This window comes from Bubalus kerabau, chromosome 22, assembly GCF_029407905.1.
Source record: "Bubalus kerabau isolate K-KA32 ecotype Philippines breed swamp buffalo chromosome 22, PCC_UOA_SB_1v2, whole genome shotgun sequence".
Lineage (NCBI taxonomy): Eukaryota > Metazoa > Chordata > Mammalia > Artiodactyla > Bovidae > Bubalus > Bubalus kerabau.
The window spans coordinates 44,985,703-45,129,881 of NC_073645.1; the positions used below are offsets into that span (position 1 = coordinate 44,985,703).

Below are 144,179 nucleotides of genomic sequence, written 5' to 3' on the forward strand. Positions count from 1 at the left end.
CAAAGTTAGACAGCAGTTAAATGACCAAGAAGGAAGAACTCAGATTTATCTATCCTGGTGTTTTTTCCTCTACATCATCATGGACACATGTTCTCCAAGAACACTTAGAAAATGTCATAATGGTAGAATACTGAAACCCTGGGCTGCTGTCCAATGCAGGGCATGGGACTGCCTTTAAGAAGGAGGAAGTATGATGTGAGGGCAGGAAGGGACAACGAGGAAGATGCTGTATTTGCTTTCCCTTAAGAGATGAGTCACTTCACCTTTCAATAGCCATGGATTTCAAATGTCAAAGGAGATCAATTCAAAATAAGAAGGTTCTACAGCAAAATCTACATGGGCACCTGGAACAGAGGATGGAGACAAGGAGAAGGAAAGGAGTCCTGGATTCCAGGCCCATCTTCCCCACATTTTTTTATGAGAGAGATTTCGGTGTCTACAAAGTGGAAAATTCAGTTGAAGAATATTTGATATCAGCTCTTTTCAGTCTTGAACCTTTATATATCTTTTTGATATGACCATATTTCTGTTTCAGATGTAATCAAGGTGAGACTTGTAATATGAATCACATATCTGGAAGGAGGCATTTTTAAAAATAATTTTAATTTTTGGCTTTGCTGGGTTTTTGTTGCTGCATGGGCTCTTCTCTAGTTGCGGCGAGTGGGCTTCTCAATGTGGTGGCTTCTCTTACTGCAGAGCACAGGCTTAGGTCACGCAGGCTCCAGTAGCTGCGGCTCCCAGGCTCTGAAGCACAGGCTCAGGAGTTGTGACACATGGGTTTAGTTGCTCTGAGGCATGTGGGATCATCCCAGATCAGGGACCGAACCTGTGTCGCCTGCTTTGGCAGGCCGATTCTTTACCACTGAGCCACCAGGGAAGCTCTGGAAGGAAACATTTTGTAAATCAACAGACTACAACTACCAGAAGCTGTAAAACTGAACTAAAGGGTTCAGCTTGGAGTGACAGACATTCCTCCTGAACAACAATGGAAATACTATCTTACAGCTATGTATGTTGTCCCATGAATTAGAAAGGAATAGAAAAATACGCAAATCCTCAAGTGGCTATAGTGAGAGTACGTCCCATATACTGTGTCACCTTTGTAGTGTGATATGAATGAATGAGTGTGCAAATTAGTCCTCATTTGAAAGAACTGACCACAGTACCGATTGCAAGACACCCCCTTTCATAAAGCATTTTAAGAAAAGATAGCTGAGGGAGGCAGGCTCCAGAGGAAGGGGATACACACACTCGGGCAGATCTGCGTCGTGGCGGAAACCAACGCAGCACTGCAGGGGCACTTATCCTCCAGTTAGAAAAGAAAAGAGCGTTGAAAAGAAAAAATTCTGTTTCCTTAGACAAGCAGTTTCCAGAGTGGATACATTTATTTTTTAAATGTGAATCATCACCCTTCAACACACATGATAGTTATAATTTCTAAACATTAAGCCTGCCTGAGAGAACTGAAATCTCTTTGATTCATATGCCTCAACCCCTCAATGCAGATCCTCAGAATTTCATGCTTTAAATATACAAAAAAGGGTTCTGGAAAGAGGAACCTGTACCAGTCCAGAAAGGAAAACAGTTCCTTGTATCTTTTGGATTGACTGAGATAAAATAAAATAACTTCTCTCATTTTACATCAAACACTAGATCTACAGTAACATTCCTAACAAGGAATAGGCTAGCTCTGATTGGTACTTCCCTCTCTACCACGACACTGTACTGAAACCAATAATACTAACCTCAGTGTAAACTACTTTCACACATGCCAAACACTGCATTTTCCTCATTACCTGAGATAAACAATACAAAATGTAAATTAGTGATTTGAATGAAAGTTTCCAAGTCTTAAGGATCCAATTTTTCAAAAACAATCAATTAGAAAAAGAAAAATTATCAAATACTCTAAGCATTATTTTTCAGACTCCTAAGACTGTAAAAAATCTTTGTATAAAAAAAAGTACTTCAACGAAACACATATACAATACAAACTAATGAACTGCTTTAGAAATCCTTAAAATCTTAAACATTTAATCCAGAAGTATACATAAATTTCAGTAAGAGAGTGAAAAATATTACAAACAAAAATAACTGAAGATCCCACCGTGTTAACTTAGTGTACAGTACTGGATTCACAGCGCGTGCAGGAAAATGAACACTGAGGTCACTTCATGTAAGTGGTAATATTTCAAAGGACATTAAATACTTGCTTTTCATAAACTTTCTGGGGTGGGGTTTGGCTTTGTAATAAATATGTAATAAATATCTGTAGTACTTTGTACATGTTGAGCGTTTATCTTTCTCCATTTGAAAGTCCTTCTCCAGAGTCATAATGTCTCAGAGGCATCCCAGAGGGTGGGGAGTTGGGACGTTGCAGCAAGTCCATTAACAAAGCCATCTTATTATCTATGTGCTCCTGGAGTTTATATATTCGCTGATCAACGTAGTCTGTAAGTTTCTTTTCCATCAGTTCCAAATTTTTAGAAATAATCTTTTCCAAATAGGAACAAACAGGTTGCTCTTCTACTCTGAAAATAAATTTTAAAAAATATTATGACAATTTTCCCTCGTATTATAACAAAACAACCAAAATACACTACAATAAAGCAGCCGATACACATTGCTGAAATTTGTCTACACATTGCTGAAATTCCGTCTCTTTCCAACATATTTCCAGGTTCTGGACACATACAATCTCGAATGCTCAAAGCATTATTATTGCTTCAGTTCTTTAAATATTTAAGCATAAACTGAAATTAAGAATATAAAAATGAAGATGACAGAATTTCTACCCTCAAAAACAAGTCTTTAGATACAAAGTGTCTTTCTTTTTGGTTTTGCGCTCCAAATCAAAAGCAATCTTGCTTTTTCTTTAAGATCTTTGTATGTCTTCCAAGTCCTTCCCCAAGCATTTTAACAGTTTTCTCTTTTCTTCATCTGAACAACCTTCTAAAGCACTGGAAGGACGAGGACAGTGAATTTCAGTGTGGTCCACAAAACCCTAGGATCTCCTCACATTTTTCCAGGCATTCCATGAGGTCAAAAGTATTTTTTATAATAACACTAAGTTATCTGAACATGAATTGTACAATAAATGCACAATGAATTATCCAGAGGCCACACCGTGTACAAGGTCATTACTGTGATGACTAATTGCTATATGGTTGTGTATTCTGTTTCCTAGAATTCTTTAAGGTAGCAGGTTTAGGGTACAGATAAGTGTTTTTCTCAGAGGGAATTCAGTTTGTTCTCAGTATTTCTACTGCGGTCTTACTAGCTATATTGAATTATACATGCCATAAGGCAACATATATGAAACTACAACCCAAAGTCAATACAGTTTTACACACATGTGAAACAATACCATTCTCACTAAACTTTCTAAAAAGAAAATATGGTATTTTTTCAAAAAGATATTTATGTTACTATGTAATGGGTTTATTGTTCTTTCTAAACTAATAAATATTTTTATATAGCCTACATAAATAAAAGTTCTTTGGAGTGCTCAATTATTTTTAAGAGGGTAAAGACCAAAAACTTTGAGAACCACTACTCTAGAATGTAGTGGTTTCTAGAACTCATGCATGGATGACAGAGTTGGACCATAAAGAAGGCTGAGTGCCAAGGAACTGATGCTTTCGAACTGTGGTGCTGGAGAAGAGAGTCCTTTGGACTACAGGGAGATCAAACCAGTCAAACCTAAAGGAAATCAACCCTGAATATTCACTGGAAGGACTGATGCTGAAGCTGAAGCTCCAATACTTTGGCCACCTGATGCGAAGGGCCAACTCATTGGAAAAGATCCTGATGTTGGGAAAGAGTGAAGGCAGGAGAAGGGGGTGACAGAGAATGAGATGGCTGGATGGCATCACTGCCTCAATGGACATGAGTTTGAGACAGCTCCGGGAGATGGTGAAGGACAGGGAGGCCTGCCGTGCTGCCGTCCATGAGGTCGCAGAGAGTCAAACAACAATGACTAAACAACAACACTCTAGAATATATAAGAAGCTTTTTATTGTTCTCTTTATTTTCTTCTTTTTTTTAATGTATATTTATCTAAAATTTTTTTAATATTAATTTAATTATTTTAATATTTATTTTCAAATAACTATAGATTCATAGGAAGTTGTAAAGACACTATATTTGTCCAGTACCCTTCACCCAGTGGTCCTGGTCTTTACTTCTTACCTAACTATGGAATAATAATGTCAGTACAGTGTGGGTATGCCATTTTATCACACGTACACACATTCATGTAAATATCACCACAATCAAGAGATGGAACTATCCCTTAACTACAATGATCTCCCTTCTGCTCCCCTTTCACTGTCACATCCACTTCCCTAATCTCCTCCATCCCAAACACCTGGTAATCACTTACAGTGTTCATCTGCATTATGAGAATGTTACGCAAATGGATCCATGTAACTTGACCTCTTAAGATTCTCTTTTGTAGATCAGCATAATGCCTTTGCCAGACAACCAAACTGTTGCATGTGTCAATAGGTTATTCCTTTTTATTGCTGATAGCATCCCATGATATGGATATACCAGGGTTAATTTAACCATTCATCAACTTTAAGACATATTGGTTGCTTATAGTTTGGGGCTTTTACAAATAAAGCTTCTATGAACAATTGTGTATTGATTTTTCTGTGGAAAAAAATTCTTGGGGGACTTCCCTGGTGGTACAACAGATAGGAATTCACCTTCCAACTTAGGGGACATGGGTTTAATCTCTGGTCCGGGAAGATTCCACATGCCACAGAGCAACTAATGAGAAGCCCGTGTCAAGCAACAAAGAGTAGCCCCTGCTTGCCACAGCTCAAGAAAGCCCATGAGCAGCAATGAAGACCTAGCACAACCAAAAATAATTAAAAAAAAAAAAAGTTTTCATTTCTCTGGAATAAATTTCAGGAGTATGATTTCTGAGTCACATGGTAACAACATGTTCAGCTATGAGAAACTGCCAAACATTTTTTCAAGTGGCTGTACTACTTTAAGTCCCCATGAGCAATGTATGAGAGATCCAACTTCTCATTGGTATTAAGTCTTGTCACCATTTTTAAACTTTTTATTTTAACCATTTGAATAACTGTATAGTGGTATCTTGTGTCTTGTGGTTTTCATATGCCCTTCCTTAATAGCCATGAGGTCAACAATAGCTCATCTTTTCATGTGATTATTTGCTTTGTACATCTTATCTGGTATAAATGTCTCTCTATGGTCTTTTGCCCATGTTCTAATTCGATTTTTTTTTTATGTTGAGTTTTCAGCACTCTCTATATTTTAGATATAAGTCATTTGTTGGATTTGTAATCTGAAAATATTTTTTTTCCCACTCTGGAACTTATATTTTATTCCTCCTAAAAGAGTCTTTCACAGAGCAAAAGTTCTAACACTTTCATGGAGGTCAAACATTTTTGGTGTCTCATCTAGGTTCCCACAAAGACTGTCTCCTGTGAATTATTAGAAAACTTCCACAGCTTCATGTTTTACACGTACGGCTCTGATCCCTTTTGAGTGAAGTTTTGTATAAGGTACAAGGTTTGGGTCATAGTTCACTTTTTGCTCTTTGGATATCCATCTGCTCCAGCACCATGAGTCAGAAAGACTCTTCTTCCTTTACTGAACTGCTGTTGCACCTCTGTCAAAACTCAGTTGAGCTCACCTGTGTGGGTCTATCTCTGAACCCTCTACTGGCTCCACTGACCCCTGTGTCTGCCCCTCCGCCATCACTGCCCTGTCTTGATACTCTCGCTGTAGAAGACTCGACACTGGAAGAGGGACTCCTCCCACTTCATCCTTCTTTCTCAAGGTTGTCTTAGCTATTCTTCCTCTTTTGCTTTTCATAGAATTTTTTAAATAATCCTGTCTATGTCTGCAAAATATTGTGAAGTTTTAGTATGTATTGCATTAAACTTTCATATCAATGGGGAGAACTGACAACTTTACTGTGTTAGAAATTCAATTTGTAATTTAACAGTTACCAGGAAAGAAACCATCCAGGCCCGACTGGTTTCATTGGAGACTTCCATCAATATCAAACATCATATGAAAAAAATCACATCAATTTTATACAATCTCTTCTAAAATATAGAACTCAAAAAGTAGAATTCATTTTATGAGACCAGTATCACGCTCATAATATAAAACCAGACAAAGACAGTAAAAGATAAATACAGACTAGTATCTCTAATGAATTCTATGTAAGAATACTTGTCAAAATATTAGCAAATCAGTTCCAGCACTGTATAAAAAAAAATTAGACACCACAATCAAGCGGGATCTATTCTAGGTATGCTAGGCAGGTTCAGTTTTTGAAACGAATGTAATTCACCATATGAAGAGATTACTGAAGAAAATTCATGATCATATAAATAGCCATAGGAAAAATACTTGATAAAATCCTGTATCCCCCTATGATGAAAGAAACTCTGATAACCAGGAGCTAAGAAACACTAAGCTTCAGAGGCCCTAAGAAATCTGACTTCTCTCCACTTTTTATAGTCTTTGTGTGTTTGCTGTATTATATCCAGGGATTTTTTTATTGTTAATAGGGAGGATCTGAGAGAACTGGAGACATTCCAGCTCAGTTGGAATCAGAAAAGTGGAAGTGGAAGTCGTTCAGTCGTGTCCAACTCTGCGACCCTATGGACTATACAATCCATGGAATTTTCCAGGCCAGAATACTGGAGTGAGTAGCCTATCCCTTCTCCAGCGGATCTTCCCGACCCAGGAATTGAACCAGGGTCTCCTGCATTGCATTTATCTGTATTTATCTTTTACTGTCTTTGTCTGGTTTTATATTATGAGCGTGATACTGGTCTCATAAAATGAATTCTACTTCTTTTTGAGTTCTATAAAGATTCTTCACCAACTGAGCTATCAAGGAAGCGCAGTTTTTAAATGTTTAGGTTTCTTCTTCCTTTGCATTGTAGTATTTGTTTGTTTTGCCAGTCACAAGTTAACACTGATGAAGACTATCAACAATTAAAAAACACTGTTACCTTTCCTTGTTCTTCCCAAGAACTACCATTTGTTTCAATAACTTACTAAACTGCTCAAATTTCAATGCTATTAAATACATTAAGAAAATTTCAACCAATACAATGACCTCATTTGAGATGTACAAAAAGTCTAAATCAAAAGACTGAAATAGTAAGGTAAAATAGTTAAGTCAGAACCATGGCTGAAGTCCTGAATTCCCATCTAGTGCAATATTTGGAAACATTCCATCTATCTAAAGGATGGTGGTGTGTGTGTGCTCAGTCACGCCCAAGTCTTTGCAGCCTCATGGACTGTAGCCCAGCAGGCTCCTCTGTCCATGGAACTTTCCAGGCAAGAATACTGGAGTGGGTTGCCATTTCCTAGTCCAGGGGATCTTCCTGACTCAGGGATCGAACCTGCATCTCTTGCATCTCCTGCACATACTAAACACTTAACTACCCCTCAATCAAAGTAGGAGTGGAAAAAATTGGGATTATGAGATCAGAGAATAAGGGCCTGTACACTATTAACAATTACAAGCTGAGAAATGTTTGGATGACTCCAAAATCAGCCCAGGTCACACATGGTCTACAAGGAAAACCCACTGCAATGGCTCACTTCATACAGTCAGGCAAACAGCGTGCACATCGTGGCTACCACGGCTCCTCTCCCTTCATGCGGGTAACTCTCTACTCCGACCCTTGTCTGCTGCTTACACTCCTCCCACCAAAGGCCTGAGAAGTGCTCGGCACCTCCAATTTACACACTTCTTTCAAAGCAACGCATTCTACTCTGCAGAATATTTCTTTCTTCTACGTGTGTCAATGGCGAAATGTCAAAGCTCCCACAGTTCTCTCCGGAAACAATTTCAGGCAGAAGCTACTGAAACAAACCTCTCTCCTCCACCTGCCTCCGCACCCTCCCCCACACCCCATCTCGACCACACGGGTCTAAACACTTACGTGACACCCCCAGCGCCTCCGCCAGGCTTGGTGATGCTGTCCTGCCACTTGGTGCCGGGTCCCACCCGGAGATGGCTCACCTGGCCACACAAATTCTGCAGAAAAGGCAGCAACTCGGAGTTAGGTATGTGTGAGCTGTCACCTGCTTTCTTTGATAAGAAAGAAGATACTGCATTCTTCAGATCCTTCTCAAGAATAGAACGGCTTTGTGGCACAATTTTACACTCTTGGAGGCTGCTCATACTTCCTCCACCAGCTGGCTGCAGACTCTTCTCAGTGTTAGCCTCCGAGTCTTCAGTCACGTTTCCAGATGTCAATCCAGTTCTGAAAGGAAAAGGTGTGGAGGATGACTTGTCGAAGGCTCCCGGAGTAGACGAGGACTGCAGCCCCATCACGTGCTTGTGTCCCGTGTTTCCCAGCATCGACTGGAGCTGCTCTCCGATGGCAACACAATTCTAAGGAAGGCAGACAGGGAAAGAGCAGGAACATTAATGATAATGACAGCTAACTCTGGAGTAACCTCGAGTCAGGCAAGGTGCCTTCTTCCATCTGAGCCTCAGAACGTTCAGGTGGAGTAGGCTGCAGCCACCGTCCCAATGCTGAGTTGAGGAGAAAAGGCTAAAGCTAACCCGGCCAAGGTAACACGGCCACTGGTGGCAGAACTAGGACTGGAGCCCGGACACCCAGCTCCAGAGTCAGGACTTCTAGTCCTTTCAGTGTAGTTCTGCTATGGAAAATCTTCAAATAAATACAAGCATACTTAGTAAAACTGCACAGGCATATTTTAATGTTTCCACTACAAAGCCCTCCTTAATCTATGGTATTTTCTAATGAGTCACAATAATTGATAATTTTCCTAGAATTAAAAATCATCTGCCCACTGTCACAAATGTAGGCCACCCTAAGGATATGCAATTTGTTTTCACTGGAAGATAGACTAGATAGTTACTTGCTTAAAGTTTGATGTTCTACCTATATACTTAAAGTTTGAATATTTTTGTGACATTTTCAATGATTAAAATGAGCTACTTTGGGGCCATGTCTGCCATGATAATTTATAGTGTAATGATTACGTTTTGTGGCCTCAGCCCAGCTAGGCTATATTACTTCCTGAGAAGAATGGCTCACCTCTGATAGGTTACAGTTTCCTCCAGAGAGGTATGCTCTTGCCATGTTCCTCAACTTTTCCACAAGACAAAAGCAAAACTACCTCCAGCCTAGCTAACTGTTACATTAGATGGCTCTACCCTAAACTCTAAACCCAGAACTCTACTAGAAATTCTTTTTTATTAACTTATCTGTTTGTTATTTATTTTGTTGCACTCTACCACACAAGGGATCTTAATTCTGCAACCAGGGTTCGAACCCATGCCCCCTGCAGATGGAAGCTTGGAGTCTTTCTTAACCACTGGACCACCAGGGAAGTCCTAGAGATTCTTATCAGGGGATATCATCTTATAGTTAATACTGTTCAATACCTTGTAAGATAGACTAAGAAAAGTATTATTATTCAAGATCAGGTGAAGACACTTGATCCATAAATTTTCTGGATGTACTAAAAAATGATCCTTGGATAAAATTAGCCCAGAACTCATTCATTCAACAAATATTTACCAGAAATCTACTCTGTGTTAGGTACTGTTTCAGGCCCTGGAAATAAGACAGTGAAAAGCAAACACAAATTTGTATATATACTCCCAGAATTCTGAAAAATTAAATATTTATCTCTGAACATCTTAAAGGATTTGCTTTAACTTTTTAATCACCTTGAAAAAACAAGGACAAAGAGAATATTTTTATTTTTTAAGATGAACAAGGTAAATAGTGAAAATTCTTAGAATAACTGAATATATTTTCTTTGAGAAAATGGCCCAGAGCTTTCACTCAGATAACTTTAAATGACAAGCATATGCCAGACACTGTCAGACAGAATTCTTACTCAATTATTCTAAACCGCTGAAGCAAAAACAAATCAAAGTCAGCACATGTGAACTGCAAATACAAGGAAATAAGAAACCATTTTAATAAAACTTTTCAGGAAACAAGGAACCACAAGGTACATGTGAAGCAAGGAGAGGCCAGGAAATTGCTCCCAGGCCCTTCCTTTCCCCTCAGGACAGGCCCTGTCCCAAAGAACACATGCAGGCTCGCGACAGTGTGTGTGGCTACACCCCTTACACAATAGGAGGGGTTCTGATCATGAAACACCCCTCCTCTACACTCAACAGATACTTACAGAGCTTATGCGACACTTCTCAGAAAGACAGTCCATGGATTACTTGTTTGCAAACAAAAGCAATTCCAGAGAACCAGGTATATCCCATGAGAATTCCATAAATATAGTCTCCCCATAGAAATAGGATATTTATTAGCATGTTTAAAAGAAGATTTCACAGGATCTCCTTTCTTCCCCAGGGTGTTTCCCAAATGCCCCCACAGGTAAGGATTTAGCATATGCATATAATGGGAAACAGGTTACAATAACATGTGCTGCTGGTTGGAGGACTTGCATTTCTGGATGAGACAAAGCTACAGAGACACACATCAAGCTTGAGAGTAAGTTAAGAGTTGGGCAAGCGCTCCTATGATTTACCTAATGCACTTCTGAACGGACATAAATTCATGATGAAGAAAGCATATTGTTTTGGGAATTAAATAAACAAGCAAAAAAAAAAAAAAAAAAAAAAAAAACTAAACCCTTAAAGACATGGCCAAAAAAACACCTGAAACTTTGGCATCATTTCTTTTCCAAACACAAGTTTTTAAAAGTATCAGTCATGAATTGATTTTTTAAAATTCATTAACCCTCTTGAATGTTTCCAAAATCTTTCACACACACAAAGTTTCTTCTGTTTTTAAATTTTTAATCTCTATGTCCACTGGATCTTTCCCCTTAAACATTTGTTCTTAAAATACACTATGCATAGGGCTCATCTGCTGTTGCTGCTTAGAAATAGTTCAGTCCTGAATCACACCCTCAGGGTTTTAGGTCACAACTGAGGGCCAGTGTTCTGTCTTTACAAGCATTCCAAGGGATTCTGATACAGGCAGGTTCCTTATCTCTAGCCTTCCTGAAACAACCTACTTTAACCTGGCTACCTCCACATTCCAACTACTCATTTACTATCTAATCCCTCAGAATCTGGTTTCCATCTCCTCGCTATTCAAGCTGACCCATTAAGGATCTGCAAAAGAAGCTGAGTTGATAATCAAGGAACATATACATTAGAGTCATAAATAAGACAGATCAGATTCCTGTTTGCACAAAGCTTATATTTTAATGAGATAAACAGAGCAATAAATATACATGTATATATATGTGTGTGTGTGTATATATAAAACAACAAAAATAATGAAGAAAGCCATGATGAAAATATGTGTGTGTGTTTATATAAAACAACAAAAATAATGAAGAAAGCCATGATGAAAATATGATACAGATAGTGCACCAGTGTGGCTGGTGAAGGTCTTGCTCAAGATGGAACATTTAAGATGAGGCTGAAAGAACAAGAAAAGGGCAGACTTGCTAAGGTCGAGAAGAGGGGATTCTGACCAAAGAGAACAGCTAAGAGTGCAGAGGTCCTGAGGTGGGAGCACAGGTGGATATCTGGGGAACACACACCTCAGAATGTCTAGAGACGAGCATCTGAGGAGATGTGACAGGAGATGGTGTTGAGGAGGGAACGACGGCCCAGATCTGAGATGAGAGGGTGAGGAATCTGGATTAACTCTGGGGTGAGGGGAAGCAGTTCGGGGACATTACACAGGGGAAGTCGAGTCTGATGGACCCTCTGAGATCATCCTGGTTGCTCTGTGGAGAGGGAGTACTGGAGCAGGAGCATCTGTTAGGAACCTCCTGAGCTGTGCAGGTGAGATCACTGTATCAGAGAACGAAGAGGACAGACTCTGTTCTTTTTGAAGCTCTCCATTCTGAGGTTTCCAAGATCATCACCAGCTCTCCTGTTCTATGTCTGCCTGTCCCTCCAATGATATTCCTACTAAATTAATGTTGGAAAATCTCACAGAAGTTATATGACTTTTTTATTTGTATTATTTGATTTAAACTTTCACATTCATCTTATGATCTCAGCAGCATTGCTAGATTGTAAACAATTAACCTTTAGATAGTAAACATGAAGAAATTTATCCTTAAATAGAGGAAGCAATGCTAAATAACACAGAACTAACACTGTCAGCGTTGAATTCAGGTCTCCTGACATCAGAGCTGGACTATAAAGAAAGTTGAGTGCCGAAGAATTGATGCTTTTGAACTGTGGTATTGGAAAAGACACTTGAGAGTCCCTTGGACAGAAAGGAGATCCAACCACCCATCCTAAAGGAGATCAGTCCTGGGTGTTCATTGGAAGGACTGATGTTGAAGCTGAAACTCCAATACTTTGGCCACCTGATGTGAAGAGCTGACTCATTTGAAAAGACCCTGATGCTGGGAAAGATTGAGGGCAGGAGGAGAAGGGGACGACAGGGGATGAGACGGATGGATGGCATCATTGACTCAATGGACATGGGTTTAGGGGGACTCCAGGAGTTAGTGATGGACAGGGAGGCCTGGTGTGCTGCGGTTCATGGGGTCTCAAAGAGTCGGACACGACTGAACTGAACTGACATCACATCTCTGCTACTCTAAACAGTGACTCCTGCACTCTGCCTCCTCACCCTTCTCCCTGTGCTCTGAGAAAACGCAGTTGCTCGCCTGTGATCTTCCTTCCTGGCCCCGGTCTCTCCCTTCACCACCTTCTCTGTCATCTACTAGGGATGCTCCCACCCCTGTGTTTCCAAAGGCTCACAACGTCACCCCAGGAACATGGTATTCACATAGAAAACTCAATACTCCCAAAATAAACTTTTTTTTCCCTCCAAGTCACACCCTCCCTTGCATTCCCTGTGTATTATTGGCATCACTATCTTCAAAAGTTTGGTTTCACGTTTGGTTCTATTTTTCTCCCCAAAACCCCATACAAGTTACTGTCAAGTCCCAATGGTTCCACTGTTGTAGCATCTCACAACCCAGCACTAGGGTCCTCCTTCAAGTTTAGACCCTCTTAACCCTCATCTAGACGAAAAATAACACAGAGATCCTTTGCTTCCTGCACTCTCACTTTCTACTGACTCCTCATCTTACACGTAATAGTGAACTAGAGTTAATTAAAACAGGTAAAACATGCCCACAAGCTTCATAAAAGCATTCAAAATCCTCTATGATCCAGCCCTAGTCTGCCTGAAGCTTCCCCTATCGCTTCTTCACTCCAGAGAAACGAACTTCTATCCATTTCTTAGCTACATTATACTCCTTCCAGCACTGAAGATTTAATCCATACTGCTCTCTCTCTCTCATGTTGCAGCCCTCTTCAGCAATACATGAACCATGAACTTCCTGATGTTCAAGCTGGTTTTAGAAAAGGCAGAGGAACCAGAGATCAAATTGCCAACATCTGCTGGATCATCGAAAAAGCAAGAGAGTTCCAGAAAAACATCTATTTCTGCTTTATTGACTATGCCAAAGCCTTTGACTGTGTGGATCACAATAAACTTTGGAAAATTCTGAAAGAGATGGGAATACCAGACCATCCAACCTACCTCTTGAGAAATCTGTATGCAGGTCAGGAAGCAACAGTTAGAACTGGACATGGAACAACAGACTGGTTCCAAATAGGAAAAGGAGTACGTCAAAGCTGCATATTGTCACCCTGCTTATTTAACTTATATGCAGAGTACATCATGAGAAACGCTGGACTGGAAGAAACACAAGCTGGAATCAAGACTGCGGGGAGAAATATCAATAATCTCAGATATGCAGATGACATCACCCTTATGGCAGAAAGTGAAGAGGAACTAAAAAGCCTCTTGATGAAAGTGAAAGTGGAGGGTGAAAAAGTTGGCTTAAAGCTCAACATTCAGAAAACAAAGATCATGGCATCTGGTCCCATCACTTCATGGGAAATAGATGGGGGAACAGTGGAAACAGTGTCAGACTTTATTTTTCTGGGCTCCAAAATCACTGCAGATGGTGACTGCAGCCATGAAATTAAAAGATGCTTACTCCTTGGAAGGAAAGTTATGACCAACCTAGACAGCATATTAAAAAGCAGAGACATTACTTTGTCAACAAAGGTCCGTCTAGTCAAGGCTATGGTTTTTCCTGTGGTCATGTATGGATGTGAGAGTTGGACTGTGAAGAAGGCTGAGTGCCGAAGAATTGATGCTTTTGAATTGTGGTGTTGGAGAAGACTCTTGAGAGTCCCTTGGACTGCAAGGAGATCCAACCAGTCCATTCTGAAGATCAGCCCTGGGATTTCTTTGGAAGGAATGATGCTAAAGCTGAAACTCCAGTACTTTGCCCAACTCATGCAAAGAGTTGACTCATTGGAAAAGACTCTGATGCTGGGAGGGATTGGGGGCAGGAGGAGAAGGGGACGACAGAGGATGAGATGGCTGGATGGCATCACCAACTCGATGGACGTGAGTCTGAGTGAACTCCGGGAGTTGGTGATGGACAGGGAGGCCTGGCGTGCTGCGATTCATGGAGTCGCAAAGAGTCGGACACAACTGAGCGACTGAACTGAACTGAACTGAATCCCACCTATGTAGTCCCCTAATAAGACCACAGAGACCTTTAGGGACAGGCCGTAGACTAATTCACCTTGGAACCTTCTGTAGTAACTAGAACAGAGCATCATTCACAAAGAAGGGGCTAAGTAAATACTTGCTGAGTGAATAAATGATTGAATTCATAGAAAATTATGAAGTCTATAATAGAAATATTTTGTTTGTAAGGGCATAAGGCTACAGAATGTTACTTTTAGAAAAGTTAGTAAAGATAACAGTCACATCAATAACAATACTTAAGTGGAAAAGATTTATGTCACCACATGTCCTAATAAAAAGCTATTATTTAAAGAACTGTAATGGTATCCGGAAAGAAATCCGTTCCTACTCACCTGCTGCTGGAATCTCACCATATTCATCAACTGCTGAGCTCCAGGTGATAACTTTGACCCCATGGACTCCATGATGGTTTGGACCCTCTCCAGGTCTATCCTTGATCCTAGAGTGGGAGAGCCTGCTGAAGAATGTGCCAAGACTGGCCTTACGTGTACCACAACTTTACTGATGAACACACAGTTCTTTTCACCAAAGGAGAGCAGCTATTATAACAAAAAAGTTCAGCAAAATTAATAGTAATAAAAACAACCATTATTTAAGGTCATTTCTTATTAATACTGAAGAAAGAAGCATTCAAGAATCTAAAAATTCAATTCAAGTACATTTTTAAGTTGTCTCTAGAACAGTAAAAGCCAAGAAAAGATTCAAAAGAACAAGGAAAATATAAAACGCCCTTTTAAGTAAAAGATTACATATAAATAATGTTTTATTTAATAATGTTTTCTTGTTTAAGGAACTAAAGATAAACTGTATCAATCTGAGATCTTACCATCCTGAAACATGCTATATCATTTAATACAAAAGACAACTGTCCAGGATCCCGTGCAAAATGTTTGTGAAGTGCTAAATATAACTCGGTATTTTAGAATTAAAACCATAAGGAATATTAAGACAACCTAACAGATCTCAATAGTTTACATATGAAAAACAAGTTCACAGTGATTTTCTAATTTGTCAACAGAGTAAACAACGGTCAGTCTTTGAGCCTAGTTCTTCTGGCTTCTGTCCCAGAAGCTATTCAGTGCTTTATGCTGCCTCATCTTGTACGTGCTTCTAAAGCAAGATGTTTCCTGTGTGCTGTAGGACTGCAAAGTAGCAAAGTGGAAAGCAAACAGGATCTAGAATCAGACAGACCTGAGTTCAGTGAAGGCTGTGCCTGAGTGACCCTGGGCAGATGCCAAACTTGAGTCAGGGGTAAAATCAGTTCACATGGTTGTTATAAGAATTGTGCATTAAAATGTCCAGTGTATATCACTGAGTGAGTGCTCAAAGATACACATCAGTAACTTCATTTAACTTTCATAAACTATTGAAAGTACTACTGGCCCAGAAGAGGCCTTCATACAAACCCAAAGATTTTCCTAAATGAAACTCTCTGCACTCCCTGGTACTTTCACAGCACAGTTACAAACCCCATTCATCTTCAGAGACAACAAACCCATACATCACACAAAGACACAGGTGAATACAGACCCATGATCTAAAAACTTAGTGTGGCACCAAAGATGTGACTGTCATCAACAAGAACCTCATGAAATGTATACACCCACATTTCAACATGCATATTATGCTTTTCAACCCCCAAGCCTTTCTCACCAGTGAATGTTGTATGTATTTTGCACACTTAATCTACCTATCTTGCCACTATAATATGAGCAACATTCCAGTTTATTTCATAACTGCCACTTCCTAAATGCCCAATACAGCAGCCAGTATCTATAAGCACTCTAATATGTGTAAAAAGCCTCTTGATGAAAGTGAAAAAGGAAAGTGAAAAGTTGGCTTAAAGCTCAACATTCAGAAAACTAAGATCATGGCATCTGGTCCCATCACTTCATGGCAAATAGATGGGGAATGAGTGGAAACAGTGGCTGACTTTATTTTTCTGGGCTCCCAAATCACTGCAGATGGTGATTGCAGCCATGAAATTAAAAGATGCTTACTCCTTGGAAGGAAAGCTATGACCAACCTAGACAGCATATTAAAAAGCAGAGGCATTACTTTGTCAACAAAGGTCCGTCTAGTCAAGGCTATGGTTTTTCCAGTGGTCATGTATGGATGTGAGAGTTGGACTGTGAAGAAAGCTGAGCGCTGAAGAATTGATGCTTTTGAACTGTGGTGTTGGAGAAGACTCTTGAGAGTCCCTTGGACTACAAGGAGATCCAACCATCCATCCTAAAGGGGATCAGTCCTGGGTGTTCATTGGAAGGACTGATGTTGAAGCTGAAAGTCCAATACTTTGGCCACCGGATGCGAAGAGCCAACTCATTTGAAAAGACCCTGATGCTGGGAAAGATTGAGGGCAGGAGGAAAAGGGGACGACAGAGGATGAGATGGTTGGATGGCATCACTGACTCAATGAACATGGGTTTGGGTGGACTCCGGGAGTTGGTGATGGACAGGGAGGCCTGGCGTGCTGAAGTTCATGGGGTCGCAAAGAGTCGGACATGACAGCGCGACTGAACTGAAAATGTGTTGGATGAATGCATCACTTTATTAAAATGACTTTAGAAGCCATTAGTGTATACACCTAAACAACATCTTGGGATAATCAGTTCTGTGCTCGTCTGTAAGTAATAATCAGAACAGAATTTTAAAGATAAAAATAATCCAAGAATTTTCTTTAGTTCCCTATTATTACCCATAAAGTAGGTCCCAAAAGATGAAGAGACTTGCCCAGGGTCACTTCTTTAGTCAGAAAGAGGCTCGCTTATTAGTCAGAGCTTATGAGATCCAGCTCAGTACCCTTCCTCTAGATCTGATGACATCAGTAAAGTTCACCTTAATAAAATGTTTCATGCTGATGACATCAGTCTAAACTCCTTTAACTTTGTGATGCCCTTGTCTGAAATTTCTCTAATTGTGTCCAACACTGCTATACTAACAAAAGTACATTGACATGACCATAGGAAATAAATGATCAAATTTTAAAAGAATGTTGATAATATTTTAGAAAAGAATTTCTTTTTACATGTTTACTAAGTATTTTTGAAATAAAACCAGGGACCACACTGGACTAACTACATTATCAATTTATGGAAATAAATATATCTATATATTAGGAAAGCAACTGTAGTTTTAAATTAGCTACAATTTAGGAATGACTTACCTTTATTTTACAAGCATGTGTGGAAGACTCCAATTTTAGACATTTTTTGTACAAAGTAATCTTTTCATGTTCACTAAAAATAGAAAAGAACTGATTTATTAAAAATTTCATACATTATCACTAAGAAGAGTTATATTTAAAAATAAAGGTCTCCAGGACAATATTTTAATCCTCAGATTCAGTTTTCCTGGTGAGGCATGAACAGTAGAGACTTCCTACTGAATTGCACTAGATATGAAGACAACATCTGCCACTAATTATAGCAGAAAATTAAATTAGATATCCAGTGTATACTCATGCAGCACTGAGCATATTTTAAAGCTCAACAACATATCTGTCATACACAATACAGACAGTACATAAAACAGCTCATACTTTGATTCATATTAAAGAAAGATTAGAACAGAATCTTCATAAAAAACTGGGAGAAAAAAATGAAAAAGTCTAATAATGGGTTAAGCTTGCCAGTACGGAACAGTCTTGAGCTCATGCACTATTTGGTAACGGCATCCTACAAGAAAATGTTCAAAGTTCCAGGCTGAGTGACAAAGTGATTTTTGGAAAACAGATTCCTTGTGAGTTAAAGAAAACAAATAAGAAACTTACCAGAACTTCATTTTCATCAAACTTTTTCCCAAACTAGCTATGATCTTTTACCAACTTCTCTCTCTTCCATTAGCTCTCCATTTCCACATTCATATACACAATTAGGCTGATCTAGACTGTCTTTAAGATCCCTAAAGGTCTAAACTTCTACATCTGCTGGTATGTTTTTATCTTTTCTTCCCTAGTCACCAAGTCAGAGAATCAACAAATACTGCAAAAGCTCAAGAAAATAAAACACTACTTCAGAAGAACACTTCCACATGCATAAGGCACAAACCTGTTATCCAGAACATTACAAACATTCTTGCCCCTACTGGTTCCACAGTACTCCTCTCCTAAGTATACTTCCATATTTCTTGCTGAACTTAAAATGCCAATAGAAACGATTTCTTCACCTCCATGAGGGTCACATCTCAGGTGAAGAAAGCAGGGGTTTTCATCTTGGCCGTTCAGGTTCCTTTTCAAAATCACATGATCCTGGCTGAAAATAAAATGAAGAATATTATGTAGTTTATAGTGCTTCCCTGGTGGCTCAGATGGTAAAGAATCTGCCTGCGATGCAGGAGACCTACATTCGATCCTTGGGTTGGGAAGATCCCCTGGAGAAGGGAATGGCAACCCACGCCAACATCCTGGCCTGGAAAATCCCATGGACAGGGGAGCCTGGTGGGCTACAGTCCATGGAGTGACCGAGTCGGACACTTTGTCTGACACTGTCCGACATTGACTGAGTAACTAACACACACACACAGCTCTGAATATTCATTGAAAGGACTGATGCTGAAGCTGAAGCTTCAATACTTTGGCCACCTGATGCGAAGAGCTGATTCATTAGAAAAGACCCTGATGCTGGGAAAGATTGAAGGCAGGAGAAGGGGATGACAGAAGCTCAGATGGTTGGGTGGCATCACTGATTTAATGGACGAGTTTGAGCAAGCTCCAGTAGACGGTGATGGGCAGGGAAGACTGGCCTGCTGTAGTCCATGGAGTTGAAAAGAGTCGGTCACAACTGAGCGACTGAACCACAACATGCAGTATTATAGTTCCCTGTCATTAACAGAACACTGTTATTAACCCCCTTAATGGGCCACAGGGGTTGACATGTTATCCAATTAATTGATATTTGCATTTGGAGTCCAAGCACCCTGCAAAGCACTGATCACATAAATGCTCAATACAGAAATCATGAGGAAATGATGCTTTAGACTCCAGGGCTCTCCACTCTATTTCCCCCTGGACCTCTATCTACACTCTAAGCGACTTCCTGAAAACTGCCCGACCAGTTAATGACTTACTAGTCAGCTACTGTGAATTCAAAACCCGTTCAGAAGTTAGGGGTTGGGGGCAGGTACAGAATAAAGGGGAACAGTGTGCCATTTTCAAAATCAAACTGATGATTTTTCCACATTTGGATTTTTTTTTTAAAGGCCTATTTTAGCCCACGGGCTTCCCAGCTGGCTCAGCGGTAAAGCATCCTTTGCAAATCCAAGAGACAACGGGAGACGCGGGTTCGATCCCTGGGTGGGGGGAAGATCCCCTTAAGGAGGAGACGGCAACCCACTCCAGTATTCTAAACTGGGCAATCCCTTGGACAGAGGAGTCTGGCGGGCCACAGTCCATAGGGTTGCGGGTCACCAAGAGTCAAGACACGACTGAAGGACTTAGCATGCATGCATTGGTAGACAGGTTTTTGTTTCAGGACAAGAGGCCGGTTCTGATCCCGACAAGGGGCCTCAGGAGCCGACGAGATGGACTCAAGGCGGGTGTGTGTGAAACGCTGTCTCCCACTTAACTGCCCCCCCGTCCCCAACATTCACACCCGAGTCCCCTCAGCTTTCCCGCGGACGCCCCTCTGTCCTCTCGCCACCCGAGCCCGGCCCTTTCGCCCTCGCCGCCCGCCACAGCCCCGTCACCCGCTCGGCTCCCGCATTTCGGGCGCTGACCCTCTCCCCTCAGGGTCCCCGTCTCCCCTCGCGGCTCCCCCTGGAGCGCGGATGTGTCCCCGAGCACAACCCAGTCCCCGCCAGGCCAGCGCACCCCGAGGCGGGCGGCGCCAGCAGCTCCTCCCAGTCGGCGTCCCGGGCGCCGAGACCATCCGGGGTGAGACGGAGACTCTGGGCCAAGGCTCCGAACGCGGCATCCCAGGAAGAGGCCAGGGTCGGGCGCCGGGTCGGTGGCCCGTGTATGGTCTCCATTAGGCCGCCTACGGACCAGGCCGGCTCCAGAACCTCTCTTTATAGCTCTTTAATTTGCGCCAGATCGAGGGAAGGTGAAGGAACAGGGCAACTTCCGGCTCGGCCCCCGGCAAACCTGAGAGCGGCCGCAGTTTCCCGTTGTCTGGAGACCAGCTAAGGCAGACACGCATACGCGCGCCGGCCGGATTTGGCAACGGGGTTCAAAAGCACTGGGCCGCGGTGGGGTGGCTAGCGGGAAGCTCTAGATTAGAGCATGCGCCCTGACAGCTCGTGGGCCACCCTCTGGGCTATGCGCAGGCGCAGTGAGGTGGTCAGCCACCCCGCCCCCGCCCTCCCAGCCTTTACTTAACTTTAGATTCATTCACTCAGTCGTGGCCCATTCTTTGCGACCCAGGGACTGCAGCACACCAGGCTTCCCTGTCCATCACCAACTCCCGGAGCTTGCTCAAACTCATGTCCATCCAGTCTGTGATACCATCCAACTATCTCATCCTCTGCCCTCCCCTTCTCCTTCTGCCTTGAATCTTTCCCAGCATCAGGGTCTTTACCAATGAGTCAGTTCCTCACATCAGGTGACCAAAGTATTGGAACTTCAGCTTCAGTCCTTCCAATGAATATTGAGTACTGATTTCCTTTAGGATTAATTGGTTTGATCTCCTTGCAGTCCAAGGGACTCTCAAGAGTATTCTCCAACACCACAGTTCAAAAGCATAATTTCTTCAGCGCTCAACTTTCTTTAGAGTCCAACTCTCACATCCATACATGACTACTGGAAAAACCATATCTTTGACTAGACGAACCTTTGTCAGCAAAGTAATGTCTCTGCTTTTAATGTTCTGTCTAGGTTGGTCATAGCTTTTCTTCCAAGGAGCAAGTGTCTTTTAATTTCATGGCTTATTATTTAATTAATTAATTTCATGGTGAATTTTAGCATTCACCATCTGCAGTCATTTTGGAGCCCAAGAAAATAAAGTCTGTCCCTGTTTCCATTGTTTCCCCATCTATTTGCCATTAAGTGATTGGGACCAGATGGCATGATTTTAGTGTTTTGAATTGAGTTCTAAGCCAGCTTTTTCACTCTCGTCTCTCACCTTCATCAACAGGCTCTTTAGTTCCTCTTCACTTTTTGCCTTAAGGGTGGTGTCATCCACATATCTGAGGTTATTGATATTTCTCCCTGCAATCTTGATTCCAGCTAGTACTTCACCTAGCCCAGCATTTCACTTTATGTACTCTGCATATAAGTTAAATAAGCAGGGTGGCAATATACAGCCCTGATGCACTCCTTTCCCACTTTGGAACCAGTCCATTGTTCCATGTCCAGTTCTGTTGCTTCTTGACATGCATACAGATTTATCAGGAGGCAGGTAAGATGGTCTGGTATTCCCATCTTTTAAGAATTTTCCAGTTTGTTGTGATCCACACAGTCAAAGGCTTTAGCTTAGTCAATGAAGCAGTAGTAGGTGTTTTTCTGGAACTCTCTTGCTTTTTCTATGACCCAACGGATGTTGGCAATTTGATCTCTGGTATCTCTGCCTTTTCTAAATCCAGCTTGAACATCTGGAAGTTCAGTTCACGCACTGTTTAAACCTGGCTTGGAGAATTTTGAGCATTACTTTGCTAGTGTTTGAGATGACTGCAATTGTGCGATAGTTTGAACATTCTTTGGTTTTGCCTTTCTTTGGGATTGGACTGAAAATTGACCTTTTCCAGTCCTGTGGTCACTGCTGAATTTTCCAAATTTGCTGTCATATTGAGTGCATCATGTCCACAGCATTGTCTTTTAGGATTTGAAGTAGTTCAGCTGGAATTCCATCACCTCCACTAGCTTTGTTCCTAGTGACGCTTCCTTAAGCCCATTTGACTTCACTCCAGGATGTCTGGCTCTAAGTGAATGGTCACATTATCGTGGTTATCTGGGTCATGAAGATCTTTTTGTATAGGTCTTCTGTGTATTCCCGCCACCTCTTCTTAATACCTTCTGCTTCTGTTAGGTCCATACTGTTTCTGTGCTTTATTGTGCCCATCTTTGCATGAAATGTTCCCTTGGTATATCTAATTTTCTTGAAGAGATCTTTAATTTTTTCCATTCCATTCTATTCTATTCTATTATTTTCCTCTATTTCTTTGTATTGATCACTTAGGAAAGATTTCTTGTCTCTCTTTGCTGTTGTTTGAAACTCTGCATTCAGATGGATATATCTTTCCTTTTCTCCTTTGCCTTTAGCTTCTCTTCTTTTCTCAGCTATTTGTAAGGCCTCCTCAGACAACCAGAGACTTTGAGCTTAGAGAAATAGCAGGTAGTGGGGATGCCAGTGCCTCTTTGGACCTGGTCCAAAGAGGAGAGTCCCTCCCAAGGTAAGTGTGGTGTCCTCTTTCTAGAGACCTGAAGCACCTCCTCCCAACCCTCACTCTCTGGAACAGACCCTGAGCCTTTCCGCCTAGGGTGGTGATTGGGGGGAGGGGGGTACGGCGGGGGGGATGGGGATGGGGTGGCCATGGAGTTGGATTTTCTCTCCTCACCCCCCTTCCCACACGCGCTCTTTCTTTCGAGGGTGTCAGGTGGATGCCGACAGTTTGACTTTAGTCTCAGAGATTTGGATGTTGTCCATGGCAGCAGTGGGGCCAGGGCAGGTGGTATCTGAGGAAGGTTTGGGGCTCTGGGATGTGGGCCTCTTGTCCATGGGGCCACCAGGTCAGATGGAAGGTGGAGAAACAGTAGAGCCCGAAGGGGGTCGCCCCCCCACTCCACCCCCGAGCTGTCTGCACTCCAGGCCCCTGGAGGAGCAATCAGGAAGTATTGGGTCTGTGGTGGAGTAAAATCTGAGCTGAACCTGAAGGGCCTTTCAGCTTTGCCCAGAAAAGTGGGAGCGGATGGAATTTTCTAGATACTCTCAGGGTAGGAAGGTATATGGTCCCTCCCCACCACCACCACCCATCCTCTTCATGAAGCCCATAGAGATGAGTTTTCCATGTTCTGAAAGGAAAAAGGGAATCAGAATAAGAAAGTGGAATGTCAGAGTTTGAAAGGTCTTCCTTCTTGTTCTAATAAATTAACTTTCATTGACAGTAACATGTTTGCACAGTCCAAAGAAAATAAGCTCTTCTTCAGAAACATCAGTCTGCACTTGAAGGAGCGGGGTCAACATTATCACTGGACTTCAGCTTTTGTGAACAAGGCTGAATGACCAGGAGTCAAGAAACTGGACTTCTGTGGTCTCTCCTTTCTTTTGCACAGCCAGTGAAGTCACGAAATCTTGGTTTTCTGAAAGGAAATCTATCGTATCTTTCTTCCTCTCTGCTTCTGTTTTGAAGCACTAACTTTCATCTGAACAATTCCAGGAGCTTCTTTACTGTCCTTTAGCCTTCATTCCCAGTCACTTCCGTTCCACCCTCTGCTCTGCCCTCTGCTGCTGCTTCTGGTGCTTGTTGCTCTTGAATGAGTACAGCCTTTTTTGTACTCTGATTCCTGCCTGCCTCCCTACCCTCCCTCCTACCTTAACCTTTGCAAAAGCGGTTCCCTTTTCCTGGAAAGCCTGTTATTTTGGAGCAGAGAAAATCCTGTACATCATTCAAAACCAAGCAGATTTCCACCCTACTACAGAATTAATTAAACTCATTCCTCCATATGACTATTATGCTTTTTAGGTATGTCAAAGAAAATCCAAAACTGGAGGTTATGTTTATTAAAAGTCCTTCCAGGGATATTTTGTTCCATTATGATGCAGGTTAAGGGGAAGCTATAGAATCCTTCCTACCAGTTTAACCTTTGATAGTTTTGCTTTTATATACAATTTAACATGAACAGCCAATGTAAATTTTTTAGGATTCAGTTACACTTATCTCTGTGCTGTGGACAGTTTATTTTTCTCACTTTCCTCCTGAAATAAATTAACTTTTTTTTTAACCAGCAGAGTATGTCTTTATTTATGTGTGAATTCCTAGCATTTAACAGTATTTGATACACAAATACATTGAATGGATAACTTTCACAGTGTTAAAATACAAGGCTCATTTATTGTTGTTGAAGGATTTGGTTGTTTTAAACATCTTTTTAAACACAATGATGGAAGTAAGCAAACAGTAAAAAATCTCTGTTGGAAATCTCTAGGAATTTCTTTCTTCTGAGGAGATAGTTTTGAAAGCTTAAAAAAACAAGGAATTGATATCTATTCATTGTTGCTATGAGCCAGAGGTTGGTAACATTCAGATTCTCCCTTATCTTAGGAGAAGCTGCTTGTACCCTTGATCTCTCCTTAGACACTTAGGTGATTCTTAGGATTAGTGAGAATGATGGTTATTCTGGATCTAAGTACCCACATTCACATTAGTTCATTTACTTTGCTTTCAGCCTCCCAAGACTAGGAGGAGAGTGGTCTTTGGGAAATCAGAAAAACACTTGATACTGTAAAATTAGTTCAATATTTGGTAACATTTAAAAATCTGGCTCACATTTTAGGCTATCTTTGTTAGTTTTTCTTTTTTTTAAAAAATAAGGAAAATAAGTAGGAAGGTAAGACTGGTAACTTAGTGATTCAACTGAAAATGACATTGATGGTAAGGTATAGAAAAGGAGCCAATAAGTTTTAAGTTTTACATTGGCCTAAACTTTAGAGGCGGAGAAGGCAATGGCAACCCACTCCAGTACTCTTGCCTGGAAAATCCCATGGATGGAGGAGCCTGGTAGGCTGCAGTCCATGGGGTCACTAAGAGTCAGACACAACTGAGTGACTTCACTTTCACTTTTCACTTTCATGCACTGGAGAAGGAAATGGCAACCCACTCCAGTATTCTTGCCTGGAGAATCCCAGGGGCAGCAGAGCCTGGTGGGCTGCCATCTATGGGGTCGCACAGAGTCGGACACGACTGTAGTGACTTACCAGCAGCAGCAGCAAACTTTAGAGGAGGAGTTGCTGAAATGGGTACGAACAATACCTCTTTGGAGACTTAAAGTAAGGAAGTTCATTTTTATGGGTCTGTAAGTAGGTAGCAGCCAAAGAGACAAGCATTTACTAAAAGTCTAGTCCAGTTCAGTTCAGTTCACTTGCTCAGTCATGTTTGACTATTTGTGATTCCATAGACTGCAGCACGCCAGGCTTCCCTGTCCATCACCAACTCCCAGAGTTTACTCAAACTCATGTACATTGAGTCAGTGATGCCATCTAACCATCTCATCCTCTGTCATCCCCTTCTCCTCCCTCCTTCAATGGTTCCCAGCATCAGGGTCTTTTCAGATGACTCAGTTCTTCGCATCAGGTGGCCAAAGTATTGGAGTTTCAGCTTCAGCATCAGCCCTTCCAATGAATATTCAGGACTGATTTCCTTTAGGATGGACTGGCTGGATCTCCTTGCTGTCCAAGGGACTCTTAAGAGTCTTCTCCAACACCACAGTTCAAAAGCATCAATTCTTCACGCTCAGCTTTCTTTATAGTCCAACTCTGACATTCATACATGACTACTAGAAAAACCATAGCCTTGACTAGATAGACCTTTACTGGCAAAGAAATGTCTCTGCTTTATAATATGCTGTCTAGGTTGTTCATAACTTTTCTTCCAAGGAGCAAGCGTCTTTTAATTTCATGGCTACAGTAACCACCTGCAGTCATTTTGGAGCCCAAGAAAATAGTCAGCCACTGTTTCCACTGATTACCCATCTATTTGCTATGAAGTGATGGGACAGGATGCCATGATCTTAGTTTTCTGACTGTTGAGTTTTAAGCCAACTATTTCACTCTCCTCTTTCACTTTCATCAAGAGGCTCTTTAGTTCCTCTTCTTTTTCTGCCATAAGTGTGGTGTTATCTGCATATCTGAGGTTATTGATATTTCTCCTGGCAATCTTGATTCCAGCTTGTGCTTCATCCAGTCCAGCATTTCTCATGATGTACTCTGCATATAAGTTAAATAAGCTGGGTGACAATACACAGCCTTGACTCCTTTCCCAATTTGGAACCAGTCTGTTGTTCCATGTTCAGTTCTAACTGTTGCTTCTTGACCTGCATACAGACTTCTCAGGGGGCAGATCAGGTGTCTGGTATTCCCATCTCTTTAAGAACTTTCCACAGTTTGTTGTGATCCACACAGTCAAAGGCTTTGGCATGGTCAGTAAAGCAAAAGTAGATTTTTTTTCTGGAACTCTCTTGCTTTTTCCATAATCCAGCAGATGTTGGCAATTTGATCTCTGGTTCCTCTACCTTTTCTAAATCCAGCTTGAATGCCTGACAGTTCTCATGTACTGTTTAAGTTCCTGTACTGTTGAAGCCTGGCTTGGAGAATTTTGAGCATTACTTTGCTAGTGTTTGAGATGACTGCAATTGTGCGGTAGTTTGAGCATTCGTTGGCATTGCCTTTCTTTGGGATTGGAATGAAAACTGACCTTTTCCAGTCCTGTGGCCACTGCTGAGTTTTCCAAATTTGCTGGCATATTGAGTGCAGCACTTTCACAGCATCATCTTTCAGATTTGAAGTAGCTCAGCTGGAATTCCATCACCTCCACTAGCTTTGTTCATAGTGATGCTTCCTAAGGCCCACTTGACTTCACATTTCAGGATGTCTGGCTCTAAGTGAGTGATCACACCATCGTGATTATTTGGGTTGTGAAGATCTTTTTTGTAGAGGTCTTCTGTGTATTCTTGCTACCTCTTCTTAATATCTTCTGTTTCTGTTAGTTCCATACCATTTCTGTCCTTTATCGAGCCCATCTTTGCATGAAATGTTCCTTTGGTATATCTAATTTTCTTAAAAAGATCTCTAGTCTTTGTCATTCTATTTTTTTTTTCTCTATTTCTTTGCATTGGTCACTGAGGAAGGCTTTCTTATCTCTCCTTGCTATTCTTTGGAACTCTGCATTCAAATGAGTAGATCATTCCTTTTCTCCTTTGCCTTTAGTGTCTCTTCTTTTCACAGCTATTTGTAAAGCCTCCTCAGACAACCATTTTGCCTTTTTGTCTTTGGTTTTCTTAGGGATGGTCCTGATCACTGCTTTCTGTACAGTGTCACAAACCTATGTCCAGAATTCTTCAGGCACTCTATCAGATCTATTCCCTTCAATCTATTTGTCACTTCCACTGTATAATCATAAGGGATTTGATTTAGGTCATACCTGGTCTAGTGGTTTTCCCTACTTTCTTCAATTTAAGTCTGAATTTGGCAATAAGGAGTGCATGATCTGAACCACAGTCAGCTCTACTAGAGTACAGAATCAACGTCTTAGTTAATCTCAGCAACTACAGGTGAGATTTTGGAGAGGTTATGAACAATGCGTGCCGTCCAGGTCGTGTTTGAGTTAAGGTAAAGTAGTTCAAGGTCTTTTTAAGTGAAAATCTGTTTGTGAATAGAAAGGGGTTCCAGTAGGCTTAGCTCTAGGAATTAGAAAGAAATTAAATAAAGAAACTTACCCTTTGACTCAAGTTTTTCCACAGACAAAAAGCTGGCTGAGGATATGGTTGGCAAAGACCGCGGGGTTCTGCTTCATTTCAGGGAGAGGTGAATAGGTAGAGTACAGAGGATTTTTAGGGCAGTGAAACTATTCTGTATAACACTATAATGGTGGGTACATGTTATTATACATTTGCCAAAACTAATGGAATGTATAACATCAAGAATAAACCCAATGTTAGCTATGGGTGATAATGTGTGCTGTGCTGTGCTTAGTTGCTCAGTCATGTCCAATTCTTTGCAACTCCATGGACTGCAGCCGGTCCGGCTCTGCTGTCCATGGTGATTCTCCAGGCAAGAATACTCAAATGGGTTGCCATGCCCTCCTTCAGGGTATCTTCCCAACCCAGGGATAAAACCCAGGCCTCTTGCATTGCAGGTGGATTCTTTACTGTCTGAGCCACCAGGGAAGCCTAAGAATACTGGAGTGGGTAGCCTATCCCTTTTCCAGGGGATCTTCTCAACCCAGGAATCCAACTGGAGTCTCCTGCATTGCAGGCTGATTCTTTACCAGCTGAGCTACCAGGGAAGCCTGATAATGATGTGTAGGTTCATCAATTCATAACAAATGTACCATCCTGGATGTTGATATTCGAAGAGACTTGGGTAGGGGTGGGCAGAGGTGTATGTAAACTCTCCCCTTTCTTTTCAATTTTGCTGTGAACCTAAAACTGCTCTTAAAAAGTAAGCAAGCAAAACTAACCGTGTTTAAACAAGAAAAAAAAAAAGTTGCCAAGGAAAAGGAGAGGAAATGAGTGTGAGCGTGGATGAGGAATAAAAAACAATAATAAAAGAGAGGGATCTTGCACTGGGCCTATGACAATGAACTGTCATGAAATGAATGTTTAATTCAATGGTCACCTTCACCCCAAGAGAAAGAAAATGAGGTTGCTCTGTAATCACAAATATATCAGATACAACACCAGGTTATTAATTATATTTTGCCCCAGTATATACTCATTCTCATTCACTTGTTCACCACATTTTGAACATATCTCCTTATGACGAAGAAGTAACCTCATAAGATAAGCTGAAAGCTATACTCTGAATGCAATTTTTCTACATCACATTCCCCATAGAGGGAATCTGTTTTATACTTCCCCACATCTTAGCATTTCTTTTTTTAACACTAAAAGCTTTGTCTGCGTGAATGCACTGGACTTAGAAGTGTAAGGAGGAATGTACCTTTCCTGCCTTCATTTCCCGACACTTGCTGCCGGCTGGTGGCGTTACCGCGCAATAACTAATATTTTTCGCCTCTCCACCTGTCACCTGGAAGGAACAGTGGAGCACAGTTGTCGGACTCAGCTGCAGCTCGATGGTTCTTTTTCTTTTAATTGCCTCGCCGCGCAGCTTAAGGGATTTCATTAATAGCTCCCCGACCAGGGATTTAATCTTGCCCTCCGCAGTGACAGCGTTGACTGGATCCCACGGAATTCTTAAGTCCAACTTTTCTGATCTTTTAGGAAACGCATCCCCGTGAACTTGCCAGCCTAGGGGACTCGACTCACAGTCAGTTCAGCACCACTGCTTCAAGGGTCCAAGGGGACGATCTCGGAGATGACCGAGACGACAAAGGCCTTTTTGATCCGAGGACTCGCCTAGTTCTCCCTCGCGCCCCCAGGAGGCGCAACCCGGTGGTGGGGAACTGCGCATGCGCGGCTTGACGGACATTGCGCCGTCAACGTTTCCGGTGGCCTCGGGTCTCCCGCTACAGCAAGATGGGGGAGAACGTCAGAGGAGCGCACAGCGAAGGGCCACAGAAGCTAGTCCTCTGCGTTCTCTGCGGCCTGCCCGCGGCAGGAAAGTCAACTTTCGCGGGCGCCCTCAGACACTGGCTACAGCAGGAACTGCGTTGGGCGGTGGGAGTCGTCGCCTACGATGACGTAATGCCGGAAGCGGCCCTTGAGAAGGCAAGCGCAAGCCCATTGGTCAGTACGGAGGGGTCGGGGCGTAGGCCGGAGTTGCTCAGTTGCTCACTCGTGTCCGACTCTTTGTGACTCCTTGAACGCCAGGCCTCCCTGTCGAAGGCCTCCCTGTCCATCACTAACTCCCGGAGTTTACTCAGGCTCACGTCCATTGAGTCGGTGATGCCATCCAACCATCTCATCCTCTGTCGTCCCCTTCTCCCGTCTTCAGTAGCCAAGGAAAATGTATTATTGGAGGAGACCCTGATGCTGGGAAAGATTGAGGGCAGGAGAAGGGGACGACAGAGGATGAAATGGTTGGATGGCACCATAGGTGTACTGGATAATGCGTGGTGTGGGAGAAGGATCCCTGATGGAGGACAGACGGGGGTTCGAGGAAAGTGAGCTGGTTTGCACAGAATAAGTTGACTGTGAATATGACAGGTACAAACAGCCACCAGTATAGGGTTAGATTCTGAAGTTAGCGTGCAACGTGGAAATCTCCCATTGTCAGATACCCTCCTGAAAATCCTTTGGGAAGGTTGTTCTGAAAAGAGGGACAGACGCTGTCAAAAATTCCAACACAGCCAATTTAACAATCAGCCAGGAAAATCCAGGTTTTATGGGGCTTTAAGTTATGCAGTTTGAGGGAAACCCTTTTAAAGAAGAATACAAAATTACAAGTAACAAGGTACTTACTAGGGTGCCTCCTGTGAAGGTACAGTCTGTACACATGAAGAATTCTGCCTCTGAAGCTGGATCTTCATTCGTAATCGGAGTAAACCTGCCACTGCAAGAATGGGAAAAGATGTCAGTTTCTTAGTTGACCACCAGATGAAGTAATAGGCTTGTGTTTGGGTGCCAAGCCATACTCAGCTTTAAGCCCTCAGATCACCCTCAGTGTGATGAGATGCATCCCTTTGAGAAGCATGTGAAAACAGAGACTTTTGAGGGAACAGTAGATTGATGGCACTCATCTCATGCTAACTCTAGAGAAAATACTCAGTGACATATTCTGAAAATTTTAAGTAGTTTTGTAGTTTAGTGCTGAATGTAGATGAGTTCGCATAAATAAAATGCAAATATGGTGTGATTTCAGTCTGTGAGTATATTTGCAAAAATACAGTACATTTGGCATGTGAAAAATTTTGGACTTCACCAGCAAAGTTATAGATTTCCCCATTCTTGGTTAATTGTGAGGTAAATATGGTATCAGTCCCGTAGTAGCAGTGGATTTACTTTGGTAATAGTATTTCACCACTCTGGAGGAAGCTGGAACTTGTCGATAGAGATTGTATTTGCTGTGGTTTTCCCTGTTTTCTTACTGTATTTTTTCCACTCTCCCCCTACAAAGGCCCTGGGGCTCATCTTGTTACCATGATTAGGATATCTCACATTTTAGGAAGTGATCTGTGTTGCTGTTTTCTTTTCAGTGGATTTCACTGTTATATTGGGTTGGCCAAAAAATTCATTTGGGTTTTTCTGTAGGAGGGCACGGAAAAAATCCGAACGAACTTTTTGGCCAAACCAATATTAGTTTTGTGTGCTGTAATCTCAGTGATGTTATGGGGCGTGGACAGACAGGAGAGGGATCCTCATCTCCCGTCCTTGTGTTTTCCCTCCAGCCTTGACCTCATAACTGAGTCAGTGCTCTCCAGAGCCCTTGAGCAGCAGCAAGGTTACTTGTGTTTCCAAGCTATTTATTCTCTTCCCTTCAATCTGTTTACTCTATCTTCCCCTATCCCATTCCATTTCTATTGTTAGCCTGAGGTCCTTTCATCTGGACCCAGAGACTTTTCAGCTGATCCTCTTTCTGTCTGCAACTTTTCTTATTTCAAGGGCACATGGGCATTGCTATATCTTAGCCAGACTGTTTTTATTTTGGCAGGATATTTATGTTGGTTCCTTCTTTCTCCTAGATGGTAACAGCTTTTCATTCTTTCATTTACTCACTTATTCAGTCATTTCATAAACACTTCTGGAGCATCTATTAGGTGTGAAACCCTCTGCTGAAGGCTGGGTATACAGCAGACTATTGATCTAGCAGGGACATGGAGCTGCTTAAACAGTGTAAACCCTCTTAGAGTGGAGACTCAGTGTATATAGGTGTCGTGGTAGGCAAGGGAGGGTCTGCATACCTTCTGCATGGTTGAGTCTGAAAGGCGTTCACAGAGGGCTAATATCACTGACTAGTTTTTCAGCAGAGGGAATAGCATATGTGAAGACATGAGTATGAGAAAGCAAGCTGTGACTACTGCTGCTAAGTCGCTTCAGTCGTGTCCGACTCTGCAACCCCATAGACAGCAGCCCACCAGGCTCCTCTGTCCCTGGGATTCTCCAGGCAAGAACACTGGAGTGGGTTGCCATTTCCTTCTCCAATGCAGGAAAGTGAAAAGTGAAAGTGAAGTCGCTCAGTCGTGCCGGACTTAGTGACCCCATGGACTGCAGCCTTCCAGGCTCCTCCATCCATGGGATTTTCCAGGCCAGAGTACTGTGACTAGAGACCTCCAAATGGTTCAGAAATTATCATATGGAGCAGGGCGGGTATTGAGACATGACCACACTACTGGCCAAAGCCTAATATAATTTTCAGTTCTCTGGTATTTTGCAGCCATCCCAGTGGAAATTGCTTCGCCAGGAACTGTTGAAGTTCCTTGAACACTTCTTGCTGGCTGTCATTAACGGGTGTCAGATGTCTGCCCCACCCAGCAGGACTGAAGCCATGTGGAAGGATTTTATAACCTGCTTGAAGGATCAAGATCTGATATCTTCTGCAGCTGTTGAGGCCCAGGCTCTCTACCCCTTAACGAAGACTGCTGTGTCTAGACCTCTGCTTTTGATTTTAGATGACAACTTTTATTATCAAAGTATGAGATATGAAGTCTATCAGCTGGCTCGGAAATGTAATTAACACATTTTTTTTTCTCACACACAAAGATATTTATTCATGTATCAAATTTACTAGTGCTGGGACTTCCCTAGTGATCCAGCGATTAAGACTTCACCTTCCAATGCAAAGGGTGAGGGTTTGATCCCTGGTCAGGGAGCTGATATCCCACTTGGCTTGTGGCCAATAAACCGAAACATAAAACAGAAGCCACACTGTCGCAAATTCAGTAAAGACTTTAAAAATACTCTGCATCAACAAAACAAAACAAAACAAAACACCAAGGATCACTGTTTTTAGTGAGAACTTAAGTGGATTAGGAGGTTTATATGGATTTACTTCATTTTCAAAGCTACACATGCAGTACTGCGAATGGTCTTTCCTTCTGCAGATGGGATAACTTATGTAAATACGTTTAGTTCACATTTTGGAAAAATACTTCCTGAGTAATTTTGTGGTTTTTGAATTGTTTTCAGATTCATTAGGCTTTTGCCAGCTGTTTTTAGATTATGCTCTTGAGACCTGTCTACAGAGGAATGCTCAGAGACTACGACCACTGCCTGCCGAGACCATCCACCAGATGGGAAACAAAATAGAAAAGCCCAACCCCGAGAAAAATGCCTGGGAACACCACAGCCTCGCAATTCAGAGTCCAGCATGTGCTTCAGAGGCAAGGTAGCCCCACTCAAAGGTGTCTTTACACCAGGTGCCTCGCTGAGCCAGGCCCTGGGCTGCATACTTCTGTATCCATTTGGTTGCTCTTCACACAAGCCTTGGAGAGAGATTATTTCTTCCCCTTTGTGCAGAAGAGAAAACAGTGAGGGAGTTTAGCTTGCCCAGAGTCACTCCGATTGTCAGTTACACCTGAGAGGTGAATCCAGGTTTGTTTGCAAATATGTCCTCTTGTTAAAGTTTTACGGTTTCCCAGGGATCAGGGCAGGGAGTTCAGAGTAGGGTACCTCTGATACTCTTGCTGAAGTAGTGTAGTCTAGATTGCCCAACAGTTTTGTCAGTTTTTTTTAAAAACTTTTTATTTTTTTGGCTGCACCACGAGGCTTGTGAGATCTTAGTTCCATGAGCCGGGATCAAATCCACATCCTCTTCACTGGGAGCACAAAGTCTTAACTACTGGACCACCAGGGAAGTCCCCCCAGTAGTTTTCTTATACAGAGAAAAGGAATGGAACTGAATCCTGGTTGTGCCTTAAATCTCACTCCGTTACACTGCTTGTGTAGGTGTGAGGCTTGTGGCTATGCTGTCTAATGCATTTGATTACTGAAATAGGTCTCGAGAGTTCTAGAGTTCTAGTTTACAACATTTCTGATAGAAATTTCACTGATGATGGAACTGTTCTGTATTTGTCCTGCCCAGTATGGTAGCTGATGCTGCTGCCGCCGCCAAGTCACTTCAGTAGCTGCTAGCCACATGCAACTGACCATCAAGCACTAGACATAAAACCAGTGCAACTTATGACCTGAATTTTATTTATTTATTTGGCTGCCCTGGGTCGTCTTTGCTGCATGTGGGCTCTCTGTCTAGTTGCAGAGAGTAGGGCTGCTCTCTAGTCACTGTGCATGGGATTCTCCTTTCGGTGGGTTCTCTTGTTGTGGACCACAGGCTCTAGAGCACAGCCTAAGTAGCTGTGGCCACGGGCTTAGTTGCTCTGAGGCTTGTGAGATCTTCCCAGACCAGGGATCCAACCCATATGTCCTGTATTGGCAGGTAGATTCATAAACACTGGACCACCAGGGAAATCCCATGACCTGAATTTTAAATGTTATTTTGATCACTTTAAACTTAACTGGTTGCATGTGGCCTGTGGGTGCTGCAGGAACAACACAATTCTAGAGGTATGTCTCCCACGGTCCCTGAGTTCCTGCCTCACTGTTGTCCATATGCGATCAACAGTTTTTAAAAGGCTAATGTTTTAAACTCTGTACTCTGTATTCTCTTCCAATCATATAAATCTTTTTCTTAAACTCATTCTTCAAAATGTTTAGTTCCCAAGATACAGTTTCCATGCATTTTGTAATACTCTTAACATTCTAAAAACTTTCAAAATTGGATTTAAGTAAGTATTGTTCATAGGGTTAATGAAATAAGCTACGGCTGAGATTTCTAATTTTAACTTCTCATAATATCTTGAAACTTTGAGCAGGCGAACACATAACTGATTGATGGCTTGTGTTTCTGGAATACTGAAAATGTTTTCCTTCAGAAATGAATGGCTGGTTGAGATATTGAGATATCCCATGAGAGCAGCCTAAGGTTATCATCACTGCTTTGGGGGCGAGTTCTTACTAGAAGTAGGAAGGAGTGTGAGCTTTGCCAGTGCCAGGGCCAACCCGGAGCAGAATCTGCAGGTTTGTCTTGAGTCTTAAGAACGTGGTCCAGGGACTTCCCTGATGGTCCAGTGGCTAAGACTCTGTGCTCCCAAAGCAGGGAACCCAGATTCAACTCCAGGTCCAGAAACTAGATCCCACAGGCCACAGCTAAAAAGATTCCACATTCCACAGCTAAGACCCTGTGCATCCAAATAAATAAATATATAATTTAAAAAAGAAAAAACCTAAACCAGGGAGGAAAAAAAAAAAAAACCAACCCGTGGTCTAAAATAGTCCCAGCATAGCTGTGAAGGGATTGTCTAAAATCTGGTGGCCTTCTATCGGAAGTTGAAAGATGATATGACAAATATGCCTTTCCCAGGCTTCTGTGAAATACTACAGCTACTAACTGGTGGTTCAGCAGTAAAGAATCCGCCTGCAGTGCAGGGGCTGCAGGTTTCATCTCTGGGTCAGGAAGATCCCCTGGAGTAGGAATTGGCAACTGACTCCAGTATTCTTACCTGGAGAATCCCATGGACAGAGGACCCTGGTGGCTTAGAATCCATAGAGTCACAAAGAGTTGGACATGACAACTGAGCTCACATACATACACACACACACACACACACACACAAATGAGTAGAAGCCAGGAAATAAAGACTAAGCATGCTTCTCTGGGGAATATAAAGTTGTAGGTGCCTCAAGTTCAGCACTTAATGAGAGAAAAGAGAGAATGTCTTTTCAAAGCTTATTAATAGGGGTCTTGGGAAATTAGTATTTTTTACAGGAGGGATTTTGGGGGGCTTCTTGAAGTTCTACATTTGAATTTTGCAAGTAGAAGGTAGCTTCCAAATCACTTTGCTTTTCCCCTTCTGTTTAGGATTTTGGACATACCACTTCTATTCCTCTAGAATTCAGCTTAGTGCTCAAAAATAAGTTCTTTTAAAAAACAGGTGTTTGATATAAGAATTTATTTAATCCTACCTCCTCTTACAGGCTGAAGCTGACTGATTTATTGATTACTGCTTTGAAAAATCCAATAAAATACGTGGAGGAGAATTTGGAACAAAAAGTAAGTCTTCCAGTTGAGATTTAGCATAAATGAGAAGGAACTTTCTCTCAGAAGAAGGATCTTCTTAGGAAGAGCCTTTGGAGCTGAGTGTGAAGTATGAGTAACGTGTGGATGATGATCTCTGTCCCTACCCCAGCGTCTCACCAGCATCCAGCCCCTGATACCTGGGTGCAGTGGTGCTCTGGAGGCAGCCTGCACTGCTTGCTCAAAGGCAGCTGTTAAATTTTCAGAAACGGTGGAGCCTGCTGATGTTACATTGGTAGCATGAAGTGGGCATGGATGGGAATATTTATACCATTGTTGTCATTCAATCACTCAGTCGTGTCTGACTCTTTGCGATCCCAGGGACTGCAGCATGCCAGGCTGCCCTGTCCATCATCTCCCAGAGCTTGCTCAAACTCATGTCCTTTGAGTCAGTGATGCCATTCAACCATCTCATCCTCTGTCATCCCCTTCTCCTCCTGCCTTCAGTCTTTCCCAGCATCAGGGTCTTTTCCAATGCGTCATCTCCTCGCATCAGGTGACCCAAAGTATTGGAGCTTCAGCTTCAGTCCTTCCAATGAATATGCAGGGCTGATTTCCTTTAGGATTGACTACTTTGATCTCCTTGCAGTCCAAAGTCTCAAGCGTCTTCTCCAGCACCATAGCTCAAAACCATCAATCCTTCGGTCCTTAGCCTTCTTTATGGTCCAACTCTCTTATCTATACACGACTACTGGAAAAACCATAGCTTTGACTAGACGAACCTTTGTTGGAAAAGTAATGTCTATGTTTTTTAATATGCCATCTAGGTTTGTCATAGCTTTTCTTCCAAGGAGCAAGCATCTTTTAATTTCATGGCTGCAGTCACGATCTGCAGTGATTTTGGAGCCCAAGAAAATAAAGTCTGTCACTGTTTCCATTGTTTCCCCATCTATTTGCCATGAAGTAATTGGGACCAGATGGCATGATCTTAGTGTTTTGAATTGAGTTCTAAGCCAGCTTTTTCACTCTCTTCTCTCACCTTCATCAAGAGGCTCTTTAGTTCCTCTTCACTTTTTGCCATAAGGGTGGTGTCATCTGCATATGAGGTTATTGATATTTCTCCCTGAAATCTTGATTCCAGCTAGTACTTCATCTAGCCCAGCATTTCACCTGATGTACTCTGCATATAAGTTAAATAAGCAGGGTGACAATATAGAGCCTTGATGTACTCCTTTCCCAATTTGGAACCAGTCTGTTGTTCCATTTCCAGTTCTAACTATTGCTTCTTGACCTGCATACAGATTTCTCAGGAGGCAGGTCAGGTGGTCTGGTATTCCCACCTCTTGAAGAATTTTCCACAGTTTGTTGTGATTGACACAGTCAAAGGCTTTATCATAGTCAATAAAGCAGGAGTAGATGTTTTTCTGGAATTCTCTTACTTTTTCTATGATCCAGGGGATGTTGGCAGTTTAATCCCTGGTTCCTCTGCCTTTTCTAAATCCATCTTGAACATCTTGGAGTTCTTAGTTTACATGCTGTAGAAGCCCAGCTTGGAGAATTTTTAGCTTTACTTTGCCAGCATGTGAAATGAGTGCAATTGTGTGGTAGTTTGAACATTCTTTGGCAGTGCCCTTTTTGGGGATTCGAATGAAAACTGACCTTTTTCAGGTCACAGCAGTCCTGTGACCACTGCTGAGTTTCCCTAATTTGCTGGCATATTGAGTGCAGCATCTCAACAGCATCATCTTTTAGGATTTGAAATAGGTCAGCCAGAATTCCATCACTTCCACTAGCTTTGCTTGTTGATGCTTCCTAAGGCCCACTTGACTCCTCATTCCAGGATGTCTGGCTTTATTAGGTGAGTGATCACACCATCGTGGTTATCTGAGTCATTAAGATCTTTTTTGTGTAGTTCTTCTGTCTGTTCTTGCCACCTCTTCTTAATATCTTCTGCTTTTGTTAGGTCCATACCTTTCCTGTCCTTTATTGTTCCCATCTTTGCATGGTATGTTCCCTTGGTATCTCTAATTTTCTTGAATAGAGAATCTTTCCCATTCTAAATAGACAAACACTATAGATGGGTTTGTTTCTGTCTTTGAGAGCCTGTTCTTAGACATTAACCAGCATACTACCTACATGGAACCCAGTTCACAACTTGATGTATTTCATTTAGACCCTCTCCTAGAGAAGAAGGGGGCTTCCCTGGTGGCTCAGATGGTAAAGAGTCTGCCTGCAATGCAGGAGACCTGGATTCGATCCCTGGGTTGGAAGATCCCCTGGAGAAGGTAATGGCTACCCACTCCAGTATTCATGGCTGGGAAATCCCATGGAGAGAGGAGCCAGGCGAGCCACAGTCCATGGGGTGACAAAGAGTTGAACACGACTGAGCAAATAACACTTTCAGTAGAGAAGGATACCTGGAACAGAAAAGCCACTTTTACTTTTCCTTCAGTCTCTTCACCTATGTATCACCTATACTTTGGTCATTTCTTTTGTATAACTAGGTAACTGTCCCAATAACAATGTCTTATTACCTAGGAAACAGACAGACTTATCTGTTCAACTAACATTCTTCATCAAGCTGATCAGACCCTCCGAAGAATTGTCTCTCAGACAATGAAGGAAGCCAAAGGTATGCTGAGTAGTTAAGATTCTATTCATTGAGACTATTCTCTGCTGCTACTCTTGTTCCCTGGACACGAGTACTTTATGTACTTTCATTTGTGACGTTTACATCATGTTTTCAGTTTAAATGTGCAACTCGATTGTGTTAAACTTCTACCCCTGGAATCAGGCTTTCATCCATCCAGTAGGTTTTTATTGAGTGGCTACTCTGTACTAGGCTTTATTCTAGATATTGGAACATTTGGAGGGAACAGAATGTCCTGGTGAGGAGACACACACAAAAAAGAAATATATGAATATATGCCAGTGCTCTGAAGAAAAAGAAAGTAGGGTAAGACAGTGTAGTGATGGGAGGATTTATTTTTAAAAGAGCAATCATGAAGACTTCTCAGAGGAAATGACATTTAAGCAAAGATGCGAATGAAAGGAAACAGCAAGCCATACTGATGCCCGGAGGATCTTTCCAAGTAGTGCCGAAAGCTACTTTATCTGTACCAGGTACAGCTGGTATATTCTAGAACACAGAAGAAGCCATTGAGTCTAGAGTGAAGTAAGGGATGGGGAGAGGTAGTCAGGCCCAGCTGGAAAATCGGCATGGCATCTGAACAAGCTCAGTGCACTGTCAGCCTGAACTTAGATGAAATGTGTGGTAATTACAGTTCTGGAAAATTATTCCTTTAGGTTTTAAATATCGAACTCTTTACTATCACCCTTGATTTAAAAAAAATAACAGCAGCTTAACATTTCTTGAACTCCTTTTACATGCCAAGAGCCTTATATATTATTTCTAGTCTTCAGAACCCTATCAGGGAAGTGTAGTTTTACAAATGGGGAAATGGAGGGTCTGAGAGGATACGTATACCTGCTTAAGGCTACACTGAACAGTGGCTATATACTTGGGCAACTTGGGGCTCAGAGATAAGTCTGATTCTAGTCTATGCTTTCTGTTATGCTCCCGCACATCCCCAACATTTATTATTAATCCCTTTAGAAAAACTTAGGACATTGGAAAAAGAAACAGTATACTAACCATATTATGTTTTTCAAGCTTCTTTTTTTAACCCTGATCCATAACTCGATTTTAATACTGTAACCTAGTGTGTGTAGCCCCTTACATGAACACACTCCTGCATAGAAACAAGTTTCACAAAACGCTCCCATGATTAATGAGCTCTACTGTGGTCTATTTGATTGCATCTTAGAAAAACACTGGTTGCAACGTGCAACCCGTGTATGGGTTATAATACAAAGTTTGGAAAAGAGCCGGAACAAAAATGGTCTCACGTCAGAAAGAAAACAAGAATAGTTGTAGTAGAAGTTTTCAGCCGTTTGCCTTTGTCTGTAAAATGAATTAGGACCGTGACATCACTTCATGGCAGATAGAAGGGGAAAACGTGGAAGCAGTGACGGATTTTATTTTCTTGCGCTCCAAAATCACTGAAGATGGTGACTGCAGCCATGAAATTAAAAGACGCTCCTTGGAAGGAAAGCTATGACAAATTTAGACAATGTATTAAAAAGCAGAGACGTCACTTTGCTGACAAAGGTCCATATAGTCAAAACTATAGTTTTTCCAGTAGTCATGTATGGATATGATACTGCTGCTACTGCTAAGTCACTTCAGTCGTGTCCGACTCTGTGCGACCCCATAGACAGCAGCCCACCAGGCTCTCCCATCCCTGGGACTCTCCAGGCAAGAACACTGGAGTGGGTTGCCATTTCCTTCTCCAATGCATGGAAGTGAAAAGTGAAAGTGAAAGTGAAGTCGCTCAGTTGTGTCCGACCCTCAGCGACCCCATGGACTGCAGCCTTTCAGGCTCCTCTGTCCATGGGATTTTCCAGGATAGATATGATAGTTGGACCATAAAGAAGGCTGAGTGCCAAAGAACTGATGCTTTTGAATTGTGGTGTTGGAGAAGACTCTTGAGAGTCCCTTGGACTGCAAGGAGATCAAAGCAGTCCATCCTAAAGGAAATCAGTCCTGACTATCCATTGGAAGGACTGATGCTGAAACTCCAATCCTTTGGCCACCTGATGCAAAGAACTAACTCCTTGGAAAAGACCCTGATGCTTGGAAACATTGAAGGCAGGAGAAGGGGGCAGCAGAAGATGAGATGGTTGCATGGCATCACTGACTCAATGGACATGAGTTTGAGCAAGCTCCAAGAGACAGGGAAGGACAAGGAAGCCCGGCATGCTACGATTCATGGGGTGGCAAAGAATTGGACATGACTTAGTGACTAAACAACAACATAAAATCAAGGTGGACTGGGGTTATACCCAAATTACTCTCAATTCTCTTCCTATCCATTAAAATGGGGTTTTCCCCCCCCTCTTGGTGAAGGAGATGGCACTAGCTTCTAGAACTCTGCTTAAATAAAATTAAATAATTTGGTTCTCTTTCCATCAAGAAGTAAAAGGACAATCCACAAAATGTGAGAAAATATTTGCAAATCACATCTCATAAGGGACTTATACCCAAAATATATAAAGGACTCTCACAACTCAATAATAAAGACAAATAACCCTATTTTTTAAATGGGCAAAAAATCTGAGTAGAAATTTCTTTAGGGAACATATACAAATGCCAGTAACTGCATGGAAACACACCTGGCATTATTAGTTACCAGGGAAATACAGATCAAAACCACAGTGAGATGCCACTGCACACTCACTAGGCCAGCCAGAATCTAAAAGTCCAAGTTTTAGTGAGGATGCGGTGGACTCAGAATCCATGGACACCACTGGCGGCAGTGTAAAACGCTGCAGCTGCTTTGGAAAACAGCCTAGCAGCTCCTCAGAAGATTAAATGTAGTTACCATGGGACCTAGAAATGAAAACATATTCATATAAAAATCTGTACACAAGTGCTTGCTGCTGCTGCTGCTGCTAAGTCGCTTCAGTCGTGTCGGACTCTGTGCGACCCCATAGACGGCAGCCCACCAGGCATCCCCATCACTGGGATTCTCCAGGCAAGAACACAAGTGCTTACAGCATCATTATTACTAACAGCCAAAAGGTAGAAGTAACCCAAATGTCCATCAGCTGACAAACATATGGTATGTCCATCTATCCATAAAATGGATTATTCAACCATAAAAAGCAAGAAAATACTACAACATGGATGAACCTTGAAAATAGTATGTAAAGTGCTAGAAGCCAGTCACAAAAGTCACATAGTGTGAGTCCAGTCATGTGAAATGTCCAGAATGGGGAAATCTGGAAACACGAGGTGGATTACTGGTTGCTTAGGGATTGAGGGCAGAGAGAGGGGGGATGGGGCAGGAGGGTGATGTTAGCTATCACAGATGATAAAAATGTTTTTTAAGATTGACTGGGATCATTGCTGCTTATATTTGTGAATATACTAAAACTACTGAATTGTAGTTGGTAAGCTGTAATGTTAATTTTACCTCCATAAAGCTGTTCAACAAAAAAAATCAGTTCTCAGTCACACCACCCACATGGCTAGTGGCTGCTGGACTGAAGGGCAAACATAGAACATTTCCATCATTGTAGGAAACTATACTGGACAACTATTCTAGGCATATGAGCTTCAAACCCAACTGTCATTTTCTAGCTCTGCTCTTTGGCCTTCCTACCTGTTAATCCAATAAGATTGTAAGTTGACTTATTTTGTCAACAAAAAGCCTTTTCTGTGCACACGTTTCGTAGCAAGTTGTTTAAATGATTTGCTTGTATTGCATTAAGGTGACCTTTGTCTACATGTATACCAGCTCAATTATTATTTGTAGAAGAATCTGAATGGTTTGTCTGAAGTAATCAAATTAATTTCCTAGTGTCATCAGTCCAGCTAAATTTAATCTACCCAAATAATTTTGAGTATCTTTATTTTAGATGAACAGATGTTTCCGTACAACTTGAAACTTTTGGCAGAAGAACTTAACAAGCTCAAAGCAGAGTTTTTGGAAGACCTAAGACAAGGAAACAAAAAATACCTGTGCTTTCAACAAATCATTGACTTAGCAGATGTTATTTCTTTTTTCCATTATGAGAAAGATAACATTGTAAGGAAGTATTTTTCAAAGCAGCATTAAAACTTCTGAATCTCCAATCAAATATCTAATTTGGTTATGATTTTGCAAACTAATTAAAACAATTATGCATTACTGGATGTGTTCTAGTCTAATAATGTGAATTGCCTAATGCAGAGTTCCAAAGAATAGCAAGGAGAGATAAGAAAGCCTTCCTCAGCAATCAATGCAAAAAAATAGGGCAAAACGACAGAATGGGAAGGACTAGAGATCTCTTCAAGAAAATTAGAGATACCAAGGGGACATTTCATGCAAAGATGGGTACAATAAAGGACAGAAATGGTATGGACATAACAGAAGCAGAAGATATTAAGAAGAGGTGGCAAAAATACACAGAAGAACTGTACAAAAAAGATCTTCATGACCCAGATAATCACGATGGTGTGATCACTCACCTAGAGCCAGACATCCTGGAATGTGAAGTCAAGGGAGCCTTAGGAAGCATCACTACGATCAAAGCTAGTGGAGGTGATGGAATTCCTGTTGAGCTATTTCAAATCCTGAAAGATGACGCTGTGAAAGTGCTGCACTCAGTATGCCAGCAAATTTGGAAAACTCAGAAGTGGCCACAGGACTGGAAAAGGTCAGTTTTCATTCCAATCCCAAAGAAAGGCAATGCCAAAGAATGCCCAAACTACCACACAATTGCACTCATCTCACACGCTAGTAAAGTAGTGCTTAAAATTCTCCAAGCCAGTTTTCAGCAATACGTGAGCTGTGAACTTCCAGATGTTCAAGCTGGTTTTAGGAAAGGCAGAGAAACCAGAGATCAAATTGCCAACATCTGCTGGATCATGGAAAAAGCAAGAGAGTTCCAGAAAAACATCTATTTCGGCTTTATTGACTATGCCAAAGCCTTTGACTGCATGGATCACAATAAACTGTGGAAAATTCTGAAAGAGATGGGCATACCAGACCACCTGACCTGCCTCTTGACCTGTATGCAGGTCAGGAAGCAACAGTTAGAACTGGACATGGAACAGACTGGTTCCAAATAGGAAAAGGAGTGTCAAGGCTGTATATTGTCACCCTGCTTATTTAACTTCTATGAAGAGTACATCATGAGAAACGCTGGGCTGGAGGAAGCACAAGCTGGAATCAAGTTTGCCGGGAGAAATATCAATAACCTCAGATATGCAGATGACACCACCCTTATGGCAGAAAGTGAAGAACTAAAGAGCCTTTTGATGAAGGTGAAAGTGGAGAGTGAAAAAGTTGGCTTAAAGCTCAACATTCAGAAAACGAAGATCATGGCATCCGGTCCCATCACTTCATGGGAAATAGATGCGGAAACAGTGGAAACAGTGTCAGACTTTATTTTTTTGGGCTCCAAAATCACTACAGATGGTGACTGCAGCCATGAAATTAAAAGATGCTTACTCCTTGGAAGGAAAGTTATGACCAACCTAGACAGCATATTAAAAAGCAGACATTACTTTGTCAACAAAGGTCCGTCTAGTCAAGGCTATGGTTTTTCCAGTGGTCATGTATGGATGTGAGAGTTGGACTATGAAGAAAGCTGAGTGCCGAAGAACTGATGCTTTTGAACTGTGGTGTTGGAGAAGACTCTTGAGAGTCCCTTGGACTGCAAGGAGATCCAACCAGTCCATCCTAAAGATCAGTCCTGGGTGTTTATTGGAAGGACTGATGTTGAAGCTGAAGCTCCAATACTTTGGCCACCTGATGTGAAGAGCTGACTCATTTGAAAAGACCCTAATGCTGGGAAAGATTGAGGGCAGGAGGAGAAGGGGACGACAGAGGATGAGATGGTTGGATAGCATCACCGACTCGATGGACATGGGTTTAGGTGGACTCCGGGAGTTGGTGATGGACAGGGAGGCCTGGCGTGCTGCGCTTCATGGGGTTGCAAAGAGTCGGACACGACTGAGCGACTGAACTGAACGGAACTGAAAGACCTGTTAAAAAAAAAAATCAGTCCATTCTTTGGACAAATTCTTAGAAAGGTACAATCTCCCTAGACTGAACCAGGAAGAAATAGAAAATATGAACAGACCAATCACAAGCACTGAAATTCAAACCGTGATTAAAAACCTCCTAGCAGACAAAAGTCCAGGACCTGATGGCTTCACAGGCAAATTTTATCAAGAGAAGAGTTAACATCTATCCTTCTGAAACTTCCAAAAAGTCACAGAGGAAGGAAAACTTCCCAACCCATTTTATGAGACCACCATCACCCTGATATCAAAATCAGACAAAGATACCACAAAAAGTGAAAATTACAGGCCAATGTCACTGATGAACACAGATGTAAAAATCATCAGCAAAAATACTCGCAATCCATATCCAACAATACATTAAAAAGTTCATACACCATGATCAAGTGGTGAATCCCTGAGACTCATCCCAGGGAGGCAAGGATTCTTCAGCATCTGCAAATCAATCATTGTGATACATCATACCAACAAATTGAAGAAGAAAGACCATATGGTCATCTCAATAGATAATGAAAAAGCTTTTGACAAAATTCAGCACCCATTTATGATAAAAACTCTCCAGAAAGTGGATATAGAGGATACATTCCTCAACATGAGAAAGGCCTTATGACAAACCTATAGCTGGCATCATGCTCAGTGGCGAAAAGCATTCCCTCTAAGATCAGGAACAAGACAAGGATGTCCACGCTCATCAGTTTTCTTCAACATAATTTTGGAAGTCCTAGCTACAATAATCAGACAAGAAAAAGAAGTAATGGGAATCCAAATTGGAAAGTGAGTTCAACTGTCACTGTTTGCAGGTAGCGTGATTCTGTACATCAGTTCAGTCAGTTCAGTTGCTCAGTCGTGTCCGACTCTTTGCAACTCCATGAATCACAGCACGCTAGGCCTCCCTGTCCAACACCAACTCCCAGAGTTCACTCAAACTCACGTCCATCGAGTCCGTGATGCCATCCAGCCATCTCATCCTCTGTCGTCCCCTTCTCCTCCTGCCCCCAATCCCTCCCAGCATCAGGGTCTTTTCCAATGAGTCAACTCTTCGCATGAGGTGGCCAAAGGACTGGAGTTTCAGCTTTAGCATCATTCCTTCCAAAGAACACCCAGGACTGATCTCCTTTAGAATGGACTGGTTGGATCTCCTTGCAGTCCAAGGGACTCTCAAGAGTCTTCTCCAACACCACAGTTCAAAAGCATCAGTTCTTCGGTGCTCAGCTTTCTTCACAGTCCAACTCGCACATGCATACATGACCACTGGAAAAACCATAGCCTTGACTAGATGGACCTTTGTTGACAAAGTAATGTCTCTGCTTTTTAATATGCTGTCTAGGTTGGTCATAACTTTCCTTCCAAGGGGTAAGCGTCTTTTAATTTCATGGCTGCAGTCACTATCTGCAGTGATTTTGGAGCCCCCAAAAATAAAGTCTGACACTGTTTCCACTGTTTCCGCATCTATTTCCCATGAAGTGATGGGACCGGATGCCACGATCTTCGTTTTCTGAATGTTGAGCTTTAAGCCAACTTTTTCACTCTCCTCTTTCACTTTCATCAAGAGGCTTTTTAGTTCCTCTTCACTTTCTGCCATAAGGGTGGTGTCATCTGCATATCTGAGGTTATTGATATTTCTCCCGGCAATCTTGATTCCAGCTTGTGCTTCTTCCAGCCCAGCGTTTCTCATGATGTACTCTGCATGTAAGTTAAATAAGCAGGGTGACAATATACAGCCTTGACATACTCCTTTTCCTATTTGGAACCAGTCCGTTGTTCCATGTCCAGTTCTAACTGTTGCTTCCTGACCTGCATATAGGTTTCTCAAAAGGCAGGTCAGGTGGTTCTGTACATAGAAGATCCTAAAGATGCTACCCGAAAACTACTAGAGCTCATCAGTGAATTTGGTAAAGTTGCATGTTACAAAATGAATACAAGAAATCTGTTGCATTTCTACACACTAACAAACAACAAAAGATCAGAAAGAGAAATTCAAGAAGCAATTCCATTTACCATTGCATCAGAAAGAATAACATACCTAGGAATAAACCTACCTAAGGAGACTGGTGGCGCAGATGGTAAAGCATCTGCCTACAATGCAAGAGATTCGGGTTTGATACCTGGGTTGGGAAGATCCCCTGGAGAAGGAAATGGCAACCCACTCTAGTACTCTTGCCTGGAAAATCCCATGGACAAAGGAGCACGGTAGGCTACACAGTCCATGGGGTTGCAAAGAGTCGGACGCGACTGAGCAACTTCACTTCACTTCACTAAAGAGACAAAAGACCTTTAATCTGAAAACTATAAGATGCTGATGAAAGAAATCAAAGAGGACATAAACAGATGGAAAGATATAGCATGTTTGTGGATTAGAAGAATCAATATTGTCAAAATAACTATACTACTTACTGCAATCTACAGATTCAATGCAATCCCTGTCAAATTACCAATGGCATTTTTCACAGAACTAGAACAGAAAATCTCAAAATTTGTATGGAGACACAAAAGACCCTGAGTAGCCAAAGCAATCTTGGAGGGGGAGAAAAAGAAAACAGAGTTGGTGGAATTAGGCTCCCTGATGTCAGACTATACTACAAAGCTCGTCATGAAAACAGTATGGTACTGGCAGGAAAACAGAAACATAGATCACTGGAACAGGATAGAAAACTCAGAAATAAGCCCATGCAACTATAGTCAATCTATGACAAAGGAGACAGGACTACACAGTGTTGGAAAAGACAGCCTCTTCAACAGATGGTGCTGGGAAAACTGGACCACCACATTTTAAAAAAATGAAATTAGATCATTCCTTAACTCCATATACAAAAATAAGCTCAAAATGGATTAAAGACCCAAATATGAGACTGGACACTATAAAACTCTTAAGAGGAAAACATAGGCAGAACACTTTCTGACATAAATCACAGCAACATCATTTTTGATCCATCTCCCAGAATAATGGAAATAAAAGCAAAAATAAACGAATGAGACCTACTTAAAACTCAAAAACTTTTGCAAAGGAAATAAAACGAAAAGACAACCCACAGACTGGGAGAAAATACTTGCAAATTATGTGACTGATATGGGGTTAAATCTCCAAAACTTAGAAACAGCTTGACACTTAATAGCATCAAAACAAACAACCTACTCAAAAAATAGGCAGACGACCTGAATAGACATTTATCCAAAGAGGAAAGATGTCCAATAGGCACATGAAAAGATGTTCAACATTGCTAGTTATTAGAGAAATGCAAATCAAAACTACAATGAGATACACCTCACAGCAGCCAGAGTGGCTGTCATCAAAAACTCCACAAACAAGAAATGCTGGAGAGGGTGTGGAGAGAATTTAAATTGGTGAGAATATAAATTCTCACTGTTGGTGACAATGTAAATTGGTACAGCCACTATGGAAAACAATATGGAGGTTCCTTCAGTTCAGTTCAGCTGCTCAGTCGCATCCAACTCTTTGCGACCCCATGAATCGCAGCACTCCAGGCCTCCCTGTCCATCACCAACTCCCGGAGTTTCAAACTCATGTCCATCGAGTCAGTGAGGCCATCCAGCAATCTCATCCTCTGTCGTCCCCTTCTCTTCCTGCCCCCAATCCCTCCCAGCATCAGTCTTTTCCAATGAGTCAACTCTTCACATGAGGTGGCCAAAGTATTGGACTTTCAGCTTCAACATCAGTCCTTCCAATGAACACCCAGGACTGATCTCCCTTAGAATGGACTGGTTGGATCTCCTTGCAGTCCAAGGGACTCTCAAGAGTCTTCTCCAATACCACAGTTCAAAAGCATCAATTCTTCGGCACTCAGCTTTCTTCACAGATATGTGAAGAAACTCTCACATCCATACATGACCACTGGAAAAACCATAGCCTTGACTAGAAGGACCTTTGTTGGCAAAGCAATGTGTCTGCTTTTTAATATGCTATCTAGGTTGGTCATAACTTTCCTTCCAAGGAGTAAGCGTCTTTAATTTCATGGCTGCAATCACCATCTGCAGTGATTTTAGAGCCCCCCAAAAATAAATTCTAATACTGTTTCCACTGTTTCCCCATCTATTTGCCATGAAGTAATGGGACCGGATGCCATGATCTTAGTTTTCTGAATGTTGAGCTTTAAGTCAATTTTTCCACTCTCCTCTTTCACTTTCATCAAGAGGCTTTTTAGTTCCTCTTCACTTTCTGCCATAAGGATAGTGTCATCTGCATATCTGAGGTTATTGACAGTTCTCCCGGCAATCTTGATTCCAGCTTGTGCTTCTTCCAGCCCAGTCTGACAAAGAGTCATGCTGTTAAATGCTTCCTGACAATGTCACATCTGACAAGTGACTGATTGAAGGAGTTTGTATTATGACAAATGAACTGATTTTATTTCCTTCTCTTACTTCACTCAATATGACATTCTAGGTGATGTTGCTGCAAATGGCCTTATTTCATTCTTAATGGCTGAGTGACATTCGAGTTGGACTATAAAGAAAGCTGAGCGCCAAAGAATTCATGGGGTCACAGAGTCGGACACGACTGAGTGACTGAACTGAACTGAACATTCCATTGTATATATGTACAAAGAGTCAGACTTGACTGAGCCTGAACTGAACTGAATGTTCACTGCAGCACTGTTTATAATAGCCAAGACATGGAAGGAACCTAAATGTCCATCGACAGAGGAATGGACAAAGATATGGTACATATATACAATGGAATGTTCAGTTCAGTTCAGTCACTCAGTCGTGTCCGACTCTGCGACCCCATGAATTCTTCGGCGCTCAGCTTTCTTTATAGTCCAACTCGAATGTTACTCAGCCATTAAGAATGAAATAAGGCCATTTGCAGCAACATCACCTAGAATGTCATATTGAGTGAAGTAAGAGAAGGAAAAAAATCAGTTCATTTGTCATAATAGAAACTCCTTCAATCAGTCACTTGTCAGATGTGACATTGTCAGGAAGCATTTAACAGCATTTGTGTGCTGTTTTGCATCTGTCAGGAATTTTCTGTTCCTTATTAATTCGTGAATATTCAGGAATTAAGAGGAGAGGCAAGCTCCTCTCCTTGGGGCTGAGGAATCCAGGCATTTCCTTCATTATTTTTTCTATACGGTGACAAGTACCCTCTTCCTTCTTATGAACCATATGGTAAAAGTGATTATTTACAACCTTCTCTCTTTCATATGCATGACCTCATGGTTCCTTGATAACTTGTAAGTTTTGATTTTATCTCTGCTGAAAATAGCTATCTTGTAAGACAGTATAAATACCTACACAATGTTGAATAAGACACCTTTGCTCCATCAGAGCTTTGGTCCCCGTGTCTTGCTTTCTCTCTCTCTCTCTCCCTCTCTTTCAGGCTGATCCCCTGGAGCGCAGAGGCTCTCTGAGTTCACTTTCCTGCCCCGGCTTCTAAGACCCTCTCGAGAAGGTGCTCTGCGCCTTCACCCCATCGAGAGGGCGCCGTGTCAGTGGCTTTACTGGATTTCTGCATAAACCAAGGAATATCAGCCTCTCTCTCCTTTACTTTCTTATCAGTCGACTCCAGAACACCAGGTTCTGGTCCATTAAAGGACCCCAACATGAAACGAATAATTGAGCAGCAGAGGAAGCCTTCCTCATTCCTGTGCCACAACACTTTAAGGGGGTTACACCTTAAATAAAGAGAAATTAGGAAGGAGACAAAACGCTAATTACGTTACCATTTTTGTTGTTGGTAACTCATATGACAGATCTTCTCATGGGTAAGGCATTCTACAAATCCAAACCAATGTAGCCATAAAACCTTTTCTGTAAAAAAAAAAAAAAAAAATTAACGTTGACATACTGAAAAAATATTAACAAAACTGGATCCTAGTTTTCAAAAAAGAAAAATCGAGATCCATTAGAAAGTGTGATTTTTTTATTCATACATTACAAAAGCAAAGCTTCATTCACAATATGAACTACATACTAGATAGTTATTTCAGCATTAAACTGCTCTCTGGAATCCCTAAACAATATAGTGTGTTCTGCAACCATACTCAAGTTTTATATTTTACATACAAAATATGTTCTTTACATCAAAGTACATATTAATGAAACCAAGTTCAAGAAATCATATAACCTCTAAGACTACTTAATGAAAAGTCCTTAGCAGGGAATTTCTTAAAAATAATATTTCCATTTGATAAATATTTTTGTAGAACTTAAATGAGGTTTATCTCTGGACATTTTTTTAGGTAATATTCCCTTTGTCAAACAGTTCTGCAGATGAATGGCAAACACATTTCTAAAATGAGACAGCACTGGAAAATATCCAATTAAATTTTTTCAAAGTAAGTCTAGCCTTTACTTGAGTTTCAAGAAGTTGTAGCTACATACTATATTAATAAAAATCTGAAATAAAATTATTCCCTGTTAATCTCATCACAGTTTCTTAAAAAAATATTAGTGGAGATAAATTATCTACCAACTTTAAAAATCTAAACTTATGTTCACTGAACAAAAATAAATTTAGTTTCAAAACATTGCCTGTTATCAGCAAAGTATTATAAATAGTGCATGTTAAACTTTTCTCAACTCATTTCTATAAAATATATGATTAAAAATAAAATGGGAGAAACATATTCAATACTTAATGGAAGATAATATCTTTCCAATACAGAATTCTCAAAAAATTTAAATAAAATCCTAAATATTTTTAAATATACAATACTAAAAAAGTTTCTAAGTTAGATTTGCTTCAAAAACATTAGTGCATTTAGAATTAACTGTAGCTTTCAAGCACTGATACCTTTGGAATACAACTATGCTCTTTAAGTCATAGGAATTTAAACATTATACATTCTAGTTTGTAATTATGAAAAAATTATCTTAACTAAAATGCTCTTTCAAAGCATGTTTGTCAGGAAAAAAAAAAAAAACAAACACCATATTTGTCACTGTTTGGCCCAGAATATACAGTTAATAAACTGGTTTTAACATGAGAGTTCTTCCTTTTTGTTTAATGAAAACTTCCATTTTCTATTTTGTGGTATTGCTTTTATATGAAGAATAAAATAGAAGAAAAAAATAAATACAAAAGTGTCCAAATGACAGCACCCTGTTTCTGACAGTATATACATACGAGGGTAAAGTTACACATTTGCAAAAGGCTGCTCTAAAACTGATCCGAGGAGCAAGAACTCCAAGCAACAGAGCAGAAGAGACTGCAGACTGGAGATTCACAGGCCTCAGACTGACAAGGAGCGCTGTCTAGAGAAACTCCTCAGTGCTGCTCTTTCCACAGTGCAGTGGAGACTAGATTAAACCACAAGAACTCATTTTAATGGCTTTGTAGTATTTGGAAGAGAGGGCAAAATATCCATTAACTTGGCACTTGGGGGTTTTTGTGGACAGATACCACCAATATTTCCCTTTCACTTACTTTAAGAGTAGAAGTCCTTTTTAGTTAATGCTTAATAATTAAAATGTTTGCTTTAAGAAGCCAATTAGTAACACTTTCAAGATTTGAACCAAATTAAAAATAAAAATTTTGCAAAGTACACAGAAACCAACAGTTAGTAACAATATATTTTATTGTTTGACCAAGCTGTCCTCAGAGTAAGCTAGTTATTACACAATATAAAAACAACAGCCTCCTATTCAAAATTATTCTAGATTTATATAGCAAGTTTTATTTTTGTAAACAAATATGTTTAAATGCATTTTTATATCTATATCCTCTTCTACTAAGGCGACGATTCAGTTCACAGTTTTCATATAGTTTTCTTGCTGTACATGAAAGACTGGCAAAACTGCAAGTAAGTGTTATAACTTGAATTCACAGAAAATATCTTAAATGGCCAATTCTGAAGAGGAGAATAGAATTCGTTGTGGACATATGTTCTCATTTTTGTAAATGTTACTTCACCAACACATTTTCCCATTTGTTTCTATATCCACCTTTTCTTGAAAATTATGGGCAATAAATGGATAGAAGGCAGGAAAAGGAAACTTCAGATTTTTTTTTGGAAGGACCACATTTCCTAGGAATAAGATGGATGACTTCCACTGTACCTCTTTGGTCATCAAAGGAATGGAAGGAATAACAGATTCTCAGTTTGGTTGTAAAATTCATATGTAACAGAATGAAGATTTAAATGAAAAATTCAAATTAAAAGGAAAAAAGGCATCTTCATAGATAACCCGCTGATATTTCTAGCGTTCTGGAGTACTTACTGGTAGTTTTTAAAATAAATTACAATAAAAAGAATACAATGGAAAACTGCTGTGTTTAAACTAGAAGCTGAATAAGCAGGTATTTTAAATATTAAACTCCACTTTCAATTTACAGTTTTAAAGTTTCATTTATTTTCAGAACTTTTACTTCATATATTTATAACTTTAATTTTAAAAGAATTAAATGTTTTACATTTGCCCTTATGGAAAAAAGCAAGATTTACTACACTGATACTGCTTTACTATTACCAGTTGAAATTAAACTATTTCAACTGGTAGTAGTTGAAATATTCAACTAAGCTGTGTTAACTAATTTTTAATTAAGGGCAATTTCAAAGGCAATTCCTCTAAGTATCATTGAAATAAGTTGGAATAGATTTTGAAAGAGAAAGTAATTTATTCTACCATTTTGAAATTATGGCAGAAATAACATCTAGCTGTAATTTAGATGTTGAAATACCAAGAGTATCCATCAGCCTTGACGTTTTTATGGACTGTAAATGTGAGAAATTTAAATAACCACTTGTAAGATTATGATTGCACTCAAATTCTCAAATGTCTAAATGAAAGGAAAAAAATTAAGATACCAATGTGTCCAATTCTTCTAATACATAAATGACCCTGATGAGGCTTCTATGAAAAAAGAAAACAGACATTTTGTTTCCACTGTCAAACTTATACTCTATATGTATAAAACTTTAAATTAGCAGACACCTTATTAGGGATGACACCACCCCACCCCTCCCCCACAACAAACAACAGTAAACTGCAAAACACAAGAAGGCCAACCGAGGAGAGCAGAGTGTGATTGTGTTCAGTGTTGGTTATGCTGCCCTCTTGCAAAATGACAGGCAAAATCATACTTGTTTTTACATTTGCACCCACATATGTTACACTGAAAAGGATTTTCATACCCATGACATCCCATGTGAATAGTGTAAAGGATATTGTCGGCAAAGTACATGTCACAGTGCTGGCAGTGGTGGAGAAGCTGCGGGTCCTGGACTGGCAGGGTGGGAGCTGGCGTGCTCGGCTGGCTGTTTCCCATGCTTGGAGTACTTGTGTGGGCACTTGGCTCACTGCTCGGCCCTGCCACCGGACTGTAGTTCCTCTGGCCGTGTGGCGGCCGAGGCTCGGGGCTGGCCGGAGAGGAGCTCTGAGGAAGACTTGCTGACACGGCAGAAACCACTGCCTGGGCAGAGGGCTGCTGCATCATGAAGGGCTTCTCCTCGGCGCAGGGAACTACGTCAGGGGACGCGGGGTTTTGGTTTTCAGGTGGCAAACTGGACAGCTGTCCGGCTAGAGTTGAGAGCTGGTTTAAAGGGTTGTCGACCATGAGTTCTTGGGGGTCTCTTGGCAGGCCTCCAGTTGGTGTAGTTTTCGCCATACTTTCATAGGAGTCAGTCTGGATATTTGGGATTTCATGGGTAAAATCATTAAGGTAGTCTGGCTTCTGAACCACCATGGAAGGTGGGCTTAAGTTGATGAGTGCTCTTCTGCTATAGTTCAGGTTGCTAGTTTTCTTCTGTAAAACCCCCCACATTTTCTTGCTGCTTAAGGAAGACCTAGTACCTTTAATTGGTACCATTTTATGCTTGCGCCTTCGATGATGGGACAGGTTGCTTCGGTCACTGCAGCGGAAGGAACACAATTCACATTTGTATGGTTTTTCTCCTGTATGGGAACGCATGTGGGCTTCCAGATGACGCTCATAGGCAGATGCAAATGGACACAAGTGACATCGATGAGGTTTCTCACCTGTTTAAAAGGAAAAATGGGAGAGAAACTGCAAGAGTAGCCCATTTATGAAAAGTTTCATATTTTGTCCATTCATTATTTAGAAACTCATCAAAAATAAAATGCTTTTCGGAAATACACACATGTACAAAAGACTATTAAAATCCATTAAAGAAGCTGCATACAACAATCTTCATACTATACTGACTAGTGGAATATATTCCTTTCACAGAAGGGATGGCTAAGGCGACGTCTAAGGGTTAGCAGTGTTGCCTGCAATTTTACAGAAACCTCCTCCCTAGTCTGCAATGGCAATGCACTTAGGATAAAGATAAAGACATTCATCCATCATTCTGCCTTCAGCATTAAGCTGGCCAACATGAGAAGCTGACAGATACTGAGTTTAGATCACGAAGGAAGATAGCTAAGGAAGGGAAAGCTTACAAGGGACCTTCCTTCCTTGTATGCTGTCACGCTATTGCTTTGTAAAACTGGATTCACTTCTCCATTTACTCAAACCTTACATCAACCTTCATTTTCAAACAATCACAACTATTTATATGACAGATCAACCTGCCCTCCTTGGCCCCTCTCCAGCCCCTTCTCTGTTACCTGTGTGAATTCTAATGTGTTCAATGAGCCGGGCGGTGCCTTTGCTGGCATAGTTGCAATACCGACACTTGAGCTTTCCATCAAAGGTCCTTTCAAACCCGTCTACTAACATTCCTGAGTTTTCATCCAGGGAAACTTCAACAGATGGGTGATCAAGTCCATTTTGATCACCATCTGTTCCAGCTACAAACAAAGTATAGCAAAAGAAATTATTCATCTCAGCATCAACTCAATTTAGCAATTTAGTGTTGAGTGGTAGGAAATCTTTCATAAACTGACAGGTCACTTAGCATAAAAGTTAAATTCACAAAAATCACACAGTCTTTCTGAACTGACATTAATTCCATACAAAGACAGCATTATATGAGGGGGATCTCAAATCACTAACACATATCAGTGCTCAACATGCTTTTGAGGAAAAGAACAGGGCATTACCTTTATCTGACAGATAAGGAGAAAAAGGGGAGTAAACAGTGATGGAAATTACATGTTTAAGATTCTAGCCGCTTCTACAAATACAATGGGTTGTCATGATCATCTTCACAAATCCTAGTATATTTAATCTAGAGTAATTCATGTTGAGTTTTATAGTTCCACTCAGCTTACATGTATGTTCTAGACCCTGGGTTGCATTTAGGATCTTAAAATTCTAATTAAGCACATAAAGGGGAATATTGTACCTGATATCTCTGGATGTTATAACCTGTAAGAATTTCAGTTAAGAGATGTTCTGCTGTTCAATTTTAATCAACTACTTTGTATAGGTAAACTGAAGGAGCAAGTGCTCAGGTCTGGAAAACCAGCAGATGGTGGGGACTACAACCCTGCTCTCTTGGATCTGAGTCCAGGAACTGTACACTAGAGCATTAAGAGGGAGTGTCTATTCCTCCAGTTTCATGGGAAAAGCTTAAGGAGGCAGCCATGGATGTATGGACAGTTTGAGCCCTCTGCTCTATGGTTTCCTCCATCCCTCACCAGGAGGAGAGAAGGGACTTTGCTGGTTGGTGCAAGTCCAAAATCCAATGGGTCCATTGCACTGGAGGGACAACAAGGCTCAGTGTCCCCCTTTCTCCCATTGCTTTTCTAAGGCAGTGACTTCCAAAATTTTACATGCATACGGAATCACTTGGGGAGTGTATTAAAATACACCTGCTGATACAGTAGATCTGGGGTGGGACCTGATGGTTTGCACTTCTCACCAGCTCTCTACTGTTGCTGGTCCCTGGATTACAAAGCCCTAGGCCATCTAGGTCAAAGGTTAGCATACTTTTCCCACAAGGGTCAGACAGCAAATACAGGCTTTGTGGGCCACGGGGTCTCTCACAGCTACTCGACTCTGCTGCTGTAACTCAAAAACAGTTATAGAAAATAGGTCAGCAAGCATGGCTATGTTTCAGTAAAACTATGGATACTGAAGTCTGAATTTCGTGTTAATTTTCATGTGTCATGACATTATTTTTCTTTTTTCCCGTCAGCCATTTACAAATGTAGAAACCACTCTTAGCACCCACACCAGCAGTCCAGATGGGGCCCACAGGCTGCAGTTTGCTGCCTCCCGAGCGAGGGTCAGGAAGAGACCCCAGTCTTCGTGTGGGAGCAAACCCGCGGGTCTCTCTGTAGGGCAGGCAGGACAGGTTCAAGTACTCACTGCTTTCTCTTGGCTAGTTTCACCTCCTAGGTGAGCACACATGGTGGGCCCTCTCTTCATTTTAAGAGAAGAAACAAAAACCTCTATTTTGTCTCAGGTCTAATACAAATTTCCTAATGGCCAAAGGCCTTGTGTAATGAAGACGGACTCCCTTTGGGCTCCTTGTACCCACTGTTAGCTAATGGAACCTGGAGAATGGGAAGGAAATTTAGAAACCCCAACTTTTGCACAGGAGAGAAAGCATCTCTGGACCCCAGGATAAGCTCTGGGGCGGAGGTGGGGCGGGGGGGGGGGTCCTCTCCCTCAGCAAAACCTGACCCGTATAAAGAAGGGGGAAAATAACTGCCCATCTTCTGCCCAAAAGAGAATGATTCACATTAGCGAGCAACAGTGGCTTCATACTATGGATAACAACACACAAACATTACATGTATAAAAAATGAATTATTTAATGGTATTAAGAGGAATCTACCTCCCTGAAGAGCCTCTGCTTCTTTGTCCCCACTAACTGATCCAGAAATCATGTTGACATGATGGGTCTGCTGAGTTAGGTATTCCTGGAAATCTTTCACAAAGTCCAAAGGCTCCGGTTTCTTCTCACCCATCTTTGATTTTGATATATATATATGTATATATATATGAATATTTCTGGAGTTTACAGTTCGTTATACCTATAGGGGGAAAATAAAATAATTTTACACTATTTAGGGAGATGAAGTATGTATTAAAACAACAACACTGACGAAGATTATTATGGGCCAGGTACTACAAAGCAAGAGAACACAGTCCCTGCTTTTAAATACCTTATAATCTTCCTGGTGAACTAAAGAAGACATACAAAAAACAGTCAACAATTCATATATTTAATATTTAAATAAACTGGGATTCAAACTTAGTTTGAATGGATGGAAAGAAATTACAAAAAGAAAAACCCAGATGAAAGAAATCGGCATATCAGCAGGGATTATCATTGAAGGAGACAGTAGAGAAACCAAGTGGCTCAAACAGGGCTGGTGGAGAGAGTTTCTGGACGATGCCCATGGTGCACGCTGGCACTGGCCAGTACAGGTGCTACTAGCCACATGCAGCTACTGAGTGCTCAGATGTGGCTCATACAAATGACTTGAGTTTTGTTTAATTTAAAAGTGAAATAGCTACATGTGGCTAGTGACTACCATATCACACAGCAAAGGGTCTTAAAACAACATTCTCACATGAATGAGCACTCTAGAAGTAGGTGATCTAGAACGGTGGTGGCAAACTTTCTGAAAAGGGCCAGATAGGAAATATTTTAGCCTGTGACTGTCACTATAGCTAAAAGCAGCCACAGACGATATGTATAGGAATAAATGTGATCATGTTCTAAATTCAATTCAGTTCAGTCGCTCAGTCGTGTCCAACTCTTTGCGATCCCATGAACTGCAGCACGCCAGGTCTCCCTGTCCATCACCAACTCCTGGAGTCCACACAAACCCATGTCCATTGAGTCAGTGATGCCATCCAACCATCTTATCCTGTCGTCCCCTTCTCCTCCTGCCCTCAATCTTTCATTCATTAGGGTCCAAGCAGGCACAGAGCCAGGTTTGGCCTATGGGCTGAAACTTTGCGACCCCTGCCCTAGAAATCCAAATCACCACCTCTACCACCACTCACCATCCTACTCATTCTGAGAAAAAGAAAAAAAATTTTTACAGAAAAGAAAAAAATACCTGAGGCTGACGGAGAGAAACTCTCATGTCAGATTTTGCAATTATAAACTAAAAACTGGTCTTCACATAGATGTTTGGCCCAAATTCACAAATCAAATAACCAAAAAGTTTTCTAGTAAAAACAAGCTGAGGAAGTCTAGCACGTAGGAGACAACAAGTCTTTCCTTCCAATAAAAACATATTTATGCACATGTTCTAAAATACGCCTTACGCTAAAAATTTCTTTCCCTAAACCCCAACTACTTAATGAGTAACTTACTATCTAAGAAAGTTATCTTTGATAGCCAGCAGTAGGCATCTAAAGCTAAAGATCAGTCATGTCTCAGTATATATGCTTAATTTTTTCTCAAAGCATAGCACACACACAGAAAAGCGCAGCAGTCCTAAGGGTAGAGGCTTGGTGAACTGTCACAAAATGAACACATCCATGAAATCAACACTAATGTCTAGAAACAGAAGGCTACCAGCATGCCAGGAGCCCCGCCGTGTACCACCAAGGGCTCTACATCCCTGACAGCTGAAACTGCTGGCCCGAAGGGTATGCATATGTTCAGCTTCAGATAATGCCAGATACTTTTTCAAAGTGAGTATACTGATCTGTACTCCCATCAGTGCAGAACAAGAATCCTGTTGCCACAAACCCTCACCAACGCCCAGGTATTTTTTTGCCTTTTTCATTTTAGCCATCTTGATGGGTGTAGGGTGGTATCACACTGGTTTTAACTTGTATGACTTGATAATTAATTAAGCTGTGTACTTGTTAACTTCCCACTTACATAACCTCTATTTCATACCCAGTGAAGCATCTGTTCAAGCCTTTTGTTCATTTCTCTATCAGGTTGTCCATCTAATTAATATGTAAGAGTTCTTCACAATATTCTGGATATGAGTTCTTTATTGTGCTGTGCTTAGTTGCTCAGACGTGTCTGACTCTTTGCAAACCCATGGACTGTAGCCTGCCAGGCTCCTCTGTCCGTGGGATTCTCCAGGCAAGAATAGTGGAGCAGGTTGCTATGCCCTCCTCCAGGGGATCTTCCCAACCCAGGAATCGAACCCATGTCTCCCGCATTGCAGGTGGATTCTTTACCAGCCACCAGGGAAGCCCTTTATTAGATATGTATATCTTGAGTACTTCTCACATTCTGTGGTTCGCCTTTTCACTTTCTTAATGGTAACTTTTGATGAACAGAAGTTCTTAATATAGTCCAATTTACCCATCCTCCCCTTTTACATTTAGAGTTGCTGGTATCCTTGCCTATATTTTACATGAAGATGTTCTCCTGTATTTTCTTGTGAAATTTTTATTATGTTTTTACCTTTCATATTTTTATCTGGAATTGAGCTTTGTGTATTGTAAAGTTACAAGTCAAAATACACTTTTTCTCCCCATGGAGATATTCAACTATCCTAGCAACATGCATTTGATAGACCAGTCTTTCTCCACCAGCCTCTTTTCTCACCTTTCTAAACCAGATGATATATAAGATGCTATTTCTGGATTCTTCATTCTGTTCCACTGGCCTATTTTTGTCTCTCCTCACACTACCACTACATAGTCTCAGTAATAAAAATCTTAATATCTCAGTAATTTAAGTCCACCAGTTGTTTTTCTCCTTCAAGAATATTTGGGCCACTCTGGGTTCTTTTCTTTATGGTCTGAGCCACCACCCTTTTCAGCCTAAGTGTTTCCGTGGCAAGAATTACAGTGTTGTAGAAATGAGATAAAAGCACATTTTCCAATTAACAAAAGCATGATCAACTTTAAAAAAAAATTTATTTTTTTGGCTGCTTTGGGTCTTGGTTGCAGTGTACAGGGTCTTTAGTTACAGCATGTGGGATATAGCTCCCTGACCAGGGATCGAAGCCTGGCCCCTGCATTGGCAGCATGGAGTCTTAGAAACTGGACCAGCAAGGAGATCCCAAAACACTTGACCAACATTTTAAAAACAAAAACTTCTATTTTAATTAACTTTAACTAGAAATCTACTAGAAACAGACTAACTTGACAGTGTTGCTACTATTGATTGTGTTATACAACAATTAGTTTTCATTCCAATCCCAAAGAAAGGCAACGCCAAAGAATGCTCAAACTACTGCACAATTGCACTCATCTCACACGCTAGTAAAGTAATGCTCAAAATTCTCCAAGCCAGGCTTCAGCAATACGTGAACTGTGAACTTCCAGATGTTCAAGCTGGTTTTAGAAAAGGAGAGGAACCAGAGATCAAATTGCCAACATCCGCTGGATCATCGAAAAAGCAAGAGAATTCCAGAAAAACATCTATTTCTGCCTTATGGACTATACCAAAGCCTTTGACTGTGTGGATCACAATAAACTGTGGAAAATTCTGAAAGAGATGGGCATACCAGACCACCTAACCTGCCTCTTGAGAAACCTATATGCAGATCGGGAAGCAACAGTTAGAACTGGTCATGGAACAACAGACTGGTTCCAAATAGGAAAAGGAGTACGTCAAGGCTGTATATTGTCACCCTGCTTATTTAACTTATATGCAGAGTACAACATGAGAAACGCTGGGCTGGAGGAAGCACAAGCTGGAATGAAGACTGTTGGGAGAAATAGCAATAATCTCAGATATGCAGATGACACCACCCTCATGGCAAAAAGTGAAGAACTAAAGAGCCTCTTGATGAAAGTGAAAGAGGAGAGTGAAAAAGTTGGCTTAAAGCTCAACATTCAGAAAACTAAGATCATGGCATCCAGTCTCATCACTTCATGGCAAATAGATGGGGAAACAGTGGCTGACTTTGTTTTTTCTGGGCTCCAAAATCACTACAGATGGTGACTGCGGCCATGAAATTAAAAGACACTTACCCTTTAGAAGGTAAGTTATGACCAACCTAGACAGCATATTAAAAAGCAGAGACATTACTTTGTCAACAAAGGTCCGTCTAGTCAAGGCTATGGTGTTTCCTGTGGTCATGTATGGATATGAGAGTTGGACTATAAAGAAAGCTGAGCGCCGAAGAATTGATGCTTTTGAACTGTGGTGTTGGAGAAGACTCTTGAGAGTCCCTTGGACTGCAAGGAGATCCAACTAGTCCATCCTAAAGGAGATCAGTCCTGGGATTTCTTTGGAGTGAATGATGCTGAAGCTGAAACTCCAGTACTTTGGCCACCTCATGCGAAGAGTTGACTCATTGGAAAAGACTCTGATGCTGGGAGGGATTGAGGGCAAGAGAAGGGGACGACAGAGGATGAGATGGCTGGATGGCATCACTGACTCGAGGGACGTGAGTCTGAGTGAACTCCGGTAGTTGGTGATGGACAGGGAGGCCTGATATGCTGCGATTCATGGGCTCGCAAAGAGTCCGGCACGACTGAGACTGAGCGACTGGACTGAACTGAACTGAATTGAGGAACCAATAAGAACACGGGGGCTGGTTTGGTTTCCCTTGTTCACTGGCCCCAGATCGATATATTTTATTTTTGTCTTTCCTGCCTTCCTCTCTCCTAACATTTAATTTGTTCTTTATTCCAGACACATTCAGCCAAGAAAGAACCTGCAGGTAATTCTCACTTTTCTTAAGGCAACATGTTTGAATAGTTTCTTTGCTCCTTTTTTAGAAGATGCCTAGGGGGTCATTATTATTACTGTCTCTTTTCACCGTTTTCTACAAAGCTGAGGCTACTGAAAGTCCGTCCTCTGGATGAACAGAATATTATTGTGGTATTAGAGTCGGACACGACTGAAGTGACTTAGCAGCAGCAGCAGCAGCAGCAGCAGGTTAAAGCTACTACCTTAAAGGCTCTGAACAGGGTCTTCTCTAGCCTTAGTTTCCTATTTTGTAAAATGAGATAATAACAGTACCAATTTGCAGTACTGTTTTAAGTTTTACACATAAGTGTAAGTATCTTGCAAGATGTGTAGTTTATGGTATGTTTTCAGACAACAGCAGCTATTTCTGCAGCCAAAAATGGTTATACCTTAGATTAAGAAATTCCCCACTGTCCAAAATTCCAAGTGTCTTATGTTACCATTTTATATATCTCATCTGTGGTTACAATGAAACAAACATGGTCCACTTTTCTCCATTATTCATATATTCCAATTTGCAATTTCCCAAATCAATTTACAATTTCCCAAACTCATCTCTTCTCATTTTCTTCCTTTAGGCCACCTCTTTAACTCACTTGCTTTAATCTGGCTCAGCTTTCTCAGTCTTAAGGATTACTGCTGGCTTCTGAACAGTTTGCTTCAGTTGTTTTCCCATCCTGTCTGTTAGCCCGAACTGCTTCTCTATGTTTCCTAATCACTGTATTAGTATTTATGACTTTACTTGATTCTGCCAATTATTTGTCCTTTAAAATCTGCCCTTTGCTTAGGAAAAAAGAAAAAGTTGGCCAGTCAGGTACAATGAAAAAGATCATCAAGAATAAAATTTAAAAATATAATAACAATAATAATCTGTAATAGGGACTTCCCTGGCGGTCCAGTGGTTAAAACTACACACTTTCACGGCAGGGGGCATGGGTTAGATCCCTGATTAGGCAACTAAGATCCTCCAGGCTGCACAGTGCAGCCAAAAAAATAAAAATAATCTATAAGAAGATGGACAGGGAAGCCTGGTGTGCTGCAGTCCATGGGGTAGCAAAGAACTGTACATGACCGAGCGACTGAAATGATAAGAAGATTATATCTCAATAAACCTGAAAAACACACCTCAAAATATACAGGGATGGGGAGAAACATAAAAAATATACATAAAAAGGTAAGAAATAATAGCAGATAAAGATGCAGAATGAGTTCCAAAATGATAGAGAAAAATAAAGAGAAATGCTTTTTAAAGAAATGATCAAGAAATTTCCCGAATTAAAGATTTCTTTCATTTCAATCTGAAAGGGAGCATAGAGTGCAAAATAGAACATGTAATAAAATAACACTTAGACACATTATTGTGAAATTTTAAAACCTCAAAGACAAAGGGAGTAATAGGAAATTTCTAGTGAGAAAAGACTGCCAACCCACATAGAAAAACAGAGTAGCAGCACTGGGTACAAAGAAACAACAAACTTCCTCAAGCTGCTAAAGGCTAACTTCCGAAAATCTGCATCACAACTAAGGGAGAAAATTTAGATGCATTCCCTCTAGAATTAAGAACTCAAGAATGCCTGCTATTACTACTGCCAGTCAACACAGGTAAAGGCCCCCCACCCAAAAAAAATAGAAAAGAATAAGATCTGGGAAATTGTTTTTTAAAATATAAAAGCTGTTAAGGCCCTACAGATTGTGTTCTAATTATAAAGGCTGTGGTTTAGAAAGAAATCCTCCTGTTTCATTTCAACTTCGCATCACTTTTTGCCGATCACTTCATATAAAAACCGATGTTTCCACTGGAAAGTATCCGAATATACTTCTTAAACAAGCAAGATAAATTATGCCAAATCCTGATTAGAAAGCATAACACTGCTAAAGTACACACGACAAGGCAGGGGAGAAAATGCACAAGACTGCAGGGAAAAAATGCAGGACATTTTTATACATGCGTCTCAAGTTTTAAGAACACAAATGAGCCTAATCACAGAGGATGGCTGGCATATTCTGACAGTCCTGGCTATTATCACATTGTCACATTACAAATTTCACTGTGTTCCCTGCCATAAATTTGATTTTCAATCAAAATGCACGATGGACTTAAAAAAACAACCACAAAGGATGCCAATGAAACAAGGGAAGACGTTGGTCAAGAAGCAACAGTAAGAACTGGACATGGAACAGACTGGTTCCAAATCAGGAAAGAAGTACGTTAAGGCTGTATATTGTCACCCTGCTTATTCAACTTATATGCAGAGTACATCATGAGAAACACTGTACTGGATGAAGTGCAAGCTGGAATCAAGATTGCTGGGAGAAATATCAATAACCTCAGATATGCAGATGACACCACCCTTATGAAAGAAAGCAAAGAACTAAAGAGCCTCTTGATGAAAGTTAAGGAGGAGAGTGAAAAAGTTGGCTTAAAGCTCAACATTCAGAAAACAAAGATCATGGCATCTGGTCCCATCACTTCATGGGAAATAGATGGGGAAACAATGGAAACAGAGACTTTATTTTGGGGGGCTCCAAAATCACCGCGCATGGTGACTGCAGCCATGAAATTAAAAGACGCTTGCTCCGTGGAAGAAAAGTTATGACCAACCTAGACAGTACATTAAAAAGCAGAGACGTTACTTTACTAACAAAGGTCTGTCTAGTCAAAGCTATGGTTTTTCCAGTAGTCACGTATGGATGTGAGAGCTGGACTATAAAGAAAGCTGAGCGCCGAAGAATTGACACTTTTGAACTGTGGTGTTGGAGAAGACTCTTGAGAGTCCCTTGGACTGCAAGGAGATCCAACCAGTCCATCCTAAAGAAGATCAGTCCTGGGATTTCTTTGGAAGGACTGATGCTGAAGCTGAAAAACTGCAATACTTTGACCACCTGATATGAGGAACTGACTCATTTGAAAAGTCCCTGATGCTGAGAAAAGATTAAAGGCAGGAGGAGAAGGGGACAACAGAGGATGAGATGGTTTGGATGGCATCACTGACTCAATGGACATGAGTTTGAGTAAACTCCGGGAGCTGGTAATGGATGAGGAGGCCTGGCGTGCTGCAGTCCATGGGGTTGCAAAGAGTTGGACTCGACTAAGCGACTGAACTGAACACTGTAAACTTGAGAGAAACTCTATTCTTAAGAATTTTAAATATATCGATATGGTTTATAACCACAGATATCCTGCAGTGATTTAAAAATTGTCATTCCATCCCTAAGCATTTTTGAGCCCACTTGACCTACATCACCTCCTCTCACGCAGACGTGCAAGACCCCTCCCCCACGGCAGACTTGCAAGCCCTTGCGGGGTCTAGTCTATAAAACAAGCAAGTATATATGATATGCCTAAATACGAATAGAGTCTACAGTTCAAGTCAGCAGTTCTAATCACAATAATTAGAAAAAGAACAATAATTCTGAAACCACAGAAGACTTCCTGATATCGAGGAAAAAAAATTTAAGGGTTTTTGTATCCAAACCATCTTCTTATCTTTAATAAAGTACTCGTCAGTCTCAGGACCAAATGTTTAAGAACTCCATAAATTAACTGGTATCTAGAGATGCAGCTAAGACAGTGATAAATTTTAAAACTTTTGCAAATGTTAACATAAAAATCTACTTTCAGAATCAGCAAACTATAATGTCCTCATTACCATACTTCACGATTATTATTTCCTATGATACAGCAAAATTCTGAGTCCTCCCTGTGATCCCTCTGATTAAAGTTAAGCTGGCATGGTATTCCACAGGTTCTAGAGAATGCACCTAAATTATTTTTATGCCAACAGCTCTCCCCAACCACCCATTCAAAACTCACAATAAAGTTCTTACAAAACAACCAGAAATTACCCATGCTAGTGAAAGAAAGAAGCATCTAAGAAATAAGTTTTGATTTCCCAAAAGAACACAAAAACCTCTTTAAGCAAGTAACTTAAACTTTTCTCTGACCTTCTCTGGGTCCTGATATTCAAGTCCTCTGATCTCCTTCAGTCTCACACTAAGAAAGGGAAGTTGCTCATCAATACACCCACAAGCCCTCTTACTAGGAGCTAAGGGAGGCATCATGATGCAAATTAGAAGACAATCATAAGAAAGAGAGGTAATATGAGAACCAGAAGGGGCTCTTTAACCTACCTTCCTCCCAAACTCTATTTTTTTAATAAGCTACAGGAGGTTTTGAGAACATGATTAGACAGCAGTAGGATCTATTTTATTTAATCTACATAAAGTAGTCGAATAACTTCCTTTTACAATAACTTAATTTGGGGTTTAGACAGCCTATATACATACAGTGACTACAGTTCAATGAATGTATATATACTTTTATACCTTAACAATTATGGTCACTGATTGCTATAGAATACATATCAAATGCTTCCTTTGTACAGAGAACATGGAACTTCAGAAATAATTGGAACACATTTCCTCTGGTTACATAACTGTCAAAAAAGCAAGTTTTTCAAAGGGAAAAGGGACATTATGAGGCTTTGAGAAATTATAAAATATAAATAAAAACACGTTGGAAGAAACAAAGATGTATGCAATCTAACCTTTTCACCCCAAATCAGTTCCTCCTTTTTCTTGCCACTCCAACATTGATGAAATGTAGAGTAATCGAAATTTACTCTGGAGACACACCAAGGGACTCCCAAAGGCCATGGAGGGAATTTCAACTAAAATTGAAAAGCCATACAGAGTTCCGCAAAGAAAAATATACCACAAATCAAAACCTTTGTGACAAAAAATTAGCATCCACAGGTTTAATAAGCTAATAAAATAACGTGCCAATTTTACTAGTACCAGAAAACTAAGCTAAAAGGTAAAGACCAAAGCAGCAGCTTCATTTCAGCAAAAGCTCCAACTAATCAACAAAGAGCTTTAACATGCATCAGTGTGACTATCGTTTTTTTCCCCCGCTGGTGGATTTCTTAAGATTTCATTTTTGGCAAAAATTTTGTCTAAATTAAATAATGTATTTCATTTGTTCATAGTACACTTCTAAAAGGCTCAGGCTTAGTACGGCCGAACAGCTGTAACTGCATGAAAACAAGGTACTAGCCTAGCCAGGGAAACATTTGCGGGAAAAGGTTTAAAAAAACAAACCCACCAGGCACGCCTAATAACGGCATATCTGATCCTCATCTTTATTATCCTCTCTATCGCAACTCAAAACCCTTCGGGTTTCCTTGGGAAACTCTTGGGATCCCTGGAGGTAAAAGAACACCAAACACCTCAATTCTCTGTAACGAACTCCCAAGATTATATTAACATACATAGTCGTGTTAAATGCACAACATAAATCAAAACTAAAGGGAATCTGTAAAACTGTTAGCTCAGATGTTTAAATAGTCATTCTAAAGAAGTCGTGTGTCTTCCAAACTGAAGTTCTTCAGAGCTCACAGCTTCAACAGCCTGTGTTTCTTTGCCCACTAGTCGATCCTCTTCGGATCTAAACAGCACACTGAGGGGACACTAACTGGGCCGCACGGTTAGGGGCAGCCGGAACCGGTTTAACTTCACTTTAGATTCAGTTACCGAGCACTTAGGAGGTGGATGGCTTGGCTACTCGCACTTCAGCCAGTTACGTTAAGATTTAAATCCTGCACGAACCTCAACAGTTCTTTGTTGCAAAATCCTCCCTACATCTCACATCACCCCCCAAGTAGAGGGAGTGCTCAAGTAGTAGGAAAGGATCAAGACAGGACTGTCTGATAAAAGACGGGAGGTTTTAAAAGTCCTGCCAACCTGCAGCCCGCAACTGGCGTCGGGGCGGCATCCTCACCAGGATTCGGAACGCCTAGGAGACCCGCGCCTCAGCGGAGCCCCCCGGCCCAGGGACCAAGTGATGACGCGAACCTCGGGGCGCGCCCCCCGCCCCCGCGACCACCTGTCAGAGCGAGAGAGGCTACTCCCTACCCAGGAGCCTCCAAGCCCCCAACTGACGGCGACCCCACCGCAGGCACCGCTCCCTCGGGGCTCCGGAGGCCCAGACACCGCACCCTCCGCGCTCCTGTCAGGAAGGTCCCGGGTCGCGACCCCAACGACCGACCGACCAACCACGCCCGCCCCTCCGCTGGGGCTGAGTTCCGGGCGGAGTCAGCCGGCCCGTCGCGAACACCCGGCTCTCTCCCCCCGCCGCTCCTCCATAACCGCTCTGCTCAGCCCTGTCACCGCCGTCCGAGCCGACGACCAGCTACTTACCGCCTGACAGTCGCACCGAGGAACCCCCACCGCCTTCTTCAACGCCGCTGCCGTCGCCGTCGCCCCCGCCGTCTTCGTCACCGCCGCCGCCATGTTTGTTGTGTCTCCAGTTCCCTTCCCGCCCCACTGCCGTGCCCAACTCTCGCGTGAGCAGAACGAAAAAGCGAAGAGAGGCTATTGTCCCTCTCGGCGTACCGTAGGGACAAGGGGCGGGGTGAGTGGGCGAGGCTCTGGCTTGGCGTGCCTTCAGGTGTTGGCGTGCGGCCCAAGGGCCCCACGCACGTCTTCGCGGTATCAGTAGCATCTGTTTTCTAGCACTGATGGAGGGAGCTACTGTTCGGCTGCTGCGCGGCGGCGCGCTGGTGAGTGCGTTCGAGGCCGGCTTCTTGGGGGGGGGGGGGTCCCAGATGACCTTGGCAGCGGCAGAGGGGTCTTTTCCAACAGGACTGGGGTGGTGTATGCCCCGTCCCTGTCCTGTACCAGCTGTTCCCTCCCTCCGCCAGGTCTGTCCCAAGACCCGTTACCGCGGGCGGGCCACGACCCCGACCTGTTTCCAGGCCTCTGGTCCAACAGACCTCAGTTTCCGTAAGGAAGGCTGGGAGTAGCAGCTGGTGAGAAGTAGGCGAGGGGCTGGTCTACGAGCTTCTTTGGAGGAGCAGTCAACCTTGCGTGGGGTCGGAGAGACAACAGCTGCCAGGAAGCTTTTGCAGGTCATTGGGTCCTGAGAATCTTTGGAGGCATTTTGCAGAGATGTCACTTATCTGATGCCGGCTTTTCCCAATACATTTTCACCGCCTACCCTTCCCCCCTAAAAAGATTGTTGAAATGTGAGCAGCCTCATTCTGCGCAGTGTTCACGCCTGTCCTCTGTAACGCGGCCCTGCTCCAGAGTTAGAAAGGGACCTCGGAGTTGGTGGGCCTCACCGGCCAGAAGGAGAATTTCCTCTGCCCTTTAACCCTGCTGGGACGCGAACATCTTGCACGGGTAGGCTCACCGTGGCATCGTGACACAGGGGGAACCCTTTCCTATCCCTCTCCCTAGAAAGGGAACTGAAACCTACTTCTCAGGAGTTGTACCGAACTCAGCTTTCCAGACCTCCAAAAACTGTAGACTCTTGCGTCGGGTTCTCAGCACATTGAACCTTCAGCCCTTAAGATGCGCTTTCCAGAACTATCCCAATGCACTGCCGTTTGTTGGTGCACTTTATGGGAACTTTCCCACTGCTGGCTGTTTGCTTTTTATACTTCTTTGCTTTTGTCTTTAGTGAGTTATAGTCCCTCTGCTGTTTCAGTCTGATACCCAGAGGCAAGGCCTTTTGTTTCATTAGAGATAATTAATGTTTGGCTCTGTTACAGGCTTGGGGTATTAAGGAAATTAGTAAAAATCACATTAGTGTGTTGTCACAAAGAACTATGTTTTTATGGTTATTGTTTAATACCATTTTATAACCATTGTATAATACTTTAGCAAAGAAAGGTCACTGTATTTCACAATTTGAGCCTCTTTCATATTCTAGAGCCAATATTTATTGATCACATACTATGTAGCAGCCATGTGCTTGGTGCTTTACCTGTATCATCTCATTTAATTCTCACAACCATTCTAAAAATTAGTTTATAATCTTTCAGAAGCAGAGGCTCACGCTAAAAAAGGTTAAGTGACTTGACTTACTAAAGTCTATTAACTAGAAAATGGTAGAGCTGGTGTTCTAACTGGTCTGTGTCTTGCCACTCACACTGTTCACTGAACCCAGGGTAGGTAAGGCAAGACCAGGGAAGGTGGAAGAAGACTGAAGGAGCTGCGGGGACTGCAGACATGTTTATTCTCTGATCAGTGGCAGCAGCAGCAAGGAGTCTTCAAAGACTGCTTACTGATGTACTAAGACAGACAAAGTGGCCCATGGCCAAGTGGGCGGACAGGCCTAGTGCTACCAAGGTCAGAATATCATTGTTTACAGAACATAAGGTGTGAGACCATGAGAGTGGGACAGGAGAGCCTGACCGACTCCATGTTGTCAGTTAATTTCTCCACAGTCTGTTTCTAAACTTAACCTTCCTGCACCAATGCCTCCCCTTCCTCAGAGATATCAAAAGCCTATTGTTTGGATTTGTTATTGTGGCCTTTGGAGCTCTTTGGGCTTCCCTTGTGGCTCAGCTGATAAAGAATCTGCCTGCAATGCAGGAGTCCTGGGTTCGATTCCTGGCTTGGGAAGATAACCTGGAGAAGAGATAGGCTACCCACTCCAGTATTCTGGCCTGGAGGATGCCATGGCCTGAATAGTCCATGGAGTCGCAAAGAGTCACAACTGAGCAACTTTCACTTTCACTTGTAGCTCTGTTACATAAGTTAGCAAAAGCTGATGGACAGGATGTTGCCTGTAGCAGAGTGGGTTAGAACGTGGGTTTCTGATCGCTCAGGTCATGGGCAGCTTACTTAACCACTTTGGGTCTCAGTTTCTTGACCTGTAAAATGGGGAGAATAACAGTACTTATACAGTGGGATCATTGTGAAGATTAAATTAATTCATATGTAGGTGTGAGTAAAGCACTTGAAACAGTGCCCAACATAGAGTTGGCTCTCTTTAAGTGTTAGCTTATTATTGCCTTGCATGAATTATTGCCAGTGCTAAATAAATAGTTCAGAGAGATGTGCTTACAGGAGGTGGGGGTTGACGTGAGCACCCAAAAAAAGGGATCTCTTAGGTTTAAGTAAAGCTCAGAGGGGTGAAGCTTCCAGACCAAGGAGATGTATTAACAAAGGTGTGGAGGTTGGAATGAGGAAAATTGTGCCAGGATAGCTGATGTGGTCTTTGCAGAAGGATGGAACGAATTCAGCTGGCAAGACTCTACCATGTTCAGAGGTTATGTCTATCTGTACTTGTTCCTATAGCAGTGAATATAGCCCAAACAGCATTGCCCACAGTCACAGACAACAGCCTTTTTTGTTTACTAAAACACAGCATTTATAATGCTATTACTCATCGGTAGGAAAAGGACGGTATTTCTTTGCGATTTGTTTACCACCCTCGTTTCTCTCCGAAGGCTAACCATAAAGATCTTCTCTGGCAGCCATAAGATTCTTTCTCCTTTCTCTTACAATCCTTGAGTACTAACCCTATCTTAGACTCCCGTTGAGATGGAGAAATTACACATTTTCTAAATGGAGTGGCTTAGTGATGGGCAAAGATTGGGATGTTTGGAGGAAAAGTGATTTAGGGGGAACAGAGGGAAAATAATGCTCTGTTAGACTTTCAGTTTTAAAAAATGTCAGTGAAACGTATCTCTGGAGAGTTTGGGAAGCTGGGCAGGATGAGGATCTGGAAATCAGAAAAATAAGAACTGAAGAAGTAGGTATTAGCCGAAGTCACAGATGAGCATGGGACATCTGAGGGCCTGAAGCTCCAGAGAGCACAACTCTGTGCCTCTTGGGGTACATTACAATCCATTCTGGGTGAATGTTGCAGAAAGGCAAAGCAGAAGAAGATTAAATGTAGGGTATCCGAGGAGGCTTTGTGGCAAACGTACTTTATTCAGAACTGGAACAAAAGAAGGAGAGGGCTATTTCAAGTCCTTTCATAAGAGCAGAAGTACAAGCAGAGATTGTGCCACGTAAAACAACCTAAGGAAAGCAAAGGCAAATGTTATTTGAGAAGTTCCAAATACAACCTCCTAACCCAGGGTAAGTTTATGATGCTGGATTGAAAGTTTATGATGCTGGATTGAAAGCCTTGGCTCGCTGAGGTGTGAAGAACTGCTCGGGGCACTAGAGCTGGCGTCGCTGCTTCGGCAGCCACCTGGCCCTGCTGGCTGGACTGCGCCACGCCTGTTCTGCAGTTAGGTGTGCTAACTCCGATCTTTGTTTTATCTGCTACCAGCCTGGTTTCCCTGAAGAGGAGGAACGGTCAAAGAAATTCCCAGCTCCCAGAAGGTATTGGAGCCAAGTTAATTGCACAATTGAAAAACCAGATTCATTAATAATTCCTTCTTTTAAGATTCCTTTGGAAATAAAGGGAAGTGAATCTCTGCTTTCATTTGTTTTTCCTTATTTATTTATTTTTAAATATACATTTATTTTAATTGGAGGCTAATTACTTCACAATATTGTATTGGTTTTGCCATACATCAACGTGAATCCGCCACGGGTGTACACGTGTTCCCCATCCTGAACCCTCCTCCCTCCTCCCTCCCCATACCATCCCTCTGGGTCATCCCAGTGCACCAGCCCCAAGCATCCAGTATCATGCATCGAACCTGGACTGGCGATTCGTTTCATATATGATATTATACATGTTTCAATGCCGTTCTCCCAAATCATCCCACCCTCTCCCTCTCCCACAGAGTCCAAAAGACTGTTCTATACATCTGTGTCTCTTTTGCTGTCTCGCATACAGGGTTATCGTTACCATCTTTCTAAATTCCATATATATGCGTTAGTATACTGTATTGGTGTTTTTCTTTCTGGCTTACTTCACTCTGTCTAATAGGCTCCAGTTTCATCCACCTCATTAGAACTGATTCAAATGTATTCTTTTTAATGGCTGAGTAATACTCCATTGTGTATATGTACCACAGCTTTCTTATCCATTCATCTGCTGACGGACATCTAGGTTGCTTCCGTGTCCTGGCTATTATAAACAGTGCTGTGATGAACATTGGGGTACACGTGTCTGTCCCGCTGCTAGGCATACACACCGAGGAAACCAGAATTGAAAGAGACACGTGTACCTCTGCTTTCATTTTTGTGCACCGGTGGTTTGGGAAGGAGAATGTGCTGACTTGCAAAGGTTACACAGAAGGCAAACAGGTCTCTTTTATGCTGCTTCCTGGCACTGTACTCTGTCTTGGTTGATTTAGCCCACTCCTGAGGCAGTCTGCTGTTCTTCTAGAAGGTGGTGGCATTGTTAGGAACTACTAGTGACTGGAATGAAGAGCTAGAGAGTAATGGAAGGGAGACATTACATGTTCAGTAGTTTTGGGGAACACCTTAGAAGGGAAGCTACTGTTTGGAGAGAAAGCATGCAGGGATTCAAGAGATTCTGTTGCTAAAGTTTTGGCTCGAGCATATTAAAACAGAAAAAGGACCAGCTTTACAACCTACAATGAGGTATGCAGTACTTATGTCAGATCTTAAATGGCTATCCTGTGTTTAGTCAAAATTGAGTAGGAGCCATATCTTCCAAATCTAAATTCTGTGTTAGTTGACCTATCAACCTATAGAACTGTTTATATGCCATATTACACCTTTATCCTCTCATGGAGCATAAAAACCTCAGAAAATCACAGTTCTCGTCTTGATTAGGTTAATTAACCTAAAGCAGTAACAAGAAATGAACATAATTAAGTGCATGCATGCGTGCTAAGTCGCTTCTGTCGTGTCTGACTGTGTGACCCCATTAACTATTATAGCCCGCCAGGCTCCTCTGTCCATGGGGTTATTCAGGCAAGAATACTGGAGTGGATTACTGTGCCCTCCTCCAGGGATCTTCCTGACCCAGGGATCGAAGTTTCATCTCCTACACTGCAAGTGGATTCTTCACCCCTGAGCCACCTGAGAAACCCATAATTAAGCAAATTGACGTTTAATCTTGTATGTATTATCTAATCTTGTATGTATTATCTTGGTATGAAGGACCTTCCTCCTCTTCTTCTGTTACCTTTTTGGAGTAACGCATATATATTTTCAAGAGGAAATGGCAGCCCACTCCAGTATTCTTCTGGAAAATCCCATGGACAGAGAATCCTGGTGGGCTACAGTCCATGGGGTTGCAGAGTTGGTCAGGACAGAGCAACTAACACTTTCACTTTGCTTTCACTTTGAAACTGTTTTTCACCTTAGCCCTACCATTGTCCATTCTTCCCAGCAGGGTACGGGAGATCCTGTTTCTCCTCCTTGCCAGCAGTTGGAGTTCTCAGTAGATTGTTTTAGTTTAGCCATTCTGATAGGTGTGTAATTATATCCCACTGTGTTAATATACTTTTAAAGTAATTCTTTCAGTTCAGCTCAGTTCAGTTCCTCAGTCGAGTCCGACTCTTTGCGACCCCATGAACCAGAGCATGCCAGGCCTCCCTGTCCATCACCAACTCCCAGAGTTTACCCAAACTCATGTCCATTGAGTCGCTGATGCCATCTAACCATCTCATCCTCTGTCGTCCCCTTCTCCTCCTGCATTCGATCTTTCCAACATCAGGGTCTTTTCAAATGAGTCAGCTCTTTGCATCAGATAGCCAAAATATTGGAGTTTCAGCTTCAACATTAGTCCTTCCAATGAATACCCAGGACTGATCTCCTTGAGGATGGACTAGTTGGATCTCCTTGCAGTCCAAGGGACTCTTGAGAGTCTTCTCCAACACCACAGTTCAAAAGCATCAATTCTTCGGCGCTCACCTTTCTTTACAGTCCAACTCTCACATCCATACGAAAAACCATAGCCTTGACTAGATGGACCTTTGTTGACAAAGTAATATCTCTGCTTTTTAATATGCTGTCTAGGTTGGTCATAACTTTCCTTCCAAGGAGTAAATATCTTTTAATTTCATGTCTGCAGTCACCATCTGCAGTGATTTTGGAGCTCAGAAAAATAAAGTCAGCCACTGTTTCCACTGTTTCCCAATCTATTGAAGAAAGTAGGGAAAACCACTAGACCATTCAGGTATGACCTAAATCAAATCCCTTATGATTATACAGTGGAAGTGAGAAATAGATTTAAGGGCCTAGATCTGATAGATAGCGTGCCTGATGAACTATGGAATGAGGTTCGTGACATTGTACAGGAGACAGGGATCAAGACCATTCCCATAGAAAAGAAATGCAAAAAAGCAAAATGGCTGTCTGGGGAGGCCTTAGAAATAGCTGTGAAAAGAAGAGAAGCAAAAAGCAAAGGAGAAAAGGAAAGATATAAACTCTGAATGCAGAGTTCCAAAGAAGAGCAAGAAGAGATAAGAAAGCCTTCCTCAGTGATCATTGCAAAGAAATAGAAGAAAACAACAGAATGGGAAAGACTAGGGATCTCTTCAAGAAAATTAGAGATACCAAGGGAGTATTTCATGCAAAGATGAGCTCGATAAAGGACAGAAATGGTATGGACCTAACAGAAGCAGAAGATATTAAGAAGAGAGGGAAAGAATACACAGAAGAACTGTACAAAAGAGATCTTCATGACCCAGATAATCACGATGGTGTGATCACTGACCTAGAGCCAGACATCCTGGAATGTGAAGTCAAGTGGGCCTTAGAAAGCATCACTACGAACAAAGCTAGTGGAGGTGATGAAATTCCAGTTGAGCTATTCCAAATCCTGAAAGATGATGCTGTGAAAGTGCTGCACTCAATATGCCAGCAAATTTGGAAAACTCAGCAGTGGCCACAGGACTGGAAAAGGTCAGTTTTCATTCCTATCCCAAAGAAAGGCAATGCCAAAGAATGCTCAAACTACCGCACAATTGCAGTCATCTCACATGCTAGTAAAGTAATGCTCAAAATTCTCCCAAGCCAGGCTTCAGCAATATGTGAACCATGAACTTCCTGATGTTCAAGCTGGTTTTAGAAAAGGCAGAGGAACCAGAGATCAAATTGCCAACATCTGCTGGATCATCGAAAAAGCAAGAGAGTTCCAGAAAAACATCTATTTCTGCTTTATTGACTATGCCAAAGCCTTTGACTGTGTGGATCACAATAAACTGTGGAAAATTCTGAAAGAGATGGGCATACCAGACCACCTGATCTGCCTCTTGAGAAATTTGTATGCAGGTCAGGAAGCAACAGTTAGAACTGGACATGGAACAACAGACTGGTTCCAAATAAGAAAAGGAGTACGTTAAGGCTGTATATTGTCACCCTGTTTATTTAACTTATATGCAGAGTACATCATGAGAAACGCTGGACTGGAAGAAACACAAGCTGGAATCAAGATTGCCGGGAGAAATATCAATAACCTCAGATATGGAGATGACACCACCCTTATGGCAGAAAGTGAAGAGGAACTCAAAAGCCTCTTGATGAAAGTGAAAGTGGAGAGTGAAAAAGTTGGCTTAAAGCTCAACATTCAGAAAACGAAGATCATGGCATCCGGTCCCATCACTTCATGGGAAATAGATGGGGAAACAGTGGAAACAGTTGCAGACTTTATTTTTTGAGGCTCCAAAATCACTGCAGATGGTGACTGCAGCCATGAAATTAAAAGACGCTTACTCCTTGGAAGCAAAGTTATGACCAACCTAGATAGCATATTCAAAAGCAGAGACATTACTTTGCCAGCAAAGGTTTGTCTAGTCAAGGCTATGGTTTTTCCTGTGGTCATGTATGGATGTGAGAGTTGGATTGTGAAGAAGGCTGAGTGCCGAAGAATTGATGCTTTTGAACTGTGGTTTTGGAGAAGACTCTTGAGAGTCCCTTGGACTCGAGGGGATCCAACCAGTCCATTCTAAAGGAGATCAGTTCTGGGTGTTCATTGGAAGGACTGATGCTGAAGCTGAAACTCCAGTACTTTGGCCACCTCATGCAAAGAGTTGACTCATTGGCTCATTGGATGGCATCACTGACTCAATGGGTATGAGTTTGAGTAAACTCCGGGAGATGGTGATGGACAGGGAAGACTGGTGTGTTCATGGGGTCACAGAGTCAGACACAACTGAGCGACTGAACTGAGTACAGTTATTGAAACCAGAAAATTGATATTATTGTAATAACAAGGAAATAACAACCCACCAAAATGGTATGAAAATTACTCTAACCCTAAACCATTTGACCATTCATCAGCCTCAAGAAAGAGCATTATCTATATTTAAACAGCCTCCTAATAGTAGCTGTTCAGATATAAACAAACTTTCTTTTCTCCTGTAAATCTATTGTCAGTTATTTTCCAGCACCCCGACCCCAACCCCTACCATTAGAACCCAAAGGGGTTGTCCCAGTCAAAAATAAGGTGTCCATATGTGCATGGATTTATCTCTGGGCTTTCTATTTTGTTCCATTGATCAATATTTCTGTCCTTGTGCCAGTACCATACTGTCTTGATGACTGTGGCTTTGTAGTAGAGCCTGAAGTCAGGTAGGTTGATTCCTCCAGTTCCATTCTTCTTTCTCAAGATAGCTTTGGCTATTCGAGGTTTTTTGTATTTCCATACAAACTGAAATTATTTGTTCTAGCTCTGTGAAGAATACCGTTGGTAGCTTGATAGGGATTGCATTGAATCTATAAATGCGACCCAGAGGGATGGTATGGGGAGGGAAGAAGGAGGAGGGTTCAGGATGGGGAACACGTGTATACCTGTGGCGGATTCATTTCAATATATGGCAAAACCAATACAATATTTTAAAGTTAAAAAATTTGTAAAAATTAAAAAAAAATAAAGAAAACTAAACAAAACAAAAAGGAAGCATACTCAGAAGAAATCACTCCCTTCTTTACACTTTGTATCTTGTGCACATTTTACCATAGCACTTGCAATATTCCAAAGACGTACAGTGATTGTTGATATATAATAAATATTCAATAAATATTCTTTGAAGAAAAGACTTGGAGAAAGAAAAGCATTCAAGCAAGGGTAGAATAGTCTACTGAAAATTAGTTCTTCTAAACACACAAGAGCTCCCTAGACAATGGGTAAGACATTTGTTCTTAATTGAGAGGAAGGGTATGAAGACAAAGAGATGTAAGATTATGCCTTCTCTCATTAAGAAGACTGATTTAGATTAGGGAGCTATGATTAAAAGTTTAAAAATGAAAAAAAAAAAAAAAAAGAACCCAAAGGGGTAGAGAAGTTCTCTTCCAAAAAAGTATGTACATATATTTCTGTGATATTTTATCTCTTGCAGATTTGTATAACCAAGTCCACAGTCAAGGTACAGATGGACACGTTCACAGCAAAGAACTTCCTTGTTGCAGCATTACTTAACGAAAACAAAGGGAATTATGTTACATGTTAGAAACCTCTCTAGAATACATTGCTACTTGGGGTTGGGAGAAACCAGAATAGGGTACATAGTGTGCTCTCTTTTAGAAGGACCTCGGAGAGGAAAATAAACAACTGTGTTTCTATTTGCTTTATGTTTGTCTGTGAAGAATGCCAGATGGGTGTGTTAGAAGCTTCCCTATGAGAGGCTGGATGGGGATAAGGCGGTAGCTTTTTTGAACATCTGGTCAACCCAAAAAGTTTTAAGTAGAGTAGCTGAGGGTGTGGTGTAGGGGGATCGGGGAAGGCACATTCGTGGATCATTTATGTTGGACAAGTGGATCACTTGGCTTTAGAAAGTTGTAAGGGGGTTGAGTTTTTACTCTCTGAAGTCAAGCATGAAAACCACAAATTCTGGCTCATGCTATTATTACATATTAGAATCATCTGTCGATTGAAAAAAAAAAAAAAGCACAATGTAAAAGTTGAGAATTATGTTTTTATCACCAGATGGTCAACACAGAAATCAGATTGATTATATCCTTTGCAGCCAAAGATGGAGAACCTCTATACAGTCAGCAAAAGTAAGACCAGGAGTGGACTGTGGCTCAGATCATGAACTCCTTATTGCCAAATTCAGACTTATTGAAGAAAGTGGGGAAAACCACTAGACCATTCAGGTATGACCTAAATCAAATCCCTAATGACTATACAGTGGAAATGAGAAATAGATTTAAGGGACTAGATCTGATAGACAGAGTGCCTGATGAACTATGGACGGAGGTTCATGACATTGTACAGGAGACAGGGATCGAGACCATCCCCAAGAAAAAGAAATGCAAAAAAGCAAAATGGCTGTCTGAGGAGGACTTACAAATAGCTGTGAAAAGAAGAGAAGCAAAAAGCAAAGGAGAAAAGGAAAGATATACCCATTTGAATGCAGAGTTCCTAAGAATAGCAAGGAGAGATAAGAAAGCTTTCCTCAGCAATCAGTGCTAAGAAAAGGAGGAATACAATAGAATGGGAAAGACTAGAAATCTCTTCAAGAAAATTAGAGATACCAAAGGAACATTTCATGCAAAGATGGGCTCGAGAAAGGACAGAAATGCTATGGACCTAACAGAAGCAGAAGATATTAAGAAAAGGTGGCAAGAATACACAGAAGAACTGTACAAGAAAGATCTTCACAACCCAGATAATCACGAAGGTATGATCACTCACGCTCACCTAGAGTTGGACATCCTGGAATGTGAAGTCAGGTGGGCCTTAGGAAGCATCACTATGAACAAAGCTAGTGGAGGTGATGGAATTCCAGTTGAGCTATTCCAAATCCTGAAAGATGCTGTGAAAGTGCTGCACTCAATATGTCAGCAAATTTGGAAGACTCAGCAGTGGCCACAGGACTGGAAAAGGTCAGTTTTCATTCCAATCCCAAAGAAAGGCAATGCCAAAGAATGCTCAAACTACCACACAGTTGCACTCATCTCACATGCTAGTAAAGTAATGCTCAAAATTCTCCAAGCCAGGCTTCAGCAATATGTGAACCGTGAACTTCCTGATGTTCAAGCTGGTTTTAGAAAAGGCAGAGGAACCAGAGATTAAATTGCCAACATCTGCTGGATCATCGAAAAAGCAAGAGAATTCCAGAAAAACATCTATTTCTGCTTTATTGACTATGCCAAAGCCTTTGACTGTGTGGATCACAATAAACTGGAAAATTCTGAAAGAGATGGGCATACCAGACCACCTAACCTGCCTCTTGAGAAACCTGTATGCAGGTCAGAAAGCAACAATTAGAACTGGACATGGAACAACAGACTGGTTCCAAATAGGAAAAGGAGTTCATCAAGGCTGTATGTTGTCTCCCTGCTTATTTAACTTATATGCAGAGTACATAATGAGAAACACTGGGCTGGAAGAAACACAAGCTGGAATCAAGATTGCCGGGAGAAATATCAATAACCCAGATATGCAAATGACACCACCCTCATGGCAGAAAGTGAAGAGGAACTAAAAAGCCTCTTGATGAAAGTGAAAGAGGAGGGTGAAAAAGTTGGCTTAAAGCTCAACATTCAGAAAACGAAGATCATGGCATCCAGTCCCATTACTTCATGGGCAATAGATGGGGAAACAGTGGAAACAGTGGCTGACTTTATTTTTCTGAGCTCCAAAATCACTGCAGATGGTGATTGCTGCCATGAAATTAAAAGACACTTACTCCTTGGAAGAAAAGTTATGATCAACCTAGACAGCATATTAAAAAGCAGAGACATTACATTGCCAACAAAGGTCCGTCTAGTCAAGGCTGTGGTTTTTCCAGCAGTCATGTATGGATATCAGAGTTGGACTATAAAGAAGGCTGCTGCTGCTGCTGCTGCTAAGTCTCTTCAGTCATGTCTGACTCTGTGCGACCCCGTAAACGGCAGCCCACCAGGCTCCCCCATCCCTGGGATTCTCCAGGCAAGAACACTGGAGTGGGTTGCCATTTCCTTCTCCAGTGCATAAAAGTGAAAGTGAATTCTCTCAGTCATGTCCGACTCTTCGTGACCCCATGGACTGCAGCCTACCAGGCTCCTCTGCCCATGGGATTTTCCAGGCAGGAGTACTGGAGTGGGTTGCCATTGCATTCTCCACAAAGAAGGCTGAGTGCCAAAAAATTGATGCTTTTGAACTGTGATGTTGGAGAAGGCTCTTGAGAGTCCCTTGGACTGCAAGGAGATCCAACCAGTCCATCCTAAAGGAGATCAGTCCTGGGTCTTCATTGGAGGGCCTGATGTTGAAGCTGAAACTCCAGTATTTTGGCGACGTGATGCAAAGAGCTGACTCATTTGAAAAGACCCTGATGCTGGGAAAGATTGAGGGCAGGAGGAGAAGGGGACGACAGAGGATGAGATGGTTGGATGGCATCACCAACACAATGGACATGGGTTTGGGTGGACTCCGGGAGGTGATGGACAGGGAAGCCTGGCGTGCTGTGGTTCATGGGGTCGCAAAGAGTCAGACACGACTGAGCGACTAAACTGAACTGAACTGATGTTTTATTCAGCGGACATTCTGAGGACTTTTAGCCTGGAATGCAGCCCCTTGGCTCACTCTGAGGGACCAGTCCAGAGAGGTAAGGGAGGAACCAGGATACATAGGAGCTTTTGCAATGAAGACCAGGTAGTCAGACCATAAAAAGATTTCTTTTAATTAAAAGAAAACTGGACATCTCAAGTTAGTGAATTTAGCACTTTTCTTTGGGCTTCCCTAGTGGCTCACAGGGTAAAACCATCTGTCTGCAATACAGGAGGCCTGGGTTCGATCCCTGGGTCAGGAAGATCCCCTGGAGAAGGAAATGGCAACCCACTCCAGTACTCTTGCCTGGAAAATTCCACGGATGGAGGAGCCTGGTAGGCTACAGTCCATGGGATCGCAAAGAGCTGGACACAACTGAGTGACTTCACTTTGTGCAGGAAGATGCAAGAGTTTGGGCTCACTGAAATCACTCCTTTGATAATGAACCTTAGCTGTCCAGGCCCAGCTGCCCGTGCTTTCTCTCCCTGAGTTTTCTCGGGACTCACCCATGGGACAGCTATAATGCCATGGCCTAGTGGCTGCAATGTCCTTTGTTACTGATTTGGAAGGCCACATATTTTTTTCACTCACACAGTTCAGGGAGCTCTTTAGAAATGTGGAACCCCCAGCTTCACCCTGAATCTCTCAAAGCAGAGCTTGAATTAGTGGGGCTGAAATAGCTCTCCCTTGCTCTAAGCTCCCTTCAAAGATCTGGGTATGTAGCCAGGAGTGACAACACCTAATTTAAATCATGGTGGTGGTAGGGGTGGGTGGGTAGGGGGCTTGTTTCAAAGATACTAATAGTCATTGGTAAAAGTTCCCAGAATAAACCAGTTTCTTGAGTTGAGTTATGTGTAACTGGTATTCGGTAGTTAGATTTAAGAAATCCATAAAATTGTTCTGTAGTGTGATGCTGAATGTATTAACAGCTACCTCTAGCATTTTAAAAAAAACAAGCCTACTTTGAAAGCCCGAAGACTATGCAGTTCAGGCATTTATACATTTTAACACATCTTAACATCAACATTTTTATCATCAGGCCTTTCTAATAACACAGATAACTGTGGGAAATAATATAACTGGTACCCAGTTCCACACAACCCACTTCAGCTATACTCCCCGCTTTTTTTTTAAAGAAATAATTGTGACATCAACCCTGTACTTCCACCCTCTCCTTGGAGGCAGCCTGCAACCAGGGCCCAGCAGTGAGGCGAGTTAGGGTCACAGGAAGGCAGACCAGACAAAATGTAGCTGGTATAACCCGGCTTATTGCACACAGCACACAACACAGGTTAGTCCGAGTGGGGAACCCAGACAAACAAGGGGTAACAGGAGCTCCTCCTGTTTGTGATGTCCTTCCTTAGACTTTGCTGAACAATTCCTAGACGGTGGGAGTCCACAGTGGCCCCTATGACTCCATCTTGACCTACTGAACATAGCCTAACTCATATGAGTCTCACACAATGTAAGTAGCAATCCTGACCCAAGAGGAATCACCATGAAACCACACTCCTGAGATTGATGTGTATGCTTCCCATTTATGTTTTTAAACTACATCTGTGTGTATCAGAATATAGACTAACATTTGCTGTGTATTTAAAAGTGTACATAAATGCTATCTGCCTGAATAAATTCTTTTGCAAATTGCTTTTTGTGTTTAATACTATATTTTCAAGACTTACCCATGTTGATATTTGTATCTCCGTAGTTCACTTTAACTGCTCTAAAACATTCTGTTAAGTCAATGTGCTGTACCACAACCTATGCACTCCTTTGTTGGTAAGTAATTGGATTCTTCATTTGTTCCCCCATTTCAGGTGTCACAGCATTCTTTGCATGTCTACACTTGCGTGTATGAGCTCCAGTGGAACTGCTGAGCCTTAGGACATGTATGTCTTACAACAGTGGTTCCACCAGTTTGTACGTGTAGAGGAGACTATTCCTCTCCACCCACTTGGCAACAGCTTGTTTAAAAAAAAAAAAAATGCCTAATTCATGAATCTTGTAACAGATAATGAGGAAGACTTTATTCAGTAAGGGACTACTGCATTGGGGTTTTGCAGTGGGGGTGCGAGACGAGGCTCTGCTCCAAATGCAGCAAGGAAAAGTGGCTGTCTAAAGGAGCGGGGCAAGGGCTGGTGGATGGAAAATTATAAAGAAACAGCAGAAGTAAGGGGAATAAGAAATAACCCATGCTCTTCAGAATCTTGCTTCAGGTGGACCAAAGTGATCAGATACCAAGGATGAGGGGTTTTCATTAATGTGACCCAGCAGGATTCTTATTAAAACTGAACAGAGTGCAGCTTGAACTCAGCCCAAGGTTGGGGCCCCATCACAAAGAGGAGCTTGACTTTTTTGGTAAAGGAGAGTCTTGACAAACTTCCCTGGCACTTCAGGGTCAAGTAGGGGGCAGAGGAGTAGCTAGAGGAGGAGACTGAGGAGAGACTGAGGAATGCTGGGCAGGAACGGATGGGAGGAGGAGGACAGCAGAGTGTCCTGGGAGTCAGAGAGATGGGACGCCTGGAGGGAGGAGGGGTCAGCTGAACTGGGTCAGCTGCAGTGAGTATATGGAATTTTGAAAAGCATGAGGATGCTTGATCTTGTAGGGAAGAGATCCTGGTAATGGGGCGGCAGGGTGGGGAGGGGGGGGTGGCAAGCCACGTTGGGGTGGGCTGAGGAATGTCCCAAACACTAGGGGCAACAATGTGGTTAGAAGTAAAAAACGTTCAGTGTTCATGGGGAGACGGGCCTTCAGTAAACGGTTCAGTTAGATTAGTGCGGTAGCTCTTACAGGTCTGGTCCAGACCCCTGCATCAGCTGCTCACCACTGTCTTTTTCTTATTCTGGAGTGTTTGGGATCAGCAGTCCCCTCTACAGACTAGGCCAATGCAAAGGCTCTTCTTAAGTGGGAAATAACAAATCTAAGAGTCATTTTCACAAACAATCTGCTCAAAATAAGGGCTGAGGACCTGAATAGACATTTCTCCAAAGAAGACATACAGGTGGCCAATTTGTTGTTGTTCAGTGGTTTAGTTGTGTCTGACTCTTAGCAACCCCATGGACTGTAGCACGTCAGGCTTTCCCTGTCCTTCACTATCTCCTGGAGTTTGCTCACATTCATATCCATTGAGTCGGTGATGCCATCCAGCCATCTCATCCTCTGTCTCCCCCTTCTACTGACTTCAGTCCTTCCCAGGATCAGGATCTTTTCCAGTGAGTTGGCTCTTTGCATCAGGTGGTATTGGAGCTTCAGCTGCCATGTGAAAAGATGTTCAACGTTGCTGATTATTGGAGAAATGCAAATCAAAACTACAATGAGATATCACCTCATACCAGCCACAGTGGCTATCATCAAAAAATCCACAAACAAGAAATGTTGGAGAAGGTGTGGAGAGAAGGGAACGCTCCTGCACTGTTAGTAGAAATGTAAATTGGTACAGCCATTATGGATAACAGTATGGAGTTTCCTTAAAAAAAACTAAAAATAGAGCTACCATATGACCCTACAATCCCACTCCTAGGCATATATCCAGAGAAAAACGTGATCCAGAAAGATACATGTACCCCAGTGTTGATTGCAGCACTATTTACAATAGCCAAGACATGGAAGCAACCTAAATGGCCATCAACAGAAGAATAAAGATGTGGTACATATACACAATGGAATATTACTCAGCCATTAAAATGATAAAATGCCATTTGTAAAAAAAAAAAAAAAAGATATAATGCCATTTGTAGCAACATGGATGGACCTAGAGATTGTCATACAGAGAAGGAGAAATACCTTATGACATCCCTTATCTGTGGAATCTAAAAAGTAATGATACGAATGAACTTACAAAACAGAAACGGATTCAGAGACATTGAGAACGAGCTTACGGTTGCCAAGGGAGAAGGAATAGTTAGCAAGTTTGGGGTGGACATGTACACATGGCTGTATTTTAAATGGATAATTAACAACTACTGTATAGCTCATGGAACTCTGCTCAAAAATGTGGCAGCCTGGATGAGAGCGGGCTTGGGGAGGCGAATGGATACATGTATATGGATGGCTGAGTCCCTTTACTATTCATCTCAAACTGTCACAACATTGTTGATTGGCTATACCCCAATACACAATAAAAAAGTTTATAAATATTAGCACTTAAAAAAGCTTCATTGTACATGAGCCAAAGGTCCTTTCATCTTGATTAGAGATAGCCCTTTAAATAGTGGGCTTCCCTTGTGGCTCAGCTGGTAAAGTATCCTCTTGCAATGTGGGAGACCTGGGTTCAATCCCTGGGTTGGGAAGATCCCCTGGAGGAGGGAAAGGCTACCCACTCCAGTATTCTGGCCTGGAGAATTCCATGGACTGTATAGTCTACAGGGTCACAAAGAGTCAGACACGACTAAGTGACTTTCACGTCATTTCACTTCCAGTATATATAATCCCAGGGCTACAGGTCATGGGGCATCTATTCATCCTAAGGTAGATTGCTGGGACAAACTTCTGAAAGAAGCATAGAGCATCTTTTTTAATAATTCGATTAAACTTTACAGGTATGTAGCATGACAACAAGGAACTATCTGGGCAGTGGGTCTTAGAGCTCAGTTAAAAGAATCAGAATCAGGCACTGTACCTGCCTCCTGAGAAATTGTATTCAGGTCAAGAAGCAACAGTTAGAACCAGACATGGAACAATGGACTGGTTCTGAATTGGGAAAGGAGCACATCAAGGCTGTATATTGTCACCCTGCTTATTTAACTTATATGCAGAGTACATCATGTGAAATGCCGGGCTGGATGAAGCACAGGCTGAATCAAGATTGCCGGGAGAAATATAACCTCTGATATACAGATAATATCACCCTTATAGCAGAAAGCAAAGAGGAACTAAAGAGCCTCTTTATGAAAATGAAAGAGAAGAGTGAAATAGTTGGTTTAAAACTCAACACTCAAAAAACTAAGATCATGGCATCTGGTCCCATCACTTCATGGGAAATAGATGGGAAAACAATGGAAACAGTCAGAGACTGTTTTCTTGGACTCCAAAATCACTGCAGATGGTGACTGCAGCCATGAAATTAAAAGACACTTGCTCCTTGGAAGAAAAGCTATGACCAGCCTAGACAGCATATTAAAAAGGTCCATCTAGTCAAAGCTATGGTTTTTCCAGTAGTCATGTATGGATGTCAGAGTTGGACTATAAAGAAAGCTGAATGCCGAAGAATTGATGCTTTTGAACTGTGGTGTTGGAGAAGACTCTTGAGAGTCCCTTGGACTGACTGCAAGGAGATCCAACCAGTCCATCCTAAAGGAAATCAGTCCTGAATATTCATTGGAAGGACTGATGTTGAAGCTGAAACTCCAATACTTTGGCCACCTGATGCCAAGAACTGAGTCATTGGAAAAGACCCTGATGCTGGAAAACATTGAAGGCAGAAGGAGAAGGGGATGACAGAGGATGAGATGGCTGGATGGCATCTCCGACTCAATGGACATGAATTTGAGCAAGCTCTGGGAGTTGGTGATGGATGGGTAAGCCTGGTGTGCTGCAATCCATGTGGTCCCAAAGAGTTGGACATGACTGAGCAACTGAACTCAAAAGAATCAGAATTGGATATCCAGTGAAACATCTCATCTAAAATTACCCTTGTTTTAATCAAATATAACCAAATTAAGGTTAAACTTGTTTGTAAACTGAATCTGGTTAATTGATCATAGTGGCTCCTTTAAATTGGCTGTGCTAGAACGTTTGATAAGGAGTCTCAGGGCCAGGAAAACCATACCAAGGGCTTGTCATATATTTTTGCGCTGTGGATTTCGGTGAAGTCCTTGCTTTTTGAGATCCCCAAAATACTGTGAGATTTTTGCACCTGTTAAGATGTGGCCTTCCTAATTTCCCTGATAAAGCTGCTAGGAACGTAAGCATTTTCAATCTCTGGAGGGATCAGGTGGAGAGGAAAAAATGTTTCAAGTCTGCTAACAAATGTATAATTTACCAAATTGCTGTCAGTCATAATTAGCTTAAGGGGAAAGGGTTTCCTCATATCTGGGAAAGTAAGATTAAAAGGTGATAATATTTTACAAAACCAAAAAGTTATAACCATATTCATCAGTGTATTCAAGTCAACTAGTTTCTTTTTAACATTTTATGAAATCAGTTTCCATTAGACTTTATATATCTGACCTAGTTCAACAGTATGATTTAAAAGTTACTAAAAACCTGAAATTGTCAAAAAATCCTTTCTTTGAATCTTCTCAAAGATTAAGCAGTTTTATGATGCACCATTTTAAGGGCAAGTCACTGCAGCTGGCAGTTCCAACACAGAGCCCAGCCCCACGCTGGGTACCAAAATCTGTTACTGAATTCAGGTTTGGCACTTGCTACTCAAAGGCAAAAATCAAGAGGCAAATGTCAGAAAAAAGGAAAGATGCTGTAATCAGAAAACCTGGAAATATGGGGGAAAGGTGGGTTCATGTCCTGAGACCACCTCCAAAGATTCTGCTCAGCCCTGACAGTTTTTAAAGAGGGGAAAAAAAAGGGGGAAGAATATCAGTGAATCCCTGAGGCAGAAGGTTGGATTCCGCCTCCTCCATTGTATGCAAACTGGCTGATTCACTTCGGATGTTATCTTGGGGTTGAAGAGCTAGTCTTTCATTCTTGGAAAAGAATCAGCAGGGTAGGCAAGGCAAGGTGTGCATTCTGGAGAGTTAGTCAGGAGTTAGGTTAAATTGTTCTGTGCTCTCATTTCTTTAAGCAGGTTCTCTGAAGGGAAGAAGACAGAAATGGGGAAACAGGAAAGGGGCCAAAGAGCTGCTTTCACAGGTCTGTAGTGTCAAAATCGAGTTGAATAGAAGGAGCCTCAGTAGGTGCTGGAAAGTTGCTTGTTGGCGTGGGGAAGCCTCTCAGATGTTGGAATTGGTCTCAGCATCATTACAAGTGAATCACACTACCACACTGAGATGAGGTGAAGAAAGAACTTTCAGAAACAGTCTTGACTGGGTTCAGTTCAGTTCAGTTCAGTCACTCAGTCGTGTCTGACTCTTTGCAACCCCATGAATTGCAGCACACCAGGTCACCCTGTTCATCACCAACTCCCGGAGTTTACCCAAACTCATGTCCATTGAGTCAGTGATGCCATCCAGCCATCTCATCCTCTGTCATCCCCTTCTCCTCCTGCCCCCAATCCCTCCCAGCATCAGAGTCTTTTCCAATGAGTCTACTCTTGAGTTGGCCAAAGTATTGGACTTTCAGCTTTAGCATCAGTCCTTCCAATGAACACCCAGGACTGATCATTAGAATGGACTGGTTGGGTCTCCTTGCAATCCAAGGGACTCTCGAGAGTCTTCTCCAACACCACAGTTCAAAAGCATCAATTCTTCGGCGCTCAGCTTTCTTCACAGTCCAACTCTCACATCCATACATGACCACTGGAAAAACCATAGCCTTGACTAGACGGACCTTTGTTGGCAAAGTAATGTCTCTGCTTTTGAATATGCTGTCTAGATTGCTCATAACTTTCCTTCCAAGGAGTAAGTGTCTTTTAATTTCATGGCTGCAGTCACCATCTGCAGTGATTTTGGAACCCAAAAAAATAAAGTCTGACACTGTTTCCACTGTTTCCCCATCTATTTCCCATGAAGTGATGGGACCAGATGCCATGATCTTAGTTTTCTGAATGTTGAACTTTAAGCCAACTTTTTCACTCTCCTCTTGCACTTTCATCAAGAGGCTTTTGAGTTCCTCTTCACTTTCTGCCATAAGGGTGGTGTTATCTGCATATCTGAGGTTATTGATATTTCTCCTGGCAATCTTGATTCCAGCTTATGCTTCTTCCAGCCCAGTGTTTCTCATGAGGTACTCTGCATATAAATTAAATAAGCAGGGTGACAATATACAGCCTTGATGTACTCCTTTTCCTATTTGGAACCAGTCTGTTGTTCCATGTCCAGTTCTACTTGTTGCTTCCTGACCTGCGTATAAATTTATCAAGCGGCAGGTCAGGTGGTCTGGTATGCCCATCTCTTTCAGAATTTTCCACAGTTTATTGTGATCCACACAGTCAAAGGCTTTGACTGGGTACATGGGGCCAAAGACAGAACTGGACTCAAGCACTCTGATTAATTTGATTCTCATGGTGTAGTTTGTTCTGAATGATTTCATGTATGTGTTATATTTGAGTAAGCAAATTCATCCTAGATCATGAGCCCATAGTCAGGTTTCTCATTGTCAGAAGTTAAAACAAGAAAAACTGGCTGGAATGAACTCTTGTGAAATCTGATGCTTAATGGAATTAAAAAAAAAAAAAAAAGATTCTTGCACATGTTCAGTGAGGAGAGTCAGGAGGGCACAGTGGAGGGGACCGGCTACTAGGCTGCAAGGTCTTGCTATACCCGATTGTGTCCTTGGAAAAGACCTCTCCTCTGTCTTCCTTTTTACCTTTCGGACATGTGAAAGCTTCTTGACCGAAACACTTGAAGGATGTTTCCAACACCGCTTTGTTAGCTAGAACCTAGCTGAGAAGGGCTGCGATTCACTCGATGAGTTAAACAAGTTTCGCCAGAACGCTCGGCAGTTGGGCCTTCTTAAGCTTTTTTGTGCTGTTTGTGGAAGGTAGACAGCAAAGTAGTTGCGTTTATAGACCTTTTCTCAAAATGTTTTAAAATGCATAAAATATATAGGATCACAAAGGAAATCAGTTACCATAAAAGTGATATGTATACCTTATGTTGCGATAGAAGAATATGTGCTTCTTAAGTAAGACCTGACAGAAGTTTGGATAACAACTACAGTTTTGAAGTGGTGATGAGCCCCCAACAATATTTCAACTGATGTAAAGGTATCTGTGATTTGGTGACAGTCACAGATGATAACGACTGTAACTTATTGCCAACGTTCATGATCAAAGAATGCTGATTTCTCTGATTAGCATTACCTGGCGTGCTGTGATTCATGGGGTCGCAAAAAGTCAGACACAACTGAGCGACTGAACGGAACTGAATCAAATATTAGCATAATCTCTAATATTCCAGTTAGAGGTTAGTGAAATAAAATATAGTTTTTCCCCCATCTGTGTTCATGGGCTTTGTTGTTCTGCCTATAGGAGCCTGCAGACCCCAGATTTGATCATTAGTACTTCTGAGTGCAGCAGAACTCTGGGCGGTTGAGTAGGAAACAGATCAGACTCAAGCTTCGAAAAGTATTTGGCAAGGCATAAATAACCATTATTCCATTCAGCTAGCAATTGCTGCTCTATACAAAAAAATGTGATGATGTGGTGCAATGGGTTATAACTGTGGAAAATCATTTTGATGGAGTGGACACCAAATTGCAGAGGCTGAGGTCAACACTGAGGGGCAGGGGGCAGTTGAAAATCATCGTGGAAACCTTGGGCTGAGCTGTTAAAGGCAAGGCAAGGAGACATCTCCTTTATTAAGAACTGCTGTATTAAAAGGAAATCTTTTTTTTTTTCTGCCCAAAAGGAGAGGTGTTATCTTTCAATGCTTTAGTTTATAATGGATTCCATTCACTTAACATATACAGCCACTATTTTATGATGAATATCTTCAGTAATCTCCTATACTTGTACACCACTTCTTAAAAGTACGTTTGCCCCTGTTATCTTGTGTCTAAAGTAACTGCTATGGGTTGGACAGTCATATAGTTTATCAGTAGCAATATTGAGACTAAGGGGGTCACAATTGTGTCAGCGGGGAAAACTGGATGCAATAAGACCCCCTGGCATCTTAAGTTTCTCAGTGCTGGGTTTTCTGCTGAAGATCAGCTTTGGTAGAAAGGTGATGTACAGCGAGTTCTGTAGTGGGTTTAGTGAAGCAAATCTCCCCTAGAAATAAGAAATGTGGGCAGTGTATTACCGCTTTTGACGTGTAATAGGCAAGATTCCCGAGCATTTTGTGCAGAACGTAGCTTGGCCCATTCTTTGATTCCTTCGAATCTAGATTGAGGGCCCCACCCAGCCGCTGACCAGAAGGGCGCCCACACTCACCTCCAGCTCCCCTCTCCCACTCTTCTTCCCTCCTTGTGCCTGCTACTGCTGATCACTCTGTCTCCTGCTGCTGCTTAGCAACACTCCCCTGCCCCACCCCCGGAGAAGTCGGATGGGGGGGGCCCTTCATATTTGCATTTCTTACTTCACTCTTTCTTGTCCTTTGTTTTCAACAGGAAGAAAGCGGTGTCTTCCCCCTACCTTTTATCTAGTCCCAAGTTTTCATTTCTCAGCTCTGTCTTTTAATGAGAAAAAAAAAAAGGTCCGTGCAACTTTGCCCTGAATTGTCTGTCTCCTAATTCTCAAAACAGAATCAGCTAGAAAAATTGAGATGGACACATTTTTTTTCCCCCTGACTGGCCAGTATTTCTTTTCCCCAGGAGAACCCAGAGCAGACTGCATGTACTCTTAGGCACAGAACTGCAAAGACTAACCCATATGTAGGCGAGATTAACAGTGATGTCAGACATGGTGACTCTTGTTTCTTTTTTCCTTTTTTATCAATAAGTTTTTCAGTGAGCACTCAAAGCTATTAAGAGAATACATTGCAATATATTACTACATATGCTTTTTTTTTTTCAGGCCAGGCTTTACTGGGACTCCTGCTGCAGGGTGGGGGTGTATGAGAACAAACCAACAGGTTCCCTTGCTTGCTCTGCCCCCCAAGGAAGGCTGCACTTGTTCCTTATATGGGAAAGGGTAGGGACATGTCCAGGGCTCAGGTAGGAGGGTGGCTTGCTTAGGTGGTCTGCCCACCCCTTAGGTGGTGTGTACTGCGGCATGCATTTGCTCCAGGCTCTTCAGATATGGCAGTTGGGTTTTTTGGTCTCTTTGTATCTTTTGCCCAGAATCTGCCCTAACTGCTCATGCAGGCAGTTATTTTTCATCCCATTTAGTTTCTTTGTATTTTCTTGCTGGAGGAGAGGTTGTTCAGGTATAAGCTTTGCAGCAGTGCAGCAAAGGGTCCCAGATCCCAGACCTGTCTCATTCCCCACTGAGAGACTCTACATTGTTGTTCTTAAGATGCTGAAGGTCTCTTCTGAAACTTCCTCCTGCTAGACAGGGACCGCAGACCCTAGAGGTATAGAAGTCCCTCGATGACTGTTCCAAGGACCTGTAGGGACCTGGGCCACTCTCCACTGGAATGGGCTGAGTTCCTTGAGCCATCATGAGCCTTACATCAAGCTGTTGGAGCCAAAAGGACACAAACTTAACCAAAAGGTTAAACAAGCAAGGGATGTAAAGGAGAGCAATAGCCATTGAAGGACCTAGAAAGAGAAGGAACCTGGTTAACTTTGGTCTTCCTTAATGTTGATAAGGGAGGCAGTATCACCTGGGCTTGTTCAGTTGACACCTCTCTGCCTGGGCTTGTGCAGTTCAGTTCAGTTCAGTTGCTCAGTCGTGTCCGACTCTTTGCGACCCCATGGACTGCCAGGCCTCCCTGTCCATCACCAATTCCTGGAGCTTTCTCAAATTCCTGTCCATCAAGTTGGTGATGCCATCCAAGCATCTCATCCCCTGTCATCCCCTTCTCCCACATTCAATCTTTCCCAGCATCAGGGTCTTTTCCAATGACTCAGTTCTTCGCATCAGATGACCAAAGTATTGGAATTGCAGCTTCAGCATCAGTCCTTCCAATGAATATTCAGGACTGATTTCCTTTAGGATGGACTGGCTTGATCTCCTTGTAGTCCAAGGGACGCTCGAGAGTCTTCTCCAACACCACAGTTCAAAAGCATCAGTTCTTCGGCATTTAGCTTTCTTTATAGTCCAACTCTGACATCCATACGTGACCACTGGAAAAACCATAGCTTTGACTAGACGGACCCTTGTTGGCAAATTAATGTCTCTGCTTTTTAATATACTGTCTAGGCTGGTCATAGCTTTTCTTCCAAGAAGCAAGTGTCTTTTAATTTCATGGCTGCAATCACCATCTGCAGTGATTTTGGAGCCCAAGAAAGTAAAGTTTCTGACTGTTTCCATTGTTTCCCCATCTATTTGCCATGAAGTGATAGGACCGGATGCCATGATATTAGTTTTCTGTATGTTGAGTTTTAAGCCAGCTTTTCACTCCCCTCTTTCACTTTCTGATATCAAGAGGTTCTTTAGTTCCTCTTTACTTTCTGCCATAAGGGTGGTGTCATCTGCATATCTGAGGTTATTGATATTTCTCCCGGCAATCTTGTTTCCAGCCTGTGCTTCATCCAGCCCGACATTTCGCATGATGTACTCTGCATATAAGTTAAATAAGCAGGGTGACAATATACAGCCTAGGCTTGTGTTTCCTTAATATTAACTTTTATCTGTTCTGGCACATTGATCCAAGTGCAGCAGGAAGTAGTTGTTCTGTCAGAAGAGTATCAAGAGTCAGACAGTTGTCAAGAACCATGTCAGGCAAGGGAACAAGAGTGTTTCCAAGTTCCAGTAAGGCTTCAAATAGGAGCCAACCCACTAAATCATTTTACTTAGCTGTCTGATGGTGCCTGTCTTTTGAACAGGTATCTCAGAGCTTCTGGCTTACAGGTATACCATTTTCTGTCGTGACCTGCAGGGTTTCTGAGGGAAAAAGCTTTAGTCTGGACAAATGTACCCAACTAGATATCCCCTGCAGTTTGACAGCAATAGGGGTGGTTAAATGTACTCTATAGGAGACCTTCCCTTTTGACAATAGGTGGTCTTGGAGAGACCCCTCTCTCCAAGTTTTAAGAAGAATTTGGCCCCCCGGGGTTTTTTTGTGTGTGAAAGTGCTACTCCTTCCTCTGTATTTTTAATGGGGGCTGGCTGTGCCTTGGGGCATAGTCAGATTGCCTAATTTGCTTTTTTTTTTTCTTCTCAACTTTACATTTGCTTTTTAATTTTGCAAAGCTTGACTTTGCTTCTTGCCTGTTCCATGAACTCTGTCTTGTCCTGACAGTGCCCTCAGCTTCTCAGAACTGGTGAATTCTGTCCCAATATGCTCTCAGGCATTTGGCAGATCTTGAGTATATTCTGTTAATTTTTGTTGGCCGAAAGGAAAACACTAATTTTTTTTAACAGCTTTACTGAGATATAATTTACATAGCAATATAATTCACGCTGTGTAATTATAGTGTGGTTGAATGGCATCTTCATATAATTTCTTCATGTATGCAATTTACACTTATCCATTTATTTAACTTCCTATCTTTTAATACCCCTACACCCGACGTCTGATTCCCTGCATCCCAAGCCATGGTTGTCTGTGCTCCTTCTCATCCTCTTTACCTCCATCTGCCTAGCATTTTCTGGGTTCTTTCCAGGTAGAGGTGATACTAGATATCCTATGTACTCTTTTTTTTTTTTTAATTGGAGGGTAATTACTTTATAATATTTTTTTGGCCTCTGCCATACATCAACATGAATCAGCCACAGGTATACATATGTCCCCTCCCTCCTGAACCCCTCTCCCACCTTCCACCCCATCCCACCCCTCTAGGTTGTCACAGAGCACTGGGTTGAGCTCCCTGTGTCACACGGCAAATTCCCACTTGCTATTTACTTTACTTATGGTAATGTATCTGTTTCCATGGTATTCTCTCAATTCGTCCCACCCTCTTAACACATGCATATGGAATATTGAAAGATGGCACTGATGAACCTGGTAGCTCAGATGGTAAAGAGTTTGCCTGCAATGCAGGAGACCCGGGTTTGATCCCTGGGTCGGGAAGATACCCTGGAAGAAATGGCAACCCACTCCAGTACTCTTGCCTGGAAAATTCCATGGATGGAGGAGCCTGGTAGGCTACAGTCCATGGGGTCGCAAAGAGTCGGACACGACTGAACGACTTCACTTCACTTTCACTTCACTCATGAACCTACTTGCAGGACAGCAATGGAGATGCAGACATAAAAACAGACTTATAACAAGCATTTGAAATCAGATGGTGTCTCTCTCTCTTTTCTTTTCATTGAAATCAGATGGTCTCTCTCTGTTTCTGGTCAACAACAAATCCATTGTTGACCAGAAGCTGAAGAACTAGGGACCCTGTGACGGGGGACACACTACTGGCAGGAGGAGCTAGGCTTGCAGTTTCCCTGAGTTACAAGCCTGACTGCTTCTCGTAGAGCGCCACTGCTGTGTTCCTAGGGGTCCAAGGAGAGTTGCTCATTACCATTGTTGAACTCCTACTATACAGTGGGTACCATGTTAGACCCTTGATGTGGATTGCTTCCACAAGGTTATTATCCTTATTTTCCAAAGGTTATTTCCTTATTTTTACAACGAAGAAAACTAAGACCGAGAGATTTTAACAGAGAGGTTAAAAACCACCTGCCCAAGATCCGCCTGCAATGCAGGAGACCCCAGTTCAATTCCTGGGTCAGGAAGATCTGCTGGAGAAGGGATAGGCTACCCATCCCAGTATCCTTAGGCTTCCCTTGTGGCTCAGCTGGTAAAGAATCTGCCGGAGACCTGAGTTCAGTCCTGGGTTGGGAAGATCCCCTGGAGAAGGGAAAGGCAACCCACTCCAGTATTCTGTCCTGGAGAATTCCATGAACTATAGTCCATGGGGTCACAAAGAGTTGGTCATGACTGAGTGACTTTCACTTTTCACTTCAAGATCACATAAGCAGCCAGACTGACACAAGTTCTTTTGGACTCTGGAGCCTGTTTTCTTAACCTGTATCTTCTGGTACTAATTAATGAGAAGCTGAAGAAAAAAAAAAAAAAAAAAAAAAAACACTGGCCACAGAAACCCAAAAAGCAGAGATTCTTGCAGCCAGGCAGGGCAGCTGGGACACTCAGCTCCCTCAGCTGTCCCCGGGCTCTCACGCATCCCTGCCCCACGAGAGAATTCTCTTCACTGTGGTCAGTCAGTACTGTTAGAGTCCAGTTTTCCTAGCCAAGAAGTTACAGAAACATGTCCTCTGAAGAATGAGTTCCACCTGGAACGTTGTGTTTCCTCGAAGGTAAGAAGTAATTATGTGGGGAGACGTGTTCCTTTAGAACAGCTCCTTCCCGGATAACCCAGCTTGGGTTTTTGGTCACAGGATGGTGAATCTTAACGCGCCAGGCCAATCTCTCTTATTTTGCTGAAAGAAGTTACAAAGGGTGGGTTTGTAAAGGTAACTCCCAAAGCAGCTGACGTTCCCTCCTCTTTTCTGCCCTCGCGCTTTTCTGCCCTCGCGCGCGCGGGCGCGCGTGCGAGTATTCCCTACTCAATGGCGACTGTTCTCACAGCTACGAAGAAACTTCCCAAGCTGCCTGTCTTCCTGGAAAACTCCTCCTCATGCCCTAAATTGTTCTCAGTCAGAAGCTCAGCTCAAAGCGACAAGCAATGGACTACCTCTTGCTCCTCTGCAAACATTTACGGATGAGGAGATGATGATCAAGAGCGCAGGTGAGTGAACCTGAGATCACACGGCCTGCGACAGGACTCGGGGAGGTGTTCTCCTAAGTTTGTGAATGGGATTTTTGTCATTAATTTTAAGTCCTCCTTTTTTCTTTTTTAAATTAATACATGCCAGATTTATAAGATAAAGACTTATTAGTTTTTTTTTTCCCCTACAGTTAAAAAATTTGCCCAAGAACAAGTTGCTCCTTTTGTTTCAAAAATGGATGAAGATTCAAAAATGGAAAAATCCATAATACAAGGATTATTTCAACAAGGGGTATATAATTAATGATTATTCTAATTTCAAACTTTCATAAATACCTTCCAGTGTTAAAATGTATGCATACTTTTAAATTTAGGAATGGTAATGATGGCATTATTTCCTAGTCAGAATTATGTGACTTCTCTTTCAGATTGAGAGCCTAGTTAAAAAAATTTTTTTAATTGAATTAACTTTAAAATTAGAAATACCGGTGCTTTCTATGTAAAACGTTAGAAGCAAGAGTGATTTCTTCAGACCAGTGGTATTCAACTGGGGGCTATTTTTGTTCCCCAGAGGACATCTGGCAATGTCTGAAGATGTGGTAGTCACAACTAGGTGTGCTGTGACATCGAGGAAGATGCAGGCCGAACATCACAGAGTGCACAGGATGGCCTGCTGAGACACAGAATTATCCAGCTCAGTAACGCCAAGGTTACGAAACCTTGCTTTAGTAAAACTTCACACCAGAGCATCTACCCGAATCTCTGTGTATGTAGGAAATCTAAAAGCAAGAGGTTCGTATCTGGCATCCATCAGAATTAACCCAGGCAACCAATTTCCAACATTTTAATTAGAAACTCATGGTGCTTTAATAGAAGCACAGTATATAAAATAGATAAAAATAGAAATGTTCTGACTGTGAGTATAGGGAGAGGTTATCAGCATGGGAACCCCACGGAGAACATTTCAGAATCACCGGACTCTTCATCTCTTCCTTCTGTACAGGTGGGAAGATTTTTTTTGGAATACTAAGACTATCCCTGATAGCTCAGCTGGTAGAGAATCCGCCTGCAGTGTGGGAGGCCTGGGTTCGATCCCTGGGTCGGGAACATTCCCTGGAGGAAGGCATGGCAACCCACTCCAGTATTCTTGCCTGCAGAATCCCCGTAGAGCCTGCTGGGCTATAGTCCATGGGGTCACCAAGACTTGGACATGAGTGAGCGACTAAGCCCACACATGCAAGGCTACCCCGGGTGACGCTAGTGGTAAAGAACCTGCCCGCCAATGCAGTGGTAAAGAGATGTAGGTTGGATCCCTGCATTGGGAAGATCCCCCAGAGGAGGGCATGGCAACCCACTCCAGTATCCTTGCCTGGAGAATCCCATGGACAGAGGAGCCTGGTGGGCTCCTGTCCATGGGGTTGCACAGAGTCGGACACTTAGCAACTTAGCACACAAGGCTATTCCAGAACTAATAGTCCCTATTAGTTCAGAGCCATTGGCTTAAATCTTAACTAGTTATCCTGTTTGAAAATTAGCCTTTTCCAGTGATTGTTTTATTTCTTACTGTTCAAATAATACTAGTTTTTTTTTTTTTTTTTAATACCATATAGTAGTAGTTTTTCAGCTTTCTTTTAGCAGTGAAACTGTTGGGAAAATAGAATCTTATGTGAAGTCACAGTGGTTCAGAAAGCATCCATTTCTCAGCCAGGTCCGTTTATAGAGAACCTCAAGGCTTCTCTGAGAGGTCTTGGGGTTCCACAGTTTGAGCTTCGCTCTCGCGAGGGGGTAGTTCTTGCAGGCAGGGTCATCTGCAGCGACAGATTGCCTGCCGCATCACAGCCACTGCTGCCTGCTTGTCACACACCCCTTGGGGGGTCTGCTTCATTTCATATCTTGCATCAGCTATTCTCGGCCTCACGTGACTCCTAACTTCTGACCTCTACAGAGGTCACCTGCCAAGATAATTAACAAATATGTCCATCGGTGACCTTTTTAGAGAAGCAGTGTCTCTGACAGCTGTTAAAGATACGATAGTCTAATATTCGCACACCTCCGTCAGCCTTCAGGCACCTCCCAGTCCTGAATTCTTCCTCATAGAACATCATTGCTGGTTTGCTCAGCCTTTCTATCCTCCCCTTTATGGTTCACACTTCCTATCAGCTAAGTTTGCCATCAGCTAAAAACACAACAGCCATACCCTGGCTGCAGCGCGTGCAACTCCCTACTACCTGGAGAGGGCAGAGAGAAGCATTCCTCTTTGCCTGGTCACAGCTTTGTGTCTCCCCCCACCCACCTTAGTAAAAGGCAGAAGATTTATTCTATGTGAAGAGAAGTCAGAGTATACACAGTTTTGGGTCTTGAATTACATGTGCACACATTCTCTTGCTGAAACAAGGACACTTAAAAAACAGAATATTGTGGATGTTTCATGTTCCAGACTGAAGACCGGTTACTGAATAGTCAGGCAGTTACTGAAAAGCCTTGAGCAGTTTTGACCACGATTGTCAGGCACCTAGGCCTTGTCTTGTGTGATTCTAGAAAACACTAGACCACATGTGGTCTGCTAACCATCTGGACTTGCTGAAATGGCCCCAAAAGGAATGGCCATTCAGTTATTCATTCAATTATTATCTCAGTTTAAAGGGTCAAGGTGGAGGGCACTGACTCAGAGAAATTCTACTCAATGAAATTGGAGATATTCACTGCTCTCTCCAGTTTCCTTATTACATATTTTATTGCTATTCCATTTCAGTATCCTTTATATTACCTCTCTTATTTTTGTTTTTTAGATCCCAAAAGCAAATAGTTGATAGTTCTAGCATGTCATTTTATCTTTTGAAAATATATTTCTGTTATAGATTTTCCTGTTTGTTATAGATTTTTTTTGTTGTTACTTAGAGGGATAGAGCCATACCAAATAAAAATAAGATATACGTACAGAACTTAAAAATTAAGAATGTATATAATTACAAATTATTTTTGAACTCATTCTTGCAAGAAATTGTCCCATATAAAAAATAGCTTTCTTAATGTATATTTCCTTCTTTTTCCTTTAGTTGATGGGTATTGAAATTGACACAAAATATGGAGGAACAGGAGCTTCATTTTTTTCCTCTGTCCTAGTGATAGAGGAGTTAGCCAAAGTTGATGCATCTGTGGCTCTGCTATGTGACATTCAGAACACATTAATTAACAGGATGATTGGAAAATATGGAACAGAAGAACAGAAGGCTACCTATTTGCCCAAGCTAGCTACAGAAAAGGTGAGTTGACATGAGTTGTTTAAATGGATCTGATCTTGTCTAAATGTAGGATGTTTTCAGGAGAAAAGTAGCTACAGTGTTGGCTTTTCTGTTTAAGACCACAACACAGCACCACTAATTACTCAAGCAATGCTCAATAAATTAATGAGCTCAGACGGTAAGGAATGTGCCTGCAACGCAGGAGACCTGGGTTGGATCCCTAGATCAGAAAGATCCCCTGGAGAAGGGTATGACGCCCCACTCCAGTATTCTTGCCGGGAGAATTCCATGGATAGAGGAGCCTGGTGGGTTACAGTCTATGGGATCGCAAAGAGTTGGACATGACTGAGTGGCTAATACACACTAGAAAAATACACTCGGAAATTTAGAGAATTACCTTTGCACAACTAAATTATTTCTGTTTTGGGCCTAATTACATCTATTGTTTTGATTGATGGTTTCATTTACATTGCAATTATGAAAACCAGTTTAATGAAATGTAACTTTGAATATGTGTGCTTAGATCTTTAAGTCTGACCTAGACAAACAGTGGGATGTATTTTGGGAAATAATGCTGTCAGAATGCTGTTACTATTTCGATACACACAGTCTTTTGGAAGTAGCCAGAAGTTTTTGATTTTCAAGTGTTGATTTTGCTGTAAGTGGGTATTTGTTATGCAGAATATAAATACAGGTCTTAATTTGGAATTTTTTCCTCACATGTGTAGGCATCAAGTATCTGCATTTCAGAGACTGGAGCAGGTAGCGATTCATTTGCTATGAAGACCAGAGCTGATAAAAAGGGAGATTATTACATCATCAATGGGTCAAAGATGTGGATTAGCAGTGCTGAGATTGCTGGGCTGTTCGTGGTAATGGCAAATGCAGACTTTTCTGCTGTAAGTTTGAAGAAAAACGTGCTAGCCATTGCCTCCCTCATCTTTTCTCTTTGTTTCTTTTCTTTACTTGCATTTTCTTCTTAGGACTTAGTCTTAAATTCTCCATTCTCCTCAGAATTGGAAAGGTTAGACAGCTGACATCTTTTCATCTGCTTATTTACTAACCTCCTAAAACAAATATTACAATTAACAATAAATTTTAGCTACATGGAGGACCATTTAATTAATCTCCTAATCTGTTAGACAGGAGGCTAAAATCTTAAATTTTATAGAATTTCAGATTTTCTGTTCAATAATGAATTTAAGTAGCTATTTAGTACATTTATTTATTTTTGATGTGGATCATTTTAAGTTTTATTGCATTTGTTACAGTGTTGCTTCTGTTTTATTTTTTGGCCAGGAGGCTTGTGGGATCTCAGCTCCCCAACCAGGGATTGAACCCACACCCCGTACATTGAAAGGTGAAGTCTTAAGTACTAGACAGCCAGGGAAGTCCCGTAGCACTTTTATTTTTTAAAATTGTTTTTCTAGCACATTTATTTTTAAGAAGGTTTTATTACATTCTTAAAATAAGAAGGGCTTATTCTTATTTAAAAGAAAAAGGGCTTCGCAGATGGCTCAGGAGTAAAGAATCCTCCTGCCCATGCAGGAGTCACAGGAGACACGGGTTCAATCCTGAGTCTGGAAGATCCCCTGGAGAAGACAGTGGCAACCCAGTTTTCTTGCCTAGAGTATCCATCATGGACAGAGGAGCGTGGTGGGCCACAGTCCCTGGGGTTGCAAAGAGTTGGACATGACTGAGCACACACATACACATTCAGTTGAAAAATAGACATATAGCAAAATGGTAAAGATTGCTTTTGTTTTTTCTCTAGGGTAACATTTAATAAAATTTTGAAACATAAAGTTAAATTTAAGATGGGGAATTAATTAATCATGTAATACTTTTGTGTTGCTTAATAATTTTGATAGCAACAGTAGTTTCTGAAAGTGTGAAGTTCTTGATTTTGAATCTACTTGCACCACTCTGGTTTCATAACACACATGGTGCAACTCTGAGTTCATTAGTAATTAGTGCTGAAGTCTGCTTTTAGTTTTCTGTTTACTTTGAGCCCTTTGGAAACAAGAGATCTTCTCAGTCAAAGTGGTGATAGCATTTTAAATCTGCATTTCAGGGGTATAAAGGAATTACCTGCTTCTTGGTCGATGGTGATACCGAGGGCCTTCATGTAGGGAAACCAGAGAACAAATTGGGAATCAGAGCATCTTCCACCTGCCCAGTCACATTTGAAAATGTCAAGGTGGGTATCTTAGACAAGGAATAAGCTCTGCCTGTATGTATAGTTGCGAGTAAGGTATCAAAATTATTAGTCCTACACAGGAGAGTATTTTGTAAACCTCTTGAACAGTGATCTTAGTTGAGTTCATGACCTCAGTGTGCTTCTCACAAGCGTTGAGACCAAGGTTGAAACCCTGTCTGCCCAGCCGCTGGTCTCAAGTGCCAACCCAGAGAAGTCATCTCATTCATAGTTGAGCAACCTGTTACTTCTGCACCAAACATGCTTCGGAGGAGGAAGCCCACAGCAAGGCCACAAGGTGGGGCTGTTGCCCAGGAAGAGTGGAAAACAGCTAGGCAGCCCCACCGCAGGTGAGAGCTGAGTCTTAAAAAAAAAAAAACGATGACTGGGATGGGGTGCTTTAGACCTGACTGCGGTAGGGCCGGATGCGATCCATCAGCCATCCATCAGCTGCCGCTGGTGAGAATGTCGCCTTTTTGGCTCCCTGGTGACTGTGTATGTGCTCCTGGGGTGTCCTTATGGGGTCGTGTGAGCCTCACTGCTGCACCCCAGCTCTCTTTCTTCTCCTCATCTCCCTTTGCTTTCCCCATGCTGCCCACTCTTGTCTCCTAACTGCTCATGTTAAGAAGCTAAGCGTATTTTTTTTAAATTTCTCTCCTGCTATCCATAAAGCAGGTTTATTTTTGTGGCCATGCCACACGGCTTGTGAGATCTTCGTTCCCCAACCAGGGATCAAACCTGTGCCCCCAGCAGTGAAAACACAGACTCCTAACCACTGGACCACCAGGGAATTCTACCAAGTGTATTTTTTTTTTTTTTTAATTGCTCCTAGTCAGTAAACAGTTTAATCTGTTTCTTCGCTCCTGCTTTATCTTGTGTCCACACGCACGTGTCCACATGCACCCCTCCATTGATTCTTGTCACAGTAATAGTCTAAACGGAAGAAAGGCTGACTACCCGTCCACGTTTTCTGTTATTCCTGATAGTTTATCTCACATTGTAGCATACAAGTAAGAGTTCGGGGAGGGGGAGGTGGAAATTGTTATTCATTTATGTTGTTGATTAATTGTATGAGATTTCATTCTTCTAGATTCAAAAGATGTCTGTGCTAGGCTCTGGAGGATGCAGTAGTGAACAGCGTGGACTTGAGTTCTATCCCCCTGAGAGTGCGTGGGAAGCAGTTTAGAAGGAGTTACAGAGACATACTGGACAATTTTCTTGGAGTTTAATGAATACTATGCTAGAGTGTTATCACAGAAACTAAGAGTATATGTGCATTTAAAAATATATAATCAAAATGAATTATGGCAAATTAAATTGAGGAATAACTGCACATTTTTCTTTTCAGGTTCCAAAAACAAATATCCTGGGGCAAGTTGGGCACGGCTATAAGTACGCCATCGGGAGTCTTAATGAAGGCAGAATAGGAATCGCTGCACAGGTTAGTCAGATTTTACCCTTTAACTTGATTCTTCCACACACAGTCAATTAAAATGTAAAAAGAAAAAAAAAATCAGTAAAACCAGTGAGTATTTGGAAGCTCTTCAACACAAGATGGCGCCCTTCCCTTCCATGAAGCGAAAGAATAGCTTCTGGCTGTGATTTCTTTAAAATTCTGCTTTGGTCAATTATGTAATGTCCTGAGACCCAAATAGTGGCTTAGAGCTAACAGTTTTTTTCTGCTTTGAGAGCATTAAAGTATTATCTAATACTTGGATTGATAACTTAAGTACATTGTAGATTAAATGTGGTATTTTTTTTTGAAAATCAACTTTTCAAAGCATGGAATTCATTTTGCAATTTTAAAAATTAAGAACAAGTAACATTCAGGGGACTTCCCTGGCAGTCCAGTGGCTGACTCCATGTTCCCAGTGCAGGGGGCCCAGGTTTGATCCATGGTTGGGGAACCAGATCGCACGTGCCGCAAGGGAGATCGAAGATCCCAGGTGCCACAACCAAGACCCAGCGCAACCAGATAAATAAACATTTAAAATAAGTAAATAAATCTTTCAGAAAAAAGGAACACGTTACAGTCTATTGTGTAGTGAGAGTCTCTGTAGATAATGAAAGATTTTTACTTAATGTTTTGCATGTGAAAATCAAACAAATTTTTGGCCTGGCACTTAGAGATAAAATGGCAACAATTAAACAGATATATAAGATAAGAACAATTCAATTTTTTTTAACCAAATTTGCCCTTTAAATAGCATATTAAATTTTTCTGTTAGATGACTCCAGTTGCTTTCTAGAATCACAAAGTGAAATCTTTGGTTTTATGAATTCATTTTTGTAACATATTAACTTTTAATCAATGAGTATTCAGAACTCAAAAACGTACAGCTTTTAGATTTTGAAGATACTGCATATATCAACTATTTGGAGTAGTTAAATTATAATTTTACTCTAGATTTTTCTTAACTACTGTTAATCTGCTAATAAAATATTCTTAGCTCAAAACTTAACCCATATTTCCCACAAAGCACAGATAACATATCAGTAAAGAGAACTGGCTTATCTTTTCATTTTAAAGTTTTTCCTGTGATTCAGCTTCATCAGATATGGCATTAAAAACTATAGCACTGGATTTTGTTCTTCCCAGACACATAAATAATACAGATGGCTGGCAGTAAATAACAGCCTGGGCTTTAGTCTAATTATTCCAGGTTATTGTATAACCTAATTAAAAGTTAAGGTCAGAAAAAAGAGAAACAAAGAGTAAGGTCTGGTAGTTATTGTTTCTTGATTAATACTGTGAATGCCTTTTAGAGAGGGAGGCACCTGTAACAGTGAACTGAAGGCGTCCATCCTTAAAACTCTGTAGTTATAAAGAATTTTAGTTTTTCACTATTTATAGTGAACATTGTACACTGTTTTGGAAAAGCCTCTGTTGCCTGACAAGTGATCACTACAATTTGTGTCCATAAACTATATTGTTGACATCCTGTGAACTTTAGTTGTAAGAGTTTAGCAGCAGCATCTTCTCTCACAGCCGAAAGTACAGTGAGTTGCTGCTTCATTTTAATTTGCTTTTGGGGTTTTGACTTGGTTTGGGTTTTGTCCTTAATATAATGGTGCATAATATTCCATCCTCCAGAAAGTTCAAAGTAAAAGGCTGAGGAAAAATTTGAATGAACACTAATGAAATATAAGTTTGTGGGCATTTCCCCCCAAAGCTTAACTATTGATTTTCTTTTTCCTTTTTCTAAAACCTACATGGTTTGATCTAATTAGATAGTGATTTAACAGCTACCTAATGTTGAAATGTAGAAACAGTTTCTAAGCTCAAATTCATTCAGTTCTTATGGAGATGGGGATGGCAATGAGACAATCCAGCTATAACTGCCACCATATCCTGATTTGATCCTCACATGTATACACTGATATTTTTACTGGCATCTCTGTGTCAGTGGTCCCAACTCTCGCTGTGCATTAAATCATTAAAGAGTTTTCAGAATGCTGGTGCTCAGGCCCACTCTCCCTCCCCCTTCCGTCCCACACCCAGGGTTTGGGTTTGGTTGCTAGACCCCCACATTGTTTGTTTGTTTGTTTTTCCACCATTGAAAATAATTTATTGAGGTGAGGTTTGTGTAACAAAATTAATCATTTTAAAGTGAATAATTCAGTAGCATGTGTTATATTCCCAATGTTGCTTAGCGGTCACCACTCTTATCCTAGAACATTTTCGTCGCTCCAGAAAGAAGCGCTGTGCTTTGAAGGACTCACCCCGAGTGCTGGATAGACTCTTAGCTTTATGGTCCCTCTCATCAGTTCAGTCACTCAGTCGTGTCCAACTCCGCAGCCCCATGGACTGCAGCAGGCCAGGCAGATGGAGGGTTCTGACAAAATGTGGTCCACTGGGAAAGGGAGTGGCAAACCACTTCAGTATTCTTGCCTTGAGAACCCCATGAACAGTATGAAAATGGTCCCTCTCATATTCTGCTCTAAGTCAAGCGGCAAGGGAAGGAGGGTGGCTGAGCATTTGTGGTCCTGGAGAGGTTACTGCTCAGGGCAGCCCCACATTGGTATTTTTATTATTTGAGTTCCCCTAGATGATTCTGACGGAGAAGGCAATGGCACCCCACTCCAGTACTCTTGCCTGGAAAATCCCATGGACGGAGGAGCCTGGTAGGCTACAGTCCATGGGGTCGCTAAGAGTCAGACATGACTGAGCGACTTCACTTTCACTTTTCACTTTCATGCATTGCAGAAGGAAATGGCAACCCACTCCAGTGTTCTTGCCTGGAGAATCCCAGGGACGGGGCAGCCTGGTGGGCTGCCGTCTATGGGGTCACACAGAGTTGGACACGACTGAGGTGACTTTGCAACAGCAGCAGCAGATGATTCTGACGTGCTGTCAGGGTTGAGAAACACTGCTCCTTTACGTCCTGACACCCAACCCACCGAAGCTCTTGTTATTCAGTCGCTAAGTCCTGTCTGACTCTTTGTGACCCCATGGACTGCATCGCGCCAGGCTTCCCTGTCCTTCACCATCTCCCAGAGTTCACTCAAACTCAGGTCCATTGATTTGGTGATGCCATCCAACCATCTCATCCTCTATCACCCTCTTTTCCTCCTGCCTTCAGTCTTCCCCAGCATCAGGGTCTTTTCCACTGAGTCAGCTCATCGTAACTGATGACCAAAGTATTAGAACTTCAGCTTCAGCATCAGTCCTGCCAATGAATATTCAGGGTTTTCTTTAGGATTGACTGGTTTGATCTCCTTGCTGTTCAAGGGGCTCTCAAGAGTCTTATCCAGCACCAAAGCTCTTATTAATCCTGATCATATATGAAATGGACCAGAAGATAGAAGGTTCAGAAGCAATAAAATTTCTGAGGCTTAGTTTGTGTCTAGAGACTCAAGCATAAAGAAGAAGAATCCGTAAAAGTGGGCATAACCACACCAAAAAGTCTGCCTCCATGCTGGAATCAAGTATACTCTTCTTCATAGGAAATTACTCACATTTTCTCCCAATTCACGACTTTATGACTTCCTAATCTAAGCTTAGTGACAGTGGCAATAGAACACAGAGAAAGATGGAGCACCCTGCCTTCCTGCCTGCTGAGTCACACCCAACTTTTTGCGACCCCATGGACTGTAGCCCACCAGGCTCCTCTGTTGATGGGATTTCCCAGGCAAGCATGTGGAGTGGGTTGCCATTTCCTTCTCTGGGGAATCTTCCCAACCCAGGGATCGAACCTGAGTCTCCTGTATTTCCTGCATTGGCAGGCAGGTTCTTTACCCTCTGAGCCATCAGGGAAGTGTTCTCCCAATTACTAGAACTTAAGTTCTATAAATGCAGTGGGTGAAGGTCATTAACATATGCCTCACCATCTTGGTATGCCTAGTTCTTTCTCTACCCCAACTTTTCAATTTGCATGTAAAAAGAATTTGTAACCTGAATAATCAAGAACATAAAGTATTAATAAAAAATAAGAAATTCTGATTTTTTTTTTAACAGATGCTGGGACTGGCTCAAGGCTGTTTTGACTGCACTATTCCATATATTAAAGAAAGGGAACAGTTTGGCAGAAGGGTATTTGATTTTCAGGTATGTAATTATTAGCATCTTTCTACCGTTGCATACTCGCGTCTTCCTGTTAATGAAAAGCTTCGTTACAAAGCCGCAAGGGAATCCTCTCGGGATTTTAAAGGGAGAGGCACAGGGAGGAAGGAACAGGCCTCTGTGTGTATGCTTGTGACTTCATTGGCCTTCTCCAAGGGCAGAACAGTATCCTCGAGGCCTGGTTATGGCGCGATTGAGGACACACCGGTGAGCACTTGGGAGCTGCCTCCTCGCGGCTTCCAAGTTCCAGAGCCTGGGGTTTGTGGTCAGACATCCTGGGTTAGAATGCTGGTTCTTTGTCTTGCTGGCTTAGTCCTTGAGCATGTTACATCACCTCTGCAAACCTCGGCTGCTTCATCTGTAAAATAAAGATAACACTACATACTCTTTAGGATGATTTGGAATCAAATAGATGTTTTAAGGGGCTTCTCTGGTGAATCAGATGGTAAAGCATCTGCCTGCGATGCTGGAGACCTGGGTTCGATCCCTGGGTTAGGAAGATCCCCTGGAGAAGGGAACAGCTACTCTTTCCAGTATTCTGACCCGCAGAGTTCCATGGACAGAGGAGCCTGGCAGGCTATAGTCTATGGGGTTACAAAGAGCCGGACACGACTGAGCGGCTTTCACTTTCTTTCAGATGTTTCAAGTGCTTGACACAGTATTAAAAATAACACTCACATTTTTAAACATAATTCTACGATAATTTATCTTTTAAATCTTCACATGCATGCTAAGTTACTTCAGTTGTATCTGACTCTTCTCGACCCCATGGGCTGTAGCCCGCCAGGCTTCTCTGTTCATGGGATTCTCCAGGCAAGAATACTGGAGTGGTTTGCCATGCCCTCCTCCAGGGAATCTTCCCGATCTAGGGATCAAACCCGCATCTCCCACGGCTCTTACATTGCAGGCAGATTCTTTACCACTGAGCCACCAGGGAAGGCTTTAAATCTCGGCAGTTGTAAACAATTTACATGAACTTTGAAAAATTTTTCAGAAGCAATATGTGGAGTGGTTTATTTTAGATTGCAGGTTTTAAAGTGCCTTCTGGTGGCTCAGTAAAGAATCTGCCTGCAATCAGGAGACCTGGGTTCGATCCCTGGTTTGGGAAGATCCCTTGAAGGGAATGGCTACCCACTCCAGTATTGTTGCCTGGAGAATTCCATGGACTAGAGGAGCCTGGCGGGCTACAGTCCATGAGGTTGAAAAGAGTTGGATACAACTAACTAACACTTTTGCAAAATGAATGGTTTTTTTTGGGCAAGTATATTTTGAGTCTGTCAGTGTTCCATATACAGGCGGGATTTTGACAATGAGCTGTGTTTCCAGAAATCGTGATTCTCTACATTGGATCTGACTATTCCAGGGGCTCCAACACCAAGTGGCTCACATGGCAACCCAGCTGGAAGCTGCACGATTACTGACATACAATGCTGCGAGGCTCTTAGAAGCTGGAAGGCCAATGATTAAAGAAGCATCTATGGCCAAATACTATGCATCAGAGGTAAAACAAACACGAGTAATGCAGTCTTTTAATTTTTTTTTAAAAAACTTATTTTGTATTGGAGTATAGCCGATTAACAATGCTGTGATAGTTTCAGGTTGCAGTCTTTTAATTTTTAAGAAATTTATTTATTAAGCCTGTCATTTAGGAACGTTGCTTGAACATTTGTTTGTTTTTCAAGTAAAATAACATGGACCTTCTAGTTCCTACACAGGAAATGCAAGAAAGTAAAGCTGCCATAGGAAGGTGCTTTAACTCTCTAAGGTTTCCATGTTCTCTTGGCTCTCGGGTGGAAACCAAGTCATCCAGGTCAGGTGGAAAAGCCACTGTAAACCCCTAGGTGGGCCTCAGCTGCACACTGGCATCGTGGCTGTGGTTCCAAGTTGGGGCGAAGCAAATGCCCTGGAGAGAACGTGAAATAGAAAGTCGCAGGAAGATACCATCCTCGTGTTGACTGTACTCAGCACGTAACACGCTGGGCTTGGGTTGAAACCTGGCTCTCATCACAGGCAGTGTGTTAGTCACTCTCTGGCCTCAGATATTTCTTTAACCCCTTCAGTCCCCAGGTCTAATCTTGTGCCTCAACCTCCCTTCTGAGCTCCAGACTAACAGACCCACTTCTGCTTTACCCACCCCGCCACCCTCCCTTCCCGCCCTGCACAGTCACAAACCTGAGTCCCCTCAACGCCCCTCCTTTGCCCCCACTCCCTGTTGAATCCGTCATCCTTTATGAGAATTCCGCCCCTCAATTTGTCTCGATTTTGTTTCTTTCTCCCCTAGTATTTATTACCAATCGTCTAGTCCAAGCTGTGCCACCTCTTTACCAAAACACCAGAGGCAGCTTCTAACTTCTTGTTGGTCCCTGTGGCTTCCTCCAGTCCAGTGTCCCTTTCAAGGTGTCCATGAGGCCATGCTATGCTCCAGTTTTAAACCCTTCAGTGACTCCTCACAACAAATGGGAACTTTTTATTCACCTATTGTTGCTTTGAACAAATTACTGAAAATTTAGAGACAGGACAGTTCTATCATCTCACAGTTCTGGGGCAAGACATCTGAAATGAGCCTCACAGGTGGTGCAGTGGTAAAGAATCCGCCTGCAGTGCAGGAGACGCACAGAGACTTGAGTTCGATCCCTGGGTCAGGAAGATCCCCTGGAGGAGGACATGGCAACCCACTCCAGTATTCTTGCCTGGAGAATCCCATGGACAGAGGAGCTGGCAGGCTACAGTCCATGGGGTTGCAGAGAGTTGGACACGACTGAGCGACTGAGTACACACACGCACATGCACACACATTCACACACATGTGTCTGCACACATGTGTGCATGCACACACACACGGGGTGAAATTTGAGTGTGGAGTTGCCTTCCCGGGGGCTCTGGGTGAAAGTCCATCTCCTCTTCTTCCCCAGCTTCTAGAACCCACTCGCTTTCCGAGACTCAGGACCCCTTCCTCCGTCTTCACAGCCAGCAGCGTGTAGTGTGTTAGATATTCCTGTGTCTGTGGTCACAGCACCCTTCTCTACTTCCCTCTTTCCCTTGTAAGGACCCTTGTGATGACACGGGACCTGCCCAGATAACCTGGGATCATCCCTTAACTTAACCAGCCTGCAAGTTCCTATGCCATGTAGGTGATGCACATTTATACTTTCTGGGGATTCTCCTGGGGACACCTTTGGGGGCCAGCAGATTATTTAAACTGCTCACATCACATGAGGCCCACTGCTGCCCACACCCATCCCCTTTTCACAGCTCACCCCGACCCCAGCCCACTGGTCCTCAGGCCTTTGAGGTCGATGAACCCGCTTCCCCCTTGGAGCCTTTCTCCGCGTCGGTCCTCAGTTTGAAATGTCCTTTGACTTGCCCTTTAGTTGTCAGCGAAGCTGTACCTCCCTCACCCATTGCCCCGTCTAAACCACAGCAGCTCCTCCCACAGGCTCTTCTCTGACCCCATGGTTTTTCAGTTTCGGTGATCGTGGTTCAACATCTGTCTCTCTGAATGACCAGCAGGACCGAAAGGGCAGTGACTGGTCAGCACCCTGGCAGAGTGGATGAGACAAGAAGGCCCTTGGTTAACATTTGCTGAGTAAATGACACCGTCGACAAGTGTACAAGTCTAAAACAAAGACCCTAATTCTCTTAAGAATTTTATGAACTAATAGGAAATTTTCCATAAATGGTATAGAGACTGGGACGAAGAAATGTTAACTTACAAAATAACCTCGCTCCTTCCAATTGCCAATGGCAGTGAATCCATGTTACTAAGAATGTTTTAGTGTCGGTCATGTGTAAGTTATGTGGTTTCAGCATGATTTGTGCTTCTTTTTGGTAGCTGGCAGGCCTCATTACCAGCAAGTGTATCGAGTGGATGGGAGGAGTGGGCTACACCAAAAGTTACCCTGTGGAAAAATATTTCCGAGATGCGAAGATTGGTAAATAGAGTTTTTAACACCTATTTCGTTTGCTCTGACTCTTAGGCGTTTCAGGCTGTGGCGTTGGTTTGATGCTTTCGTTGTTGCTACTGGCACCTGGGCAGAGGCAGTTTTAAGTCTTCAGTTACTATGTTTCTTGGCTCTCCTTTTTTTGTGGCTGGATTTTTCCCCCACTACTTCTTCCTTCAAAAAAGTAGATTTATTATTTTTTAAACATCAAATTGTCTTTTTAAATGCCTCAAGGCCTCTGAAGGCCTTTTGGTAAAACCACAACAAATTCTACTGTCTTAATTTTTCTTTTACTAAAAATGTTAATATTTTTGACTGGCTTAATGCTGTTGCTGGAAGCTCAGTTCTAATTTTAGACATTTAGTGGGTAACCAAGCTTGAGCGTTACGCTGCTCTACTGCCAGGTGGGAAGATAGAAACTCAGCCGGTTATAAAAGCTGCCTATTCCCAGGAAACCATCCAGGCTTGTGCATTGATAGTTTAGGAACGGGAAACTCACCTGTTTAATACTGATTCTGGAAATCTGTAAATCAAGTGGAATATTGTTATCTCTTAGGTAAGATTACCTTGTCAAATAATACCACATTTAGGGGACATTGGATAGTGTTCCTGGTACAGTTTTAGAGTAAATGCAGAGGTGGTGTTTGCAGACCTGATTCTTGTACAGACTCTTACTGTGGCCCCACTCCTTTATGCTCCTTTTCTCCCCTTTCTTTAAGGCACGATTTATGAAGGAACTTCAAATATCCAGCTGAACACCATCGCAAAGTGCATCGGTGCGGAATACTGACAGGACAGCCAAAGAAGCGGGCCCCCTCCCTGGTACCACTGGCGTTAAATTTTAAACTGTGTGCCTTGCTGGGGGCTGTGGACCTCCATCTCACTGAGTGATTTCATTTGGGCCCTTCATCTTGGATCTGAGACCCTTTCTGTCTTTTCTTTACAATCTGCTTAACTTAGGCATAGAAAATCATTTTTAAAATTTGGGAATAAATGTACCATATTTTCTCCAAAACTATTTTTAAAGCTCTGTATGCATTATCATTCTAGCTACTGAATGTGTGTGCTCCGGGGTCCCCGTGACCCAACTAGAGAGCCCGTGTGCCTCAGCCAAAGATCCCACATGACAGAAAACCTGACACAGCCAGATAAATGAAAAAACATTTTAAAATAAATAAATAAAAGATGATCAGACTTAAAAAAAATAAAAAGTCTCTACATTAGTTTTCAAGTATGAAGTTTAAATAATTTAATAATCAGAATATACTCAACATTGTAATATTCATTTTACCAACGATGCTGTTTACTTCTGTTTATATTGAATACTTAAGCTTCAATTTAAATTGAATACTGAGTAAAATTGTTTACTCAAGCTTAGTTATTGAGCTTTATCATGATAGGTAATTCAGAAATTATACTTTAGTTTGGTGATTCTCCAGAGGGGTTATCTTACCCTCTTAATGAAGTGTATTAAAATCTTGTAAGGAAGGAGAAATACAAGAGAGCTGTAGGGTTCAAAAAGCAGATTGAGATATTATAAAAAAAAAAAAAGGACATATCTGGGAAGGCAAAAATCTGTTGTTTTACAGTCAAATTATGGAAAGGCAAAGCTCAACAAAATATCTAGCTGGCAATGCCAGTTCTTCAGTATCAGGGATTCTCGACCAGGAGAAGAGGATCTAAGTCCTCTGTCCCCTAGCGGGGAGGTGGACAGTGAAGGGCTGAGTGTGTTGTATTTCCTGAGACAGGGCAAGGATTAGAGGTGTTGGAGAATGTTTCACCGTTCATCCAGTTGTTTAAAGCAATCACTGCTGTCAAATGGGAAGCACTTTAGTACTTGAATGAAAGGATGACGTTTATTAAGAAAACTTGACATTTTCAAAGTAATTTTGCTTTACACATTCATGTTCTTCAAATTTGTATAATGCATATCATGGTTAAGTATTCAGAATTGTGTAAGTACAGGGGAGATAGGAGTTACGTCAGAATATTAGAAAGACATATGGACAAATTTAGACCTCTGATCAAAAGAGATCAAGTCTACTTAACTTTCAGATAGGGAGCTGACAGAAACTAATCATTCAGTCTTTCAGAACAAAAGGACAGTGCTCTGATAAGGAAAGTAGGGATGGATGAATTGTCCTAAAGCGGGGCAGGGACATCTTTGATTTCTGTGGTTATTTGAGTGAGGTGGGCTTTTCAGATGACAGAGTAGAAACCAACATCAGTAATACTAACTTCCTCCCCTAGAGTTATAAACGTGAAGCTACAATAAACCTTGTTCAGATTAGCAGTACGAGAGAGGCTTCTGTGTATACCTGAACCTTGAATTTGTATTTCATATTGATACAGTTCTAATTGTGTGTATGTTTTTGTACATGTTCGCAAATAACAGTTGAAAATCATGTATTATAGTTAGTATCTGTCCCTGCCTTCTTCCATTAGTGAATTTTGTTATTGTACCATTTACCAAAGAGGATGTGGTAGGTTTTCCTCATAGTTCTTCCATTATAGCTTTTCTTAATAACCATGACTTTGGGAGTTTTGAGTTTGTGTCCAGTGGAAGGACAGGCTTGTTTACCTCCTGAAACCTGTCATTACTGTTTGTTAATTTGAGGATAGGGCCATTACGGGGCCCAGAAGGAAAAGCCTTGAACACAAGCACCAAGTCATATTTATGTGGGCAGAGCTGGACTCACCCCAACTGCCACGTTAGCATTGTCAGGAATTTCACTTTACAACACAAAAATGAATCGGTGTCAAAGATTTTAGAATTATGGAAAGCTCCCAATTCCTGGTGTCTCGGTAAAGAATCTGCCTGCAATACAGGAGACCAGAGTTCAGTCCCTGGGTGGGGAAGATCCCCTGTAGAAGGGAGTGGCTACCCACGCCAATACTCTTGCCTGGAGAGTTCCATGTACAGAAGCGGGCTACAGTTCATGGTGTCACAAAAAGTCAGACACAACTAAGTGACTAACACTTTCACTTTCAAATCTTAGAAAGACTTGAGAGAACCATCCAGCCAACTCTCTTCATTTTAAAAGTGAAGGATTTGGCAAAACTAATACAGTTATGTAAAGTTTAAAAATAAAATTAAATTAAAAAAAAAAATAAAAGTGAAGGATTCATATAGCCCAGAATACTTACCCGAGATCATCCGTCCAGGGCCAAAGATAAGACAGAGATCCAAATGTACTGGCTCCCAATTCTGTGCTCTTCCTACTGTTTACAACTGTCTCTGTTCAACACATTCTGGATTTCATCCTTGTTATATTTCAGTCCTCTTATTGATTTGTTTTAGGTTTAACTGATAAAAGAATAACATGTCAGAAGTGTTAAGACTGATGGGTGTCATTACTTACATTTATAAATCACCTGACGAATATACCAGCTCTCCTAGTATGTAGCTGGTATGTCAAATGTGAGGATGATTGTAATCACTTGGTTTTATGATTATGATGTGTTTTAGTAAATGCACTAATCCTTGCTGATGTATTTTTGCTGATCTTTCAGAAAGTAAAACTTTTGTTGTAATGGTACATATCAGACTGTAATCAGTGTTACAAAATCAATATTCTATGGAGAAGGAGAAAATAAAGCACTACCTGGAGGCTTTTGCTACTTTAATAAAGCAGAGTTGTTTGTTATGCGTACAGAAGTAAGAAAACCATGTACTCTTCCCGCAAGACAGAGCCTGCGCCTTTGTTTACCAAGCTGGTAGCTTGCCTGTCATGTAAGCTGATTTTGTTTGTTTTCAGGGAAGAGACCAATTTTAAATTCGTGATGCTAAATAAAATTTTTACCAGGTTGATCATCCCCCTCCCCTGCTTCTTTTTAAGGCAAAAAAAAAAAAAAAATGCAGCTCTTCAGTGGAGAGGTCACTTCTTTTGAGCACATCTTCATGGTATGTATGGGGTTTCCCTGGTGGCTCAGACGCTAAAGCGTCTGCCTGCAATGCGGGAGACCTGGATTCGATCCCTAGGTTGGGAAGATCACCTGGAGAAGGAAATGCCAACCCACTCCAGTATTTTTGCTTGGAAAACTCCATGGACGGAGGAGCCTGGTAGGCTACAATCCATGGGGTCGCAGTGAGTCAGACCTCACTTCACAGTATAGCTCACATAAATAACTAGCTGATATTTATCCCTGTGTTTGTAGTATCGCGTCTGGAAATCTTGTATTGTCGGACCTTTTCCTCAGTGATACACTGTTGTCTAAGCTCACAGGAGGTTTCAGCCTATCTCTTCCCCGCTATTTCCTACAATGTTTTAGAAATCTAGATATCGGTCCGTCTGTACGTCTGTCATTCAGTGACGTGTGTCGGGCAGTCACTGCGGCCAAGGGCACAATGTTCTGTGTGCCCCAGGCTGCCACGCAAAGAGGAGTAAGACCGTGTTCTTAGCAAAATGTTTATGTCAGGTGTCTTTTTTTTCCTGTTCTCATTAGTGAATCCTCACACATAGAAACCCACCAAGGCCAGCCCTATGCACAAGCATGTAGGGACTTCCCTGGTGGTCCAGTGGTTAAGACTCTATGCTCTCAATGCAGGAGGCCTGGGTTCCATCCCTGATGAAGGAACTAGATCCCACAGGCCACAACTAGGAGTTTGCATGTGAACTAAGACCTATCACAGCCAAATTAATTAGTTTTTAAAAAACTCGTCATTTAAAACAGTATTTCTTTAGATGCATTAGAATGATAGCAGTAGCAGTAAGCTCTCTCACGTTCTCATCACGTGCCAGGCATTGTTCTACGCTCTCGACACGCTTTTTAACTCAGTCCTATACAGTAGGTGCTCTTGTGAGCCCATTTTAAAGGCAAGGAGACTGAGGCATGGAGAGGGAATAAGTTGCTTATTGATACATGACAGAAATGGTTCAAACTCAGTCTGGCTGGTGAAGGCCCCGTCAGATTCCTTCCTTTGGGTCGTTAAGGTTTGTTCGTTTTTAGGAGTGTCCTAATAAAAAGGTCGCTGCTACCTAGCCCTTTACTAGCTAATAATTCTAAAGGAATTGTTTCCGATCATTTCAAGCAGAGAAACTAGCTGAGAACATGGCCTGTAAGACAAATAAACAGGCGTGGTGGGAGCATGTGGGTTTGGCAAGAAAAAATGGCGGGTGGGTGGATAGGGCAATAGGCAGATGCAGCAGAGGAGTGAGAAGGGTACTGAAAGGGAACTAAGGAGATTCCAAAAGAGACAATTCATCTCCATCACAGCCGTCAAAGAACTCTCCCAAGGAAGGAAGAAAGATGGAGCAGGATACAGATCCGAGCAGGAATGGCTACAGGATGTTCAACTTGCCATCACTTGTATGGGTAACTCACAATATAAAGGGAAAAAAAGACACATAACTTTGAGGACTTCCCTGGTGGTCCATTGGTTAAGAACCTGCCTGCCGATGCAGGGGACATAGGTTTGATCCCCGGTCCAAGGAAGATTCCACATGCCCGAATGCCGCAACTGGTCAGCCTATGAGCTGCAATTTCTGAAGCCCATGAGCCTGGAGGCCAAGCTCCACAATAAGAGAGGTCACCGCAATGAGAACCTCGTGCACCACCACAAAGAGCAGACCCTGCTCACTGCAGCTAGAGAAAGTCCATGAGCAGCAAAGAAGACCCAGTGAAGACAATACATAAAATATAAATTTTAAAAATAATTTTAAAAAACTTAGTTTTACACAGCTTTTTTCCCCAAAGAAATTATGGTAAGTGGAAAACAAAGCAAGGTAGCCAAACAGTAAAACTTAGAGGTATAAATGGGTTAAACTCACCCATTAAACTGTGTTCAGTTCAGTTCAGTTAAGTCGCTCAGTCGTGTCTGACTCTTTGCGACCCCATGAATCGCAGCATGCCAGGCCTCCCTGTCCATCACCAACTCCTGGAGTTCACTCATACTCACGTCCATGGAGCAGTGATGCCATCCAGCCATTTCATCCTCTGTTGTCCCCTTCTCTTGCCCCCAATACCTCCCAGCATCAGAGTCTTTTCCAATGAGTCAACTCTTTGCATGAGGTGGCCAAAGTACTGGAGTTTCAGCTTTAGCATCATTCCTTCCAAAGAACACCCAGGACTGATCTCCTTTAGGATGGACTGGTTGGATCTCCTTGCAGTCCAAGGGACTCTCAGGAGTCTTCTTCAACACCACAGTTCAAAAGCATCAATGGGACAAAAGGAAAATTTAAATCCCAGATACATAATGTTAGTAACACCTAAAAAAACAGCAGCACAGGAAAGCTGAAACGAAGAGGAGAAAGCCCATTCAAAATGCTACCAAGAGGGAAGCAAGAACAGCAAACTTAACATCAAAATGGAGTTAAAAATAATTTTAAAATGGCAGAAAAGGATATCTAGTAATAAGACAGGAAGCCTTCACCAAGAAGGTCCAGTAGTCATGGAGTTTACGTCTCTTACAGTGTTGCTGGGAACTACAGACAATCAAACAAATAATAAAAATACAGTGAAAACATTGATAAAGTCATAATCACAGCCTCTGACTTAGAAATCAACAAGTTAAGTAGGAAATGGTAAGAACAGAGAGGGACTGGGTAGCATAATCAACAAGTTTGACATATATATTTATATACAGGGAGAAGTTTTTCATTTCAAATGCAAGTGAATTATCTAATTTTGAATTTTTGCCATAAAGGAAGCTTTTATAAATGCCAAAAAGACAGACTTATAGGCAATATTTACTGTATACAATGAGAAGTAAATAACCAAAAGGTAGGCTGCAAAAAAAAAAAAAACTCATCATAACTTTAAATAACCTTGGTTAATTGGAAAATAAACATATGAATTACAGATTGTCAACAAAAGAAACCCAGCTGTTGCGGTCAGTGCCTCTGGGAGGATGGACAGGAAGGCATGTCAGGGACTTTGAGGGCAGCAGAGTTTGTGGTAGTGACAAATTAGAAATGGCTAGGTGGGAGAATAAATAAATTGTGGGCATACGCACCATGTAATCCAGTGCAGCAGTTTAAAAGAGTAAGACCCATGTTCCGAGATTAAATCATCACCAAGTTCCACTGTTTAAGAAAATAACACATCACGTAAGATTTGTGCACAACAGTACAAATCTATATATTCTGTAAGTCCAAGCATGTATATAAATTCTTGGAATAAACTCAGAAAATACAGTCAACATGCTGGGGGCTGCCCTGGGACTGGGGGTCAAGAGGGCAGCCACGGGAATCACTGGTATCATCCTGACTATTTGAATTTCATAATTATATTAGAGCGTACAATTGTAATAAAGTAAATATAATCTTGTGTAATTTAAAATAAAATTAAAGCTACCTATAGGGTTACTGGAAGTTTTCCCTCTGTGCATTCATTTACCTTTCTGCTTTTGTCAAATAGGCAGAGCCATGCAGTCAGCTTCATTCAGCCACACAGACTGAGAAGACAGAAAAGGGGTCTGACACCTAATTCCTTGAAGGTTTAACCTCTGTGGATAAACAGCGCTGACCACTTTGAAAGACCCTCCCTCACAAAGCAGTGTGTGTGTGCTGAGTGGGAAGACTTCCCTGGGGGAGCCTCTCATATGAACTGGACCATCCACCCTGGCCTTGGGATTAGCAGCTTGCTTTTGGTTGTAATTTGATTATATGTGATTTGACTTGAAGTACTCAAACATAGTATTTTCTTGGACCAGAAAAAAAAAAAAAAACATTCAAAGCATCTCAAGTCCAAGGACCCAGGTTTAAATTGGGTGGGCAGAACCAGGGCCTGGGGGTTAAATCTGACCCACCGCCTGGTTTTGTATGACCTGCAAAGTAATTTCTTTTTTTACATTTAAAATGCTATATAAACATGGACCTGATATCCCCAATTGTGCTCCTTGCCTACGAAGCCTAAAGAAAAACCCCTGATGAAAGTGTTGCCTCCTAAGTCAGATACTACCTAAGTTGGTCAGTTCATCTGGGTGTCACACCATAAAAAGAGAGAGAGAAGACCTTCCCTAGGAACTTGGATCATTATTCTCTTGTAATTTCACTTGTAGTTGGTCTAGACCAATTGAATGGAAATGAATTTGAACAAACTCCTGGAGATAGCGCAGAGGACAGAGGAATCCTGGCGTGCTGCAATCCATGGGGTTGCAGAGAGTCAGACATGATTTAGCGACTGAAAAACAAAGCCCGATTGGCTCCCTCCTTCAGTCTACAGAAGCACTGGGGTATCCGCTCATCTTCAGCACCTGTTCCTTGAATCCCTTTTTGGTTGGTGTTCACTTTTGTCAGTGAATGTAAATGATTTTCTTAAAGTTATCTTTTTACCCATAATTGGTGACATTATAGCGTTGGATACCCCTCTTCTCGGCTTCCTTTGCTTTTTGACAAACGTCTACTTTTGATGGACTCTTGTTTTTTTTCCCCTTACATGGACATTCTTTCATTTATCAAGATTCTACCATGACTCATCTTCTATCCTTTGTATCAGCGTCCTCACTGTGCTTTAGAGTAACTTCTGGAGTCTTAAAGTGCAGACCATGGAATACCAGTCCCAGAATTCCCGAGTCATTAGACATGATGTTTCTTTTCAGATCTGTCCCAGTAGGATGTCCAGCAGGCTCTTGGAAATTTATATGTAAAGTGCAGGAGGGGACTTTCCTGGTGGTCGAGTGATTAGCACTGTGAGCTTCTGTTGGAAAGGGCATAGATTTGATCCCTGTTTGGGAAACTAAGATCCCACAAGTGATTAAGCACAGCTTTAAAAAGAAAACCAAACATAAAATATGGCGGGAGGTTGAGGTCTGAGAGACAATGTAACAGTTACTAGTGATGTAAAGACAGCCTTCTCCTGGGCCTTCTGTCCTGTATCACCTGCAGTCCTTGTGGAAGGACAGACTTCCTGACCTACCAGTCAGATCCCTGGGCCTGGGGTTTAGAGTCTGCCTTTGTCAGGACCCTCCCTGAGCATTTTCATCACACACTCAAACTTGAGTAACGTTTGAGTAATGATTCCAGCCGCAAAGTCCGAGTTCCTTTTCAACTTGTGCAGCACCCCGATATAACAGAACTGACTAAGCAAACCCAGAAGTCTCCAAACACCCACCTGATCAGAGGGGTAGAGCAGAAGGAATGAGAGGGGCACCTCCTACCGAATCCAGAGGTGACTTGCTCATTGAGAGTGACCAGTCATTCTCCCAGGGCTCCAACTAGAAGCTGTGCGCTTAGTTCCGTGGAGCCAAAAGCAATCGCGGGCAGTGTGTTCATTGCAATTCTCCTGCCCCAAAATAGGAGGCTTGGTGAGGCTTGCCTTAATGAGAGTTTACCTTTGTTAGCAACAGAGTTAATGATTAGATAAATCACCTTAGATTTGGTGTTTGCAGCCATGAAATTAAAAGATGCTTGCTCCTTGGAAGAAAACTTACGACCAACCTAGACAGTATATTAAAAAGCAGAGACATTATTTTGCCAACAAAGGTCCATCTAGTCAAGGCTATGGTTTTTCCAATAGTCATGTATAGATGTGAGAGTTGGAACGTAAAGAAAACTGAGCACTGAAGAATTGATGCTTTTGAACTGTGGTGTTGGAGAAGACTCTTGAGAGTCCCTTGGACTGCGAGGAGATCCAACCAGTCCATCCTAAGGGAGATCAGTCCTGAATATTCATTAGAAGGACTGATGCTGAGGCTGAAACTCCAATACTTTGGCCACCTGATGCGAAGAACTGACATATTTGAAAAGACCCTGTTGCTGGGAAAGATTGAAGGCAGGAGGAGAAGGGGACAACAGAGGATGAGATGGCTGGATGGCATCTCCAACTCAATGGACATGAGTTTGAGTAAACTCCGGGGAGTTGGTGATGGACAGGGAGGCCTGGCGTGCTGCAGTCTATGGGGTCAGAAAGCGTTGCACATGACTGAGCGACTGAACTGAACTGAACTTGGTGTTTTAAAATCTAATCATTTCTCTTAGAAATTGTCCTTTTTTTTACTCTTGGAGATGTAAACGCAATAAAGTAATACCAGAATTGTAAGGTTTTGCATCTTTGGATGGTTGGGGAGTCTGAGGGGAGCACCTCTGATTGAGTAGACAGCTTCTGTGGGTCCTTTGAGTTATTTTGCACTCGGTCATATGAAGAAACCTGTCACTGTATCATGCATGTACAGTTCCTTTGAGTATTAATGCTCCATCTTTTCAACCCATTGATTTTTCCAAGTAGACAGAAGAAGCTCAGGATATGCTGCTTATTGATTGCTTCCAAGCTCATTTTAAGTGTATTTCGTAATAAAGAGCGTCTTGAGGCTGAAACAACCCTGCACTTGTCCAGCAGATGAGAATTCTTGGGAATTACTCAGGTTGAAATGTACCAACACTAAAAACTGACTAGATACAGAAAGGCATGGGTGTTGCTTTGCTCAACATTAAAAAACTGAGGCTCCATTCATCTACCGTCATGTTCTAACAGGTCATTATTTGGTGTGAACCTTCCTGCTGCCTTGGAATTAACACACTTCTCACTTCAGCTGGCTTTGTGTGTGGGTGTGGTGCTCAGTCATGTCTGACTCTTTGCCATCCCATGGGCTGTAGCCTCCTCTGTCCATGGAGTTTTCCAGGCAAGAATACTGGAGTGGGTTGCCATTTCCTACTCCAGGGAATCTACCTAACCCAGGGTTTGAACTCATCTCTTGCATCCCCTGTATTGCCAGGCAGGTTCTTCAACACTGAGCCACCTGGGAAGCCCCCAGTTGACCCTGGTGGTGGTGATGGTTTAGTTGCTAAGTCGTATTCGACGCCTGCAATGCCAGGGACTGTAGCCCACCAGGCTCCTCTGTCCATGGGATTTTCTAGGCAAGAATACTGGAGTGGATTCCATTTCCTTCTCCAAGGGATCTTCCCGACCCAGGAATCGAACCCAGGTCTCCTGCACTGCAGGCAAATTCTTTACCGACTGAGCTATGAAGGAAGCCCCCAGTTGGCCCTGCTGCTAAGTAGCTTCAGTTGTGTCCAACTCTGTGCAATCCCATAGATGGAAGCCCACAGACAGAAGCCTACCAGGCTACCCCCATCCCCGGGATTCTCCAGGCAAGAACACTGGAGTGGGTTGCCATTTCCTTCTCCAATGCATGAAGGTGAAAAGTCAAAGTGAAGTCACTCAGTTGTGTCCGACTCTTAGCGACCCCATGGACTGCAGCTTACCAGGCTCCTCCATCCATGGGATTTTCCAGGCAAGAGTACTAGAATGGATTGCCATTTCCTTCTCCAAGGGATCTTCCCCACCCAGGAATCAAACCCAGGTCTCCTGCACTGCAGGCAAATTCTTTACCTACTGAGTTATGAGGGAAGCCCCCAGTTGACCCTAAATTCATACAAATTTTTGCAGCCTCCCAGCAGGTTTGTTGGTCTAAATTTCTACTGAGCCTCAGCAATCCATGGTAAACCCCAGAAGAATAAAAATTTCAAGGGATTTCCCTGGTCGTCCAGTGGTTAAGACTCCACACTTCTACTACAAGGGTTGTGAGTTCAGTCCCTGGTCAGGGAACTCAGGTCCTGCATGCCATATGGCTCGGGAAAAAAAAGAAAAGAAAAAATTTCAAAACAAGTTAATACAAGTTTCAAAACAAGCCTTCGTTTCTAATGTTTTTTGACCCCTAATCCCTCTACCATTTTTACTGCCCTACTTTCTGACTGTCCCACGATGATTTCAGCATGCATGAGACAGAACATTAGCCCATGCCAACATTTCTGCAAATGTTCTCTGAAGGCGAGGAGGCCAGGCTCTGATAGCCCTGAGCCTGGAGCTAGCCTACCACCAGAGGCGCAGCTATGGTCTCATTGGGTTTTTTAAAATAATCAGTTAAGTTTTTGGAGAAGGAAATGGCAACCCACTCCAATATTCTTGCCTGGAAAAACCCATGGACAAAGGAGCCTGGTGGGCTGCAGTCCTTGGGGACACAACCGAGCGGCTTCACTTGGTTGTACCTCACAGCTGGTAGGATCTCAGTTCCTTGACCAGGGATTGAACTTGGGCCATGGCAATGAAAGCCTGGAATCTTAACCACTAGGCCACCAAAGAACTCCCCTGGTCTTATTGTTTTAATCAGTTATTACTTTATTTATTTAGGCTCTGCTGGGTCTTCCTTGCTGCAAAGGGTTTTCTCTGGTTTCGGGGAGCAGGGGCTACTCTCTAGTCGTGGACCAGAGACTTCTCATTGCAGTGGCTTCTCTTAGTGTGTTTAGAGCTTCTGGACTTCCCAGGTGGCGCTAGTGGTAAAGAGTCCATCAGCCAATGCATTTTGCTCCCACCTGGACACCTTACTTAACCAGGTGATTGTTAATTTTCCCCATAAAAGCAGAAGAAAAGCACTCAGGAAACCATATGGCACAGGGGGGGAATGCCCAAGAGGGGGTCAGGATAACCTCGTCTTGAGTTCTTTGTTCCAAAAAGTTAAGGAAGACGGACCCTGCTTGTGCGCACAGGCCTGAGAGTTGGCACAGGAGGTAGAATGGGATTGTAGATGATATGCTTTCTATAGGATCTTTTCCCTTGAGGACAAAGAAGTATGCATGGAGAAGCAATGCAAAGAGTCAGTGGTGAAATGTAGCCACTCTTGCCAGAGACCCCCAAGGCCCAAGGAAACAAATCCCCTTGACAGTCAATCCTCATTCATAACGTGCACACGGAAAAGGAGCTAGAACAGCAAAGGCAAGGGGAGAACAGCACCTGCCCAGTCTCCCCCGATCCATTCTCAAGCCACAGCCAACCCCAACACCAGAGGGAAAAAGGAAAAAGTCAAGAAAGACCCTGAACTCTTCCCGATACCAGGCACACACACGCGTGCGTGCACACACACGCATGCCACAAGCTGTTAGAAGACAGATGGGGCCACTGCTGGGATTCTGTTCACAGGAGCCTCAGAATGGATATGAGGGGGCTGCCCTGATGGTTGAGTGGTTAAGAAACTGCCTTGCAATGCAAGGGACACCAGTTCGATCCCTGGTCCAAGAAGATCCCACATGCCTTGGGGCAGCTACACCTGAGCACCACAACTACTGAAGCCTGCACACTAGAGCCTGTGCTTGGCCACAAGAGAAGCTGCTACAATGAGAAGTCTGCACACCGCAGAGAAGAGTAGTCCCCCTTCAACTAGGAAAGCCTGCATGCAGCAACCAAGATCCAGCACAGTCAAAACATAAATATAAATAAATATTTTTTTTTAATGGACATGAGGCTGTGGTTTTTAAATGAACCGAGCTGTCTTTTGGGGAGTGGGCGCTGCATCGGGTCTTAGCCGTGGCACTCGGGATCTTTTGTTGAGGCACACAGATTCTCTAGTTGCAGCACATGGGCTTCTATAGTTGCAGCACTCAGGCTTAGCTGCTCCATGGCATGTGGAATCTCAGTTCCCCGACTGGGATCGAACCTGCATCCCCTGCATTGCAAGGCAGATTCTCAACTGCTGGGCCACCAGGGAATTCCCAACAGGGCTGTCTTGAGAACGAACCAAGGCTATTCAATGAACCAAAAATGGTTCTGACTTTGTCACGCGGAACTGAGATCTACAACCATCAAGAGAGCTACACCTACCAGGAGAGAGGGCTTGGGCAGAGGGTAATTGGGGATGGTTATTGGAAAACATTTCCACTGAGCCTCAGTGCGCTATTTCCTTCCTGCTCACTTGAGTCAGTGGACCAAGGTCCACACCCATCACCTGTCTTTGGACCCCCTCCTGAGAGCTTCAGCTTCCCATGATCTTTGGGCAGCTCTGTCCTCTCTCAACTCTGGGGGCTACCTATGGCTTTTCAAAAGAATCCCCAAAAGCAAAGCAGCTGCTTCAACAAGATAACTTGAAAGGTCTCCTGAAAAATCTTGTAAATGTCCAGCTGCTTGGGACCCTAGGGCTTTGTCAGCTGCGTCTTACTGACATCCAGGGAACCTGAGTCTGAAAAGAACAAATTCCCTGCTCTCACGATCTTGAAGTCAATGACCAAGAGGGTTGAGTTTTGAAATCAGACTGCAGTGTAGGGATGTCTGTTCCCTGATGTCTTAATTATGCAAACTGAGGTAGCTTACCTGACTTCTGTAAAGTTTTATTTTCTTGATTGGAAAATGAAAATGGTAATGCCAATGCCCTCCTCGAAGACTTGCTGTGAGGAATGAGAGATACGATGTGTGTGAACTGCAGTGAAGTACCTGGCAGATAGTAAGCCATTTGACAAACCTTAGCTCTTATCACCAGCTGGGACCACATGCAGGTCTCCTGGCTCCTCATTTAATACCCTTGTCAGATCAACTGCCAGTGAGTAGGGCAGAAAGTAAAGTTGAAAAACTTCTGCAGCAGCTCCCCTACCCTGACCTGCCTGGTTAGAGGTTGGCCATCAAGGCCACTGCCACATCTGGCTGTGCAGCCAGCAGAAAATGCACAGGCCGTTCAAGCTCTCAGCTTCCCACTCCAAGATGGTCTGCATGACATTTGGGTCAATCAATTTACAGATAATGATTCTTGCCGCAGAGCGGTGCATGTCCAATCACAAGAAATAGGGGTCCCCAATTGATTTTTGTGGACTGGTTTCATTTTCTCAGAAAGCTTTTCAGGTCAAAACATTGGCCGGAGCTAGGGTGCTGATAGGAGGTGGCATATTTCTATCTGCTTTTGCCCAGAAATGTCTGGCTATCATTGTGCTCTGTTGAATAAAATTGAAATCTTCAAGCCCTTTGAGGCATTGCAAGGACATTTTTCAAGCAGGACTTTTAAACCATGGGGATGGGGTGGGGGAGGACATAGAGCATCTGCCTGGAGGAGATCCACACACACACATGCATATACATATACATGTGTGGGATCTTTTTTTCTTCAAGATAAATTTCTCACAGCAACATAGTGATATTCAAGAACCTGATTGTGTGTGGAGAGGGGGCTGTTTTCCTGAACCGTGTTTTCCACCCTCCACGTGTGGACTTCATTTTTAGCATCTTTAAAATGAAAGTATAAGGAAGCCTAAATAAATAGTTAAATGAGTAATTAAAAATAGGCAAATGGCTCTATTTCTCTCCTAAACTGGTTGATTTATGTCTTGTTGTAGTTTTTTTTTTTTTTTGAGGACACAAAACTATTAATTTATGTGTGTGAAGAACAGTGAATTAATCCTAAAGAGCCCTGCAGCCTTTAAAGACCTGAATCATATGTTGAGCTCGTTTAAAACTTGCATAGGAAATTAAGGGAGAATAAAACCCTTTAATTTGAAAAGTGCATCTATAGTTGACGTCCCTAGGATATCTGCAGGGTCATTATTCAGAAAGGTTAAGGAGGACTTTATTTTTTTACATGCACTATGTATTTCCCAGTTCCAGCTCACCATGGTGCATTTCAACTTATAAAGAGTAGGAGATAACGGGGGGGAGGGGAGCTTTTTATTCACTTGCCACTTAATTTCCTTGCCGCCACGCCAGTCCCAGCTTAATGAATGTAATTGCTACCTTTGATGAAAATACTATTATCAAGATCACACATTACATTGGAAAACAGTTTTTCTTTAAACACAGCTACTGCAGTCTCTAATTATGCATGTAACAAGTGTCTCCCGAACAAAAGAGCATGTTGTCTACAATTGCTAGGAATTGGAGCAAGGCAAATTCGAACAAAGAACAGATTAGATTTGCTCCCGCTCCACAAAGCCCATCCCTCTGATTAATTTCCTGCAAAAACTAAAACAATTCTCTTAAAAGGCGCTCACCCCGTTCTCCAGAATGATCCATATGCCATTTGGATCTTTCTATAGGGTGATAATGGCCCCTGATTTGAACTCGTGTTGGAAAATAAGAAAGAGCTTTTATGAACTTCCTCTTTCATATGCAAATGAGCGGCACAGGATCTTGAGGGATAATGAGCCCCCCCAAAAAGTGACTTTTCAGTGGCTATAAAAGAGCTCACTGGTAGGGGAAAGACGGCTTTGAGCATTTGCAACCCAATTATTTTATTAGTTTCAAGGAACGAGGCATCTTTGGGAAAATGCTTCCTGAGCCTGAAACTGAGGAATACCGGGTTTTCTGGGGTTGATGGTCCTAAAAGACAGTTTCTTGACTTGTGCACAGAATTTTCAAAATGAATCCATGATTAAACATAAAGTACACTTGTTAGGTTTAGTATGGCACTTTGCTATTGATTTTGGAGGCTGCACTTGGCAAGTTTTCTTCCCTCAGATTATCCTATTATCCTGTAACATATCAATTCTACACCTCCCAGCATTATTCAAACCCAGAAGAAAAAAGCCATGTTAGTTTCCAACACATTACCAGTTATGAATACGAGGTCTAGAGTCAGACTGCCTAGACTCAAATCTCAACTCACGATTTATCATTTTTATGACCTGGAGAAAAATAAGCTTTCTACGTCTTTATTCCCCAACTGTAAAATGGGGGTAACACTAACCAGAGTAGTGAGGATTAAGTAAGACAATACTTGTGAAATGTTTACATCAATACCTGACATATAGTAAGCAATCAATACATTTTGCTTATTACTGTTATTAAGACTTGGGAGACCATGATGATTTTTGTTTGTTGTCATTTCATTTACTTTATTTTACTATAGTTTTAATTTAAATTCATTTGATTTTTAAAAATTGTGAAAATATGATAACACATTTACAGGAGACTTGGAAAATACAGAACAAAGTTACATATAGTTCCATATATTGCCATCATTTTTTAAAGTAGGTAAATTAAGATTTTTAGTTGGAGTCTCAATATCAAACTCTCAAAAATTAATAGAATGAAATGATAATATAATAATGAAATATAACAGAATTAATAGAATGAAAAGTAGGATATAGTAGACCTGAAAAGCACTATAAAGCAATTCAACATAACACACAAAAGCAGGATACAAATTCTGTTTAAGTTCCAATAGACTATAAACTGGTTTCCCTGGTGGCTCAGACCATAGTCTGCCTGCAATGCAGGATACGCAGGTTCGATCACTAGGTGGGGAAGATTCCCTGGTGAAGGGAATGGCTACCCACTCCAGTATTCTTGCCTGGAGAATTCCATGGACAGAGGAGCCTGGCAGGCTACTGTCCATGGGGTCACCAAGAGTTGGTCACACTGAGTGACCGACCACACAGACTATAAACCAGGAGACATTGGAACGTAACCAGGGACGAAAAAACAAGGTGCAAAAATTTCATGGTCTAAAGGTATGAAAATCATACAAAGTCTGTTATCACTGTGGAATTATGCTAGAAATCAATATCAAAAGATATTTGAAAATAACCCACATATTTTCAAGTGTAAGGTGATATTTACACAGAGATCTTTGACTTAGCCATTGAAAGCCTCAATAAAAAGACTGAAAAAAAAAAAGTATGATTGCAGAAAATAAAGTATTTAAATGAGAAATTAATATCAAAAATAGTTTAGGAACCCCATGTATTTGGAAATTAAATTTTTACTTTTAAATGATGTGTGTATCTAAGAAGCCATACTAAGGAAAATTAGAAAATATTTTTTAACAGATTGTGGAAACAGGTAGGCATCTTTTACTATTGTGATTATTTAAACTATTACTCATTTTAATACCATTGTATCATGATTGGTCAACAGAAAATAATAGAATTCTATACCACTAAAACTGTCATTTAATAGAAAAATCTCTAATCACTTTTTAAAATCCAGATGCACATTAGAATTATCTTGGAACTTTTAAAAAATAGCACAAATGCCCAGGTATCTTTTTTTTTTCTCCAAAGCTCCAGAGGTGATTCTAATGAAGAGCCATGTTTAAAAACAACTGGATGATATGATGATCTTTTACTTTTATCTAGTTCGTTACACTTTTTCTATTTCATATTCATTGTTCCCATTTTAGTTAATTAACACTTTCCAATTTCTCTCTCTTTTTTTGTTTTTGTTGTTCTTTCTCAAGCCTTTATCAAGTATAGTAGAAAAACTTTTATATACATATATGTAGTATGTATAATATATATGTTTTAGAAAACATGAATTTTTGCTTAGCTAAAAATTTATGACATTTTGGTTCCACTTCTTTGACTAAGTATGAATAGAATGCTAGATTTCTAATTTACATTCATTCAAAACTTTGATGTCATTTATTCTGGCTTCTAGAATTACTGCTAAAAGTCTAGAAAGCTTATTATTTTAGTGATTTAAAAAAAATTTTGAATGAGGCTTGAAACTTCTAATCTGAACCTGAGAATATAAAGAAATACTCTGTTGTACAAAACAAACAAACAAGCAGGAAATTAACATGTGATATAGTTTTATTAACTAAAGTACAGATTTTGTTCAAATTTCACAAAATTTTATGTTAGTGCCCATTATTTATGTTCAGACCTTATTCAAGATTCTACACTGTATTAACATTTAGTTCCACTGAGCAGCTTCAGCTGCATGTAACAAATTCTGACAAATTCTCTTTTTTTTTTTTTATCCTGTTGATGATGTTTAATGAAATGGATATCCCCAAGTACTGCACACCACTTCCTTGGATCCTGCAGCCTCTTGCCCCCAGGGAAAACGGCAGGAAAGTGCCATCTTAGATTGAATCCTAAACCCTGTCCAGGGATGAGAAGGCTGCTGGGACACAAATTAAGGAGGGTACAGTTAAATCGGAAGCTCTTTTTGATAGAGTTGGCTGGTCCTTTTCAGAGGCTCAAGTCCCCTATCAGGATGAGTCCCTGACGTGGTCCAGGAAGATCCAGCATAGACCAGGAAGATGAAGCACGTTGCCTCCACTACTCCTGGCCAGGAGAAGGATCTGGATACATAAAAGAAGGGGCACCACACAGGGGTCCTTGTTATCCTTGGACTCAGTAGTCGAGTCCCCCAGTCACATCACTTCCTCAGGGCAGTGAGAGTCAACATAACACTGTTTGCTAAGAAACATGCCATCTGTAAATGTGGTCCCCAGCCAAAACCCCCTTCTGCTAAACTCTGGTGTCCATCTTTGCCCACTTACACAAAACTCAGATAAACTGATTGCAAAATCAAAATGCAAATTGTACTAAAGTTACAGGATTTCAGGAAGTGAAAATGATGCTGAAGAAGCATTCAAATTCTGTGCAAACCCACTGACAAAGAAGGATCTGGCCATTCTTGATTTGAAGGGGAAAAAAGGACAAAGGTGATAACACAGCAGACACTCAAAAGGGAATGATTTGAGTGTCGTGGATTAACGAACACCTTTGTGAAAATGTATGAAGACTTTGGATCATTTTGCAAAAAAAATGACACCTGGGAAGATCATGCTGTGAAAATTAACCACAAAGAATGGTTACAGAGTGAGTCATTGCACAATTTTCTGCTGAAAAATTTATACCCCCAAATCAACATTTGATTCATTCTTTGCTCAAAGATTACAGATGGTATTATAGTCATAGATTAAAACACAAGATAAATTAATTTTAATAAATTGGAATACCATTTATAAGTTTTAAGACAAATTTAAGCTTTAAGATGAGTTCCACATCTTTTTAGTTTATACCATTTACTAAGAAAGGAGATCCCTGCTTAACACAGGTCCATTTAAAATGGGCCTTTTCTAGCACTAATTTTCCTAGGATGAATGGACCTGGTATACCCCAGGTGAGGTCCCAAGATCCCAGGACAAAAGGTAGACGTTCTTTATGTTATGATTCAGAGCTGCTGAGATTCATCACTTACATGCATTCGCCCAGCATAAGTGAGCAGGGGAAAAACACACACACACACATGAAAGAGAGAGAGAGAAAGAGAGAGCAATCAGGAATCAGTTGCCCTGAGCTCTCACCCTCAGGTTCCAGGTGGGGCCAGCCTCTCCAGGTCTCTGTTACCTTGGTAGCGAGGGCTTTCCCAATATGAGTGGCTTCTCCATGGCAAAGGACCATTGGTGGTTGGAGAGAAATTGTTCCAGGAGGACTGGACTCAAGCTCAAATTACCAGGGCTTCAGGACTTGGACATAAGAGGGATAAAAATGGGAGCCAAGTAGGCAGCTCTGGTTTGGCCTCAAGCATGTCCCAGAATCTGAGAACAGAGCTCTGCATGTACCAGGCAGTGTTCTGGCCCTACCCTCATCCACCACCCCATGTGCAAGGAGAGGGGCCACCTGGGGGGTGAGAGCCAGCAGCGAGTCCAGAAACGCCCACTAGCAACAGGAACTCAAGGAGATCAAACCAGTCCATCCTAAGGGAAATCAACCCTGAATATTCACTGGAAGGACTGATGCTGAAGCTGAAACTCCAATACTTTGGCCACCTGATTCAAAGAACTGAGTCTTTGGAAAAGACCCTGATGCTGGGAAAGATTGAAGGCAAAAGGAGAAGGGGCAGGGGAGACAGAGGATGAGATGGTTAGATGGCATCATCAATTCAGTGGGCATGAATCTGAGCAAACTCCGGGATATAGTGGAAGACAGAGGAGCCGGCGTGCTGCAGTCCATGGGGTCACAGAGTCGGACATGACTTAGCGACTGAACGACAATAACAGGAACTCTGTTCTTTTACAGGAGCCTGATGGAAGCAGCCTGCCTGCCTCTTGGTCCAGGCCCCAACCCCGAGAGGGAGGCCCCGTGGGCAGAGAAGCAAAGGTGGAGATGCTGGCACTGCCCCAAGAGCACCCAGTGCCTGCTGGGACCCCAGGCAACCTGAGTGCTGGTGGAGGGCTCCCTGCAAGGCCCGCACATCCATCACTCCTCCTGTCCTCTGGCTGCCTGCATCTCTGGAAATTGGCTGGAGCAATCGCTCTGAGGATCCTCAACAGGGGGACAGCATTAAAGACAAGAGAGCTTTGAGGCAGCATCTCTGACTCTAGATAGCGGCGCAAATGACCGGCCATTTCCTGGTCCACTGGTTAGCGGAATTAGCATACTGCGCGTGGGGCAGCCTCCATCCGTCTCCTGCGCTCTCATTACCAGCGGCAAGGTGGAATTGGCAGCTAACCTTTGAGTCCATGAAGGGTAATGTCCCCCGCTCCCGAGAGGACACTCTCACCCAGGACGGGCCCGTCCCAGGACCCTGGGACATTGTCAGTGGGCCATCCGGGCGACTGCTGCGTCTGGCGGAGCTGGCGTTCGTGGAGGGCTTGGGGTGAAGATGAACCCCAGGGGAGCTCTGGGTAGGTTTGGAGTCGGGAGGCCTGGCCTCTCTCTGGCCTCATCAGTAACTCGGGGGTTGTCCAGCAGGTCTTAGAAGTCCTCTAAGCTTCTGGGCTGTCCTCACTTTCCCCAAAGTCTGGGGGAATCAGCCACTCCACGATCCATGATGGCTCCCTCCAAAGGTAATTGGAGGCCAGGCTGCAACCCCAAATCTGTCCAGCAGGAGTGACTGGCTGTAGCTCCCTCCCTGTTTGCTTATGGCCAACGCACTGCAGGCTGGTTAGGGGGCAGAGTCCTTACGGAAAGGAAAGAGAGACTAGCTTGGGAGAGGAATCCTTCCTGTGGCCCTGTAAAAAGAATCTCTAGGATGCTCCAGCTGTCTGCTCAGAGGCACCTCCTAGGTCAGCTGGCTGCTGGAGCTGTGGCCTGTACCCTCTCAGGTGGCCATGGGTGGCCGCCAAGCTGAGCTGCCTGGGGCTTACGGCTTGGCAGGGCTGGGTCTATACACAGGGGATTAGATCACTGCCGGGGTGCCCCGAACAATTGGTTGCAGGGTGTTATTTATAGATTTTATTAAGTGTAACTTCTTTTGTTAAGACCAGGGAATTGGGGTCCAGTAGTGCTGGACTGGACCAGGCTGTGGGATGTGACCTTGGGTTTTTCCCCCCTCTGGGACTCAGTTTATTCATCAGTTAATTGGGAGGTTGGGCTTCCCTGGTAGCTCAACTGGTGAAGAATCTGCCTGCAATGCAGGAGACCTCGGTTCGATTCCTGTGTCGGGAAGTTCTCCTGGATAAGGGATAGGCTACCCACTCCAGTATTCTTGGGTTTCCCTGGTGGCTCAGAAGGTAGAGAATCTGCCTGCAATGTGGAGGACCTAGGTTCGATCCCTGGGTTGGGAAGATCTCCCCAGGAGGGGGGCATGACAACCCACTCCAGTATTCTTGCCTGGAGAATCACCATGGACAGAGGAGCCTGGCAGGCTACAGTCCACAGGGTCGCAAAGAGTCGGACACGACTGAGCGACTAAGCACAACACAGCACGAATGAGCAGCTGGACCAGACTGTAGCTAAGAAACCTTCCAGCCTTGATCTGGAGGACTCCATAAATGTTCATGGGGCCTGGAAAATGTGTCCACTCGGGGGCCTTCCAACCTTGTTTTGTGGAGTGTTAGGTTTGGGGTGGAGGAAGCTGGATGGTGTGACTCAGATGCCCTGACTCAACCTTCTCCTTCTGGAAAGGGCTCAGGGCATGACTGCATAACCAGGGGCAGAGAAATGCCATCTGGCTCCCAAGAAGTGCTCTGTCCACCCTGCGGGGACACCAAAGTCTCCCTGGACCTGGCTTGCTCCCCAGGAGAGGAGAGGTAGGGCTGGGGCCTGCTGTGAAATGGGGTGGCCTTTGTGATCAGCTTCATCCACCGGTACATTGATTACGGCTGTACTCACACCTCACATGTATATTGAGCTCCTATTTAGCCCTCCAGTCCCCGCTCTGTTGCTGGCCTGCCATTCCACCTCCCCTTCTCTTCCTGTCTCTGCACCACCATCATCACACAGTCTGACCTCTAGCTGGCACGTGGAGGACTCATCAGTGGGCAGTGAGTCCATAAGCCCCTGCAGGGCAGGCACTCTGTTCCCTAGTACATGGTACAGAAGGTCCTTAACCAAATTTTGCTCAATGAATGAATGAGTGGAAGAAGTGAAATGAGCAGATGTGTTGATGAGGACATTCCAGGATGAAGGGTATTGTGGGCAAAGGTCAGGGGTGGGAACAGCCCAGTCTTCAAGGAGTAACCAATACAGACAAGTGTGGGGAGGAGAAAACCTAAGTCCCCTTTTCATTACTTATTTCACTGGTACTTGGGTATTTGTCTTAATATTGGTATTACGCACTAGACTGTGAATCCCACGTGTCCATCTGACTGTTTTCACAGGACTTTGCCCAAGACTGAGCACAGAGTAGGTATTTAATAGGTGCTCACTAAATAAATTAATTAGATAAAATGGGATGTCTAAGTGGACAGTCCTGTGCTCGTACGGCAGGTCTACAAGCACCAGAGACCCAGGCCCATTACAAGATTGCCAGACAAAATGCAGGATCCCTAGTTAAATTTGAATTTTAGATGAAAAATAGATAATTTTAAAATTATAAGTATGTCTCATTTATGCCTGAGACATACTAATCATTCATTTTTATCTGAAATTAAAATTAAACTGGTGTTTGGGGATTTTATTTTTTTCTTATTTGCCTTTTGGGGGTTTTGTTTTATGGCATCTTATCTTGTTAGTTATATTTGTTTGATTTTGCTAATCAAGCAAGCTATCCTTTCCTCTTTACATTTGTCATACTTATTCTTGGCTTGTATCCTCATGATGGCTTCAGAATCACAAGATGGCTGCTGGGGTTCCAGCCTTCTTGTTTGTAATTTATGAAAGAAGAAGGATAAAGCAAAGATGGATAAGGGACACCTGTCTCCCGTTTGAGTCAACTTTTTAAAAGAGATTTCATAACTTGAATTATGGGCTAGTTAATATATGGGGCACAAAAGAAGCAAACATGGCAAAATATTAACAAGTATTAAATCTGGGCTATGGGTGTATATAGGTGTCCATTACCCTGGTCTACCTTTTTTTCAGGCCTGAAAACTGTCTTAATAAAAAGGTTGCTTCTTTTTAAAGATCAATTTCCCATAATCCTCACCCAATAACCTTTGCTTTCATTTCATTGGCCAGCCCTTGTAGAAAGGGGGTCTGGGAAATGTAGTCTTTGAACTGGATATACCAATGCCTGGATGTAATTGAGGTTATGTCAATGAGAAAGAGGAGAAGGCATTGGCACCCCACTCTAGTACTCTTGCCTGGAAAATCCCATGGACGGAGGAGCCTGGAGGGCTGCAGTCCATGGGGTCGCTGAGGGTCGGACACGACTGAGCAACTTCACTTTCACTTTTCACTTTCCTGCATTGGAGAAGGAAATGGCAACCCACTCCAGTGTTCTTGCCTGGAGAATCCCAGGGGTAGGGGAGCCTGGTGGGCTGCCGTCTACGGGGTCGCACAGAGTCGGACACGACTGAAGTGACTTAGCAGCAGCAGCAATGAGAAAGAAGGGAGAACAGACATTAGGCAGGAACTCACAGCCTCTGTCCAGGGCACGATTCCTCAGCTTTCTCTGCACAGCACACAGAGCGGCTGGGGCCGCAGTGCCCAAATTTCTGCTTTGGCTTCCTGTTGAATCCAGCTCCTCCTGGTCTCACCCAACCTTGTGATGGGACTTCTACCCTTGGAATGGTGACTAAATCATAGTCAATCCCTCTCCTAAGGGCGGGTATGGGGAGCAGCCCTGCTGAAGCCCAGACCTATGCATTCTGCAGCTTGTCCCCTGTGTGGTCTTTGCCAGGGTGCTGAACCCTGGTGACCTGTGAGATGGCCTCTAAAGAACATGCAGCCGAACTCCTTCCCTCCCTCAATGGGAGGGGCTTACATTTCCCAGGGCAACGACCCCACAGAAAGTGTATCCATCCTGTGTGGGAGGAAGATACTTGAGCAGAAAGCCACATTCTGAGCTGCTGTCCCAGGTAAGATGGCTGTGTAGTCCCCAGCTGTCAACTAACCAGGAACTAAGAGTACCAAGGGTGATGCTTGGGGTATACCACAAGGCCCTCAAAGCCATGAATAAACACATGCTGTACAGTCCTCTGCATGCTTACAGCATAGCAGGCCTGCTATGAATATTTGGGGAAGGGGCGAGGGAGGCACTCTGGCCCATCCACTAACAGGTGAACTGTGGTCTATCCATGCAATGGAATATTACCCAGTCATAAAAAGGAATGACATATTGATCCGTGCTATCACTCGGGTGAACCCTGGAAACGTTATGCTGAGTAAAAGAAGCCAGCCCCAAAGGATCACGTACTGTTTGATTCTACTTATGTAAATACACAGAATGTATCTGCCCATTCTACAAATCTACAGGGCAAATCGACAGAGACAGTAAGTAGGTTCGTGGTTACCGAGGCTTGGAGGATTGAGGGAAAATAAGAAGTGACTGCTAATGAGCTTGAGGTTTCTTTTGGGATGGTAAAAATGTTATGAAATTGTGGTGATGTTTGCACGTATCTACAGATGTATTGTGCTGTGCTTAGTCGCTCAGTCATGTCCGACTCTCTGTAACCCCAAGGACTGCAGCCTGGCCAGGCTCCTCTGTCCATGGAGATTCTCCAGGCAAGAATACTGGAGTGGGTTGCTTTGCCCTCTTCCAAGGGATCTTCCCAACCCAAGTCTCCCGCATTGCAGGCAGATTCTTTACTGTCTGAGCCATCAAATCATAGACTTTTAGTGGGTGAATTGTGGGACTTGCCTGGTGGTCCAGTGGTTAGGCCTCTATGCCTCCAGTGCAGGGGGCACTGGTTTGATCCCTAGTCGGGAAAATAAGATCCCACACACCATGGGGATTGGCCAAAAAGTAAGTAAGCAAATAAATAAATGGGTGACTTGTATTTGTGAATAGTATCTCAATAAAGCTCTTTTTTTTTTTTTAACCAAAAAAACACAACCTTCTGGAAACAGGAGATATTTTTATCAACAGCAACAATATCACAGTAAGTTAAAGCTGGCTAGGACTCAGCGTATGGTGGACTCCCAGAAAGCCAACCTGGAAGATTCCCAGCATGGACTGGAATTCCAGAAGCCGTGTCCAGCTGGCACAGAGTGGGGAGGAGTCCTGCCTGGTCCACCGAGAAGCGAACGGCTCGAGTGAACGCGCCTCCACTTACATATATCGATCGTTTACCTCCCTCTGTTCCCAGCGCTAGATCTATGAGCAAGAGGAAAGGAAAAAGGAGCGAGGGCTTAAACTCTTATCACTAAAGTGAGTCTCCCTCTACATTAAAAAACTATCCAGACCCTGTGGCAGGAATGGGTTCTGGTCTTGGGGCATAAATTTGTGTGTGTGGAAAAAAGACTTATTGGTGAATTTAGCAGTATTTTTCGTTGAACTGGCAGTTGCTAACCATTACACCAGTATTTATTTGATTCTTAAAGAGTACAAAACCATGGACCACAAATAAAGAAGATGGAGTAATAGTTTGTGGCTGGGCCACTAGCTTTAAACTTGAAATGAAGTGTCCAGTTTTGAGTTACTGTGTCCAACCACCATTTGTACAGTTTGAAAAGTGGGAGCATTTTTCCAGGCTGTCAGTGAGACTGTAGTTCATTCCCATGAATGATATCGCTGAAGGAGCAGTTGTTCTGCTATGAGCACTTCACTCATGACCAGAATATATTAAATGTATTAATCTGGGCCTCCCGGCGTAATTTAGGAAGGGCTTCTATTTGACACATCCCTGTACGTCCTTGTTTTATTGCTTGCTCCCGCAGGTAACAATGTCTCAAAGGTCTCGCTCCTGAATGAAGTTAAAATTGCATGTCACCCAATAGCATATGCAGTTTTGTAGCTTATTTTGCTGTCAAAATTACCACCCTGCAACAACATGAGACGTTAATGGGGACGCGGCGTGATTTACCTCGCCGACTCTGGGCCCCGTGGCCGGAGAGGATGCCCCACGTCCAAGCGGCCACGTGTTTGGGAAAGCTGTCCACCTCAGCCCTTCAGCTCTGCCTTTGGTACCCAAACTATGTCACCCCACGTGGCAGGCCTCTCCTGAGATGAAAATAAGTGGTGGGTGAGATTGCCAAATAATTGTTAGGCTTGTTTTAAGTCACTAGGAAAGAAAATGTCTATTTCAAGCAAGTTAGTCCTCCAGGGACAGAGAGGACTCCGCCAATTTCTCAGTGAGGCCGGAGACTGTGGTCTGTTAAGAGCATGTCCAAGGCTTATGTAAAAATATCTAATTTTAAGGCTAATGGGCGCCTCCTTGACTTACGATTTTTTTAATAATTAAAAAAGATGTTTTTAACTGGCATATGATTGCTTTACAATGCTGTATTCGTTTCTACTGTGCAGCAATGTGAATCAGCTTTATATATACACGTATCCCCTCCTTCTTTTGACTTACAATCGACCCAACATTTTCCTACCCTGTAAAAGCCAGCATCTTTGGAATGTTTGTTGTCTCGAGGAACAAGAGAAGCCCACAAAGCTGAGCTGTGCCTTTAATGAAATTATGGCTTGCCCATAGGGGAAGAATGCTGGAGGCAGCTCAGAACCACCGGGAAGACTGACCCAGTGGCTGGGCTGCATTTGAACTCTCATGGTCCTAGACATTTTTGCCTTTGTGTGCTCCTCCTGCCATTAAAAATAAATTAAAAAATACATAATTTAAAATACTTGTAAACTATATAAATATGTATATATATATATATAATGGACTTATGTATTTTAAATTGCATTTTATGACTGCATTGGTATGAAGACAAGTAAAAGTTGGACTAGATTCATGATTAGAAAGACTTTACTGCACTATTAAATTTTCTGCTTCTAATTCTGGAAGAAATGAAAATTAAAACATTTCTTTGGGTCCTAGGGACAGTGCCTGGTGGGTACATCGGCCCTGACCTGGGTTGCAGAATCCAACCTTCAAATCCTCCTCTGAGAATTTCTCTCTTTCAAGGACAGGACTTCCTGACCGAGGTAGCTTATTGGAGGAGCTAAGATGAAGGGCATCATGTGTCCCACATCATGACCCAGACCGCTCCCCTAGCTGCCCTACGGTTCCCCAGCCCCCGGTGATGTCAGACACGCTTTCCTTAAACGGCTCCCTCCACTTCCCATTGATCTACCTTAGTTTCAAAATAGGACCACGGCTGTGGATTTTCCGGTGCATTTGAGAGCGGGGGACCATTCGTGAATGCAGGAGCAGAACGCTCCAACTGTGGGCATGGTGGGCTGTGATGATAGGAAAGGGCGTTAATGATGGGCCGTGATGGCTGACCCTTGACCTCATCGACCGCGGCCCCACTCCCCAGCTGAGTTTCTGCAGTCTGGTCATCTGTGAGGGGTTTAAAGGGCAGCTGTTGTCCCCGGTCAACCAGCCTGCCATTAATAATGTTTTCATCCATGACAGTGACAAACCCGTGGTACTTGAGGAGAGTTTATTAAGGTCAGTCTATAAATAAGAATTAAATTTTTAAAAAAATGGGTTGACACAGATAAACAGACAGACAAATAAAGTGATTGGGCAAAACAATAAATATAAGAATGGACAAGATGCTTGGAGAGCTCTGCCTGGAAAGGGAGGCCCAGGCCATTCTCTCTCCTCCAGCCTCCCTGCAAGTTTAGATTTCGTGAAGCTACTTCAGAGCACATAGGTTTTGTGAATCTCGGCCCTGGCTAATATTTTGTCATGTAATGCCTGTTCTCTCAGCTGATAAAAAGAATTGCAGCCATTTCTCTATGTCAAGCATATAACTGAGGGCTGGTAAAATTTAAATGTCTCATCTGTCCCTGGCTTGCATGCAAATGGCCTGACCCGAAAGCTGGGCTCCAGGCCTGCGGGCAAGTGACAGTTGGTGCCGGCTTGCTGGTCCAGCCCTTGTCTGGGGACTGACTCAGAAAAGTGGCCAGGGAGGCTCTGAGCCAGAAACCTGTCTTCCTGCAGCCTGGTCCTGGCTCAGAGGGCAGGCTTTCCCCTCTACAGCCTTCATGTATTTGGGGTGTTGGCACAGACCATTCTACGCCTTTACTTGAGTCACGCGGCTTGTTCTACTCAAGGTTTTAACAATCCTGATGATGATTCTCTTTCTGACTGTGCTGCATAGCATGTGAGATTTTAGTTCCTTGACCAGGGAACAAACCTGAGCGCCCTGCAGTGGATTAACCACTGGGTCACCAGGGAAGTCCTGAGAATCATGATGATTTTTAATGACACACTTAAACTGTTTTCAATACTCTTTTGCATGTGTCGGCTCATGGAACCCTCACAAGAAAGGCTCAGGGCAAATTTGATGATCTCCATTGGGAAGATGTTCTGGGCACAGAGAGGCTAGGCTAGGTTGAGTCGCTCAGGACACAGGAGCTGAGCCGGTCACTGTCCACTAACTGTGAGGAGAAGAAGTGAAGAAGGCAGTGGGCAGGAAGCCCAGGCTCTGCAGGGAGATGGGACTTGGTCAGTATTCCACCTGCTAGGCACGCCCATTAGCAAGGACATGGAGTCATCTTGGCCTCAGTGATAACAATGGAGCATGGTGGTTTTTATTGCTGTTCAGTCGCTCAGTTGTGTCCGACTCTTTGCAACCCCGTGGACTGCAGCACGCCAGGCTTCCCTGTCCTTCACCATCTCCTGGAGCTTGCTCAAACTTATGTCCATCAAATTGGTGATGCCATCCAATCATCTCATCCTCTTTCATCCCCTTCTCCTCCCACCTTCAGTCCTTCCCAGCATCAGGATCTTTTCCAATGAGTCAGTTCTTCGCATGAGGTGGCCAAAGTATTGGAGCTTCAGCTTCAGCATCAGTCCTTCCAATGAATATTCAGGACTGATTTCCTTTAGGATGGTCTGGTTGGATCTCCTTGCAGTCCAAGGGACTCTCAAGGGTCTTCTCCAACACCACAGTTCAAAAGCATCAATTCTTTGGCACACAGCCTCCTTCATCAGTTCTTCGGCACTCAGCTTCAGCATCGTGGTGTCAGGCCCTAAAGAACCTTCGGGGTCTGGCTGGTGCTTTATGCCACATAAGGGAATGTTGCTGTGTTCCTTCTTTGAGAGCAATGAGACTGAAGCACCCGTGGTAGTCAATTCTCAGTTAAGGAGAATCATCAGAATGTCCCTAATGCAGAAGCAGGCAATAGACAAGATGACGAGGTCCCCGAAATGTTCTGCCCCCTGTGGCTTCTCTTGTTGGCTTGACCCATGACCCAGGCCAAAGCTGGGGGTCTTGGGGTCCCCCAAAGACTGGGAGCTGTACACAGTTCCCACCTGGAACCACAGGCAGCTGCTACGTGTCTGAAGGACCTTCATGCTTTCTCTGTGGGAGCCTCGGTTTCCCCCCGGGCAGTGGAGATGACACCCTTCTTGTCTCTGAACCTCAAACAGCTCTCTGAAACTCAAACAGCTCTCTGAAAGGGCCTCAGAAATGAGGGTCGAGGGGCACACACCATGGTCCGGTCAGGCCTGGGAGCTGTAGCACTATCTTTAAAAAGAGAGATTTTATTTATTGATTCGGCTGCATTGGGTCTTAGTCATGGCATGCAGGATCTTTCATTGTGGCGTGGGGGCTGTCTCTAGTTGAGGTCTGACTTCTCTGAGTTGTGGTGCAGGTTGAGTAACTGTGGCTCGAAGGCTTCATTGCCCCGCAGGAATGTGAGATTGGGATCTTAGTTCCCCAACCAGGGATAAAACCTGCATCCCCTGCATTGGAAGCTGGATTCTTAACCACTGCACTGCCCGGGAAGTCCCTGTAGCACGATCTTACACTGGCCTTGTTTTCTGAGACTCTGAGTGGTCCAGGGAACCAGCATTCACCTGGATTTTTCCCCATTTTTTTGGTACCCAATTTGACAGCAACATGGATAGCCCATGAACACTGGCCTGGGAAGGCCCTGACAAGTGAGGTGGGAGACAAGAAACGAGGTGGTATTTCCCCTTACCTCTTTGAATGACCTCCCACCCACCCAGAGGACTCTGCCTGCTCTTCTCACCCACCACGATGAGCAGCACAGGTGTCTCTGCCCCGGAGCTCGAGTCAGGGGAGCAACTGGTCCAGCCTAGGGCACCCACGGGTGAGGCACAGAGTGGGCAAGGCAGGTGGGAAAGTGAGGTGGGGTGGGGGGAGTCTGGTGGGCTCGCCAGGAGAGGGAGAGGCCTCCTGCAGGACCCCAGGCGGCCCCCAGGCAGGGGAGAGAGTCCCTCCAGATGCCACTGCCCACCAGCCATGGGAGCAATGGAAACTGACCGCAGGCACACCCATGCCCCTGGCAGCAGCCCCTCCTGGGGTCCTTCCCCTCGCCTGTGCCCTCCCTGCCCAGCCTCTCCAACCTGGCGCCCACCCTCTCCCACATCCTCCTTGCTCACTTTCTTCATGATCTGAAATTGCACATTTTCCCTTTAGGGCCTGTCTGCCTCTCCCTGTAAGAGTGCAAGTGCCTGGCGCCCAGGAAGCAGGGGGCTCCCCCCTCAATAACACGGGACCAGGAAGTGAATGTGAGGGACACTCAGGACCCAGAACAACCTTCCATGGGTGGACACCCCCAACCAACCAGCACCTCTGCTGGAAACTGCAGCCCCTCCCTGAGCGAGCAGACGTGCCCCCATTCTTCCTGATTCAGCTCATGGGCCTGCTTTCCAGGACTCTCCAGAGAACTTTCTAGAAGCTTCCAGAGCAGGAGTGAGGAAGATTCCTGACCTCCCGTCTCCAATCCCAGGCTTGACGTCTAGGAGCACAGAGGCCAAACTGTTGCTGCTGTAAACAAGCTAGGTTAAGGTGGTGGCTGTGCCTGAGGGTCAGACCAGGCCACAGAGACTGTGGTGGGAGAAATGGATCCAGGCTGGGCACCTTGGGTGGACTTCACTGATTTTTCCCAGTGTTAAAATCAAAGCCCAGGGGCTTCCCTGTTGGTCAAGCGGCCCACACTCCTCACTCCCAGGACAGGGGGCTCAGGTTTGATCTCTGGTCAGGGAACTAGATCCTGCATGCCGCAGCCAAAGAAGTAAATATATATTTAAAAAATCGAAGCCCAAAAGGCATGTAATTGGACTTCTTTCAAAAACAGACAGCCGTACTTCAACCTGTAATCACAGCATAACTGGTGATGCCCCACAACCTCTAAGCTTCTGAGATTCCATCTGTGTGACTCACGACGGCCACCCCCTCAGAGTTAGAACTCACCATGGTCTCACGAACATCATGGGGGTGAAGGTGCCCCTTCCATTCCTTCCTGCATCTGATTCGCTCTGTGACATTTTAATCAGTTCGAACTGGAGCAAATCTCCCTTAATCACCCTCTGAAAATCTTTAATTGTTAAATTTTTTTTTTTTTTGCTGCTTAAAGTTTCATTATTTTTAAATAATCCAATTTTACGGGCATTGCATCCTTAATGTGACCTAATTATAGGGGATGTTTTGGTAAAGAAGCAGTGGGCTGCTTCATTCAGGAGTCTTTGCCTTCCCACAAAAGTGGCTGCCTTGAGGATTTTCAGGATTCTGATCATTGCACACTGTAATTATACGTATTTTTACTGGCAGCTGTGAAAATGCTGCATTTCAAATAATTAAATGAAACACAACCAGAATTGCACGAGAAGATACACACCTTACATAAAAGCAACAAAATTGGCTTCAGATTACATCTTCAGAGCTACCTTGATGAGGCCCCAGCTAATGCCCATTTTTCACTGTCCCCCAAGAAGCAGTGGGAAATGTACGAAATTGTCTCCAAATAAGTGAATTCGGGACATCTGAGTCCTGGCTCTGCTTCTTCACCAGCAGTGTGACCTTGGCTGAGCCACTTTCCTCCTGGGTTTTTGTTTCCTCACCTGTAAAATGGGGTTGATGATAACAGTACAGCTTGCCAGCACAGCTGTGAGTATCAAGTGAGATGATGGAAGTAAACCTGCT

At 42.6% G+C, this 144,179-nt stretch overlaps 4 protein-coding genes across 9 annotated transcripts; 2 read left to right on the forward strand and 2 right to left on the reverse strand.

Annotated features, from left to right (window-relative positions):
* Positions 1-1,366: 1,366 nt before the first annotated feature.
* LOC129636477 (ATPase PAAT-like) lies at positions 1,367-20,834 on the reverse strand. Its single transcript, XM_055559893.1, has 6 exons — positions 20,389-20,834; positions 18,629-18,832; positions 17,746-17,818; positions 14,912-15,118; positions 7,956-8,410; positions 1,367-2,531 (listed from the first exon to the last, which is right to left on the reverse strand). Exons 1-6 carry the CDS (start codon positions 20,544-20,546, stop codon positions 2,297-2,299), a joined length of 1,332 nt encoding a protein of 443 aa, XP_055415868.1. The 5' UTR covers positions 20,547-20,834; the 3' UTR covers positions 1,367-2,296.
* Positions 20,835-29,576: 8,742 nt separating this feature from the next.
* On the forward strand, positions 29,577-42,891 carry PSTK (phosphoseryl-tRNA kinase). 2 transcript variants are annotated; one of them, XM_055559895.1, is made up of 6 exons: positions 29,577-29,913; positions 32,501-32,792; positions 33,253-33,451; positions 36,097-36,172; positions 38,675-38,768; positions 42,620-42,891. In XM_055559895.1, exons 1-6 carry the CDS (start codon positions 29,704-29,706, stop codon positions 42,817-42,819), a joined length of 1,071 nt encoding a protein of 356 aa, XP_055415870.1. In that variant the 5' UTR covers positions 29,577-29,703; the 3' UTR covers positions 42,820-42,891. The 2 variants fall into 2 exon arrangements, with proteins under 2 accessions (XP_055415870.1, XP_055415871.1); XM_055559896.1 differs by having other exon boundaries at positions 29,577-29,895.
* Positions 33,445-68,720, reverse strand: IKZF5 (IKAROS family zinc finger 5). 5 transcript variants are annotated; one of them, XM_055559888.1, is made up of 5 exons: positions 68,417-68,720; positions 55,302-55,484; positions 53,867-54,710; positions 50,453-50,540; positions 33,445-38,553 (listed from the first exon to the last, which is right to left on the reverse strand). In XM_055559888.1, exons 1-4 carry the CDS (start codon positions 68,718-68,720, stop codon positions 50,489-50,491), a joined length of 1,383 nt encoding a protein of 460 aa, XP_055415863.1. In that variant the 3' UTR covers positions 33,445-38,553; positions 50,453-50,488. The 5 variants fall into 5 exon arrangements, with proteins under 5 accessions (XP_055415863.1, XP_055415864.1, XP_055415865.1 ...); XM_055559889.1 differs by lacking the exons at positions 33,445-38,553; positions 50,453-50,540 and adding exons at positions 57,422-57,620; positions 66,766-66,888 and having other exon boundaries at positions 50,573-54,710; positions 68,417-68,536; XM_055559890.1 differs by lacking the exons at positions 33,445-38,553; positions 50,453-50,540 and adding an exon at positions 57,422-57,620 and having other exon boundaries at positions 50,573-54,710; positions 68,417-68,550.
* On the forward strand, positions 68,643-115,439 carry ACADSB (acyl-CoA dehydrogenase short/branched chain). Its single transcript, XM_055559894.1, has 11 exons — positions 68,643-68,778; positions 96,549-96,708; positions 96,879-96,979; positions 99,744-99,950; positions 100,658-100,828; positions 102,004-102,129; positions 103,475-103,567; positions 107,585-107,674; positions 109,053-109,190; positions 111,522-111,621; positions 112,350-115,439. The coding sequence occupies exons 1-11, from the start codon at positions 68,737-68,739 to the stop codon at positions 112,418-112,420; spliced, it is 1,299 nt and encodes a 432-aa protein (XP_055415869.1). The 5' UTR covers positions 68,643-68,736; the 3' UTR covers positions 112,421-115,439.
* The last annotated feature ends 28,740 nt before the right edge of the window (positions 115,440-144,179 follow it).

Coding starts and splice junctions, on each gene's coding strand:
- IKZF5 (XM_055559887.1), bottom strand. CDS start 68,720: ATGCTACTGATACCGCGAAGACGTGCGTGGGGCCCTTGGGCCGCACGC. Junction 55,485..68,416: donor CTCGGTGCGACTGTCAGGCG/GTAAGTAGCTGG, acceptor CTTTGTTTGTAG/CTGGAACAGATGGTGATCAA. Junction 54,711..55,301: donor ACACATTAGAATTCACACAG/GTAACAGAGAAG, acceptor CCTTTTAAACAG/GTGAGAAACCTCATCGATGT.
- ACADSB (XM_055559894.1), top strand. CDS start 68,737: ATGGAGGGAGCTACTGTTCGGCTGCTGCGCGGCGGCGCGCTG. Junction 100,829..102,003: donor CAAATGCAGACTTTTCTGCT/GTAAGTTTGAAG, acceptor TCTGCATTTCAG/GGGTATAAAGGAATTACCTG. Junction 102,130..103,474: donor TCACATTTGAAAATGTCAAG/GTGGGTATCTTA, acceptor TTTTCTTTTCAG/GTTCCAAAAACAAATATCCT.
- LOC129636477 (XM_055559893.1), bottom strand. CDS start 20,546: ATGGAGACCATACACGGGCCACCGACCCGGCGCCCGACCCTGGCCTCT. Junction 18,833..20,388: donor CTGGCGCCGCCCGCCTCGGG/GTGCGCTGGCCT, acceptor TTTTATTTTCAG/CCAGGATCATGTGATTTTGA. Junction 8,411..14,911: donor TGGTGAGATTCCAGCAGCAG/GTGAGTAGGAAC, acceptor TGCCTTCCTTAG/AATTGTGTTGCCATCGGAGA.
- PSTK (XM_055559895.1), top strand. CDS start 29,704: ATGGGGGAGAACGTCAGAGGAGCGCACAGCGAAGGGCCACAGAAGCTA. Junction 29,914..32,500: donor AGGCAAGCGCAAGCCCATTG/GTCAGTACGGAG, acceptor GGTATTTTGCAG/CCATCCCAGTGGAAATTGCT. Junction 32,793..33,252: donor CTATCAGCTGGCTCGGAAAT/GTAATTAACACA, acceptor AATTGTTTTCAG/ATTCATTAGGCTTTTGCCAG.